Consider the following 142,564-nt stretch of genomic DNA (forward strand, 5'->3'; position numbering starts at 1 on the left):
TCAGACACAGGCTATCCCAACCTTCAAAGAGACATACAGACAACAATCCTATTTCACTCAAGTGTCTTCCTAAATGTTAATATTCCTTTTTTGATCTTTGAATCAAAGCCATAGCAATAGACAAGACTCGTTTGCTGACATCACAAGACCTGAGCCAACATCTCCCCTTCTACCGCTAACAATGCCGGCTGCATTTCACAGCTCGGTTCATGTCCAGATCTCCCTAACCAGTCTTTAAAGTTCGGCCCTGGGCCCGGTCAGTCTGTGAGTTAATTAATTCTTTTCAGAGTAGCAGCCGTGTTAGTCTGTATTCGCAAAAAGAAAAGGAGGACTTGGGGCACCTTAGAGACTAACCAATTTAGTTGAGCATGAGCTTTCGTGAGCTGTAGCTACAGCGAGGGAGTGAGAGAACCTGGATTTGTGCTGGAAATGGCCCACCTTGATTATCATGCACATTTTAAAGAGAGTGGTCACTTTGGATGGGCTATTACCAGCAGGAGAGTGAGTTGGGGGGGGGGGTGGAGGGTGAGAAAACCTGGATTTGTGCTGGAAATGGCCCAACTTGATGATCACTTTAGATAAGCTATTACCAGCAGGAGAGTGAGGTGGGGGGAGGTATTTTTTCATGCTTTGTGTGTATATAAAAAGATCTTCTACACTTTCCACAGTATGCATCCGATGAAGTGAGCTGTAGCTCACGAAAGCCTATGCTCAAATAAATTGGTTAGTCTCTAAAGGTGCCACAAGTACTCCTTTTCTTTTAATTAATTCTTTCTGGCCTTGTCACCGTTCAATGAGATTTTATATTACACTCAGAATGTCACAGTTGCCCCCTAGGTACAATGGGCTCCGTGGTCTGGTTTGTTATTATAGGGTTGCCCCTAGACACAATGGGCTCTGTGCTCTGGTTTGTTATTATAGGGCACTACACTGGCCCAGCTCTGAGCTGCTTCCCCCGTGCTGTGGGCAGTGCCCACGAGGCCCCGGGCATCTCAGTGACCCAGCACATGCCCACGAGGCACTGAGCAAAGGAGCAGTGGCAAGAGAGACCCGTGCGCTTTGGACATTGTCCGCCCTGCAGAGGGCAATGGAACAGGCAGGCCCACACACAGACACACACAGATACACACAGTACATCACACCTGCTTCCTGATCCCCAGTGCCCCCGCTCACCCCTCTCCCCCTAATTCCTCAGCACCCCACGTCACTCCCCACTGAGCATCTGCTCTGCGAGCTGCGCTGATTTGCAGAGCCCAGAGCTGGGCCTGATGCCTCCCGGCTGGGCCTGCTCTCTGAACCCCTTCACTTTGCCACAGACTGTGCACCCGGGACAGGGCACTGCACCGGAGAGGTGGCTGCCAAACTGTGCCCAGGCCTGCGTTAAAGAACCTTTTGAACGCCCTGCTCACCAGCCGGGTGAGGGCCAGCCCATGTCCAAGCTAAGAACGGGCCTGGAACTTGCTCGCCGCTCTCTGTCCCTGCCAGGACTGGAGTTCAAGGCTCCAGGTCCCCTCGGCAATGCAGGATGACACCCCAGGGGCAGGGCATTCTGCACACTTTGCTGTGGCTGCTTCGAGTGAGGCTGGTGTCAAGGTTCTCTCCTCACTCTGAACTCTAGGGTACAGATGTGGGGATCTGCATGAAAACCTCCTAAGCTTACTTTTACCAGCTTAGGTTAAAACTTCCCCAAGGTACAAACTATTTTACCTTTTGCCCTTGGACTTTATTGCTGCCACCACCAAGTGTCTAACAGATACATAACTGGGGAAGAGCCCGCTTGGAAACATCTTTCCCCCCCAAAATCCTCCCCAAACCCTACACCCCCTTTCCTGGGGAAGGCTTGATAACAATCCTCACCAGTTTGCATAGGTGACCACAGTCCCAATTGATCTTAAGAACAATGAAAAAGCAATCGGATTCTTAAAAGAAGAATTTTAATAGAAGAAAAAGTAAAAGAATCACCTCTGTAAAATCAGGATGGTAAATACCTTACAGGATAATGAGATTCAAAACATAGAGAATCCCTCTAGGCAAAACCTTAAGTTACAAAAAGACACAAAGACAGGAATATCCATTCCCTCCAGCACAGCTTATTTTCTCAGCCATTTAAACAAACAGAATCTAACGCGTCTCTAGCTAGATTACTGACTCTATTCTAAGACTCCATTCCTGTTCTGTCCCCGGCAAAAGCATCACACAGACAGACAGAGAGGCTTTGTTTTTCCCTCCCCCCAGCTTTTAAAAGTATCTTGTCTCCTCATTGGTCATTTTAGTCAGGTGTCAGTGAGGTTATCTTAGCTTCTTAACCCTTTACAGGTGAAAGGGTTTTTCCTCTGGCCAGGAGGGATTTTAAAGGTGTTTACCCTTCTCTTTATATTTATGACAGCTGGCATCAGCTCGGGTCCCAGCAGACTAAAAGACATGCACTAGGTCTTAAAACATTGTACCAAATTAGCGTCCTTCTGAAAGCCTGATAGTTTTCCAGGCTGCAAAGCAGAGTCACTCCCAGCGAGAGGAGCTTGGGACCTCCGAACCCCTGACCCCCTGGGACAAAGTGAGAATGTTCTTAATGTTTTCTCTGAAGACTGTGTGGCCTCAGTTTCCCCAATGTGTTACTGAAGTGTTTAGGTGGTGGGACAAGGGTGTGTGATCACTGCGTAGACCCCTAGTGGGAAGGTGTGATGCCAATTGGCTGCCTGGGCACAGACAATGGCTGATACTCTGTGTCCTGTCAACTGATGGCTGAGGCCCATCCTCTGTAGGAGCTAGCCGGAGGTGTTGGAGAACAGAGACCAGGTGACCTGTTTGCCCTGGGAAAGAGACAAAGCCCCGGTGGGGGAGCAGCTGGGCGTGACTGAGGCTGGGCTGGTGGAAACTGGTCAGTCTCCAGGTTTGGGACTCAGGGAGAGAGCCCAGGGCTCTGGTCCCCCAGATGGACTTTGCTGAAGGTTCCTGCTTTCTGTGCTAACGAGCTCTGTTCTACGCTGTGTTCCCGAGCACTAATAAACCTCCTGTGTCCCACGCTGGCTGGGTGTCCCTGCTGGCTACGGAGTGGGGGTGCCTGGCCCCTGTGCGGGCGTGTGAGGCTGCCCCAGGTGTCCCAGCCAGGTGGACTCACTGCGGGGAGCATGGACAGGGGGGCTGAACGCTCCAAGGTCAGACCCAGGAAGGGTTGAAACCGAGGAGGCTCCTTGCCCTGCGGAGAGTGGCCCTGCGGGGAGACACTGCACCAGAGTCCTGCCTGGCTCATTCCCAGCAGGGCCGGAGCCCCGAGCCTGGGACTCCGGGGCAACCCGACCCCACCGCTTCTGCCACAGAACTAAAGGAGAATTGCCATCGCTAGGACACATAGCAGAGCAGTTCCCCTTCTATCCAGCAGTGGGCAGTCTCTGCCGTCACGCTGTTGCTCATGACAGGTTCTAGTCCCCAGTGCAGTAAAAGGAAGAAGTCCGTGTTAGTTCAAGAGCGTGCTCCTTACATTGCTGTGGCATGTTCCGAGCCAAATGACCCCCAAACACCTCACTCACTGATTGCTGCCTCTCTAACCCGCTGGCCTGCAGCCACCTCTGGGGCGGGACGGCGGAGCTGTTAAACCGTGGCCAGCAATGCTATAGACAGCGGAAGACAGGAAGTGGAGAAGAAGCCAGTTGAAACCAGAGGAGCTGGGTTGTTAGTCCAAGAGAGGAATCACTAAATGGGAACCTGGACGGGGCATCAGGGTTCACACCCTGAGCCTTGCCGAAATTGCCAAGGGATCTTTACCTGTGCTCCGGACCTCGTTTTTATCATGGATCGTTTGGAAGGGGGCCTGTCTAGCAGCACTGCGCCCTGCAGCATCACGCCCACTGGGGGCACCAACTCAGCTGGGGGCACCTCTACTGAGCCCCCCAGTTGCTTCCTTCAGGAACCCCCTGGCACCACAATAGGGCACTAGGGTCAGCACTGGGGCAGAGGGGTGACTGCTCCCTTACTGAGCTCTGCACCCCACTCCCTGCTGCACAGCACCCCCTAGTGCCACACTGGGGTATTGGGGTCTGCACTGGGGGAGCGCCCCCTACTGAGCTCTGCACCCCACTCCCTGCTGCACAGCGCCCCCTAGTGCCACACTGGGGTATTGGGGTCTGCACTGGGAGAGCGCCCCCTACTGAGCTCTGCACCCCTCCCTGCTGCACAGCGCCCCCTAGTGCCACACTGGGGTATTGGGGTCTGCACTGGGGGAGCGCCCCCTACTGAGCTCTGCACCCCACTCCCTGCTGCACAGCACCCCCTAGTGCCACACTGGGGTATTGGGGTCTGCACTGGGGGAGCACCCCCTACTGAGCTCTGCACCCCACGCCCTGAAGCACAGCGCCCCCTAGTGCCACCCCGAGGTACTGGCTGTGGGAAGAGTGCAATGGAGCTGCTTGCAGCACGCGGATTTTCCCTCTAGGTCCCCCCAGTGCTGCTCATGAGGTCCGAGTCTGCCCTCGGTGCCGGACGTACCGCACCTGCTGAGGTCCCTGGCTCTGCTCACCCGTCACCCCACTAGCCCCCGTGTCTAGCGAGCACTTACCCAGCGGGAGAGATCCCAGCTCCTTGCGCCCGGGGAGGGTCCCTTCCGCCGCCCGGCTCGCCTGGGGGTGGAGGCCTGGCTTGGGTTGCAAGACAGCCACGCGCTGCACGCCGACGGCCTGGCTACGCGACAACCCTGGGCTGGGACTCGAAGCGGCTCGCCGCCCTGCTGGAGAAGAAGAATAAAGCAGGGGCCTGTTCACTCGGTAAAACTCCACCGGGGACACAGGGGCAGCCAGTTAGTGCCGCTCCCAGCCCCAGGGGGAGACAGGCCAGGTCCGGCCGCAGGGCCCGCCCCCCGCTCAGACCACCCCTGCGCTGGGGGAGCTCCCCCTAGAGGGGAGAGCAGGGGCGGCCGGTCAACGGGGGGATTGCGGTGGACACCGGTCCCTGGGAATTGCCCTGAAAACCTCCGGCTTCTCTCTGGATGGGCAGCCACTGCCAGCTGGAGGGGGAAAGGTTCGTTCAGGCCCTCTGCCTCTGTAACCGAGTGGATCCAATCTGCCAGCCCAGCCCCGTGCGTCGCCCCATCCCCTCTCCGGTCGCTGCCGTCCCGGGAAGTGCAGGGGCTGGGTCTCGGGGTGTCTTTCCCCAGCAGCCAGGTGGTGCTGTGCAAGCTACAGGAGGCCTCCACCCCTGTCCCACTGTCCTGTTTGCAGGCGCTTCTCCCGTCCGCTCGTGGGGCTCACGTATCCCGGGGCAGGCTCTGCCTCTGGGTGAGGGAGTTCGGACCAAATTAATGCTGGGGAAGGGGGAGGGGAGGAATCCATTTCCCCATGATAAAAAAGGAAATCTCGTGGTGTTCTGTTGAATGGCTGTACCATCAAAATGGCAGGGGGATGGGGTGTGAGTGCTGAAATGGGGCCAGGAAACAGCCCTGTGAAGGGCACGGGGGCCTTGCGGTGACCCTCGATATTGCTGGGACTAAGTTATGGCTCGTTCAAAAACGGCCGCCTTTTGATACCTTTCTGAAAAGGAACCCCACCCCACACACCCCTCCGAGGCAATTCCACCTTCAAACCCAGGGTTAAGCGAGTATTAGGGGTGCACAAATAAGAGCTCAAAAACCAGGCTGTGACAAAGTTAAATCAGGGGACCTGACTCCATCGCTTTTAAGCCATGGTCCTGAACTAACCCAGTACGGCTGCTGCCCGAGAGCTCTGGACCGTCGCTCTGGCTGCGGGGTCCCACTGAAATCTGACCCGGCCGTTCCTGTGACTGGATGGTGGGGTGGCTGGGCCACATGGCGCTGTGACCCAGCGCACAGACACTCTGATCTGGTACGGCCCCGCGCAGGGGACTCTGACAAGACCTCGACTCCTGGATCTCCGTCTCATTCACTGTGGGGGCAAGAGCGAGGGGGAGATCCCCTGCTGAGGGAGCCCCGGGTGTAGGGGGACAGACCAGAATTTCCCCCTTCACCCCAAGAAATATCTGAATTGGCACCACTGAGGTTAGGTCATGGGCAACCTTAACTCTTCCCCCTTGCAGGCATCCTTTATGCTATAGCCTGTAGGTACATGATCACATATGATTTCTCAGCTATGACAATGTCAGACATTCATTCACTGCAGCCTTAGGTACCTGGGTAGTGTCTTGCAGGGCTGCATCCTACTCCGTATGACGGAGTGCCCAGGAAAGTCATTTATAGTTAAGTACACTGGTAATGTTCTTATATGACATACAACAGATTACGTGGAACACCACAGACTTGGATGGCAGATGTAGGCCACCCAAGTTAGCCTCCTCATCCGCTGACTCACACCCCAGAAAGGCCGTGCTGTGGGTGGAGAAGAAAATGCACCGTTCTTATCTGCTAGGGAAATGACTGTGCTACATACCTTGGAGCGAAGATAACCCAGCGCAGACCAGGACAATGACTAGTATGATAATGAAACTAGTGCCAGGATAAAAGAATAGAAACCATGTTATGAGATGCTGCATACACTTATCTATGATATTCTATTTTCTTATCTAAGTACCCAAAGGTGATCATGAAATTAAAACCTGCACCACAACAATGCATGTGTGCAAAGGGGGCAGAGTTAAGGTTAAGTGAGCAACCTTAACTTTGGCTTTCCCTACCATTTGCACCATTATCCTTGCAACGGTACTAGTCTTTTAATGCAGTTATGGATGGAATATGCACATGATGCTATATTAATAGACCATTGCATCTCATCCCATCACACAGCGCTATGCAAAGCCAGGGGGCAGCAGCTCCCACACTGATCAATGCCCCTCTGCCATTCTGGTCACTAAGAACCTCTGCTATGTGCTCTAAAAAACCAAGCAGACAATCCAGAAAGCCAAATATTGCCAAACAATCATGAATCTAGGAAAACAGGAGGACAGATTCTTTAGAACAACGCTGCTTGATCACACGGAGAGGTGCTCTAGAAAGACACACAGTCTTATAGACTCATAGATATCAAGGTCAGAAGGGACCATTATGATCATCTATTCTGAGCTCCTGCACAATGCAGGCCACAGAATCTCACCCACCCACTCCTGCAATAAACCTCTCACCTATGTCTGAGCTATTGAAGTCCTCAAATCATGGTTTAAAGACTTCAAGGTGCAGAGAATCCTCCAGCAAGTGTCCCGTGCCCCATGCTACAGAGGAAGGTGAAAACCCCCCAGGGCGTCTTCCAATCTGCCCTGGAGGAAAATTCCTTCCCAACCCCAAATATTGCAGTGGGGGAGGTTTAGGTTGGATATTAGGATAAACTTTTTCACTAGGAGGGTGGTGAAACACTGGAATGCGTTACCTAGAGAGGTGGTGGAATCCCCTTCCTTAGAAGTTTTTAAGGTCAGGCTTGACAAAGCCCTGGCTGGGATGATTTAGTTGGGATTGGTCCTGCTCTGGGCAGGGGGTTGGACTAGATGGCCTCCAGAGGTTCCTTCAAACTCTGTTATTCTATGATTCTGTGGTGATCAGCTGAACCCTGAGCATGTGGGCAAGATTCACCAGCCAGACACCCAGGAAAGAATTCTCTGTAGTAACTCAGATCCCACCCCATCTAACATCCCATCACAGGCCATTGGACCTATTTACCATGAATAGTTAAAGATCAATTAATCAGTCTAGCCAGAGGCTCTCAAAAGACACCCTAGATGGAGAACAACACTAGAGAAATACACTCGGACGGTTAGTCGCTAGAGATGGGGCTGGATGGAGGTGAGGAGTGAGGATGTCCTTTCCATTTTCGTCCAGCACAATGCGAGATCAGGCTATCCTGTAGCATCCTCCAATATCCGTCTCTGACCTTTCTAGAGTGCCCATTGCCATGGTAAGGAGTTACGGCAGGAATACACTATCCCGGAAAGGCAGTGAGAGAGGAAGATGCGCTGAAGGCCTGAGGTGGGCCAGCCATAGGGGCTGAGAAGAGCCAAGCCCCGCAAGGGCTGCCGAGCGAGATCTCGGCGCTGTGCAGGGGGAAGGGGGGAGCTTATGAAATTGGGATCATTTCTAGGGCTAGGCAGGTTTGGCCGTGTGCGGCTCTTGTGGGTCAGTTTCTGCTCTGGGCTCCGATTAGCCTCTAGGCTGGAGATGGGAGTTTGGGGTAAGCAGCTCAAGGGAGCCCTTTGTCCTTAATCCTCCTTCGATCCCCCCCCCCAAGGGGTCAGGGGGCTGAGCCAAGCTCCTCTCATTAAGCTGATTTCACCTTGCTCATCCTGGCTGGGAGGGGGCTGCTCCACCTCGCAGCTCCCCACCACGTGCTGCGTCCCAGCTAGCGCTGAGCCCGATCTTCTCCCTGGGACGGGGCGGGGAAACAGGGGGCACCGGGCCAGCTGCAGGCCTCCCCTGTAACCCAGCCTCAAAGGAGGTCAGCTTTTGCCTGGCCTGGCCTGGCTGGGATCTCCAGGGGTGGGTGCGTGTGCTGCCCCCCAAGCGGAAAGGAGGGTGAAGCTCAGCTCACACCATTTCCCAGGCTGTGCAGTGTAGCCTGCGATCTCCACTGTGGGTCAGGGCGGCCAGGGGATGGGGGAGCATTGCATGAGGGGGACCGGGGTGAGGAAAGCAGCTGCCTCTGGGAGGGCTCGTCACACAAAGCCCCAGGCTCCGCATGGGCCCCCCGGCCTCTCCTAGAGCCATCTTCACCGGTCTCCGTGGGCCGGGACCTGGCTGCCTCAGCCCTTACTGCCCCCAATGACACGAGCACTGCGAGTGACCAGGGCAGAGCCCAGGGTCAATGTGGGGCTGGTAGGGGTGGAGGTTTCTAAGATGCCCAGAGATCTGAACAACCCTCCCAGGTAGCAAGGGTCTCTGGTAGCCCAAGGAGCTCAGGATCTCTCCACGTCCTGTTTGAAGTGTGCTCGGATGGCCCCGTCAGGGGAGCGAGCGTGGTGGTGAAAGGTCGCGCCCCCTCGCACGGCCTGGAAAGAGCACGAGGCTCTAACACGGAGCCGTGTTTCTAGGGGACACCAGGTGGACAGCCAGGCCAGTCTGGTAGTTGCACTACCAGACTCTGACGTGGCCGAGCCACGCGCACGGCCCAGCCCTGCCCCAAACACGGCGGCTGAGTCGTTTCATTGCTCTCTGAGCCCCGCCTGTAATATGGGGCTATTAAGACTCCCTTCCTTGTACCCTTTGGCTGCTTGTGAGTAGAGGGGCAGGGGCCAAGAGTGAGTGGGTGTCCAGTGCTAAGCACAGCGGGGTCCTGAGCTCGGCTGGGTTCTGTAGGTGTGACTGGAATATAATAATATGGGCCTGTCGCGGATCCCACTGCTTTTAAACAGGCCCTTGGAAGAACCCTTCAGTGGGCCTGACCCCCAGCGGGGCCCACGCGTCCGTCAGGGCAGGCCACGCGGCCTCCGAGACACCCGCCCTCCTGTTTCGTGCCGCGAGCTCTGCCCAGCTGAGACAGATGCCTGGTCTGAGACTTGTCCACTCTGCAGGGACCAGGGCACCGCAGCCAGCATGTGCAGGGGCGCCAGGCAGCCGTTCCCAAACAGAGCAGGGTTCATTAGTCGACTGGACACGGCCTTGGGAAGTCTGTAGGTCAGCGCAGAGAGAGGAAGGAGAAGGCAGTCCATGCTGGCCAAGCCCATGCGCCACCCGGCCAAGCGGCCAGGGAATCCATTTCCAGCGCTCTCTCCCTGGCCCGTGTCTCTGTCTGCCAGCCCCAGGTGAGAGCTCCCGAGTCTCCCCAAAGGCTAGGTCTGATCCAATTCCCAGCCGCGTCACCTCCTGGTCCATCGTCCCGCTCCTGCAGACCCAGGCTGAGCTCACACCTTCCGCCTGCTGGAATTTCCCAGCCTTGGGGTTCCTAGTGTCTTTCCAGACTCTCCCTTGATCTGGGTCAGTCTCGGCCAGCCCATTCATCCCACCCAGACAGTCACATGACAGCCCCCCTCACATCTCCCGCTCGGCCCCCAAAGCGGCATTTGAGCCCTTTCCCCGCCCTGGGAAGTGTGGAGCGATCGCTGAGCAAGTAAGTCAGTGCCACCATGGGTCTCCTTCACTGAGATATGGCAGGAAATTCCCACTTTGCCACCGGGACACATGTGGACCTGCTGCGGCAGCACCCAGCAAAGTGATGTCTTTGCACCCGCAAGATCTGGGGGAGGATTTGTCCCTGATAGTCTCTGGCTGGCTGGACCCAACAATTCAGGCAGGATCACTGGCCTCTGGGGGTTTTCTCACAACCCTGCTTCAGGCGAAGGGAAAATTCTCTGGGAAACCCTCCCCACACTAAAATGCAAAACAGGGCTCGTCCGGGATTTGAACCCGGGACCTCTCGCACCCTAAGCGAGAATCATACCCCTAGACCAACGAGCCACCCTATAGCAGTTTTTCCAGCTGTTGCTCAAGATGCCACCTCAGCAAAGCAGCAGCCTGGTGATCGGGTTACACTGACAGGGGCTGGCTGCTGCCTCACCCCGCCTTCCTGGGGAGTCTGCAGAGCAGAAGGGAACTGCCAGCTGTTGCTGCAGCCCTGACAAACAAGCCTTGAGCCTCAGGGCACCCGCTGAGCAAGGATTCTCTACAGCTGGCCATGGAGGCTTCTCATACCCAGCACCCTGCTTCTCACGTCCCTTCCTACCGAGCCTCGGGCACTTGCCTGCCCCCAGCCAGCCTGCACAGCGAAGGATGGCGTATCCCCCCCGTGGGGTGACATGCACACGCCACGCTGTCCCGGGCCTGCAGCAGACCTCTGCGGAGCTCGAAAGCTCGCCTCGCTCACCAATGGAGGTTGGTCCCATAAAAGTCATCACCTCCCCCGCCTTGTCTCTCTAATATCCCGGGACTGACACGGCTACAGCAACGCTGCATACGCCCATTGACCGAGTTCGGATTCTCTCTCTGATCTGTGCAACTAAAGTGTGATGAACGATTGAAACAAACTTACTAAGATAATGTAAATATTCAACTGTACCGAGGCAATGTACAGTCCTGCTCTGGCCCGTTCACCCGGTGGTTGCATGTAGACGTTGAAAAGGGCCAGAGAGAGAGAACGGACCCTGGTGGAGCCCCACAAGCGAGGGGGCTGGGGGGGAGGGGCAGTTTCCCATCACTGCTCCTTGGGGGTGTCCCTCCAGGAAGGACTGAGTCAGCAGTGTGCCCTTGTTGCCAAGAAGGCCAATGGCATTTTGGGATGTATAAGTAGGGGCATAGCGAGCAGATCGAGGGACGTGATCGTTCCCCTCTATTCGACATTGGTGAGGCCTCATCTGGAGGACTGTGTCCAGTTTTGGGCCCCACACTACAAGAAGGATGTGGATAAATTGGAGAGAGTCCAGCGAAGGGCAACAAAAATGATTAGGGGTCTGGAACACATGAGTTATGAGGAGAGGCTGAGGGAGCTGGGATTGTTTAGCTGGGATTGTTTAGCCTGCAGAAGAGAAGAATGAGGGGGATTTGATAGCTGCTTTCAACTACCTGAAAGGGGGTTCCAAAGAGGATGGCTCTAGACTGTTCTCAATGGTAGCAGATGACAGAACGAGGAGTAATGGTCTCAAGTCGCAGTGGGGGAAGGTTTAGGTTGGATATTAGGAAAAACTTTTTCACTAAGAGGGTGGTGAAACACTGGAATGCGTTACCTAGGGAGGTGGTAGAATCTCCTTCCTTAGAGGTTTTTAAGGTCAGGCTTGACAAAGCCCTGGCTGGGATGATTTAACTGGGAATTGGTCCTGCTTTGAGCAGGGGGTTGGACTAGATGACCTCCTGAGGTCCCTTCCAACCCTGATATTCTAGGATTCTATGACTCAAACCGTTTCAGCACCTTCCCATCGACCCTGCCACCTCTCGGGCGAGCCAGCGGAAGCTCCTGGCCCCCAGTGTGGATCGCTGCAGAGAGGCCCAGGGGGCTGAGACAGGATGGCTGCCCCTCTCCCCACTGACCGGAGGAGCTCAGCCATCAGGGCTAGGAAACCAGCTCCAGTTCCGTGTCTGGGCCTGAAGCCAGGTGGTGCCGGGTCCCTCCTGCTGGCTGCAGTTAGAGGAGCCTGGAGCTGGTTTCAGCTCTGAGCTTGCCCAGGAACGGGAGGTCTGACGCCGGGCGAGAGCTGGCCACCTTCTGTCGGAGACCAGCACTTCACACGAGTTAACGCCTCTCTCCCGTCTGGTGAGATACTCTCTCACAGAGCAAAACTCTCAAACATTACCTTACAATACAGGTGTGACAAGTCCCCCGCTGCCCCCCGGATCCATCTAGAACTGGGGTACCATTGAGCCACCCAACCCACCAGCCTGGGCTCCGTCTCACACTGTACTGCTGTGAAAAGCTGCAAAGCCCTCTCCAGCCGGCACTTTCACCAGCATTCACCCAGCTGCAGTTACATGCAGGCTCGTTGACCAGCCCCTGCATGGGAAGGCTACAGTTAAGGCAACTTCCAGATCCCTAGGCACACACCCCTCTAGAGTATAAACCCAGAATTATACCATCTGGAGCTGCACAGGGAACTGTACAGCTTAAGCTCATAAAATTCACCCTCTCCCTCAATGTGGAGAGGACTATGCAACAGCCTTCTGTCCCTGGGTTATGATTCCCACACACTGGTTTAGACAAATGTAAGCGGGAGAATAGTCCCACTCTTGTGGGGAACTTTCCTGGCTTCTGCACTACCTCAGTGAAGTGGGCTAGCGAAAGGATCTGAGTCCTCGCTCCCACTTCCTTTACCCAGTGGCCTCCCTGCCCTTGAGGACTCCCCTTCCACTCTCCTGTCTGGCAGAGTCCTCATAACCCCAACAAGGCTGGGCCCAGGATTCTTGAGGGGCTCGACCCCCAACCCTGCTGTGGTCACCTAGGACAGGGGCTAGGGTGTCCCCACTCCGGGGTACTCTCTCTGCACTGGGCACTTCTCTGACCCACTGACCATTACATACAAGTTAAAGCAAATGCAAGTTAATTAATCAACAATTAATTTTAAAAAGAATAAGGAAAAATGGGAAAGGGTTAAAGGAAACACATCACCCCGCTCTGTGGCAGGGAACATCACAAACAGGGTCTCTGGAACATCAGGGCAGTTCACAGTCTGTTCCTTGTAAGTCCCAGGCCTTCTTCTCCGGCCCTGGCCGTGCTGCAGGGATGCTGCTGGTCGGACACTCGCTGTGGTGGTGGCCACACGCTCTCAGGCTCTAAGTGGTAGGACCCTTCTTCCCAGTGTCACCCCTGCCCTGTCGGGGTTACGATCCAAGCCTGGCCTGCAGAGCCTCTTGGCTGAGGCATGTCCCTGTGCTGGGCCCACTGCCCAGGGTCCCCCTCGCTCTCCCCAGCTGCTCACCGCACCCAGCTCCAGACTGCTCCAGCCCCGGCTGCTCCACTCGGTCTCTGCCGGGCTGCTGCTCTGCCTCCGGCTCCCTGGGCTGCTTCTCTGGCCCCTCCGGCTCTGGTTGCTGCAGCTCTGCTCCCAGGACAGGTCTGCTCTGCAGGCTGCTTCTGTGACTCTGCGCCCAGCACTGACCTGCTTCCTGGGCTGCTTTTCTGGCTGCTCTGGTTGCTGCAGCTCTGCTCCCAGGCCAAGTCTGCTCTCTCTGGGCTGTGCCTCTGGCTTTGGGGCTGCAGCTCTGCTCCCAGGACAGGGTCTGCTCTCTCTGGGCTGCTTTTCTAGTCCCTCTGGATCTGGCCCAGCTCTGCTCCCCAGCTTAGCTTGGGCCCCTGCTTTCTCCTTAGCTCGGCCCCACTCTGTCTGACCCAGGCAAATCCAGCTCACACGGAGGACGGGACCTCCCTGGCCTCCTGACTCCCTGATTAGCCTGCCCACCCTGTCATTCAGGCTGACCTGGAGCATTGGCCTCTCCCCATTGTTCCTGGGGGCTGTCAGTCTCAGGGTCCTGATTCCCCATCGACCCTTCTCCCTTTTTAGTGCTGGGAGCTAGCAACTAAAAACTAAAACCCCCCACTGAATGTTAGTAAGGGGGCAACAGTCCCCTTACACAAAGCAAAACCAAGTTTATTAACTACAAAAGATAGATTTTAAGTGATTATAAGGGATAGCAAACAGATCCAAGTAGATTACCTAGCAAATAAACAAAAAACTCAAACTAAACTTAATATACTAAGTACAGTGGATATGAATTAGCAGATTCACACCCTAAGAGATTATACGAGCAGGCTGCAGATACTTAAGGGGCAAGCTGCACTTGCTTACAGTTTGGAATCCCAGGTCTTTCATTCACAGGCTAGAAATCCCTTTAGCCTAGGTCCAGCACTTCCCCCAGTTCAGTCTTTGTTCCTCAGGTGTTTCCAGGAGTCTTCTTGCATGGGGAGGGAAGAACCCCAGATGATGTCACTCCCTGCCTTATATAGCTTTGGCATATGGTGGGAACCCTTTGTTCCAAAGCTTGGTTCCCAGATCAGTCTGTAGAAAAACAATGACATCCCAAGATGGAGTCCAGCATCATGTGGCCTGGTCACATGTTCCTGTAGAGTCCTAGCCGCCATAACTCACAGGCATCCGTAGCCTTCTCAGGAAGGATCCCCGGATGGGAGATAAGGTTCTCCTAAGGTCTACTGTTTTTTCTTAATGGCCCATTGCCCTGAATAGGCCGTTCCCCATGCACTATCTAGACTGAAAGCATCTTGTCTAGTGGGCGTTCCCCAGGTGTAACTACATTGGAAATGCAGAGACAGAGTCAATATTCATAACTTCAGAGACCAAAATGATACAGGCAGACAAACAGAGAATCATATTCAGCAAATCACCTTTCCAATGACACCTCACATGACTTATTTTGCATGAAATACATCATAACTATGTTATAATCATATCCTAATAATATCACTGTGAAGAATATGGGGTGCGGTGTCACAATGGGCTACAGCTGTTACAGGTGAGATGAAGGCCGGCAGCACCTCACAAGCTTTCAATAAAGTCTGAACACTCCCCACCCCCTGATAATGCTAATACCTGTCTGAACAATACAACATCCAGGGGAGCCAGCCTGGGTCCAACCATGGAGCCGTCAGCGTTCCACTGAGGGATGGGGACCTTGGCATGAGCTGACACCTGGCCAGCCAGCGTCGGGCCCCGCGGAGCAGCTGCGAAGTGGGGTGTTGGTGGAGGCTGGAGGAACAGGGCTGGGATTCAGGGTGCCTTCCCTGGAAAAGGACAGAGCCCTTAGGCAGTCTGTCCCCTTGGGGGGGGAGGGGCAGGAAAGCAGCTGAGGGAGCAGGACCTGGCCCCTTTAATGGCTCTCTGGATCCCCTGCTCTGGCCCTGCTGGCGCTGGTCCTGTGCAGGGCCCCCGGGAGCCGCCCCCCCCACTGGAGCAGCAGGTTTGGGGGTTGAGCCCCCCAGGAATCCTGGGCCCAGCCTTGTTGGGGTTACGAGGACTCTGCCAGACAGGAGAGTGGAAGGGGAGTCCTCAGGGGCAGGGAGGCCACTGGGTAAAGGAAGTGGGAGCGAGGACTCAGATCCTTTCGCTAGCCCACTTCACCGGGGTAGTGCAGAAGCCAGGAAAATTCCCCACAATAACGGGACTATTCCCCCACTTACATAAGGTGCAACTGACCTGGGGCAAGTGACGGAGTAATCCGAATATTGCTGTGCTCTTTGATGTAAGGGACCATCTATCACAAAGAGAAGCTCACTTGGGTGGCCAGGCAGATCGGCGTACCCCCCGGGGACTGTCTGTGACCCCACGTGAGGGAGTTTACACTTGATAATTGGTGAAATCGAAGTATAGAACTCACAACCAAATTGGGGTTTGTGGGCTGGTTCTTAACAGTCTGCGGTGAGGCTGGGACTCGCGCCCGTGAGCCACTATGGGACAGTTTGACAGCCTTAATTATAGACTCCACATATACAGAGAATAATTTGTGCTTTTGGTTTCCAGCACTGCCAGTGTCCCCTTTCACAGCTCGTTGGTCTAGGGATGTGATTCTTGCTTATGGTGCAAGCAGGCTGCATTTGTCTCCCTCCTGACGGGGGTTTTTTCGGGCTGCACAGTTCCATGACTATATTGTAATATCCCCAGCAAGCCAGACTGCCTGAAAGGCTGGCGTCTGCACTTTGCTCTCTCCCCAAAGGCGATGCCCAGTGTATCGCTGTGGTTATGTTACCATCTGGCTCCTTTGAAGCAGCCCCATTTATTCATAGGGTGAAAGCATTACAGAGAAGTCCTGTGGAGACAGACCCTGGAGAGACCTGGCCACTACGCTGGGACTGATGCACCTCTCCGAGCATTCACAACGACTCACACGCCGTTGTCACACCAGTCGGGGGTGTTAGGCACAGGGACCTTCAGTTGGCATGGTTAGAGCATGGCCCAAGTCCATCTGGCCAGCCCAGAGCCCAGCCAAGCTGCGGTGAAAGCCGTGGTCTGGCTCTGTCTCAGTTTGAGCTCCCTGGGCAGGTCCCAGGTGAGAGCCCTGTCTCCCTACAGCAGCTGGCTGTACCCTGCACCTCACCCCTTCCCAGTCCTTTGTGCTTCAGCTGGGGTCTTTGCTCAGCTCCCTGCTGAGGGGCTGGGAAATCCATCTACCTCTAGGGCACTGTCCTGGTGACTGGATTTGCCATTGACTTCTTGGGTCCTCCACTGATATAAGGTCGGCCTCGGCCACACTGGGTAGTCAAGCACAATATAGGGGAAACTGAGGCACATATCAGCTTAATAAAAATATTACAGTAAATTCCCATTTTGTCTCAGAGGCTCACTCCAGACACCTGACCCACTGCCCGAAAACCTCCCATTGCCCCCAGCTGGGACCTGGTTAGTTGTCTAGGGGTCAGCACTGCTGCTGCCCCAGTGATCTTGCCCTGCCCGTGCAGTGAGCACATGGAGACAGATGAGGGAAGGTCACACCTCTTCACACCCAATGCCGCTCCCTTACCGGCTACTGCAAACCAAGGGGAACGTCACAGCCGGGCACAAGCGCCAATATCCCTGAGATCTGGGAATGTTCTGCTCTCGGGGCAGGCTGACCATGAATGGGGCTGCAATCCACTCCTGAGGCACCTGGCTTTCCCTCCCCCAGCTTCAGAATGGGCTCCTGTGCCATACCCAGGGCAGAATCCAGACAACGAGTAGCTGTGTCTCCCCTGCCCTCTAACCTGGGGTGCTCTTTACACCGCTTTGCTGCTGTGGCCTCCAGTCCTGCACTGCTCACGAACAGCCTCCCGCATGCAAGTCACTCCCAGCGACGTCTGTGCGTGATCAGCAGCAGCCACAGCCCGGCTCTTACCAGCCTGGGTTCTCCTGCAGGGTGACCCAACAGTCCCAGTCCTCAGATTTCCCCCAGAAACTGATGTCCTGCATGGCCCAGCCCTCTCCTGGACATCACAAATATATTGTGCCTATTATTACTCTAAGGGAACAATATCCCAGCTTATTATTTTAAGTAGTTATCCAGACAGTTCAACTTAACACACTGGATTAGCTAAAACAACAAATCAAGTGTATTAGCTACAAAGAGCGATTTTCAGTGAGGCCCAGGAAGGAGGCGTAAGAGTCAGACACAAGAAAAATAAAGATAAGACATTTACGGGTGCCCAACCTCACATACTCTATTAGAGTCAAAGCAAAGTTGTCTGGCCAGGTGCCTCCAGCGATCTCCCTGAGCAGCCCCTTGAGGTCAGGACGCCTCCTCCAGAGTCCAACAGCGGCTTCCTTTGTCTTTTCCGGTGCAGAGAATGCGATGGGCAGGGGGACGGAGAGGGGTGTCTGCCCCTCCTTTGTATAGTCCTGTCCCCCCATCTCCAGCTGGGAGCCTAACGACAGGCCGTCTGTGAGGACAGGAACCCTATGCTGTTTCTTTGCTAAGACGTAGCTTTTTGCCCCACCCAAGAACGGGCACTGAGCAGGTAATGGCCCACAGGCCTTGTTTACACCTGGCCGAGGTGTCGGCTTGCCCTGAGGAACTGGTTTGACCACTCCCCAGATGTCTCTGGAAAACCTGCTTTTAGTCCTGATTTCTGCTCGTGTTTACAACGTCACATGTCAGGCTGTGCCGTGCACGGCGCCCGGCTGCTACTGATCAGCAAATGCTGAGTTTTTAAACAGCTCACGAGGCATCCCTCGTGCAAACCAGTGTGCAGGCTGTGAACACGGGGTGTGTTCTGTCACAGCTCCCCCCTCTCAGCATGGCTTATCGCCAACGCAGCAACGTTCCTAGGGGGAGACGCAAGCAATGGGCCCCTTAAGGAGCCAGGGATTGGTTTTGTGGGGGCTCTGGTTTGCTGGAAGTGGCTTGACTCAGGGTCTAGTGGCTACTGTGTCTGAGCCACCCAAGGTGTAAACTGTAAGTGCTGTAAGGTGTGCCGAGGAGCCGGGGGAGATTGCTCTTCAGCTGCTTGAACCTCAGAGGCCACATGGTCTTGTGGTTGCCAGCACTGCCAAGGTCTCCTCTAAGATAACATCTGGCAAACATCTTTCCCCAGCTGGCTTGTTGGTCTAGGGGTATGATTCTCGCTTTGGGTGCGAGAGGTCCCGGGTTCAAATCCCGGACAAGCCCATTTTTAATGGTTGGGGGATCTGCCAGAATCACGAAAGCTCATGCTCAAATAAATTGGTTAGTCTCTAAGGTGCCACAAGTCCTCCTTTTCTTTTTGCGAATACAGACTAACACGGCTGTTACTCTGAAACCCCCAAGAAGAGAAGCTCAGTGAAGAGGAGGAGGAATTTTATTGCCTAAAATCCATGGCTGTGCCCAGCCTGGCTGCCAAGGCCACGTCACAGCTGGATGGGAACGATTAAGGTTCCCCCACCGCAAACTTTTCTGATGCTCAATAGAGCCAGATGTTTTGGGGTCTCCTCCTGCCTGGCCGACCTTAGCGCAAAAGCCAGGGGTGGCCCTTGGAGTCCCTAAGTGCCTCCCCAAAGCTCCCCACCCACGTTGCTCTGACACCCAACATTGCGGGCGGCTGGTTTCCATGGCCGGCTCCGCTACAGTTTCTATTCGGCTGCCAAAGCCGAGCCGATCTCAGGGGTTGGAATGTTTCAGCTGGTGCCAGTTAATACGCAAAGGAGAGGCGACCCTGGGGAAGCTGAGATGTGGCCTTGGAAACCAGGTTTGGGCACTGCTGTGCTATACTAGGGTATCGTAAGGGCCCCGCTGTGCCGGGCAGCCCCATGCCCCGGTCACGTCCCCGCCGCGCCGGGCAGCCCCGGGCCCCAGTCACGTCCCTGCCGCATCGGGCAGCCCCATGCCACGGTCACGTCCCCGCCGCGCCGGGCAGCCCCGGGCCCCGGTCACATCCCCGCTGCGTCGGGCAGCCCCGGGCCCCGGTCACTTCACCGCCACACTGTCCTCCCCCCATGCTCCATTTTGGTGCCATGCTGTGATGTTATTGACATAATCTGTAACTGTAGACCCCTGTTGCAACCACTGTTATATATTTGCAGCAAATATTGTACAGAGGTTGTCGTGTGAGGTGTCTATGGAGAGGTTAGGGCTGGCTGGGTAGGATTATGTTGTCTGTATGGGTCTATCGTTGTTGTGGTTGAAGTGATGAATATTGGCTATGTACTTGTATCTCAATGTGCTTTGATTCTAAGTAGCCTTACATTATGTAAGGCACTGAATTTAGCCGTGAGTAGCCTTAGTAAAGCACTTGGTCAGTTTCTAGAGAAAGAAATTTGCAAATTGAGTGCCCAATCAAGAAACACTTAACTGACAATGGATTTTGGGAGACACCAATCCACATCTGAGCTCTCCTGAAAACGTTCAAACTAACATGTAAGCAGTGGCGTCCGCTGGCAAACTGAGTCATGCAGGGACATGTGACTTGCCCATGTGACTCCAAACTCCATTTTGCTGTAATTTTCCACAGTACGAACAAAGAGGGGATCTTACACCTGGAGGAGACTATAAAAGGCTGATGCCTCATCTCCATCTTGTCTTCAATCCTGCTTCCTGCCTCTGGAGGGACTTTGCTACAAACTGAAGTTTTGAACCAAGGACTGAACGACCCCTCCCAGCTGGGGACGTTCTCCAGAGACTGGATTTGAACCTGCCGTTTATTCCATCACTGCCACAAGCCTGAACCAAGAACTTGGCCATCACTGGATCTCATTGATTCCATCTCACCCATCCTAGCTCTCATCTGTATCTTTTTTCCTTTTATGAATAAACTTTTAGATTTTAGATTCTAAAGGATTGGCAACAGCGGGATTTGTGGGTGAGATCTGACTTGTATATTGACCTGGGTCTGGGGCTTGGTCCTTTGGGATCGGGAGAACCGTTTTCCTTTCACTGGGGTCTTGGTTTTCATAACCAGTCGTCCCCATAATGGGTGGCCCTGGTGGTGATACTGGGGAACTGGAGCGTCTAAGGGAATTGCTTGTGTGACTTGTGGTTAGCTGGTGGGGTGAGACCGACGTCCTCTCTGTTTGGCTGGTTTGGTGCCTTAGAGGTGGAGACCCACCAGTCCGGGGCTGTAACTGCCCTGCTTGAAGCAATTTGTCCTGAATTGTCATTCTCAGAAGTGTCCCACCAGAACCAGCATCGTTATTATACGTGCACAGTGTGGCCAACCCTCCCCCAGCTGTTTGGGCACATGCTGAGCCCGGCAGGATGGGAGAGGAGGGGAAAGACGGCAACAGGAAATGTAGGCTCCAAATCTCTCCTGCCGCGAGACCCCGGCGGAGCCACAGACCCCAAAGGGAAAGGCTGGGAGCCCCCTTTCAAATGGCTTGGGACAGGGTCCGAGGGGGAACGCGCTGGGGTGCACCTGCCGGGACTGCTCCGTCTCCTGGCGGAAAAGAGGGAGGCAGGTGACAGCCGCCCACTGGGGTGCCTCTGGATTCACGGCCCCCACAACCCACCTCCCTGAGGTCCGTCCACCCAGCCCCACTGAACAGAAGCAGGCTGCCAGCCGCCCCCTGCCCTTTCTCCCCCCGGAATCCCCTAGAGTCCACACAATCGGCTCCCGGCTGCGCAGCCAACAAGATTACCCTCTCAGGGGGTTTAGGGGACAGGAGGTAAGGGGCTTAGCGCCCCTAATCCCAAACTTTGTCCATAGGAAGCTCAGGCTTAATGCCTGATCCCCCCATGAGCCCTTAAGTGGCTTGTCCCCTCGGGGATTGTATATTAGAAGGGGGAAGGGAGCCGGGGCAGGCTCCGTGCAGCGCTCCCGGCCAGCAGGATGTCGGGGGAAGAAGACTTTTACCTCTTTGAGAACATCTCCTCGGTGGGGCCCTGGGACGGGCCCCAGTACCACATCGCCCCGCTCTGGGCCTTCTACTTCCAGACGGCCTTCATGGGCTTCGTGTTCTTCGCCGGCGTGCCCCTCAACGCCATCGTCCTCGTGGTCACCATCAAGTACAAGAAGCTGCGCCAGCCACTCAACTACATCCTGGTCAACATCTGTCTGGGGGGTTTCATCTTCTGCACCTTCTCCGTCTTCACGGTCTTCATCGCCAGCTCCCAGGGCTACTTCATCTTCGGGCGGCAAGTCTGCGCCCTGGAGGCCTTCCTCGGCTCGGTCGCAGGTAAGTCAGGGAGAGGGGCCGCGGGCAGGCCCCAGGGGGGTCCCAGTAGCCCTGGGCTGCGGCGTGGGCTCAAAGGGGGGGCACTGGGGGGCACTAGTGAAGCCGGTGGACCTCCAGCTGTTTGCACCAGCTGAGGGTCTGCCTTTACTTTCTAATTGCTTCCCTCCCCGCTGCCGGGGCCTCAAGGAGAGGCCGCTCCGCAGCGGGGGCTGCTCTGGGGACGAGGCAGACGTGAGAGGAGGCAGGAAGCGCTGGGCAGCCCCGGGGCGCAGATCCAAGGCGTTTTAAAAGCCTGACGCGCCCCTTTGCAGGTGCAAAACTTGCGCGGAAAGGCCGGTCGCCCTGACGGCTCGTGCAAATTGGGGGACTGCACACGCACACAGCTGCTCTGGGCTATCGGGCCCTGTGATCACAAGCCTCTGACTGCCAGGAGCTGGGAATAGGCGACAGGGGCTGGATCACTCGAGATTGCCCTGTTCTGTTCGTTCCCTCTGGGGAACCTGGCACTGGCCACTGTCAGCAGAGAGGATGCTGGGCTGGATGGCCCAGTCTGGCCGTGCTTATGGTCCTGTGAGCACAATTAGGCAGCTGGTTTCTTTTAACGATCAGGCCCAAGTAGAACCGAATGGGGGTGGGATGTCCATAGGGGAAATCAAGAGCAACAGGGGGGGACGCTGGCAGGCAGTCAGTGGGGATGGGGCCCCCAGGCTTAAGGTGTTGGGCCAACCTTCTGTGGTTCCCCTGGGATGCCCACATGACCTACCGCTCCGGGTGGAGATGGGAACTGGGACGGGGTGGGAGAAGAGCTGAGGAATCCATCTGGAGAGGAGAGCAGGCACCTCCATATTCCCAGGGAAGCCCCAGGGCAGGCAGGGTCGGGGTGGGGACCCTCTTCAGCCATCCTGTTGCTGTCCTTTACTGCATCTTCTCCGGTCCCCGCAGTGCCAGGCATCAGAGCGGGCGTAAGCTCTGAATGCATGGCAGTGTCATAGTTCCTGAAGGGCCCAACACCCACGAGGGGCGATTTCCTGCTGCCTTCACCGGAGGCTGGACGGAGCCAGTCCAGGGGAGCCCTGTGCAGACAGGCTGCAGCCCTGGGAGAGCTGCTGTGCTAGGCTGCAGAAGAGCAGGTGACCGTGGCAGCCTGGCAGATCCAGTTGCAGGATCGGGGCCAGAGATTTTCACCTTCATTCACAAACTGGCCCCTGGGGTGACCAGGCTGCTGTCACCGCTGGCTTCACTCCAAAGCCAAACCCGAGTCTGGTGGATGTTCCACAATCCAGGGGGACGAGGTGAAGGGGGACGAAATGACTTTCCAGGCAGCTTCTGCTGCGACCCGCCCCTTCCCGTCCCCAGATAAACTCACCCGGCTCCCCAGCCCCGCTGAGATGCGAGGGGAGTTTCCACCAGCTGTTTCCCCGGGTCACTCTGCGTGCAACAAATGCATGCGGAGAACTGGCCGTCCCCCACCCCCCCACCTGTGTCCAGAAGTGTCTGTGGTGGGGAAGCAGGGGTCTGGCTAGTGGGGAAAAGGGAGAAACATGGGGCAGAGGTTCAACAGGCCAGCTCCACGTCAGCTGAGCTCCTCTCAGTATCCTGTCCATGCACCCCAGGACGCCAGCGAGGTGGGTTCGGGGGTCCCTGGCGGTGCATCTGGGCACAGGGAGAGGCTGGAGGCTGCAGGGGGATGCTGGGCTCTGGGATTGTATGGGTTAATCTCCCTGTGCCTTCCCCAGGCCTGGTCACCGGGTGGTCCCTGGCCTTCCTGGCCTTTGAACGCTATATCGTCATCTGCAAGCCCTTCGGGAACTTCCGCTTCAGCTCCAAGCACGCCCTGATGGCGGTGGCGGCCACCTGGGTCATCGGCATCGGTGTCTCCATCCCACCCTACTTCGGGTGGAGCCGGTAGGAGCCGGGCAGGGAGCTGGGGGCAGGGGCATTCGAGAGGGAGGAGGAAGCTCCCCTGACCAGCCGCCCCAGTGTGCCCTGGGCCTGCCTCTTTCCAATCACCTTGCCCAGCCTCGTGGCATTGCCTGGCAAACGCCCCTGCCAAGAGGGAGCAGATGTGGGGGGCCTCCCCAGCCCCATGGCAGAGTGCCTGGCAGGCTGAGCCGTGAGCCAGCTCTGCAGGGAGCTGGTGGTGTGCAAAGCCTCTCGCGCCGAACTGGTTCAGAGGCAGTTTTGCCAAGCGCCGGCTTCGCACCTGGGCTGCCGCCCCGATGGCAGCACAGGGGACTGGGCTATTCGGTCTGATCTCTGGGCTCGAGCTCTGGCTGGGCAGGGCACGCGCCGGTCCTGGGACGTGTTCCCGGCCTGAGAGGTCAGGAGCCGTCAGGCCTCAAAATCTCGTCATTCTGATTCCTCTCTTGCTCGCACATGGATGTAGTAGCCAGGCTTACGATTGGCCTGGGAGCAAGGAACCTTCTCCCCCTTGCCTGTGCAGTCACTGTGCTCCTGGGAGCAGAGGGACTGCTTTCTGCTGGGGAACAAGCTACGCCAAACGGGGCGGGGGGCGGCTGGCCCTGCCCATCCCGCCGGCCCTGGCCAGCGGAGGTGGTGGGCTGTGCCGGCTGCAGAAGGCCGAGCAAGCTCTGGGGAAGTGCCGTGCCCTCTGTCTTGCAGGTTCATCCCCGAAGGCCTGCAGTGCTCGTGCGGCCCAGACTGGTACACGGTGGGGACCAAGTACAGGAGCGAATACTACACCTGGTTCCTCTTCATCTTCTGCTTCGTCGTGCCCTTCTCGCTCATCTGCTTCTCCTACTCCCAGCTGCTGGGCGCCCTGCGAGCCGTAAGTACCCGCTGCAGAGAGACAGGACGGTGAGAGCCAGGTCATGCTGCCGGTTCCCAGGGCACCTGTCCGCTAGCAAGTGTGCGGAGTGTGTGTGAGACGGGAGGGCTGCACGCTGGTGAGTGTGCAGTGTGTGTGTGAGACGGGAGGGCTGCACGCTGGCGAGTGGGCGGTGTGTGTGTGAGACGGGAGGGCTGCACGCTGGCGAGCGTGCGGTGTGTGTGTGAGACGGGAGGGCTGCACGCTGGCGAGCGTGCGGTGTGTGTGTGAGACGGGAGGGCTGCACGCTGGCGAGCGTGCGGTGTGTGTGTGAGACGGGAGGGCTACACGCTGGCGAGCGTGCGGTGTGTGTGTGAGACGGGAGGGATGCACGCTGGCGAGCGTGCGGTGTGTGTGTGAGACGGGAGGGCTGCACGCTGGCGAGTGGGCGGTGTGTGTGTGTGAGACGGGAGGGTTGCACGCTGGTGAGTGGGCGGTGTGTGTGTGAGACGGGAGGGTTGCACGCTGGCGAGCGTGCGGTGTGTGTGTGAGACGGGAGGGTTGCACGCTGGCGAGTGGGCGGTGTGTGTGTGAGACGGGAGGGATGCACGCTGGCGAGTGGGCGGTGTGTGTGTGTGAGACGGGAGGGTTGCACGCTGGCGAGTGGGCGGTGTGTGTGTGTGAGACGGGAGGGTTGCACGCTGGCGAGCGTGCGGTGTGTGTGTGAGACGGGAGGGTTGCACGCTGGCGAGTGGGCGGTGTGTGTGTGAGACGGGAGGGCTGCACGCTGGCGAGCGGGCGGTGTGTGTGTGAGACGGGAGGGATGCACGCTGGCGAGTGGGCGGTGTGTGTGTGAGACGGGAGGGATGCACGCTGGCGAGTGGGTGGTGTGTGTGTGAGATGGGAGGGCTGCACGCTGGCGAGTGGGCGGTGTGTGTGTGAGACGGGAGGGCTGCACGCTGGCGAGTGGGCGGTGTGTGTGTGAGACGGGAGGCTTGCACGCTGGCGAGCGGGCGGTGTGTGTGTGAGACGGGAGGCTTGCACGCTGGCGAGCGTGCGGTGTGTGTGTGAGACGGGAGGGCTGCACGCTGGCGAGCGAGCGGTGTGTGTGTGAGACGGGACGGATGCACGCTGGCGAGTGGTGGTGTGTGTGTGAGACAGGAGGCTTGCATGCTGGCGAGTGTGCAGTATGTGTGTGAGACGGGAGGGTTGCACGCTGGCGAGCGTGCGGTGTGTGTGTGAGACGGGAGGCTTGCACGCTGGCGAGTGTGCAGTATGTGTGTGAGACGGGAGGGTTGCACGCTAGCGAGCGTGCGGTGTGTGTGTGAGACGGGAGGGTTGCACGCTGGCGAGCGTGCGGTGTGTGTGTGAGACGGGAGGGATGCACGCTGGCGAGTGGGCGGTGTGTGTGTGAGACGGGAGGGATGCACGCTGGCGAGTGGGCGGTGTGTGTGTGAGACGGGAGGGATGCACGCTGGCGAGTGGGCGGTGTGTGTGTGAGACGGGAGGCTTGCACGCTGGCGAATGGGCGGTGTGTGTGTGAGACGGGAGGCTTGCACGCTGGCGAGCGTGCGGTGTGTGTGTGAGACGGGAGGGCTGCACGCTGGCGAGCGTGCGGTGTGTGTGTGAGACGGGAGGGTTGCACGCTGGCGAGCGTGCGGTGTGTGTGTGAGACGGGACGGATGCACGCTGGCGAGTGGGCGGTGTGTGTGTGAGACGGGAGGGATGCACGCTGGCGAGCGGGCGGTGTGTGTGTGAGACGGGAGGCTTGCACGCTGGCGAGCGTGCGGTGTGTGTGTGAGACGGGAGGGCTGCACGCTGGCGAGCGTGCGGTGTGTGTGTGAGACGGGAGGGCTGTACGCTGGCGAGTGGGTGGTGTGTGTGTGAGACGGGAGGCTTGCATGCTGGCGAGTGTGCAGTATGTGTGTGAGACGGGAGGGTTGCACGCTGGCGAGCGTGCGGTGTGTGTGTGAGACGGGAGGCTTGCACGCTGGCGAGTGTGCAGTATGTGTGTGAGACGGGAGGGTTGCACGCTGGCGAGCGTGCGGTGTGTGTGTGAGACGGGAGGGTTGCACGCTGGCGAGTGGGCGGTGTGTGTGTGAGACGGGAGGCTTGCACGCTGGCGAGTGGGCGGTGTGTGTGTGAGATGGAAGGGTTGCACGCTGGTGAGTGTGATTGCTTTGCAGCTCTGACAGTCTGAACGGGTGATATTTTGCCTGTAGCTGGTCTCCGATGTTAGAAAATGCCGGTCCGTCTAGTGAGGAGCGTGCCAAAGAGGCGCCCAGACAGACGGACGGACAGGTGTCCTCCACAGAGCCCCCACCACTGGGACAGTTCAGAGTTGCTTTTCTAATACCCATGGCTGCAGGGACTGGTTCGTGGGCTTGGTCTGTAACACACAGTCAGGGCCTGCTGCCCCCACAGGGAGAGCGGCTCATGCCAGTGGCTGCGAGCGCCCTGCTCTCAGACTCGGTCTCAAAGGAGCGTGTGTTTCTGGTAACTAAAGCCCGGGTGGATGGGGCATTGTGACTCCTGGAGGAAGCCCCCGGGGATGATCTTCTCCCTGTTGGAGTCGGAGCTGGGGCCAGGCGAGCAGCGGGGTGGGAAATCAGACCTGCCACGAGGAGACGAGGGACCGTCTGGCCGATCCAACCCTGGCTCAGCAGCCCGGCTCTCCGGAGCTACCCCGGTGGAGGAGGGGGCTAGGAAAGGGGTGCCTGGGAGCCTGCTGCTCATGCCCGGGGGCCCTGGTGGGTTGCCTGCAGGTAGCGGCCCAGCAGCAAGAGTCAGCCACCACCCAGAAGGCGGAGAGGGAGGTGTCCCGCATGGTGGTGGTGATGGTGGGCTCCTTCTGCGTCTGTTGGGTGCCCTACGCGGCCATGGCCATGTATATAGTGAACAACCGCAACCACGGCCTCGACTTGCGCCTCGTCACCGTCCCTGCCTTCTTCTCCAAGAGCTCCTGTGTCTATAACCCCATCATCTACTGCTTCATGAACAAACAGGTGAGCGTTTCCTTCCTTCCGTCCCTGGTGGGCAGCGCGGCTCGGCGTGCGCCACGGACCAGGCCTGCCCCGGCCCACGTCCCGGGGGGTCCCTGAGAGCGGGATCTGGAGCAGCCCAAGTCCCTTCCCAGGTACAGCCAGGATCGGATCTGGAGAAGTGGGGTGGTTGCCCGGAGGGGTGCACGGAGCCTGCCCTGGCGGTCACTGGGTCATGATATTAACCATGGGCCCGACATCAGGCCTGGCTGAGAGCAAGGGCAGGGCAATGGGGCTGTGCTGACGCCAGGTTCTGCTCGGGTCCCTGCTCCGGGTTCCCAGGACATGGCCTGGGGGGCAGAGGGCATGGTCAGCACTGTACCCGGGAGGAGAGCAGAGGGCAGGCAGAGAGTCTGGGCCTAGGAGTCATAGAGTTTAAGGCCAGAAGGGCCCATTAGATTATCAAGTGTGACCGCCTGCCTCGCAAAGGCCATGACCAGCCCCCAGACACCCTACGGGGAGCCCAACGACTTTGTTCCTCGGGGAGCCACAGGCAGAGAACAGGGGAGACCGAGGCCTGGTCTACACGACAAAGTGAGGTCAGCTTAGCCAACTTGCTCAGGGCTGTGAAAAATGCCTCGTCTTGTGGGAGGTAATTAAGCCAATGTCAGCCCTGGTGTAGACAGTGCTAAGCTGCCGGTAGAAATTCCTCCATCAGCCTAGTTGCCACTCGAGCTGATTAGGCGTCAGTTGCCCAGGCGAGGCCAGCCGGAGACCTCGCCCCATGCTGCTGAGGAAGGCGAAACCCCCTCGGTCCCTGCCAATCTGGGGGGAAATTCCTCCCCCACCCCAACTCGGGGGTCAGCTGGAGGCTGAGGATTGGCCAGACCCGCCAGGCGGGCACTGAGAGAGAGGGCTCTCGGCACCACCTCACAGCACGAGCCTAACCTGCCCGGTCTGCTGATGGCAACGCAGATCCCCCCAGGCGTGTGGGCACTTCCTTGTGGCAGCCCGTGAGCCGAGGCCAGAGGGCTAGCAGCAGCCACCTGGCCCGGGTGGGGGGCAGCGCAGCAATGACCCCGGTCCCCCTTTGGGATGCTCCAACCCACAGCCAGAAGCACGTGCTCTGCCAAACGGCGTCTCTGTGCAGGGGGCAGGGGGCGTGCGAAATCCTGCCGCGACCCTTTGTGGAGCAGGTTTGCTGAAAGGGGGGCGGATGTGGTTACGGGGGGCTGGATGGAAGCATCCTGCGGGCAGTTGCCCCCCCGGGGGTGGCCAGCTGGACCACCCCGGCAATCTAACGGTGCAGGGGGGTGGCACTCTCTCCCCGAACAGTTCCGCGCCTGCATCATGGAGACGGTGTGTGGGAAACCCATCACGGACGAGTCCGACGTGTCCAGCTCCGCCCAGAAAACCGAGGTCTCGTCCGTCTCCTCCAGCCAGGTCAGCCCCAGCTGAGGAGGCTGCGGCATCTCCCGGAGCCCTTCCCGGGACACCCACGCCCAGGGGGAGCAAGCACCGGGCTCCAGCACGGGCTCTGAGAGGAAGCCCCGAGGCCCCACAGCCCGGCCCCACGGCTGCGCCTCCGACACACTGCACTGTAAATTTCAATTGCTGAGCTGGCCCGCGCTCACCGACCCCCGATGGGAGGACGGATCGAACCGGCTGGGGACAGCAACCCCACGCTGCCCCTGGGGGGGCCCCCCGTTGACCCTCCCCAGCTGCTGTCCCCCAGGCTGAGTCTGCCCCTGGCACCGGCAGCGTGGGGCAGGCTGAGTGGTGAGAGGGGGGCAGGGCAGCTTTGCCTTCTCCCAGCGTCCCCCCGTCGGGTCTGCTGACCGGCCGTCATCGCTCCTTCGTCCAAGCATGGCCCCGCCGACCCAAAGGAGACCGCCCCAGCTGGGGAACAGCACACAGTGCTTGGGAGGGGGAGGCAGGCAGAGGAAGGGGTAGAGAGGCAGTGTGTGGTCAGTGGTTAGAGTGGGGGTGGGCTGTGCATCAGGACTCCTGGGTTCTATCCCCAGCTCTACAAGGTGAGTGGGGTACACAAGAGGAATGGGGGTCTAGTGGGTTAAAGCAGCGGGGAGCTGGGCATCACACTGCCTGGGTTCTATCCCAGCTCTGGGAGGGGAGTGGGGTCTAGCGGTTAGAGCAGGGGGGCTGGGTGTCAGGTCTCCTGGGTTCTATCCCCGGGGGCTCTGGGAGCGGACTGGGGTGTAGTGGTTTACAGTGGGGTGCGGGATGGTTGGGTGTCAGCTCTCCTGGGTTCTGTCCCTGGCAATGTCCCTGACTCACAGTGTGAAAGTCACTTGCGCTTTCGGTGGCTCAGCTGAGAAATGGCTGATGGCACCGACCCCCCCTCACATTGGTGAGGTCGGCCCGCCTGGCTGTCAGGTGCTTTGAAATCTCTTGCCGAGTGTTGCACCATTGTTGCGGTGAGGGCAGCTAACGGCGCCTTGCAGTCGCAGTTTCCTGCTCCCCTGCGGGAGCCAAGCCCGGGATTCTGGGGACAGGCAGCATCCTCTGGCCAGCACTCTAGGGCCCATTCCTCCACTGCACCACCTTTACCCACTCTCCCCACGGAGATCAGAGCAATGCGGGGCTGGAAGGGACCTCGAGAGGTCACCTAGTCCAGCCCCCTGCGCTGAGGCAGGACTAGGTAATCCTAGATTGTCCCTGACAGGTGTTTGTCCAACCAGTTCTTAAAACCCCCCAGTGATGGGGAATCCACAACCTCCCTTGGGAGCCTGTTCCAGAGCTGAACTACCTAGGGAGGCGGTGGAATCTCCATCCTTAGAGGTGTTTAAGGCCCGGCTTGACAAAGCCCTGGCTGGGATGATTTAGCTGGAGTTGGTCCTGCTTTGAGCAGGGGGTTGGACTAGATGACCTCCTGAGGTCTCTTCCAACCCTAATCTTCTAGGAGTCTATGAACTACCCCAAGAGTAAAGAAGTTTCTCATAATATCTAACCTGGATCTCCCTTGCTGCAGATTAAGCTTCTTATCCTACCACCAATCCACATGGAGAATCATTGATCCCCATCCTCTTTATAACAGCCTCATATCTGAAATCTGTAGCAGGTCCCCCGTCAGCCCTGGGCGATGCTTCCCCTGCCATACGGTCACAGCTCTGCAGAGCCATTCCCCACTGCTCTCCCCAAAACTCAACAGAAAGGGTCTCCAGGAGCAGGGTCCAGGCGCCATATGCCCCCCCGGCCCTGACACTTTGTCAGCATCCTCCTCTTCCAACAGGAAAGGCAGAAGAGAGAGCGAAAGAAGAAGTAGACCCAACCTCTTGTTTTAGCCCAGACAGCCCAGAGGCCAAAAGGGTGGGATTGACATCATCTTCTGCCCCCTCACTTGGGACACCAGCGTGAGCCCCCTGGCTCCCTTTGACTGAGAATTGCCCCCATTTCCTGAGTCACTTTACCCATCACCCCTGAATTTGTCTGGCTCATTCTGGGTGCCAGGGAATTGAGAGGGCCCATTTCTGCCCTGTTGTACCCCCCTGAATTCAGCGGGGCTTGCAGCAGGTTTGGGGGGCTGGGATCTGCCCCTCAGCCAGGGTTAATTAATTTGCATGCTCAGGAGCCAGAAGACAGGAGTGTAGCAAAACAAAACAGCTGACCGGAGGGGTAAGTCCAAACTGCCACCTCCTTGCTGTGACTGGTCCCTTCGCGGTGGTTGTGAGGGTCTGAGCACCCAGGTCTCATGCACCCCAGTGTGCAGGTGGGAACAGCGCCAGAGAGACGCGGCCAAGGTCACCCAGGGCATGTATGGCAGAGTCAGGTCTTGAACTCAGCTCCGGCATCCCAGCGCAATGCCTTAACCACAAGCTCCGCCCCCAACACAAACCGCCTCCCTGGTGGCGTGGGGCGTCAGCAGGCATAAGGGGGTGTCAGGTGCCCAGATACCACAGTGAGGGGCACAGCATGGTACAAGCACAGACCTTCCAGCCGCGCTGAGACTGGGCCCCACGCTGGGTTCGGGGTGGGGTATTTATATACCCTGGTGGGAGGTGGGGAGAGAGGATGGAGGCTACACCTGGGCATGGTCTAGGGTAGGGTGAGAGGGCACAAGCTAGGCTCAGGAGGGAGGGAGCTATCCCTCAGGGGATGGAGACGGTACCTGGTCCCCGCCCAAGGTGATGGGGCTGGCTGGTAGCCCTGGCTCTCCCTCTGTGTCTCTGTTGTACTCCCCAAGGCAGATCTGGGGCAGGCAGGGAGGGGGGTCTTTTCTAAAAGCCCCAGGCCCAAGCCCACCCCCTTCCAGAGGCCCATTGGAGAAGAGCCCTGCCAACCCAGGTCCTGTCTGTTCTCGGTGGCTGTTCAGCACTCCCCGGCACTTCTGGGGAGGTGTGCCCCCTTCTGAGCTTGGCCCGCAGTGCCTCTCCCTACAACCCAGCAGGGCTAGTGTGTGTGGTTTATAAAACACCTGGGGACCCTGGATGATCCAAAGCACTGTGTGCACGGGAAGGAGGCTTCTCGTTTCCCTCCCGCCTTTGGTGGGGTCAACACCAGTAGCTTCCCCACCTGGTCCTCTGCCAGACCCCGCCAAAGCGAGAACCGCTCAGCAGTCCCACTCATTACACAGGGGAATGTCCATTCTCTTGCAATGCAGGGGTCCGGGCTCTGGAATCCAAAGTATCTCCTTCCGCAACCAGCGATTCACCTCAACCCCCGGACGCTGCAGGCTAGGGCAGAGTCCCAGAGCCGTGCTCCCAACATACGTTTGTATTTAAATGTACAGAGCAAGTGCAATACCTGCAAACCCCTGTATCCCCACTTGCCCATTTGCCTTGTATTCATCCTTGTAGCACAGGGTAATACTCTAGGAGTGGTTATGACAATAAAACAATGCGAATGGGCTGAACGCAACACGGTGGTGGTGAGCCGTTTTGTACCCGTCAGCCCGCTAAGGTCGCAGGAGCAGTGAGGGCTCTCCCAGGGCTGCCTGTTCCCGGGGGATGGGACGGTGGCGACTCCCAGACCAGGATTAGCTGGGCATGGCCCCGTTTCCGACGGCTTCATTCCGGGCAGCCTGCTCGCTTGCAGAACCGCACCTGTGCGTACAGTTGAACCCATGAACTTCTCCATTAACGCACAATCAGGTTAAAAAAGGCAAATGACCTTTCCCCAAGAACGCGCACGTGGCTTCAGCCTGACCTAGCATTTGCCCACGGCCAGAGCCAGTGGTCAGTCCCAAACAAAACCCAAGCCTTCGACGGCTTCGGTATTTGCCTTGTGCAATCGCTATTATCAAGGGCACTCACCTCAACCAGGAGGCTGCCTGGCCCTCTTTGCAGCCACATGCTTTGCTTTTCGCTGTGGGTAACAAACCTTCACAGGTTAGCAGAGCCACGGGCAGGGCCTGTTACTTCTTCACCCTTGCTAACATTGCTACAAATCATCCCAACGATGACATTTGGACGACAAGGGTTCCAGGACCAGCCCTAACGCAAGGCTGGGCTGGCTCCCTGTGGAACAGTTACAGACGCTCAACCCCCTAGGGACAAATGCTTCCTTTGCCCCAGAGCTGAGCAGAACTTGAAGCCGAGCCCCACATTTAACGAGACGGGGAGGTGGAATTATAAAACGTCTGCATTTTACCTAGCGTTCTAGCTAGGCACTTATCAGCCCTTCATCACTGTCGTGTCTGACCACCTCACAAGCGCTAATGGAGTTTGTCCTCACCCCCACCCCGACATAGGGAGACATTATCCCCAATTTAAAGGTGGGGAACTGAGGCACAGGCTGGGTGAAGTGGCTTCTCCAAACTCTGGTTTCAGAGTAGCAGCCGTGTTAGTCTGTATTCGCAAAAAGAAAAGGAGGACTTGTGGCACCTTAGAGACTAACCAATTTATTTGAGCATAGGAATTGAACTCAAGCCCAGTGCAGCACCCTGACGACTAGAGCATTCTTCCTAACATCAGGTGGGACAAACGCTACCTTTCAAAAGAGCAGAGAAAGGATATGACAGTGCACAGGGCTGCAGCAAGCTGCGTGAAAGGGCTGCTAACTAGGAGGTGTGCAGACCAACAGGAAAGTGGGATCTGGTCGTTAACAGTGACTGTGGCTTCCAGTTTAATTGACTCACACTTCCTCCATTGGTGGGACGTCAGACCAGTGAGGCCGTCAGATGCCACTTTTCAATGAGTTTGGATCCAGTTAGCGACACGGTTGGGTCTAAATCAAGTTTGGGTTCAAAAACCATGGTCAATACTTGTACCACATCAGCGACGTACCACATCCGCCTTGGTCTTCCCAGAGACGAGACGCCTCTTCTGAGTGTGGGCTGGGCTCCTTAACCTTCCCCATGTAACCAGGCTGACCTGGCCTTCCCGCCATGTTCACCAGGGGCAGGGCATCACAGTGGGCCTGCCCTCTGTGCCCTGCTGAGGCACGCTGGGTGAGCTGCCCCACTTTCCCAGCAGCACCGTAGGTCTGGCTGCACAAACATAGGGGAGGCAAGTTTTCGGTGGTGACATAAAACACACCCTGCCCCCAAGCTGAGTTGGTGTAAATGAGTCGGGTGAGGGCATCTCAAAGAAGTTACATCAAGTCCTCAGCCCGGAGGGATCCTGTGATAAATAAAGGGGGGAGGAGGGTAGCTCCCTTTTATGGACACCCAGCCAGCCAGTAGCTATAACATCCCTCTTAGTAGCTGTTCTCCACTTGCTTTACCTGTAAAGGGTTAAAAAGTCTCACTGCGATGCATAGGTAAAAGGAAGGGAGTGGGCAGCTGGTCAAAAGAGCCAATGGGAAAGCTAGAACTTTTTAAAATTGAGAAAAAACTTCCCTTTTGTTTGTCTGTTGTTTTTCCAGGGAGAGGCAAACAGGGCAGCAGCTATGCTGTAAAAAGCTTAGGGCCAGGTACAAAAACTTATCAAGATCATACCTAGAAACTGCTCATTTGAAACCCCAGATATGTACGTAGACCAGGAATTGTCTAGGAAGACGCGATGAGGTTTATCCCTTTGATTCCTTTATGGCTTGTGGACTCCTCTGTGCTAACCCCAGTGCTTTTGTTGTGCTTGTAACCTTTAAGCGGGACCTCAAGAAAGCTATTCTTGGTGCTTAATCCTTGTAGTTACTCTTTTAAAATCTAGCAATAGCCTGAGTTCCCAGATGTATTTTCTTTCTTTTTTTAATAAAATTTACCTTTTTTAACAACAGGATTGGATCTCTGTGTCTCAAGAAGGTTATGCACGTTTTTTAATTAGCTGGTGGCAACAGCTGATTTGTTTCCCCCTCCCCCCATAGCTCTTCCCCAGAGGGGGGTGAAAGGGCTTGAGGGTACCCCACAGGGAGGAATTCCCACGTGCACCTTCCTGGGTCCTCAAAGGGGTTCTTCACTTGGGTGGTGGCAGCATCTACCCATCCAAGGTCAGAGAGAAGCTGTAACCTTGGGAGTTGAATACATGCCTGGAGTGGCCAGTATTTAATTTTTAAAGTCCTGATTTCCCACTCGAAGTGCCAGAGTGAGGAATCAGCCTTAACAGATCCTATGGAACTGGGACATACAGACCCTTCCCACAGACCCCAGAGAAGTGGAGGAGAGCAGACAATAGAAATCCAGCTGCCCACAGCCTGTGACTGCATTGCTCCAAAGGGGCTGGGCTTATGGGACTTAACACAGAGGGCACGCGAAGAGCAGGACAGATGGGGATGGTGGTGCCCTAAGCAACGTTTGACAGCCCGGGAAGGCTTTAGATTCAGAAAAGGGCAACAGGCACAGGGTAAGGACCAGTGAAACAGGTACATTACACCAAGACACCATATCGAGATAACCTCAAGCATTCATACATAAGAACAGCTATGCTGGGTTAGACCAATGGTCCATCTAGCCCAGTAACCTGTCACCAGTACCACGTGCTTCAGAGGGAATGAACAGAACAGGGCAATTTATCGAATAGTCCATCATCCTGTCATCCACTCCCAACTTCTGGCAGTCAGACGTTTAGGGACACTCAGAGCAGAGGGTTGGGTCCCTGCCCACCCTGGCTAATAGCCATTGATGGACCCATCCTCCAGGAACTTTAGTTCTTTTCTGAACCCTGTATTAGTTTTGGCCTTTACAATATCCCCTTGCAACCGGTTCCAAAGGCTGACTGTGTTGTGGAAAGAAGCGTTTCCTTTTGTTTGTTTTAAACTTGCAGCCTGTTTTAAACTTGCTGCCTGTTAATTTCATTGGTTGAGCCCTGGTGCTTTTGTGATGTGAACAGGTAAACAGCACGTCCTTATTCACTTTCTCCACCCCATGCAGGATTTTACAGACCTCTCTCATATCCCCCCTGTGTTGTCTACTTTCCAAGCTGAACAGTCGGAGTCTTTCAAATCTCCCCTCATGTGGAAGCTGGTCCAGACCCCGAAGCATTTTTGTTGCCGTCTCTGTACCGTTTCCATTTCTAATGTAGCTTTCTGGAGATGGGGCAACCAGAGCTGCAGGCAGTGCTCAAGGTGTGGGCGTGCCATGGGTTTATAGAGAGGCATTATGATATTTTCTAATGATCTGTCCCTTTGCTAATGGGGCCTAACATGCTGTTCGCTGTTTTGACTGCTGCTGCACATTGAGCGGACGTTTTCAGAGAACTCTCCGCAAATTTGCAATTTCTGATTGGACAGTTCAGGAAGTTGTCAGCTGAGGCTAATACTTTGGGGGAAGAAAGGGAAGTCCAGGGGACGCAGGAGGTAACTGAACGCTTTCCCTCTCCTCTTTGGACATGCATTGATGATGGCTCAAGCCCAACATGCAGGCAGCCTTCCTGATGTGAGGGAATTTTGACAAGATTCCTTCCATTCCACTAATAGCAGTAACACGGGGAACCCTACTGTCGTAAGCCTCTGTGCGTAGCGCGTGTGAATGTAATGGTGGGGAACGCCTGACCTGTAGAGCAGTGGGATGCAGTCATCCCTTGTGGAACATGTTGGCTCCCTTTCCCTGCCTCCTGTTAAAGCTGGCCTGAAAAAGGGCTGCAGCAGCATCCATCTGTCAAAGTCACCAGCACTGAACAGTGGCCACAAACTCAGCCAGGTACCAGAGGGTGGAGGCGGAAATGCAGGCATGGTAGGAGATCAGGGCCGGGGAGCAAAAGGGGCTGGGGGAGGCAGTGAAGTGCCAATTCACCCTTCATACTGAAATAGGAGAGATTGGTACCTAACCCAGGAATTGTTTCCATCACCTTGATGAGAAGGCACAAACATTAAAGAGCCTTTGGGTTTCTTTCCCCAGGAGAGGCTGGTGTAGCCCTCCTCGGCATGCTTCGGGATTTTACCTATTTTCCTCCCTCTGGCACATTTTAAAATCCCTGCATCACAGGCACTTCGCAGCCAGGAGGGCACGAAGATCCCTCTGGACCCTCAACCAAAAAGGACGTACAGCAGGGCTTGCTAAAATAGGGTTAGTTGACTAAGTATCAGTTGCAGCCCCAGCTCTCGTGGTACCATGATCCCTCTGGGCTTCCAGCAAGAACGGGAGAGACAAACGCTGCTATTTCCAGCACAAAACACAGGCAGAAAGAACTTTTAACAGGAGTTTCAGGCCTTTACACAGCAGGGGTGGGAGGGGGAGACCTTTTTCCTTTGCAGGTCACCTCAAACAATACAAGGACAGCCAGCAGAGCGGCAAAGGGAAAGTCAGAGGCAGCATAAAAATATATGCAGCAGAAATCTGAAACGTGATGGGGAGTTTCTGAGGTTGAGACACGGGGAGATGACTCCAGCTGGCAGCGAATGCAGTGGAGAAGGTGTTTGCATCAACCGGAGTCATTTGTTGTCGAACAGGCACAAAGGTGGCCAGTGGCAACTGAACACAGAGGGGGAAAAGGCGACAAAGACCCTGGCATAAACTGAAGCCTGTCTATGGAGCAGTTTTTATAGCCAGGTGCCCCCATTTACTAGGGCAAGTGCAGGGTCTGATCAAGGAGCAGAAGGCGGAGCTGGATCCCTGCACAAAAGCGAAGCTAGCGGAAAGGTTTGAGAATGGGAGTGACGTGCCATGGCAGCTACGGACATGCAGCCCTAGCCTTGGAATCCTCTTTCCCAGCACAACGAAACCTCCCTTGCTTCAGATCTCTCATCCCCACCTTGGGTGTGGGCATATTAAGTCCCTAAAGTAGTGTGTGAAATATGGGAATCTATACAGGGGAAATCCTGCAGCCTTTTGCTGCTTAGGCCTGCCAGCTGCATTATTTATAACACATAGGGCAGGAATCAGGTCTTCCTCTTGGTCTAAAGCCCTGAACACACCAGCACCCTCTGCAAACCACATGCAGGAAACCAAGCCACAGCATTGTGCACAGGCTCTGGTCTGGAGACGTGGCGATAGAGAAGGCTGATAGAGATAGCTGCAAGAGCTGGGAAAGGCCATCCAAAGAGAGAATAAAGATCAGAATAGCTAAGGCAGTGATACACACGGATAATGCTGCAGAAGTGGCAATGTGCAGTGTCTAACCCCAGGAGATGGTCACAGATGACCCCACACTTACAGAGATCGGAGCAGAGGGCCTTGCCTACGCTAGGAAATAGCACCAATTGGATCCACTGTGCCATGCTGATCGTGGTTTAGCTGCAAGCACAGACGAGGACATACCACGGTCAGCCCCAGTTCACCTAAAAGCTGCTGTTTCCTAGTGTAGATGAGGCCAAGGAGATGGAGAGGAAACGGAGCTCAACTCCTACCCAGCATCTCCAATCTCATTTAAGTTGTCCAAATGAAAGTATTCTCTGCCCGTACAGGAAGCTACTGGAGACAAAAATAGGCTTATAACTTCAGATGCTGCATCTGTGTCTATACAGCCGCCAGCGGTTCAGCTTTTAAACAGACATCCAGTAACAGATGCCTGTTTTCCAAAGGAAGGTCATCCAGCATAGGTAAATATTAGATTGTATCGACCTAAAACTGCAGTGGTAGTTCCAATCTGAGACATTCCCCCCGCAACGTTAAAAGCAAAGACTATTCCATGCCAGCAGTGGCAGCATCTCAATGCTAGGAGAGCGACCCCTGAACAGCTCGGGGCTCCTGAGAATTGCATCGATGGAAAGTTCTCCGAGTGACTTGTTCACATGGTTGTGTGCTAGAGGCAGTTTTATCTTCACCTAGTATAAAAACCTTCTAACTTGCTGGCTGACAAAGCAATCTACGTCAGTGTACTCTGCTTAACTTTACAGTGTCAACCTGTGGAACTCATTGCCAGGGGATGTTGTGAAGGCCAAAAGTACAACTGGGCTCAAAAAAGAATTAGATAAGTTCATGGAGGATAAAGTCCATCAATGGCTATTAGCCAAGAGGGTCAGAGATGCAACCCCATGCTCTGGATGTCCCTAAACCTCCAACTGCCAGAAGCTGGGAGTGGACGATAGGAGATGGATCACTCGCTAGTTGCCCTGTTCTGTTCATTCCCCCTGAAGCGTCTGGCATTGGTCACTGTCAGAAGACAGGATACTGGGCTAGATACACCATTGGTCTGAGCCAGTATAGCCGTTCTAATTTTCTTAGCCCATTCAGGATGCAAGTCCATAAACTGAGCCAGGGCTCTGCTCCCACAAGGTGCAGTTTTATAGAAGTACTTATTCTCGCTGCAGCATCCCACTTGTACTGTTTCTTAGTGATGACAGACTACAGATTATTCCAATACAACTAACAGATCATTCCTAGTCTCAGTTGCTGAATGGTAACACACCACACATTTGAAGCCACAGTGAATGTAAACAGTTTTATTGAGACAGTTTTACGTCTGACATACATTATAAAAATCTGTTTACACTCTACAAAACAAACCTAGAGGATTAGCATTCATGGGAACAGACACCTTGGGTGTGCAATCTGTTTTTCACCAGCTTTACATTTGCTTCGATACATACAGTAGAAGTGGGAAAACGCTGAGATTAAACTGATGTGCATTGCAGAGCACTGAATATGGCCAAACCTCTCCTGATGCTGAACATATGAAATAGGTTTTACTTTACTGGTGAAAGAATTAGTGTTTATAAAGTGTCTGCACCAGTCATTAGTGCTGACAGCAGCTGTGCAAACTTCTGCCACATAGCTCTGTAAATGCATCTCAATTGTGACTTTGAACAGCACTAGCCCATTTCAAAGTCCTGAGCCTCACACACAAAGACACCCAACTGTGTCAAAACCACATGGAGGTTTTATGATAGGACGAACGGAGGCCAGGAGGAAATGGAATTCATTTTAAATGTGAGACCCAAAAGCAGCTTGGGTCACCAGAAATGTGAGGCTATGGCCTTCCTGTAGTGAGCCCTATCACTGCTGCATTACCTGGCCTTCATCCCCTCCAGATTCCTTTGCTATGTGTAAGTTTTGTTTATTAGAGTAGGATTCTTCCTGGCTTTATCCCAAAACCATAAAGCACATCCAAGGGTCAGAACACCCATACTTCAGGGGTGAACACTAAAGGCACGTATACCATACAAATCTCATATACAATGCTTGATTATGATTTGATCCATTGTCTCAAGTTATATCAAAAGTGTGTTATTTGTAGAAAGTTACATGAAATAATAGTACACATACTTAATGTTTCAAGCCTTTAATCCTTGAAACAAACCAATTTAAAGAAAAAGAGGCCCAAGTTTATTACAGTTAAGGGGCCAGAAGAGGCTGGCGTTAGTGTTTACAGGACTATATAGTGAAGGAAATGACCTATGTTTGCAAACACAGTGATTGCTTTAGACGAATTTCAACACTCCCCCACTAGGCTCCACACATGAGAAGTGCAAGTGACCCACTAAGCTGTGCAAAATGGCACTCCAAGGAAGAGTCACCAGCTAAGGTAGAGAAGTCATCTCTTGGCAATCACTTATCTCTGGCTCTCTAACAGCAGTTCTCCCTGGTTAAAGAAAAAAGCATAAGGAAATACCTCAGGATACAACGAAGTAAGTGGTTTGCCTTCTGAGGTAAGAAAATCCCTGGTAAAATAGGCAGCATATGGTTAAAAATTCACAAGAAGGTAAGAACACTGCTGCAAAGCTTTCTACTAATACTGCTGTTTAACCACTGCACAGGAGCAGAACACACAAAGGTTAATTTCAATCTTCAGAGTTTTTATTCTCTGGTTTCTTGTAGCCTTGTTGTTTCTTAGTTATCCTCTTTTGGCGCATTTCATCTTGAGGTTCCTAAACTGACAACCTAGCCCCAGTTTGTTTTTGTTTTGGCAGGTAAAGGCACTTCAATGATGTATGATTTGCAGAAGTCTAATGGTTTAAATAAAAAGGGAGCCCCTCCCATTTCCATCCCTAACCCCATGGAGCAAGCAGCACTCATCCACTTTGTTCCTTGCCTTAAGGGACCAATTTAGGATCAGCCACTTTTCCTGGTTGATTTCCCAGTATAACATACAGAGGGTCACATCAGGTCAGCCTCTTGCCTCATCTAGTAGGGTCACATGGCTTTGATTAACTATGTACATGGAAGCCATATGGATTCAGAAGAATGTAATGCACAAGTAACTTGCATTTACAGAGACCCTGCGGCAAACACAAAACTCAGGCTGAGGATTTTAGCAGCATCTGCAAGACGGCCCCACCTCCCAAGTATTTCTGGATGGAAAGCTTCAGATCACACTTGCTGTATTAGTTCAAATTCCTGGAGCTCCGAGAACAGCAAAGGCCTCATGAAGGAATGCTCTGGAGAAGAGCAAGCACAGGTTTGTCTTGCTGCCGCCATACACCATGGTGCCTATTTTGAAGGGGTCTGCAAAGCAGGAATGGCCAAAAGGCAGTCTGCAGTCACACAGAATCCCCCAATTCTACAGTGCTGTCCACAGACAGACAGCTCCCAGCATGCAATGTTCTTGACTTCGTGGGACAAGATACAGCATTGCATTTTGGGAGAATGTCTTTTGCACTGAAGATGACTGCAAAGTGCTCAGCTGTAGCACATTGTGTGTTGCCCTTGGGCTCCGAACAAGCTGCCATTGTGGCCCTCAGGCTGAATTTGCATTCCCCAGTCTAAACAAACATCATATAGCTTTGTTGCTTGACCTTATTGTTCTGTGGCTTGTAAAAAATTCTGTAGCTATGTCTATACAACATTAAGGGGGATAGAGGGAGGTGGGGCACTGGGGAAGGAACTATCATTGCTCTGCAGCTAACTTTTCAGGATATGCATTCTTCATTTCACACGGAACCCAAACAAATACAAAAATAAACAGAACTTGTTAGACATAAAACAAAGTGTAAATCTAAAAACCACAAGTGTTATCATTACAGAGTCACTTTTCAGAACACCATGTCCCCATCCCTTTGGGAAAGGGAAAGGGGACAGGACAGGATTTTTCACCTCATAGCCTGAAATAACAGTCTCAGTAGTGAAAACGTTTCTCATGTTAATCCAGAAACTGTAAAAAATAAATTACTTTTAAGAAACAGGTTTCTCTGTACATGTCTTAAAACTCATCGTGTCGTACTAAGGCTTCCCCGAAGTCTGTGGCCTGGCTACCCACGAACAAGTCATACTTGTCAACGATCTCCTCTTTGGTGAGTTTGCCATCCTAAAATTAAAAAGAATATGTTAGTCAAGTTTATTATGGTAGTGGCTAAGGAGCAGCCAAGCATTCAGCTCCCACGGTGCTAGGTGCTGGACAAACACAGCAGAGGAGACTGTCCCCACCCCGGAACAGACCAGACAGACACATGGTTGGCGGAGGGGTGGAATACACAAGCAGAGTGAACAATGTGATGGTGGTAAATGTCATGGCAGTGCCACAGGTTGTGTGTTGTGGGTTTTTTGGGTGGGATTTCCTTATGAGGGGCTCAGCTACATGGGAAGAGAAGGGAATGGAAGGAGGTAAATGGGACTGGTGCTCAGTGAAGCTGGGGTAAGGAGATTTGGGGGGGGGGGAAAGGGGAGAAGAGGGAAGGGCTGGATCAAGCAGCCAATCAGTGCAGGGCAGAGAGAGCCCAGTCACAACTGTAGAGAGCTCTCTGAATGGCTCAAGGGCCCAGCTTTCCTCATCTGCTCCTACTGCTGGCTCCTTTCTCAGCATTCCCCCAAGGTCACATGGTGGGGAGCAGGTACCACCTGGGCCCTAGTTTCCCCAGAGCGCGTGTGCGTGCGCGTCTCCCCTGCACAGTTCTGTGAGCTCAGATTCACGCAGCAGCCATGACAGATTCCCATCCTCTTAGTTATATGGAGACAATTTTAGAGACCATTGCAGGTTTTCACCCAAGGCATTCTGGGGAGGGTGCGGTGAAGAGAAGGGCTCATGCCTTGTTCTCCAATATGGCAGAGATGTGCCTGCCTCCCTAGGCAAGAAAAGGGGAATCTAATCAGATTGCTCAATAAGAGTGTTTGCCAAACTTTTTAAATAGTCGGTGCTAGCTCCAGGAAAAAAGGGTCCTAGAGTTGTTAAGTTTACTGAGGTAAGCTCCAAAATTACTACTGAAAGGGAGAGCATCAGTGGAGCTGCTCACAGTAACTCGGGCTTCTTGACAAAATTACAAAGTGATCCTCAGAGACAATTCTGAAATGGCTTTTGAAGCTTCCATCCTGCACAGGACAAGACACTGAAGGGGACCAAGCTCCTCTCACCTTGTTCTGATCAGACTCGTAGACAAGGTGCCGTGCTTCTGCCTCAGCGTGGTCGTAATCCGAGGGGAGGATCCAATCTTTTGTCTCCTCCTTGTCCATCTTCCCATCTCGATTCTTGTCTCTGAACTCCACAAACTGCTCCCGCTCGGTCTTCACCCACTCTGGCTCATCAGCATCGCCATCATGACTGTACATATCCCCTGAACAAGAACACAAGACAGCTGCTGATGCAAGAACACCCCCTCACCTCTTCGTTCCACTTGGGACTGTGCAAGCAAATCGTAAAGCAAGGTGGTTACATCTAAGTTAAGCAGCAGTCATCCCCATCTTCAATACGGACATGCAGCCAGTGGAAACTGCAGATCCCCGCATGCAGTGCTACAGCCTTCTTAAAGCATTTGCTGCAGGATGCAGCCCTCTATTACATACGACAGTGACCACAGGCCACACCACAGATCTAGGGAGCTGCATATTTTCCACCCATTTTCCCAGTGGCCACCTAGCCCTGGATCTCGTTACTTTAGTGAGATTAGCCCAGACATTTAGGTTTAAAAAGGTTACTTTAAACGTGTTTAGAGAAATGTGCAGAGTCTCTATATTGGCATATATTTTAGAGTCAGAGGCATTTATTACCACACTTATTCAATGCCAAAGCTTTCCATTAAAAAAAATAAGAGCTAAAATGACAGCTGCTCTGTTACTTACTACTGCCAAGAGAAGTGGCTGCACTGTTCTGCAATTGGCAGGCCCCATAATATATCAGAGAGCAGCCTATGGACTTAGAGCAGATGTTCCCCTCTACCTAGGTTCTGTGATCAATCATACTTGCATTTTGTCTAGTTACCCTCAAGCAAATTATACATGTCATTTTGGTTATGCAGTTAACTTGGAATTACATAGTAAGGATTGACATGGGGAAAAAAAATATCAAACTCAGTTTCAAAGTTAGGGAGCAAAGAGGGACCCATTAGAAAAATTCCAGAGAGTAGGCAAGGGAGATTAAAGAGCATGACTGCTTTGGCACAAATACTGGTCACAAGAGGCTACAATGTAATTTCATTTGAGAGTATCTTTTTACAGAGCACTGATGGGAAGCGAACACATTATCAGCAGACTCAAGGACAGCGTGCAAGTTGCTTACCTATGTATTCTTCCAAGTCAATGACGCCATCCCTATTCTTGTCGATATCTTCCATGGTTTCCTATTTAAAAAAAGGACTAGGTTAGCCTCAAAGTTCATGGACAAAGAAAGGACTTTTTATGGCTCTCTACCACCTAGAGGAGAAAACATGAGACAGCAAATTGCCAGCAGTTCAGCTGTCCCTCCCCACACTGCCGTGTGCTGCTCCTGCCCTCTTCCTTGGAGCTGCTCCTGGGAGCCTCCTGCTTGCTGTGCCTGGGGTGGGGGAAAAGAGGGATGCTAATGTCAGGGTGTCCCCCTCCCCCTGTACCTTATCTCCACGGGTAAGGGAGAGGAGAGGAGAGAAGAGGAGAGGAGAGGAGGGAAGAACACCTACAGGAGCTTGCTGGCAGCAGCTGCTGTCTCAACTTACAGATCTACTTAAAAAGGCAATGTACTTAGAGTGGGGTCAGCCGTACTTGAAGGAGCAATGCCCGTCTCTCTCTCTCTCTCTCTCTCTCTCTCTCACACACACAGTGTGTGTGTCTGTCTCTCTCTGCCATGCTGTCTCCCCTCCCTCCATTCGTGCTGCCTGGTAGAGTGAGAGGCTACATTAACAACAATGTGTTAACCCTTGAGGGCTTAGCCTAGTGCTAGTTCATCATTTAGCAGTAAGGCATTCCCTGGGAAATATCTCACACTCTTCCACCCTCTGACTCAACCACCTCAGCCAAGATTCACAATCATCATTACCATGTACAGTATTAAATTGTTTAAAACTTATAGTGTGTGTGTGTCTATACATAGTCTTTTGTTTGTTGAAAAAAAATTCCCTGGAACCTAACACCCCTCCCCCCCCATTTACATTAATTTTTACAGGGAAATTGGATTCGCTTAACATTGTTTCACTTAAAGTAGCATTTTTCAGGAACAGAACTACAACGTTAAGTGAGGAGTTACTGTATATACTTTTTTTTATAGGAGGATTAGCTGATACACCTGTGCTTCAAAAAATAGCAATTGCTAAATGGAAAAATCTCCAAAACAGCCATCAAATGCAGCTGCGTATGGAAGGTCTGCTCTGGTGCACAGCATAAGAGGACAGACTGACAAAGGAGTTTAAATGTGCCCTGGAAGTGGAACATAATTCCACCCCCTTCAGCAACATGTGCTGCATGCTACCACTAACCAAGTGAAGAGGAGCCACTTAGCATGTCAGTGACAAGAAGCATCTTTTCTTCTCTTAGCTCCTGCAAAGCCAATCAGGGCATTCATTAGGTTTGCAATGCTATCCATCACAGAACTGGCTGCTGCCTGAAACTGCCGCTTATGGGGAGGAGGGGTCAGGCAAGATTTTTTTTTTCAACATTTGGAATAGTGTATAAAAACCTCAAAACTTTAGGATAAAAAATGAAACCTTACAAAAAGCTGTGCCCACCAGTAAGTAAACCTTATACACGACTCCCCCTCACCCAACAGGCCAACGACGTACTCCTGTGAGATCACGGGTAACTGGGAGATACCAGACTGTTACTAGCCTGAGATAGCAAGTATAAAAACCTCTTTATTTTACTTCCTCCCTACACCTTAAGGCCCCAGGTCATCTCAACCTGCTTTCTAAATGGCACCCACCTGTACTACTATATCTTTCATGTAGTCATATTCTTCTGGATGCAGAAAGGCAGTAAATTCTTCCTTGGTAGCAATCAAGTCTCCATCCTTGTCAGCCATTTTGAACCTTCGTTCATCCCTCATCATCATCTGTTTGTAGTTGAACCCATCATCAGGGTCTGGGTCATCTGGGCAGAAACAGACAAGTTATACCCATTTTAGACTCCAAAGCTCATCCACAAAACAATTGCACCAGTATCGCATTTCAAATTTTCCTTTTGCTGTCGACTAGGGAAAGTTCACAATGTGTGTCAGGAGAGCCCAAACCTTGCACCTCCAAGGGTTACAGTGAAACTCATTAGGACTCCAGAGACTGCACCTATTTTGCATGAAGCGGAAAAGGTCTCCACTGGTTCTACATTTTAAACAGAGGGGCATCTTGAAGAGACAAGTGTCAACATGAAACGCTCCCAAGCTTATCTCAGCTGAGGACACTTTCATCAAGATAAACATTGTATTCTGACAACTGTAATCTCATTGGGCTATGTCTTCTCTGTGTTAAAGGTAGGAGAGACTGTGGGCTAGAGTTTGGCTACTCTTGGAATAGAATATGTAATGGAATTATGCTCTTCCACAGCGGTGCAACAGGCATTTTCAAAGCAAGAGCAACACTGCTGACTGTCCAAATCTACATACTTATATGTGCCCCAAGAGTATCTGAGGGCCTACTAGGGTGATTAAATTTAATCAGACTTCATATAATTTGTATATGAAATTACTATCCTATTTATGGGGCCCGTGTTTGTCGCAAGGTTTCTTAATTAGCAGCGAATACTTGAGGACAAAGTACATTTAATAACTAAAATAGTAATAACATACAGGTGCCCCTTTGTCAGAGTAATTAATCATATCCTGGGCTAACAAAAGCACAGTTTAGAGTTTATTTAGTCCAGAATGTGGTTACCATCTTGTGAACATGAAACATTAAATTAAATACTGACACTTTAAAATTCTGATTAGGCAAATATTAAACAGTAAAAGGAATTTTGATCTGGTGAATGTATGTTCAGTTGTGACAGTTTGGGGGCTATACTATTATTGTCCATTTATCTACTAAAAGCAAAAACATTATCTCTCTGTGGGTAAGTTAGCACCCAAGCTATACAGTGGTCTGGTTGACACTCCATTTGCTACAACTTCTGCAAATGGCACCGTCAATTCAAGTTATGAGGTCACCAATCTCACGTTCATTTTTACATGGAGCAGAAGTATAAGGAATACATTTCTTTTAAGTGTAACTTAAAAGACAAGGATAACTGCTTCGAGAAACACATATGAAACAACAATGTGAATTAATTAAGGGTAAATTAAAGGAAGCAAATAACTATCTAGCTTGCTCTTTTTTTTTCCTCCCCCCCGCTGTGTCAAATCCAGGTTTTCTCACCTTCCGCCCCCCCCCCCCAACTCACTCTCCTGCTGGTAATAGCCCATCCAAAGTGACCACTCTCCCTACAATGACAGGTTTCAGAGTAACAGCCGTGTTAGTCTGTATTCGCAAAAAGAAAAGGAGGACTTGTGGCACCTTAGAGACTAACCAATTTATTAGAGCATAAGCTTTCGTGAGCTACAGCTCACTTCTTCAGATGATAATCAAGGTGGGTTGTCACTTTGGATGGGCTATTACCAGCAGGAGACTGAGTTTGTGTGTGTGGGGGCAGAGGGTGAGAAAACCTGGATTTGTGCTGGAAATGGCCCAACCTGATGATCACTTTAGATAAGCTATTACCAGCAGGACAGTAGGGTGGGAGGAGGTATTGTTTCATAATCTCTGTGTGTATATAACGTCTGCTGCAGTTTCCACGGTATGCATCCGATGAAGTGAGCTGTAGCCCACGAAAGCTCATGCTCAAATAAATTGGTTAGTCTCTAAAGTGCCACAAGTACTCCTTTTCTTTTTGCGAATACAGACTAACACGGCTGTTACTCTGAACAGTGTATATGGGAAAATTCAGAAAGCTGTCTTTGGGACACAGGCCGCATGTGGCTCTAATCATAGGCTGAACTCCACAGATGGAAGAGAATGCAGATCCAGAGTACTTAAAAATAAATAAATAAATAAAAAAATCACTGTTTATGAGCAACATACCAGCAAGGCCAGGTGCCAGGTTCTGAAGCCTGCATATGAAGTTGGTGCCATTTAGAGCCAATATTAAACATAAGCAAAGAATATAATGGCTTTGTTCTTTAACAAGGACATCAGATCATAATCTAAGCAAATCTTCCACAGAGAGCCTGCTTATTGTATCATTGTGCACAGCCTCGGTGCACAGAAATTCCTTTTGCATTCTGGTGATGTATGCTAAAGCATGGGGTACTCAGAAGCTTACACACACTATTCAAGTGCAGCAGTGAAGTGACTAGCATGGTCTTGGAGCTTACTAACATGCTGTTTCATTTAGATCACAAAAACCTAATTTTAAAAATACTACATATAACAGCCAAAAGAGCCGCAGTGAAAGAGGATGGTGTTTCAGCTCCTACAGCATGAAAGATGTATGTTCTCAATTAGATAAAGGGATCTGTTAGTTTCCTGGCTGGGCGTCAAACGTTTGAGAGGCATTTCCAAATTTGTTCATGCCAGAAAAAGGGAAAACAGCTTTTCACAACAGACATGAAGATCTTTCACCAGATACTATTATGGAAAAGTATTGACCTTTGAACAGAAGTGGGAAGCCAAGCCATTACACATATATGGCTGTCAGGGACAGATCAGCATTGTAGTTATGAAAGGAAGACCGGAGTAGTTTTAATATATTAACTATTTAGTAGATAAATATATCTGTATATATAAATTGTATATAATGAAGTGAGTAAGAGGTGGTGCAAGTGCATTATGAAGATTTTATCAGCATTAACCTGAGGCACTGGTGAGTAATGTGCCCATCCCAAAATCCTGGGAATGAGATCTTTATGGCATACCACCTTCTCATGGGCTCTACATATGCCATATGTGTTACAAATAAAACTTGAGAAATATTTTGAGTATATTACTTTGTTCATTAGGACATTTTAAATATACCCCTGCAGAGACAGGGGTCTGATCCAACTGCATGGGCTTCAGAGAAAGCCATAAAAACCCTCAGGATGACCCAAGATAGTTTTTCTATATACTTAACATTGTCAAATTGTAAAGATCAGATACCTTGGAATATCCCAGGACTAGAAACAAGTGCTGTGGATCCCATCAGAAATCTGGTATTTTCCCTTTCTAGTTCGTGGTATAAGACTTGTTTCTAGTTCTACAGGGTCACAGGATCTTTCTTCTTAACCAGTCATTGGTGCTGGACTGAACATTGCCGGTCTTAGTTTTAACGGGTTACTTAAAAGTGGCGGGGAAAAGCCCCAAACCTCACAGCTGTCTAAAACTGCTCAGCGGAGTGAAGTGATAGAAACAGCCCTGGAGGGACATGGATTAGCCAGAAGAGAGCAGACAACATGCAACATACATTTTGAAAGCATGTAATAAATTTATTATGTGAGTCCAGAAACAGTCACACTGCTCTGCAAAATTTATTCCATCATACCAACTAAAATGATTAGTGGTTTGGAACGGGTCCCATATGAGGAGAGATTGAAGAGGCTAGGACTTTTCAGCTTGGAACAGAGGACACTAAGGGGGGATATGATAGAGGTCTATAAAATCATGAGTGGTGTGGAGAAAATGAATAAGGAAAAGTTATTTACTTTTTCCCATAAGAATTAGGGGCCACCAAATGAAATTAATGGGCAGCAGGTTTAAAACAAATAAAAGGAAGTTCTTCACACAGCACACAGTCAACCCGTGGAACTCCTTGCCTGAGGAGGTTGTGAAGGCTAGGACTATAACAGGGTTTAAAAGAGAACTAGATAAATTCATAGAGGTGAAGTCCATTAATGGCTATTAGTCAGTATGGGTAAAGAATGGTGTCCCTAGCCTCTGTTTGTCGGAGGGTGGAAATGGATGGCAGGAGAGAGATCACTTGATCATTACCTGTTAGGTTCCCTCCCTCTGGGGCACCTGGCATTGGCCACGGTCAGCTGACAGGATACTGGGCTGGATGGACCTTTGGTCTGACCCAATATGGCCATTCTTATGTTCATACTACACCTGTATGCAATCCAGGTTACAAGTCCCTTTGCTAGTCTTTGTTCTCCCACAGCCCTACTCAAAATAGCCCCTCCCTCACCAACTCCCCCCTTCAAAGATCTCCACAGATATTGCCAGTCTTTACTTCTTCGTAAACCAGATCTAGGCCCTATGTCACAGGGCCACCGCTAAAAAAAGGGCAGGCCCCCACTGGAACTGGGGGTGGAGTGGAGAGGAGAAACAGAGCTAAGACATATATTTTATTTTTTTCGTCCTAAGTTTAAGAAAAGACAGTTGAGGTCGTTCTTCAGGAGCTTCAAATTCCAGAAATGTAGCTGTTGTTAAAAGCCAAGTGAACCACAATTTATACAGAGACAACATACAGTACCTTACTACAGCATGGCTGCATTTCCACAGCCACATATATATTTCTGCAGATACTGAAGGCCACCAGTGGATAAATATGGCTAGGGAAAAGCTTTAGAGCTTCAAGTGGGATTTACAAGCAATGGAGAGTTAAACTAAATGCTAAACAAAGGGTCTGCCCAGAAGCCTTGAATAAAACTGTCAATCTGAGCAGTAATCTTGAATTTTAGACTAGATTTTTAAATTAAAATTAATCAATAAAGCAGAGTTACAAAGCTGCATCTTCATACAAACTTTAGCTTTTAAGATTCTTCTGTGTGCTTGCCAATTTCACGGTCCTCTTACTAATATGAAGGAAAAGATTGTTCCCAGTTGAATCTTATACTACTGCAAGAGCTCTCCATGCTCTGTGTTACACAACACTTCTGCTTTATTGATTAGCGACTACTGTGTCTGCAGGTTTGACATCTCGCCCCTTACCCAGGTAAGTGCCATATGTCACGTTTCTGTACTCATCCCAGGAGATTAATCCATCTTGATTCATGTCAAACTCCTGCCACTGGCGTTCGACATTGTCATACACGTACTTCTTCTGGGCCTTCTTAATCCAGGCTTTCAGCTCCCCCTCCGTCACAAACCCATCCTTATCCGTGTCTATTTTATCTACAATCATTCTACAAGACAAAACAGCAAGTTTCAAGGTGCCAGCTCCACAAAGCTTTTACCCCAAGAATAAAGACCTACCTAAGATGTAGCCGTAGGTGGCATTTTTATACTCTTCCCAGGAAATGAGGCCGTCCTCATTGAGGTCGTGCCCCTTCCACTGACGCTCTACATCCTCGTAAATCCAGCGTTTTTGTGCAAATTTAATCCAGTCTCTGAGCTCCTCCACAGTTACAAACCCGTCCTTGTCTTCATCTATTTTACTTACAATCTTTCTGTAGAAAATGCAGAGAAATGCAGGAAAAGTTAAGGGAAATAAGGCTCTTTCTACTCAGAGCAGCGCATTTTAACGGGCAGCACACTGCACCTGTATGCAGGAGTGAACAAGTCAATTCCAAACTGTAACCCAGCAGGCTACCCAAAACTGCCTTCTAGCTGGTGTCATCCTATATGCGTTTGCCAGTCGCACAATTTTAGAAAGTGATTTACAAGACTGATGTAGAGAATACTTGATTCAGAATGGACAGAGCACAGTTCAGCCTCAGTAGGTCACAGGCTACTGGAATAGTGACTTGTTCGTTCCTCTTCATAGCCGTAAGAAAAATACAGCTTCATCATATATTGATGCAAAACACAATGCATCACAGCACGACAGAGAGGATGCCACAGTTATTTTGTGATTCCTTACGACTCTGATACATTCCCTTCTTTCCCACCTCCAACGCCCTGCCTGCTGGGAAGGACAGGCCTCATCAGGCTCCCATTTCCTCAGCACTCCCCTCATTGCCTCCTGTCTGGCAGCTTATGGAATGCTCCTTGAGTCACACTCTATCCACTTTTAGATCATGCAGAGCACAAGGAGCTGTTCCAAACACATCGGTGGAGTACATAAGAACAGCATGTTAGGCCGCATGTGGCTCTAATCATAGGCTGAACTCCAGTTCAGTTGACAACGTGAAGATCACCAGAAAGGCAGTGACTTCAGGGAACAGCCAAAAGCGGTGCTGTAAAAGCTTTGGAGCAAGAACCTTCTCAACTCCGAAGGCTGGGCTCTTTCAACAGCAGACACACACAAACATGCCAGCCACAAGAATCAGGTTTAGTAGTGTGTTATGACTGACCAAGCACAATACCAGATCAGATTCAGAAAGAGTGATGAAAGTGCCTTTCACATGTAAAACAAGGAAAAATGGCATATCAGAGGGAGGGGTGGGTTCAAATACCCATTCTGACATTTTTAAGGAGCAAAATTTTACCCTAGTCCCCACTCTTCCCATTGCCAGCTTTTTCTAGCCAATAACTTTGCAGGACTGTGAAATTAAAATGCAAAGCAATGATGAAACCTAAAGGCTAGAAAAGCAAAACAACCTGAAAAGAGGATCTCTTGCATATTTCTACATTCTGTAACCAGTTTTCCGAGCTAGACATTTCTCTTGCACTAGAAGAGAACCTGTTGATCTTTCCCACTAGAACACTTTCTTCACAAAAGCAATAAAAACAAGCTTGTTTAATTTTACAACTGACACCCCAAGCAAAGCTTGTTACACACGTAGGAAGAACAGCTCACATTCTGGGAAAGCGTTCATTGCCTCAGCAGCACTGGGAGCCAAGCACTTTGGAAGTTATGAAAAATGTTGGTTGGCACAGTGACCACCCAGGTGTGATTTCCAAGGCAGTCTCTTGCTCCTCGAGCTAAGTGTGCCACAGAGTGGACACAGTAATTCCAGGCAGGAGGCAATCATTTCTCGTGTCAAACAAAGGCAACTCCCTATGCCTCCTTCAATAACCTTCTGATCTAGTCTTCCTCATCCTGAAAGAGTATGATTGTGACAAGCACTTGAGGTTGTGGGTGTATATTGTAAAGTTAGGAAAAATCTATCCCCTGGACATGCTACTATATAACTGTCCATTTTTAAAAAAAAACACACCTTCACCTGAAGCCCATGGTATTCGTGTCAGCGACAGAATACTAGACTAAAATGGATCATTGCATGCAGTGTAATTGTAGCTGCGTCGGTCCCAGGAAATTAGAGAGAAGTTGGTCCAATATTACCTCACCCACCTTGTCTCTCTAAATGGACCATTGGCTGATACAATATGACAATGCCTATGTTCCTACCATCAGGATTCCTTTAGGAACTTGGAGGAACTGAGACGGAGAACAAATACAATGAAGGTGATCTAATGTGCAATAACTTCATACTAGGATTTTAAAACAAGGAAACTTACAAAAAGGGTGCTATGTATTAGTTTTTCCAGATGAAAGTGGCACCCGTTTGGAGAACTAAAACAAGTATTTCACGTAGACACACTCAGGTAGTTTATTCTTGAAATTCAGGCTTTTATAAAAAGCAAGTCTTTGCAGAGCCTTGCAGAAAACTTTTTTTTTTTTTTAAGTGCCAATCACTAGATTAATTTGGACTTAAATCTTTCCCACTCAGTCCCTGCAACATGAACATTCCATCTTTGTGCAAAGCATAGGGCATATATCGTCACCTCAGTAATGTCTCCAAAACCAGTTGTCTTGCAATTGTTTTTGTTTGTGTCACTTATAAGCATTTTGGGGCAGGGGCCCTGTCTTGTCTGTTTACAGAGCGCCTTCTTACATTTATGATGCAAGAATCGTACATGAGAATTTAAAAAGCAAAATTGGTCTAATTTAATTGTCAAGCTGAGTGAAAAAACACAGAAAACTAAATTGCAAAAAGCAGTTTATGCTGTAATAATTTTAGTGTTAATACCATAAAGACATTTATTTAAGTTTTATAGTTTTTAAACCTTAAATAAAGCTGAAAAATTGTATATTAGAGCATCTGGCAAGCTAGGAAGGCTGTATGCTGAGGTGTCATAGGTGGGGCACTCACAAAAGCCACTTCAACAGCAGCTTTCAGTATTGGGTAGGCTTATGCTTCAAAGTGTAAAGCCAAATATAAACCAGAGTGGTGACAGGTGCAGCTACGTGACACTTGGACAGAGGGAATGCCCTGTTATGCTGAAGAGCAAACAACTGCTGTGCCCCAGCTCTTACTGTTATCCTTCTCAAGGTCATATCCTGGCATTATCAATGGGAGCCAATTAGAGTGAAAGTAGTAAGACAAAAGTTAATTAAAAAGTATGCTATTTTCACTAGCTTGTGCCAACGGGTGTGGTTTTTGTGCAGCAGTCACCTCCTAGATGGGAATCAATATGGCTAGAGAGCTCCTGCCAGGGGTTTTAGTTTTCCCTTAAGACAGAAGCCAAGCTTTGTTTAAATAATGGCAACTTGCCAGCACCCAGTTACCTTGAACTGTATGGAGTGGAGCAAACAGCAACATGGAGGTGATGTGTCAGGGGCACATAACAAAATTCATTTGGTGAGGATGGGCCAGAGGGGTTCAGAATGTGGAAGAGGGCTCAGGCCTCAGCCATCGCAGGTCCGGGGCTGGGCTGGGGAGAGGCATCTCTCCTCACTGCAGCCTGAGCGCCTGCGCGGCGCTTAATAGGTTGCTGCATGGCTGCGCAACTTAGAGGGAACTTAGCCCAGCATGCAATGTTTTAACTTGATATGAGAGGCAAGACCATATTGCATGTTGACACCTATAAAGAAACAACTCCATATTAAAGATGAGATGTGCTGCAGACAACCTATAACTTTACAAGGCTACATTTGGCTTGCAGGTAGCATTTGAGCTACTACTGACTTTTGAACCCCATTTAAAGTTTTAAATTTAGAACATTTGTACCAAACAGTCATCTGGTATAGAAGAAATATCAATATACTTGAGTTTTAGGATTACATTTCAAAGAATGGGAAAAACTATTTTGCAAAATTCCAGATGAGTAAAAATGTGAGGTAGTTCTTCTCAAATGAAGTAAAAAGCTAGTTAATTTCCTTACCCAAGTCTCTCCTTGCTCTCCTCTGGTGTCAGCTGGTCAAAGGTTTTGGCCTCATCTGCACCAAGGAAAGCATCATGGTCATACTCAAAGTTCTGTGCATCATCATGGACCTTGTCACTGAGCTGCGGGTCATGGTGAACACGGTCCTTCTTGTCCGTGGGTTTGGTGAGGACACAGACCGCACAAAGGGATAGGTACACAAGAAACTGCTGAATAGTCATGATGATTCAAGATGAACCTTTGGGATATTAACAGACAAGCCATTTAGGGGTTTGCTTCTCCCAAGATACTCATTCAGATTCAATTTTCTGTGTTTAATAATGAACGATGGATGAATCCAGACACCCGGAATTTCTGCCCAACTTTTCATTTTGTTCTGCCTTACTCACCCAAGGATTACAAGTAGCCACTGCATTTCTATAGGGCCCCCCTCCGAGGCTATCAACAACACCACGCAGATCGGCCTTCAGCAAGGCTCTTCCAAGACCTTTATTGTCAAGTCCACAACTAGTGTCTTCAGATGATTTAAAAAATACAATTGAATCGGTTTAAAGTTATGGGAGTTTGAAAATTGCATACTGAACATGCACCATTTTTTGCGGTTTCCAGGCAGACACACACGTGTGTTATGCACTAATTAAGTGCATACACCACTAATTAAGTCTGCAGTCTTCAAAACTGGTTTGCTCACATCAATTGTCCGTGCCTTTTAAATTAGAGCCAATTTCTTATAAGCTTGTCTTATTTTGTAGCTCACAATTAGACCTAAACAATTTGAGGCAAATTTGAAGTAAGTTAGGTCAATAATTTTGAAGTTATTAACATTTAAAATTGACAAGTCTTGGTTAACTGTTATCTCCTACAGGATTGTTTTGTTTTGTTTAACTTTTTACACAGTGCCCATCAGCAGGATATACAGGTGTCTTGCAGACATAAGAAATCCCACTGAAGTCAATGGGACTCCATATTAGTGGAGCCCATTTAAGGAACGGGGCCTTAGCCTACCCGATGAACAGACACTATTAAGCCTTTGGCAAATGGTTGCTTTTTAAGTATATGTCTACACAACAAGTGTTACAGTGGCACAACTGCAGCACAGACACTTGCTACAGCAACAGAAGAATTCTTTTCGGTCACTGTAGTAAATCCACCCTTTCCAGAGGCAATAGCTAAGCTGATGAAAGAATTATTCTGTCGACCTCTTGGTACTTACACCAGAGCTTAGGTCGACAGAACAACAACTCTTGTGGTGTGAATTTTTCACATCCCTGAGGAAGGTAGTTTGGTTGTGTCACGGAGTGTGGGGGAGTCCAGGCCCTGCACCCCTCTTCCTGGGATCCACTGAGACTCTCAGCCAGCCAGTAAAACAGAAGGTTTATTGGACAACAGGAACACAGTCCAAAAACAGAGCTTGTGGGTACAACCAGGACCCCTCAATCACGTCCTTCTGGGGGAGCAGGGAGCTTAGACCCCAGCCCTGGGGTTCCCTGTGTTCCTCCACCCAGCCCCAAACTGAAACTAAACTCACCCAGCAGGTTCCCTGCTGCAGCCCCTGTTCACATTCCTGGGCAGAGGTGTCACCTCCCCCTCCCCCTCCTGGCTCAGGTGACAGGTTCTCATGTCTCCCCTCCCCAGGGCACATTCCCAGGTCAACACTCCCCCCTCCCTGCTGAGTCACATCGTCACATCTCTCCCCCCTTTGAGACTGAACTGAGCGGGGTCACGCTGACCAGTGACCTGGGGAAGTTCGGGGCCCCCTCTCCGGGACAGCGCATCCGCTATCAGGTTGGCACTTCCCTTCACGTGGACCACGTCCATGTCGTAATCCTGCAGGAGCAGGCTCCATCTCAGGAGTTTGGCGTTGGCTCCTTTCATCTGGTGCAGCCAGGTCAGGGGAGAGTGGTCGGTGTAGACGGTGAAGTGCCGCCCGAAGAGATAGGGTTCTAGTTTCTTGAGGGCCCACACCATGGCCAGGCACTCCTTCTCGATGGCCGCGTAGTGTTGCTCCCGGGGTAGCAACTTCTTGCTCAGGTACATGATGGGGTGTCTCTCCCCCTTTTCATCCTCCTGCATTAACACCGCCCCCAGTCCCGTGTCTGAGGCGTCGGTGAACACCACAAAGGGCTTGTCAAAGTCTGGGTTTGCCAGAACCGGGCCACTGACCAGAGCCTTCTTCAGCGCCTGGAAAGCCACCTGGCACTGTTCGGTCCAGACCACCTTGTCTGGCTTCCCCTTCTTGCATAGCTCCGTGATGGGGGTGGCGATGGCGCTAAAGTGGGGCACAAATCTTCGGTAGTATCCTGCCATCCCAATAAAGGCTTGGACCTGCTTTTTGGTGTGGGGAGCGGGCCAGTCTCTGATCACCTCCACCTTGGCTGGTTCCGGCTTTAGGCGGCCGCTCCCCACCCGATGGCCCAGGTAAGATACTTCCGCCATCCCCACCTTGCACTTCTCCGCTTTTACAGTCAGCCCAGCCCCCTGGAGTCGGTCCAGCACTTGTCTAACCGGGGACACGTGGTCCTCCCAGGTCTGGCTAAAGACACAGATGTCATCAATATACGCCACGGCAAAACTCTCCATCCCCCTCAGGAGCTGGTCCACCAGGCGCTGGAAGGTGGCCGGTGCTCCCTTGAGGCCGAAAGGCAGGGTCAGGAACTCATAGAGCCCCAGAGGGGTGATAAAGGCCGATTTCAGTTGGGCATCTGCATCCAGCGGCACTTGCCAGTAGCCCTTTGTAAGGTCCATGGTGGTAAGGTACCGAGCTCCTCCCAGCTTGTCTAGGAGCTCGTCCGGCCTGGGCATGGGGTAGGCATCAGATACAGTGATGGCATTGAGCTTCCGATAGTCCACACAGAACCGGACCGACCCGTCCTTTTTGGGGACCAGCACCACCGGCGAGGCCCAAGGGCTGGCAGATGGCTGGATCACCCCCAAAGCCAGCATGTCCCGGACCTCTCTTTCCAGGTCCTGAGCAGTTTTCCCTGTGACTCGGAAGGGGGAGCATCTTATCGGCGGGTGCGACCCTGTCTGCACCCGGTGGACAGTCAGATTAGTGCGTCCAGGCTGGTTGGAAAACAGCTGTCGGTACGGATGCAGCACCTCCCTGACCTCAGCTTGCTGGGCAGGGGTTAGCTGATCCGAGAGGGGAATTGTTTCCAGGGGGAAACCAGCTCTGGTCCCAGGGAATAGATCTACTAAAGGGTCATCTCCCTGCTCTTCCCACTGTCCACACACGGCCAACACCACATTCCCTCTGGCATAATATGGCTTCATCATATTCACATGGTACACCCGGCGGTGGTGCGCCCGGTTTGACAGCTCCACCACATAGTTTACCTCATTGAGCTGCTTGACGACCTTGAAAGGGCCCTCCCAGGCGGCCTGTAGTTTGTTCTTTCTCACTGGGATGAGAACCATTACCTGATCCCCGGTGGCGTAGGCACGGGCCCGTGCCGTGCGGTCATACCAGACCTTCTGCTTCCTCTGGGCTCTGGCCAGATTCTCCCTGGCCAGGCCCATGAGTTCAGCCAGTCTCTCTCGGAAGATCAGGACATACTCCACCACTGTCTCTCCATCGGGAGTGGCCTTCCCCTCCCACTCGTCTCTCATCAGGTCCAGGGGGCCCCTCACCCTCCTGCCATATAACAGTTCGAAAGGCGAAAATCCGGTAGACTCCTGGGGCACCTCCCTGTATGCGAACAGCAGGTGAGGTAAGTACTTGTCCCAATCCTGTGGGTGCTGGTTCATAAAGGTTTTCAGCATCATCTTTAGCGTCCCGTTAAACCTCTCCACCAGCCCATTGGACTGGGGGTGATAAACTGAGGCCCAGTCGTGCCAGACCCCACATTTCTCCCACAAGCACCGGAGCAGGGCCGACATGAAGTTGGAGCCTTGGTCTGTCAAGACTTCCTTGGGGAACCCCACTCGGCTGAAAATGGTCAGGAGCGCATCGGCCACGGTGTCTGCTTCAATGGAAGCTAAGGGCACTGCCTCGGGGTAGCGGGTGGCAAAATCTACCACCACCAGAATGTATTTCTTCCCCGACCGGGTCGTCTTGCTGAGAGGCCCCACGATGTCCATGGCCACCTTCTGGAAAGGCTCCTCTATGATGGGCAAAGGTCTCAAAGCCGCTTTCCCCTTGTCCCGGGCCTTCCCCACCCTCTGACAAGGGTCACAGGATCGGCAATACTGCCGGACCGTGGTAAAGACCCCGGGCCAGTAAAAGTTCTGTAGCAACCTCTGCCGGGTGCGCCGGATTCCCTGGTGCCCTGCGAGGGGGATGTCATGGGCCAGGTACAGGAGCCTGCGGCGATCCTTCTGGGGGACCACCAGCTGCCTCCTGATCCCACAGGACTCTACTTCCCTTGTGGGAGCCCATTCTCGGTACAGGAACCCCTTCTCCCACAGGAACCTCTCCTGGCAGCCTCTCCTCATGGTCCGTACCACACTGAGGTCGGCCAGGTCCCTGAGCTTCCGCAAGGAGGGATCTTTCCTCAACTCGGCCTGGAACTCAGCGGCTGGGGAAGGGATGGGGCCCGGTTCCCTCTCGCTGGCCAGGTCCGAGGCCTCCGCCTCTCTGAGCCGTGCCCCTCGGCCCTCCCTCCCCACCAGGGTAGGGTCCTGCGCCTCCGGTGTGATACCCTCCCCGAAGTCAGGGCGCAGTGCCCCTCGCCGGCTCTGGCTACGCGTCACAACCAGGGCGGCCTGGGGCTTGCTTGGCCAGTCCTCTAGGTCTCCCCCCATCAAAACTTCAGTGGGCAAATGGTGGTGTACCCCCACATCCTTGGGGCCCTCCTTGGCCCCCCATTTCAGGTGTACCCTTGCCACGGGCACCTTAAATGGGGTCCCGCCCACCCCTGTCAGGGTCAGATAGGTGTTGGGCACCACCCAATCTGGGGCCACCACCTCGGGCCGGGCCAGCGTCACCTCCGCGCCCGTATCCCAGTATCCATTGACCTTCCTCCCATCCACCTCCAGGGGAACAAGGCACTCTCTCCGGAGGGACAGCCCCGCGCCCACCCTGTAAACTGAGCACCCTGAGTCCAGAGCCTCCAGCCCTCTGGTGGAGCTGGCCTGGGGTACTCTTCCCTCCGGGGCAGGTGGTAAACTGGTAGGCCCCCTTTCCTGGGTCGTCTGCCCCTCGTCCAGCTGGGTCCCTACCCAGTTAACCCTGGGTAGGTTGGGTCTGCTCAGTTTGTCCCTGAGCCCGGGGCACTGGGACCGTACGTGGCCTCTCTGGCCACAGTGATAGCAGCTCAGGTCACGTTGGTCCCCTCGAGCGGGTCGGAGGGGCCCGACGCCAGGCGTTCCCCGTGGGAGGGGGTTCTCCCTATTTCCCTGCTGGGAGGCCCCCTGGTGACTCTCTCTCTGCATCGGGGGGGGCCTGTTCTTTTGGGACTCCTCCCGGCTACCCCCTGACCGACTGTTCACAAACTCGTCGGCCAGCTGCCCTGCGTGCTGGGGGTTCTCGAGCTTTTTGTCCACCAGCCACAGCCTCAGGTCGGACGGGCACTGTTCATACAGTTGCTCCAGTACGATTAGGTCCAGCAGGTCCTCTTTAGCTCGGGCCCCAGCTGTCCACTTGCGGGCATATCCCTGCATCCGGTTGGCCAGTTGTAGGTAGGTGACCTCAGGCGTTTTACGCTGACTCCGGAACCTTCTCCGGTACATCTCGGGGGTCAGCCCAAACTCACGGAGCAGGGCCTGTTTGAACAGTTCATAGTCCCCTGCCTCCGCCCCTGTCATTCGGCTGTACACCTCCACGGCTTTGGGGTCCAGTAAGGGGGTGAGGAACTGGAGCCTGTCTGCAGGGTCAACCCTGTGCAGCTCACAGGCATTCTCAAAGGCCGTCAGGAAGCTATCTATGTCCTCCCCCTCCTTCCGCTGGGCCAGGAAGCACTTATCAAAGTTCCTTGCAGTCTTGGGTCCCCCCGCACTCACCGCAGCCGGGGCCCCACTGCTCCTCAGCCTGGCCAGCTCCAGTTCATGCTGTCTTTGTTTCTCCTTCTCCTGACGCTCATGTTGACGTTGTTTCTCCTTCTCCTCCTGCTCATGTTGACGTTGTTTTTCATGATCCTCCAGCTCCCTCATTTTCATCTCCCTCTCCCATTCCAGCCGCCTCCGCTCCAGGGATGGGGAGCTCCGCTGGGAGGATCCCCTGCTGGGTGCCGGGGTCAGGGTGCCCTCGGTATTTGCCGGGCTTCCCCTAACCCCTCCCCCGGACATAGGTAGGAAGGGTCTCGGGATGTCCTCAGCAGCAGTCTGACCCCTCCCAGCCCGGTCAGGCCCCAGGGCCCACGCTGCGTCTGCCGGGCGGCTTCCCTCAGGGACAGGGATCGGGTCATCCAAGCGATCCCTCTCCTCCAGCTGGGCAATCAGCTGTTCCTTGGTGGACCTCCCGATGCGCAGCCCCCTCTGCCTGCACAGCTCCACCAGGTCGCTCTTCAGGCGTTTAGCGTACATCTCCCTGCTGGCCCCTCGCAGGCCGGGCAGCTTCCCACGGTTTCCAGGAAAAGCCCCTCGTGTGCCAGTCCTTCTCGAGGTCACCACCTCTTTGCCAGGGTCGAGCTGCAGATTCCTCCGCCCCTGGGACCGCTCGCTGCAATCCCCCGGGGGACCCTGTTACTGCAAAAGTCTTTCTCTCTGGTCACACATTCCCAGGGGTTAACCGCCCCCCGAAACCGTCTCTCTCTGAATCTTCAGCACGCCTGGTCCCCGTCAATTCCCCTTCGTTTTACTGCTCCCCAGTCACTTACTGCAGGAAGCGCCGTTCACGGGGTGCAGTAGATCCCACCGCTGCCACCAGTTGTCACGGAGTGTGGGGGAGTCCAGGCCCTGCACCCCTCTTCCTGGGATCCACTGAGACTCTCAGCCAGCCAGTAAAACAGAAGGTTTATTGGACAACAGGAACACAGTCCAAAAACAGAGCTTGTGGGTACAACCAGGACCCCTCAATCACGTCCTTCTGGGGGAGCAGGGAGCTTAGACCCCAGCCCTGGGGTTCCCTGTGTTCCTCCACCCAGCCCCAAACTGAAACTAAACTCACCCAGCAGGTTCCCTGCTGCAGCCCCTGTTCACATTCCTGGGCAGAGGTGTCACCTCCCCCTCCCCCTCCTGGCTCAGGTGACAGGTTCTCAGGTCTCCCATCCCCAGGGCACATTCCCAGGTCAACACTCCCCCCTCCCTGCTCAGTCACATCGTCACAGGTTGATCTAAGTTTTAGGTGTTGATGAGCCATAAGTCTACAAATGCATAGTGCGCTAATAACAGAGAGGCAACAGCTGGCCTTTGTCAACTGGGTCCTGTCGGTCATAGAACTAGGATATTCTCCCCATCATTTTTCCCCCTCAATAAATCTTGTGCGACCAGCAGCAAAAATCTACATTACTACGTTAAAGTTGCAGCATTAAGGACTAAACCAAAAAACAATCACGTTATTCTTATCCTATGATTCACCATATTTAATGTCTTTTAAAAAGATGCTCTGTTTCTTTCAAATATGAGGAATTATATTAGTATCACCTCTATTGGAGGTGCAGCAATATTGACTGAAAATAAACAAAACCCCAAAGATGTGCAGCCCTCCAAACAAACACTTGGTTTGCCACTGTCAAACTCATTCAGTGCAGAGGGCTGAATTTCACTTTAAAACATTTTCTGTGGTTTTGGGAAAATTAAGACTATATACTCTTCTTGATCTACAACAGAATTCCTACGGATGTCAATGTACAGTCTGCACAAAGATTAATGGCAGAATGTAGTCTTAATACAGAAAATGTTTTTGTTTTTGTTCAGTAACTTCTTGTATTCAGCATCACTCAACGGGAAAACTCTCATTTTTAGGAGCATTGTTCCCCAACCCCAACCTCCTTTCTTTACTTCTCTCCCACTTCCTGGGTCTTTATATCGCTTCTCCTTTCTTCCTTCTGCATTTCCTTCACTGAAGTAACTCCCAAATCCACCCACCATGGGTTTCACTCCTACTCTTTCCCCATGCCATCTGCAATGATCAGAAATGAATTAGTTAATGACGACATTTAAAATTGTATCATTAAGCTTTAGAGTTAACACTCCAGTTAGATTAATAGGGACAGGAAAGCACACCTCAGCACAATTGTTTCAGGCTGTCTGCAGACTCAGGAAGACAACGTGGCTATTCACAAAGTATACTTGGCAACCATGAGACCGAGAAACTGTTTTTCAAACAACATTCTGCAGAATCTAAGATTTTAACATTCCATGTAAGCCGCATCCTGCCCACACAGCCTTATGGTTTGACACCATTGACCTAGATCAGGGGTCTCAAACATGCGGCCCGCGGGGTTATCTCCTGAGGCCCACCAGCTCCTCGCGACCCCCACAGCGTTTACCTAGAGCAGCTCTGGCCCGGCGCACACCGGGGACAGGGCAGGCTCCCTGCCTGCCTGCCCTGCCCCTGCGCGGCTCCGGGAAGTGGCTGGGACCTCGGGGAGGGGGACACACAGGGGTCTCGTCTGTGTGTTGCCCTGGTCGCTCCTCTAGATACCCCCCCCAAAACTCCCATTCCCAGCCAATGGGAACTTTGGGGGAGGTACCTGGAGGAGCGGCCAAGGCAACACACAGACCCCTGTGCCCCCCTCCAGGTCCCGGCCGCTTCCCGGAGCAGCGCAGAGGCAGGGCAGGCAGGCAGCCTGCCCTGCTCCCCGAACCCCTCCTGCAGCTGAACCCCCTGCCCTGAGCCCCCTGCCACACCCCTCCTGCACCCGACCTCCTGCCCTAAGCTCCCTGCCGCACCCCCTGCCGCACCCCACCCCCCTTCCCTGAGCTCCCTGCCACACCCCACACCCCTCCTGCACCCCAACCCCCTGCCCTGAGCTGCCTGCCATACACTGCACCCCGATCCCCTGCCCTGAGCCCCCAGCCACACCCCTCCTGCGCCCCCTGGGGGCAGGGAGGGGGCAGAGTTGGGGTGGGGATTTCAGGGAAGGGGTTGGAATGGGGGCAGGAAAGGAGTGGGAAGAGGCGGGGCCTCACGGAAGGGGTGGAGTGGGGGCGGGGCCGGGAAAGCGGTGGGGGGTGGGGTGGTCAGTGGTGCGGCCCTCAGGCCAATGTACTAGTCTTCATGTGGCCCTCGTGATCATTTGAGTTTGAGACCCCTGACCTAGATGCTACTTTATTGCCTCCAAATTAAACATAGGTACTATCTCCAAAAGTTGAACGTTGCAGCCAAATTAGAAATGATACATTGCAGAGAGATACTACAACGATGCACAGCCTGGATTAAAAGACAATGAATGCAAATACACACTGAAGACTAATGTTTAACTTGGAACAGTTCAAATATTCTGGTTTGATTTATTAGATTCATGCAGTAAGAAGATTCAATTAGGGCAATCATAGCCCTAATTGTCCTTAGCCCAACACATCCAATACAAATAGGTAACAGAAACTGTAGACTATTTATTCTGAATCCTGATCAGTTAGTTCAGTAGTCTTCAAACCCTAGAATCAGATTACAAATGCACATCTCTTCCCCTGGCCCCAAATTTTTTTTTAGGAGACAGGTATTACATAAAAGTGGACTCATGAAGGGCAAACTATTCTAGTCTCCAAAGGTAAGCAAGTGTCTCTCCCATCTCTCACACAAATATTTCCTTTGATTATCTGATTTAATTAGCCATATCTTGAAGTTAGAAGTATGAGTGGGTAACATACCTATACCCAATATCTAAATCATAGGCACTCACATTCACCCACTATGGTATAAGTGGAGATGTTTACATAAAAAGAGTAAAGTCCTGCAAGAAGTAGCTTTATAAAACTAAGTTCTATTTCACAGAAATAGGAGTCATGAAAAAAGCCTCCCACATTAGTTTAAACTACTTCAAGAGGTTAAAAAGCCAACAACAAAAAGGAAAGTTTGCCATCCTTTAAGCAAGTGAAACAAGTAGGAAAAGTTAAATAAATACTTGAACAGTTACTTGAGTCTTCTTGTAAATCACAGTATTTCTGTTGTTTAAGTGGCGCATAACCACATTACAAATATTAGTTTAAGATGATGTAAATAGCACAGTAACGAATAATACCCAATGGATTTGTGCAGTCTGTTTGCCACATGAATCACTGTGAAGCTGTTAGGATGAGATTCAATGCCACATTCAACACAGATGTAGGTTTCCCAGGCAGTGGAAGAGATTAAAGATTATTATGACTGAAGAAATAATCAGATGAAGATAATCCTGCTATGTAACTAATATTCACACCAAGAAATATGAAGTTAAAACAGATGGAACAAGCAACCCTGACAAAGAGCTCCACCATTCATATTACGCAAGAACTCTGTATTTGGAGTTGCCAATCTCAAAGCAGATCACATTATAACTTGTGATATTGAAGCTAGACATACCGTGGTTATAAATTACAAAGCCTTTATATCAATCATGGTATGTCTTCATGTTCTGGTTCTTATCTATGAGAAGATTTAGAAGAATCAGCAGGTTCTCAGAGTACCAGAATAAAATAAAGGTAGAGAGAGACTTCAAAGATTTGTACTGTTTTGCTTAGAGAGATGTATAAGAAAGAATATTACAGAGGACATATGGCATATTGCATGGTAAAGAGAAGGCAAAAGAGGAGCCCATATTTAATTACTCATAATACAAAAACAAGGACATTACATGAATCAAAATGCTGCAAATAACTAATCATGCCCCCACATACACACACAATTCATAATTCATCTATGACTTCATTATCACAAGGTATCATTGAGCATGGGGATTTAGGAAAGTTTAAAAGAGTATTAGACATTTGTGGATAATACGACCATCTACAGTTATGTTACCAGAATGGACTGATTTAAATCAAAGTGATTTGAGTCACTGATTTTAATCATGATTTAAATCAGCAAGCAGAAAACCTTGATTTAAATCATCAGTTTTAATCGTTCATTTATACTTTATTTTCTTAAGGAAAGTTTGATTTTTACTGGTTAGTAACCATTAAAATATGTTGATCTGCAATTAAATATAGATTTTATGCTAAATTTGGTGCTTCTTTTTGCTAACCAGAAGGATACACAGTAGCTATACATTTGTTTAAGCAATTATATAGCTTAATTTACATTCAGATTCTTAATTTTTACATTTATTATGCTAGAAAATGGGGAATGATGTACAGTGGACTCGCATCTTACATGGGGGTTAGGTTCTAAAGTCAGTGCATAAGGCTAAAATCGCGTATAGTCAAAATTACCCTTGCAAATCCCTTAAATCGCCCATAAAGTACAGTAAACTGTACATGGTTTTCAAGTTGATTGCGTAGGCTCATCTGCTGCTGGCTGTTCTTCCTTGAAAAACATGGTGATCGGCAACTGTCGCTGTTGTCTCTTGAGCTGCTCAAACATTTCTTGGTGTGGTCTCAAATCTTCCGTAATACTATGTGTGATTTTGAGGCTTCGTTCCATAGAGGGATCGTATTCAGAAATTAAATCATTCAAGTGTTTCGCTACTTGGAATACTTCAGCAAATTGGGCTTGTCCTTCTGATTTCAAAGTGTAAGTGCGGTTGGGCATTTTTTTCCAGAAGCGCCCAGTCTCGTCAGCATTAAAAACTTGTTCTGGAAGATAGCTCTTTTCTTCTATGATTTTCTTTAATTGTTCGGGGTAGGCTTTTGCTGCCTCTTCATTGACAGAGGCAGCTTCACCAGTAGACTGCACGTTTTTGAGGCTAAAGCGGTTCCTAAAACTGTTAAGCCAACCTTGGCTGGCTTTGAATTCTCTCTCATCAGAAGGCTGTTCCTCTTCAGCGGGAGGTTTGAACAGCGTGTAGAGGCTAAGAGCCTTTTCTCGCAACGTGTTGCCATCGATAGGCACACGTTTACAGTTCACGTCTTCCAGCCATAAGTTTAATGCCATTTCAGTCTTCACTAAAGTCTTATCATGCACCTGGCTCATCACCTTAACAGTTATTGGAGCACTTAATGCCACGGCTTGACGAATTTCTCTCTCTCTCGAATCTTGATGACATGGATGCTAGATTCGTTGTGGCCATATTTATGCGCCAGATTGGAGACCGACATACTGTCTCTCAATAAGTCCAGCACAGCCAGTTTTTCCTCCAGCACTGGAACAGATCACTGTTTCTTTGGTTGAGCACCAGACGAAGTAGTTGGCTTGCATTTAGGGGCCATGTTGTATGAAAAATACGTACAGTATCTTTAAACACTAGAATCACACTCAGTGCGGCAAGATGCTCACACGATGAGAGGCATGCGGGAACTGAGACAGACTGAGGGAATAGCAAATTTACGTCTCCCATCTCACGCTCACTCCAGGGCATACGCTCATCAAGTGGAATGGTGGGTGGAATCGCCCGCACTATTTACAGGTATCTTGTTATTTTTCTTTATTTTTGCCGAGCGCGTATAGTTGAATTCGCATAAGTTAAATGTGCATATGATGTGACTCACCTGTATTTCTTATTTATAAATTTATATACTTGTGATTTGTGTCAAGCTCAGCATTTTTTAAAATTTAAGTACCTTAAATGTGCTGGATACATTCAAAAAGAATAATCAAAAATAATTTTAAATGCAAAACAACTGATTTATGAAACAAATACATATTATTTATAGGTAGTGAATTGAACTAATGGTTTCTGGTCACCATGTCCTTCACAATTTCAGAACTAGTAGATCTCATCCTATCACACCTAGTTTTTTTTCCACAGATTGGAAGAAGAAAACAAGCTTTCCTGCTTTTTCAACTCTCAATTGGTTTCTTAACTTTGAAGGAACTACTAGTAATTGAACTGAACTAGCTGAATAAACTGAAATGAAGTAAATATTCTCTCTGTACCTGTAGAAGAAGCTACTGCTAGCAGAAGCTGGTTTAGCACTTCAGCAAATTCTGGTTCCAGGTGCTCAGCCAGTGATTTCCATCAGTTCAGTGGTCTGACTTTCATTAAAAATTGGTGATAAACATGTACTGTTTAATACTATTTTTTGTGTATTAAAATAATTTAAATTAAATATGGTAAGTTTAAGCCTTAATATAGGCTGTCAATTGCAAATAGGTTTGTTTTTAAAAAATAAACCTGTATTTAGTTTAAATTTTACAAAAATGCAATTTAAATAGAAAATAGGATTTTTTTAAACAAATCGTCTATTTTTATCAACCCTGTATGCTACACAGCAAAAGGGTTGGGTTTTTGCTTAATGAATGTAAACCCTTATGCTTAGGGCATTAAATCAAACACTAAATGAACAAGGTTAAGAAAGGTTTCAGAGGAACAGCCGTGTTAGTCTGTATTCGCAAAAAGAAAAGGAGTACTTGTGGCACCTTAGAGACTAACCAATTTATTTGAGCATGAGCTTTCGTGAGCTACAGCTCACTTCATCAGATGTTTACCGTGGAAACTGCAGCAGACTTTATATACACACAGAAATCATGCTTTTATGAGTAGGTTATTCCATAACTATTCATTGTAGGGTTTCTTATACTTTCTGCTGAAGCATCTGGCTGTTGCCAGAGCCAAGTTACAGGATTTGATGGACCACCGGTTGAATCCCATCTAGCAAATCTTGTGTTTCCTATAAATGCCTTAAACCAAGCCTGCCCAACAGAACAAGGAGCAGACAGAGAAAGAATGTAAGATTTAGAAAGGCAACCAACCTACTTTCTGATCAAATTTAACTGCACTTCATATGTCTGTATGGAAAACAAATGCATAAAAGCATTTCCTCCCTCCTGGCTATATAATCAAGACGATCAAACATGGAAATTATAAGTGGGTAGGCAGGTGGCCAGTCAGTGATTTATCTTTTGTTCACCGATTGTTTAAAAAAAAACAAACAAAAAAAAAACTTAAGTACTGTCACCCTGAATGCTGGAACATTTGGAAGGAGGGAGGGGAACATGATCTGGAAACCCCCAAGAATGTCAGGAGTTCTCAGCTGCCTTCTGCAACAGAAACATGTATCACCATAAAACTAGGATTCCTCAGCTCCATAAAGCATTCAGGCAGTCTGCCATCTTAACTGTGCATGAACATATCTACTCTGAAGAGAGAGAACACCCAGCAAACCTGATTTGCCACAGAGACTCCCATGCAACTGTTCTATTTGATTTAATTTAATTTTGTTCATTATTTCAAGTTTTGATATTCTAATCAAGGAACATAACTGTACTACTTTAAACAAAAAGTTCTGCCTCTAAAGATCTCAAAATGCTTTACAGACACTAATTCAGGTCTCACAACACTGCTCCAGCCATAGACATTATGGTTATGAAAATTATTAGTACTTATATACTGCTTTACATTTTCAAAACTCTTACAAACACAAGAAATGTGATAGCAGATGCTTCAGGGAAAAATTTAAATATTCTATAATGAAATTGAAAATGTCCAGAACCACCACCTGGTAAAGGAAATTTTTTGCCAACCTCAGGAAGTTAGCAGTTGGCTTAATTCCTGAAGCATAAGGGTTTATATCTTTTATTAATATTAATTATAATATCCATAATTTTATTAAAGTTTCTAATCCTACTAAGCTGTTGACCTCAGTATCTTGTTGTTCAGTTCATTCCATCACATTAAAAAGATTTAAATGTGTTGCTTTTTGTTTGCTGTATGTCCCTGTGTTCTTGTATTATGAGAAAGATTAAGCAGGAACAGGCAAATGACTTTCTCTATGCTATGTCATTTTTATATTTCTCTATTTTGTGCCAAGATTTTTTCTACTTTTTAAATTAAACTGTCCTAACCTTTTTAATTGTTCCTCATGTACAACTCTTTCCATGCATCTAGTCAATTTTATAGACCTTCTCTGAACCCTACAAGCTGGGATGACCAGAATTTAACACAGTATTCAGGTGGAGAGTAAACATCATATTAAGGAGTACTTGTGGCACCTTAGAGACTAACAAATTTAGTTGAGCATAAGCTTTCGTGAGCTACAGCTCACTTCATCGGTGAATGCATCCGACGAAGTGAGCTGTAGCTCACGAAAGCTTATGCTCAACTAAATTTGTTAGTCTCTAAGGTGCCACAAGTACTCCTCTTCTTTTTGCGAATACAGACTAACACGGCTGCTACTCTATAATCCCATCATATTAAGGTGTCTCCATATTACAATTATGGTTTGAAACCAGTTTGTAATGCTTTCATATAACCCTGTTACAATGACAGAGACAGAATTGTGTCCACTGAAGTTTTTCTGCCTTAGAGATGCCTGAATCATCTATGAACCCACTCGTCAGATGCGGCCTACCCTATACTAATCAACATTTTCTGGGAAAACTCAGAGCACTCTAATGACATGCACACAGAACATTTCAAGTAGATAATACTTCCAGCTCTGTGTGTTAGCACATACCAGAGTGTAAAGGGAAACCTGCAAAACCAAACACTTTTAAGGGGGTCCTATCCACACCAGAAAAAAGAAGAAGAAAAAAACAGGTGTGCAAGACTGGTTACAGGAAGACAACCATGTGTCAGACTAGTCTTCTGGTAGGGATGATGCTGTTAGATGCCACAATTGCAGAGTTTCATGCATGCTGTATGTAGACACAAACGACACTCTGAAGCAGTTTGTTGGTTCTAACCTGTAAAGTTGTAGCATGGTCAGGACCGTAATCATTTCAGGGTGGATAAAAATAACTGATTTAAAAAAAAATTAGGATTTTTCCTCAAAAAGCATTTTATGAAAAAAAATCCGATTTAAATAAAAAAAATCTATCTAAAGATAGTTTTAATTAAGATACATTATAGCTCAAAGATATCTCAACATGGAATAGGGATTATAAATTCTAGTTCTATAGTATGAGACAATATATTCATGTCATGTTTAAGAAAAGTTTTGTAAATGAGTTCCAATAGTTCATGGATTAGGGACCCAATCTTATGGGGTTCCACAGGCTTCTGTATAGATTATTTAGGTTAATCTTTCTATCTACCCAGTGCTCAGTCTAGAAGATACCATCAGAGATGCTGAGTTTTGCAGTTCTCAAACTGTGGATTTGTGTCTCCAGAAGTAACATGCTTGTTAACAGCAAAAATGTTTTAAAATAAATAATATATAGAGGTGAGAAATAACAGACCTCAACTATATTGTACCTCTGCAAATTTGTGTACACAGAGTCCATCCCTTACCTCTCTCTAAAAGTGCAAAGTTTCAAAAGGTTCAATGAATAGAAGATTGTTGGGAGCCAAATAGATCTGGACAAGGGGAAGAAGTCTGGAGATAAATGTGAGAAGCGAGGGACATATGCTTGTTTTGTTTAAAATATTATATGTTTGTTGTTGAAGAAAAAATTCAAGAATACTTCACATTGTTGTTTTAGTTAAAAAAAATATTTAAATGTCTGTCTGGTGATGTTCTCCTCCTAATACAGCCTGGCAAGAAAATCCTCCAAATATTAATGATTAACCTGTTGAATTGAAGATAGTGCACCTCCCAATGGCTTCATGAATATCTGCTTCAATTACCTTTGGTAAATGAAATAACCAATCATTCATTTTCTGATATAGCTGTAAAACTAAATCTGAAAGGTTTTCCAAATAAATCACTGTTTAAAAATGTATAGTGTGTCCCTTCTAAAAATGAAACCTACATCTATTTCTGAGTTGTGAAGAATATGTATTAAGGTTATAACAACCAACAAGAATGCACTTTTATGTAGAAAACCATGATTAAATCATGATTTATATCAATTTGATTTAAATAAAATCCACCCTGAATCATTTTAATCATTTCCACCCTATCCAAACATTAGACTCCTCTGACACAATCTCATACCCACTATCAGAGATTTTGTTCCAATGCAAACAAGAGAAAAATCTTTAGCTAAAGTTATTATTAAAGAGAATGTTTTCCGCAAGTCAACAGTTCTGTCTACAGAATATGACAAAACTTTTGCAACATCTAAAGACCCTCTAAATTATGTTACAATCAATAGGAAAAGCAAGCCATCATTCACCTCACTGATGTAAGTTTTTTCCACTAAGTCACAATAAGCAAGCCATGAACTAACAATAATCAACACTAGCCCACTCTCTGTTAAGCTACCTGCATAAATGGGTACTGGGGTTCATCGTGGGTACTAGGAAGTGGTAATTAATGGCTTGAAGTTGAGAGACCTCTACTTGCAACAATAGGAGCTCATAGCAATCTTAACTTGTTTAAGATCTGAATGCTGATCTTCATGTTATTCCTTTCTTGCAAATAAGTATCTGCAGCAAGAGGTCACTCACAACAGTGCAACACCTGAATGGCTCTTTAGCACCTAGCACAAGGGAGTCCTGGTCTATGACTAGAACTCCGAGGTGCTACAATAATACATTAAAAAAAAATCTCTTCCAGCACACAGAAAAAACATGGACAACACAGCTCAACAAATCTTGAAATTATGCTCAAGTTTGTCTTTTAATAATATTAACATGGATTCCATGAACCAGCCCGTGGCCTAAAGATATGTCTTGTCACACAAACACCAGATCTTCACTCATGATCCTGGTTGAAAATCAGGAGGTGCAGTACATACTCACCTGGTGGCGGAGAGAGGGAATAGTTGACATTGCTCACACAACCGCTCTAGTCAAATACAAAGAAATATTTACTGGCTTTGAAGTTTTTCCATTTCAAAATCTGGTGGTTACAGCAAAGGTCACTGCTGCATAGGGTGGACAAGGGGAAAAGAATGCAGCAACCCTCAGCACGAGGCATGGAGAAATAGCTGTAGTATCCAACTGCACTGTTTTCATAGAGATGACTATTTTAGATTGTTTCACATACCCCCATGTAGCTAATATGTCAATTCACATATCCTCTGGGACAAAGTATAATGGAAATGCAAAATTACTTATTTCAGGGCATTTATACAGGTCTTTTATCATCTGGGTATCTAAACTCTACTTAGTTTTATTATCCATCAATATGAGTAATGGTGAGAAACAGTACAGCAATTTACCGTGGGTGAATAAAAAATTCATTCACCCGCACAGCTGACATTTCAACAACTTGAAACCTTATTTGGCTCTTCTGTTAACATTCAGTGAACAAGACAACAGACATGCTGTTTTTTATTAAATAAAAAATTCAATTTTGAAGTGGCGCATCTCCTCTCAATTTCTCAAAGGGTGATGCAATAAATCAGCACAAATGACCATCCAGTGAGCCACATGCCATTCCAGATACACGTACAGGGTCACATCCTAGGTCTAAAGAGCTTTTTTAAGTAGTGACAGACTTCAGGCCCTTATAAGTCATACAAGCAGCCACAGGTAAGCTCCTTGTGGGCAGGGCTAGTCTTGAGGCTGGCCCTAAATCTCTGACGGTCCGAAGCTGGGCCTGGACAACAGGGGATGATCACTCAATAATTGCCCTGTTCGGTTCACTCTCTCTGAAGCACCTGGCACCATCTGTTGGAAGACAGGATACTGGACTAGCTAGACCGCCGATCTGTCCCACTATGGTATGGCCGCTCTTGTAGTCTCCATGCGGCGCTCAGTGCCGAACACACGAATGAGGCTTTGTCAATAAGGAAGGCTCTTGGTGAGTTAAGTCTCACGCTTTCAGGGCCCTTAAAGTCCCCTCCCCCCAACTGTGGCCTCTGGAGCAGCTACACAAACACCAGGGTTGGTTCTGCAGCCACCAGCCGCTGCACCCCGCGTCCCTTCCCTGGCCTGCCCCACTGACCCTGCCCCCAAGCCAGGCTGGGGCGCTTGCACGAGGGCGGGCGCGCGCCACGCCCTCGGGCGCTGCACGAGCGCCCCCCCCCGCCGCGTCGAGGAGGGGGGGCGCCGCGGGCGGGCTTGGGGCGACCCACCCCAGTCCCAGGCGGGGGCGAGGAACAAAGGCGCACCCCCCCCGCACACACACACACACTCACACACACACTTCCAGCCGCAGAACGTCACGGCCAAGCCGCCGCTCCCCGCGTGAGCCCCGGGCCAGAGCGCGCCCCCAGGCGGGCCCCAGGCTCCCCTCCCCCGCGGGGGCGCCGCCCGGCCCTGAGCACCGGGCCCCCAGGCCGGGGAGGGCCCGCAGCGCGCGGGGGCCCGGCCCAGGGCTGTCACCTCCCTTCCCGGGTGACAGGCCCCAGCGCCAGCGGGTGGCGGAGGCCGACACCCCCGGTTACCTTCTTCCCGCCAGGAGACCCTCCGGCTTCGCTCTCCCTCAGCTCGCCACCCGCCGCGCGGACCGGAAACCGCGGCGCCCGCCCCGCCCTCGGCGCCCGCCCGGCCACCCAATCAGGAATCGCCCCCGCCTCCCTCGCCGCCACGCGCGGGGCTCGGATTGGGCGCCCCGTCGGCTTTCCTCCCGCCGCGCGGCGGCGCCGGAGGGCTGCGGCGACTCGGCCTGGATTGGCTGGAAAGCGCCACGTCCTCAGGCGCGCGCCGGCTCGCGGGTCCGCCCACTTCGGGGCTTCCCTCGTCCCTCCGCCCGCGCGCCGGCGTCCGGGGGGTGGGTAGGTGGGTGCGTGCGGTCTCTTCTCTGCGCAAGCGTCGACGCTGAAGCTGAGGCTTGGGATTGCCACGAGCGCAGAGGAATGAGGGGGGCGCGAGGGCAGGGAGTGACCGTTAGAAAGGGCGGGAAAAGAAGGCTATGGCCGTTGGCGGAGGGGGAGGGGCGATCCCGGCACTGGGAGGCGAGGCAGCCCTGGGCTCTCACGACCTTTTCCATGGGGTTGGCGGGCTACTCCCGTCACGGGTCCTGCCTGGTCTTGTGAAGGAGAGCTTCGGAGTGGAGGCGGAGTAGCAGCCGGGTTAGGCTGTATCCGCAGGAAGACCGAGGCGTCCTTGTGGCACCTCAGAGGCTGACACATTTATCTGAACATAAGCTTCCCTCAGCTACAGCTCACTTCTTGGGACGCATGCAGTGGAAAATACGGGGGGGGGGGGGGGTTATATACACAGAGAACATGAAACAATGGGCATTACCAGACAGACTGTCACGAGCGTGATCAGGACCGGTGAGCTATTACCAGCAGGAGAGCGTTGTTCTAAGTCAGCCATAAAAATGTTGGCATACTGTGGGGCCATGCGGGTTCCCATGGCAGTGCCGCTGATCTGAAGGTATACATTGTCCCCAAGTGTGGAATAGTTATGGCTGAGGACAAAGTCACAAAGGTCAGCCATCAGGTTTGCCGTGACATTATCGGGGATAGTGTTCCTGACGGCTGGTAGTCCATCTTTGTGGGGAATGTTGGTGTAGGGGGCTTCTGCATCCATAGTGGCCGGGAGGGTGTTTTCAGGAAGATCACTGATGGATTGTATTTCAGAGTAACAGCCGTGTTAGTCTGTATTCGCAAAAAGAAAAGGAGGACTTGTGGCACCTTAGAGACGAACCAATTTATTTGAGCATGAGCTTTCGTGAGCTACAGCTCACTTCTTCAGATGCATGCCGTGGAAACTGCAGCAGACTTTATTTATACACAGAGAATATGAAACAATACCTCCTCCCACCCCACTGTCCTGCTGGTAATAGCTTATCTAAAGTGATCATCAGGTGGGCCATTTCCAGCACAAATCCAGGTTTTATGGATTGTAGTTTCCTCAGGAAGTCAGTGGTGCCTCGAAGGTAGCTGGGAGTGCTGGTAGCGTAGGGCCTGAGGAGGGAGTCTACATAGCCAGACAATCTTGCTATCAGGGTGCCAATGCCTGAGATGATGGGGTGTCCAGGATTTCCACATTTATGGATCTTGGGTAGCAGATACAATAGCCCTAATCGGGGTTCCAGGGGTGTGTCTGTGTGGATTTGTTCTTGTGCTTTTTCAGGGAGGTTCTTGAGCACATGGTGTAGTTTCTTTTGGTAACCCTCAGTGGAATCAGAGGGTAATGGCTTGTAGAAAGTGGTGTAGGAGAGCTGCCTAGTAGCTGCCACCCAAGAAAAACACTAACCCAGGAACCTATCCTTGCAACAAAGCCCGCTGCCAACTGGGTCCACATATCTATTCAGGGGACACCATCATAGGGCCTAATCACATCAGCCACACTATCAGAGGCTCATTCACCTGCACATCTACCAATGTGATATATGCCATCATGTGCCAGCAATTCCCCTCTGCCACGTACATTGGTCAAACCGGACAGTCTCTACGTAAAAGAATAAATAGACACAAATCAAACGTCAAGAATTATAACATTAAAAAAAACCAAAAAAAAAGGAGTACTTGTGGCACCTTAGAGACTAACCAATTTATTTGAGCATAAGCTTTTGTGAGCTACAGCTCACTTCATCGGATGCATACCGTGGAAAATACAGAAGATGTTTGTTTTTATACACAGGGTTTAACAAGAACATCTGAGGAAAGGGGGGGAGGGGGGCTAGGAAAACAAGGGGAAATAGGTTACCTTGCATAATGACTTAGCCACTCCCAGTCTCTATTCAAGCCTAAGTTAATTGTATCCAATTTGCAAATGAATTCCAATTCAGCTCTCTCACTTTACATAAGCTATTCTATTATCAACAGGAGAGTGGGTTTGTTTGGGGGGGGTGGGGGGGGTAAGAAAATCTGGATTTCTGCTGGAAATGGCCCACCTTGATTATCATACACATTGTAAGGAGAGTGATCACTTTACATAAGCTATTACCAGCAGGAGAATGGTGTGGGGGGAGAGAAAACCTTTTGTAGTGATAAACACCCATTTTTTCATGATTTGTGTGTATAAAAACAAACATCTTCTGTATTTTCCACAGTATGCATCCGATGAAGTGAGCTGTAGCTCACGAAAGCTTATGCTCAAATAAATTGGTTAGTCTCTAAAGTGCCACAAGTACTCCTTTTCTTAGGAGTGGAGTTGGAGGAAATGCATACACCAGTGGTGCCTCCCATTTTATGAGGAGAGCTTCACCTTGGGAGTGGTGCCCCAGTGCTGCTCTGGGGCAATATTATGGGCACTTGGCATCCTGAGCTGTTGCAAATAGATCTATGGTGGGGAACCCCCATAGTTTGAATATGGATTTGAGAATTCCAGGATCCATCTCCCACTTGTGTGTTTGTGAGAAATCCCTGCTTAGTGGAGCCACTGTTGTATTCTGACATCCCGGCAGCTAGGATGCTGAGAGCTCTGTGTTGCTGGTGATGCACTTATGATCGCACTCCCCCTTGACGGTTTATATAAAACATGTGTGCTATATTGTCCGCAAGGATCTTGATAGGTTTCAGAGTAACAGCCGTGTTAGTCTGTATTCGCAAAAAGAAAAGGAGGACTTGTGGCACCTTAGAGACTAACCAATTTATTAGAGCATAAGCTTTCGTGAGCTACAGCTCACTTCCTCAGATGCATATCGTGGAAACTGCAGCAGGCTTTATATATACACAGAGAATATGAAACAATACCTATTCCCACCCCACTGTCCTGCTGGTAATAGCTTATCTAAAGTGATTTCCAGCACAAATCCAGGTTTTCTCACCCTCCACCCCCCCACGCAAATTCACTCTCCTGCTGGTGATAGCCCATCCAAAGTGACAACTCTTTACACAATGTGCATGACAATCAAGCTGGGCTATTTCCTGCATAAATCCAGGTTCTCACATCCCCCCCACCCCCATACACACACAAACTCACTCTCCTGCTGGTAATAGCTCATCCAAACTGACCACTCTTCAAGTTAAAATCCAAGTTAAACCAGAACATCTGGGGGGGGGGGGGGGGTCTTGATGGCATTGTTCTTGATTAAAGGGAGAAAGTGCTCGCATACATTTCAGACTGCCCTTAGCTCCAATAAGTTTATGTGCAGGTTGGACTCTGCTGGGGATCAGTGGCCTTGGATCATATTGTTGCGTAGATGTTCCCCCCCCTCCACCTATTAGGGAAGCATTTGTTGTGGTGGCAGTTCTTTGTTGGAAAGGGACTCCTGAGCAGATGTTCTTTGGTTGTGTCCACCATGTTAGCGAGTCTTTTACACCTGTGTGGCATTGAGGAGTGTCTGTTGAGAGAGTGACTGTGCGGTATATACACTGTTCGAAGCCAGGCCTGCAAGCATCTCCTGTGGAGTCAGGCATGTTTTACAACAAACGTTGTTGATGTATGCCCCAAGAGTTGTAAGCATGTTCTGGCGGATGTTTGGGGGCTGTCCATCACCTTTGAAATTAGGTTGACTAGAGTGAGAAAGTGTTGTTGAAGTAATATGGATGCTGTTGCTGTGAGACAATTGAGGTAGGCTCCTATGAATTCCAGCTTTTGGACAGGAGCTAGTGTGGACTTTTGTACATTTATTGGCAACCCTAGATCCGTGAACAGGGTTATTGTGTTCTGCATGAAGTTTATTGCTTCTTGCAGTCATCTAAGTATGGAAATATCACTCCTCCTTATCTGCAGAGGTGAGCTGCAATGACAGCAAGATCTTTGGAAAAACCCTTGCAGTAGTGGAAAGGCCAAAGGGTAGTACTCTGTATTGGAAATGCTCTTTCCCTAGGGTGAATCTCAGGACTCTTCTGTGTGATGGGTGGATGGTGATATGAAAATAAGTGTCCTGAAAGTTGAGGGCTGAGAGCCAATCTCCTTTCTCTAATGCCAAAATCATTGTGGTTAGTTACCATTTTGAAATGTTGTGTTTTTACAAATTTGTTGAGTTTTCCTAAATCCAGGATGGGTCTCCACCTGCCAGTCTTTTTCTTAGTTAGAAAGTAATGTGAATAAAAACCTCTCCCCCAGTGTTGTAATGGTACGGGTTCCATGGCACCTAATTGTACGAGGTGATTTATTTCCTCTTTTAACAGATGCTCATGAGAGGGGTCCCTGAAGAGGGACGGGGAAGGGTGGGTGGGATAGAAATAAAGGGGATGGAGTAGCCCTTCTGGATAATCTCTGAACTCATTTGTCTGTCTTGATGGTGTTCCAGACTGAGTAGCATCGTGACAGATGGTCTCCAAATGGGTAGACTGTTTCTGGTTCTGGAGTCAGAGTTTGCAGGTTTCGTTGCCTTACACCACACCTGCAAAATGATTGTTTAGAGGTGGATTGTTGAGATGTTGAAGGCTGATCATGGGTCTGCTGTCTGTTCTGTTTTTGTTTATGCTGTTGGTCATATTGTCTTTATGCCATACTCTCAGCCACAGACCCAGAATCTCTGATTGGAAAACCTGTTCTGTTTCTTTTTGTTTGCAGATATGTAAATGCTAAGGGTTTTTAAGATTGCCCAGGAGTCTTTTAGGGGTGTCATGAAACATTGGTTTCTGCCCCTCGAAGGGTAACTCCTCGACTGTTGCCTGGACCTCCTTTGGAAATTCAGAGAGGTGGAGCCACGATGCACCGCACATGACCACGGATGTCGTGATGGATCATGCTGCTGTGTCTGCAGAGTCAAGGGAGGCCTGGAGGGCCATCCTGGCACTGAGAGACCCTTCAGAAATGTTTGTCTTGTACTGTTTTTTTGTCATCTGGTACATTTTCAATAAAAGTTGACATTTTGACATACATTGTATGTATATTTGACCAGCAGGGCAGCATATTTGGCTACGTGAAACTTCAATGTAGCTGAGGAATAAGCTTTCTGCCCAGAATGGTCTAGTCTTTTCCAGTTCTTATTATATTGGGTCTTTGATGGATTGGACCCCCCTTTTTGGGGGTCACCAAATGTGCTGGGGTCCCAGTGAGCCTGCCTGTCTCACCAGCCTGGGTTTCCCTCACTCTGAGCTGCTGTGACCAGCTCTCAAGCCCCTTTCCAGCACACACACAGGTAGGGACCCAGCTATTGAATCACACAGAGCCTGCAATCAGCTCTCTGTGGGAGGACTCAGCTAAGGGATTGCCCAGCACTCACATGCTCACCTCCTTTGTGGTGTAAACCCAAAATAATATTGTCTTGCACTGTATAGTGAGATCTGCACAGCGCAAGCTCATAAAAATCACCCATCCCTCAATGTGGAGGGAGTTATGCACAGCTTTTTGTGCCCCCTACCCCTAGTAATGAGTTGCACAAACTCTGTTTTGGTATAAGCTTATTTCTTGTTTATTAACTACAAAAGATAAATTTTAAGTGACAATAAGGGACAGCAACCAGAACAAAGCAGATTACCTTAGTAAATACACAAAAACCGCAAACTGAGCTTAACACATTAGATGGGTAGGATATAAATTAGCAAATTTTCACTCTGAGTGATAAACAGTCTGGCAGATTCTTAAGGCTCAAGTTGCCTTAGCTTTCCTAGGTTTTCATACACAGGCTAAAGATCCTTCTAGCCTGGGACCACCACTTCCCCTTCCCACAGTCCAGTCTTTGTTTCTCAGGTGTTTCCAGGTGTGTTGTTGTAGGGAGAGTGCGGTCCCCCATAATCTCATTTTCCCCCCACTTGCTGGAAAGCTCTTTTGCTGTGACTGGGGTCAAACAGTTCCCACTGTGTAGTGCTATCTCTGAGAGGTTTCTATTGTACACAGTTCCCAGAGTAATCCTTATGCTTGTGTGCATTTCCTCAATAAGCCATTAACGTTGTTTGGCCTTTTTACGGTCGTACCTGAAAGGCTGCTTGTGGGTGTTTTCAACCTTAGGACATGTTTCGGCAACACATACATAGCCAAACTTCATAACTTCACATAGGACGATAGACAGTAATATTTCATTGGACTATATGGGGTAGCAGATCAAGACTTTTAGATTGACATCTCACAAGGCATACTTTGTATAAGACATATCTTAATGACATGACAGTGGTGAATATTGGGATGTCAGGGTGTCACAGGGGCGTTCAGGACTAGTGGTGTTTCTCCCTTTGATTGACTGTGTCTACCACTAAGGAGTTTGGTGGGGATGTCTGAATAAAAATATTTTTTGTCACACCTCTTACACAAGGGTGGTGCAGTAGCTGGAGTCTGCCAGATGATTTTTGCAGGCTCCATAATCGCATCATTTATCAGCAGGACTATCTTTGCTGATGGGGATGCCTGGAGTATGTCCATGAACTAATGTTGGAATTCTGGTAGCTGTGCCACAGAAATGTCTAGGGACTCAGCAGCCCTTCTGAAGAGGTCCTGAAAGGATTTGAAATCATCCCCATAATAGGGGGCGGTGGCATTATGGTTTCATCTGGGGATGAAGATGAGATGTGAGTAGGCGGCGAAGTGTCATGCTTGGCTGCATCCTCAGGTTCCTCAGTGTCTTCCTCTTGTGTTTCTGAGGGTGCTGGGACAGTTGGTTAAGGGGACTGAGCTGTTCTGAACCTATACAGGCTAGGGGGCCTATGGTTTTGGGCCTTGTACATTGCCCATGGATCCCAGCATGACCAGTTAGGTGGGAATGGTGGAGGGGGGGGGCAGTGCCCATACCATCCTATTATATCCTCAGGTGGTGGGTGCTGAGATGGTCCTGGCTTGGGTGGGGAGTGGTGAGGAGTGTACATTGCTGCATCATCCTCTCTCATCACTGGAGAGAGAGTAGGGGCTGATCCGCAGGGAGTAGGTCAGCTGGCTTGTTAACGATCTGGATGTGGTGCCCTCTGGGCCAAGTAGAGGAGATTCTGGTGTTGAAGCCACCTTCATGCCTCATAAATTGCTATGGTACCATAAGGCTTGGTGCCAGAGATGGCATGGTGGATGGCCCGGGAGCATGAGTTAAACTTCCAGTGCCGAGCATTTATGGCTGTGTGGCACAAGTACAGCAGGTGGCGCCATTGTACCACTTGGTGCCGAGATCTTTGGCTCTGTGGGTGCTGAGTTGGCAGTTTTCACTTTAGTGTGTGAACTGCCATTACAGCTTGCCTGCTTCAGCTGTAATGCTTCAGGGTCTTCAGCTTGTCGGGAGCCCTCGGTGCCGGACGTTCCCGATGCCTCATGGTCTGGTGCTCTTGGTGCCGGGGCAGATTTTTCAGTAGGAGATTGCTTTCTTTTGGATGACTCCTGGTGCGGGGATGTCTGCAACCACTTTTTTGTAGCCTTGGAACAGGCTCCTTGGCGGCTGTTGTTGGAGCAAAGTCCCTGTCAGAGGCTGCAGCTGGCAACCGTTGGCCGGGGGTGACCTGGACTTGGGGTCGGAGGCTGGCCTCAGGGATTTCTCCATTCTAAAAATCATAGAATATCAGGGTTGGAAGGGACCTCAGGAGGTCATCTAGTCCAACCCCCTGCTCAAAGCAGGGCCAACCCCCAAATAAATCATCCCAGCCAGGGCTTTGTCAAGCCTGACCTTAAAAACCTCTAAGGAAGGAGATTCTACCACCTCCCTAGGTAACGCATTCCAGTGTTTCACCACCCTCCTAGTGAAAAATATTTTCCTAACAGCCAACCTAAACCTCCCCCACTGCAACTTGAGACCATTACTCCTTGTCCTGTCCTCTTCTACCACTGAGAATAGTCTAGAACCATCCTCTTTGGAACCACCTCTCAGGTAGTTGAAAGCAGCTATCAAATCCCCCCTCATTCTTCTCTTCTGCAGACTAAACAATCCCAGTTCCCTCAGCCTCTCCCCATAAGTCATGTGTTCCAGACCCCTAATCATTTTTGTTGCCCTTCGCTGGACTCTCTCCAATTTATCCACATCCTTCTTGTCGTACGGGGCCCAAAACTGGACACAGTCCTCCAGATGAGGCCTCACCAATGTCGAATAGAGGGGAACAATCACGTCCCTCGATCTGCTGGCTATGCCCCTACTTATACATCCCAAAATGCCATTGGCCATCTTGGCAACAAGGGCACACTGTTGACTCATATCCAGCTTCTCGTCCACTGTCACCCCTAGGTCCTTTTCTGCAGGACTGCTGCCTCGCCATTCGGTCCCTAGTCTGTAGCGGTGCATTGGGTTCTTCCGTCCTAAGTGCAGGACCCTGCACTTATCCTTGTTGAACCTCATCAGATTTCTTTTGGCCCAATCCTCCAATTTGTCTACGTCCCTCTGTATCCTATCCCTGCCCTCCAGCGTATCTACCACTCCTCCTAGTTTAGTATCATCTGCAAATTTGCTGAGTGCAATCCACACCATCCTCCAGATCATTTATGAAGATATTGAACAAAACCGTCCCCAGGACCGACCCTTGGGGCACTCCACTTGACACCGGCTGCCAACTAGACATGGAGCCATTGATCACTACCCGTTGAGCCCAACAATCTAGCCAACTTTCTACCCACCTTATAGTGCATTCATCCAGCCCATACTTCTTTAACTTGCTGACAAGAATACTGTGGGAGACTGTGTCAAAAGCTTTGCTAAAGTCAAGAAACAATACATCCACTGCTTCAGGATTGATTCCTTGAGGACCTGCTCCATGATTTTTCCGGGGACTGAGGTGAGGCTGACTGGCCTGTAGTTCCCAGGATCCTCCTCCTTCCCTTTTTAAAAGATTGGCACTACATTAGCCTTTTTCCAGTCATCCGGGACTTCCCCCGTTCACCACGAGTTTTCAAAGATAATGGCCAATGGCTCTGCAATCACAGCCGCCAATTCCTTTAGCACTCTCGGATGCAACGCGTCTGGCCCCATGGACTTGTGCACATCCAGCTTTTCTAAATAGTCCTTAACCACCTCTTTCTCCACAGAGGGCTGGCCACCTATTCCCCATGCTGTGATGCCCAGCACAGCAGTCTGGGAGTGGACCTTGTTCATGAAGACAGAGGCAAAAAAAGCCTTGAGTACATTAGCTTTTTCCACATCCTCTGTCACTAGGTTGCCTCCCTCATTCAGTAAGAGGCTCACACTTTCCTTGGCTTTCTTCTTGTTGCCAACATACCTGAAGAAACCCTTCTTGTTACTCTTAACATCTCTTGCTAGCTGCAGCTCCAGGTGTGATTTGGCCTTCCTGATTTCATTCCTACATGCCCGAGCAATATTTTTATACTCTTCCCTGGTCATTTGTCCAATCTTCGACTTCTTGTAAGCTGCTTTTTTATGTTTAAGATCCGCAAGGCTTAACAGTGAAATCCAAGCTGGTCGCCTGCCATATTTACTATTCTTTCGACACATCGGGATGGTTTGTCCCTGTAACCTCAATAGGGATTCCTTGAAATACAGCCAGCTCTCCTGGACTCCTTTCCCCTTCATGTTAGTCCCCCAGGGGATCCTACCCATCAGTTCCCTGAGGGAGTCGAAGTCAGCTTTCCTGAAGACCAGGGTCCATATTCTGCTGCTTACCTTTCTTCCCTGTGTCAGGATCCTGAACTCAACCAACTCATGGTCACTGCCTCCCAGATTCCCATCCACTTTTGCTTCCCCCACTAATTCTTCCCGGTTTGTGAGCAGCAGGTCAAGAAAAGCTCCCCCCCAGTTGGCTCCTCTAGCACTTGCACCAGGAAATTGTCCCCTACATTTTCCAAAAACTTTCTGGATTGTCTGTGCACCGCTGTAGTGCTCTCCCAGCCGATATCAGGAAGATTAAAGTCGCCCATGAGAACCAGGGCATGTGATCTAGTAGCTTCTGCGAGTTGCTGGAAGAAAGCCTCATCCACCTCATCCCCCTGGTCCGGTGGTCTATAGCAGACTCCCACCACTACATCACTCTTGTTGCTCACACTTCTAAACTTAATCCAGAGACGCTCAGGTTTTTCTGCAGTTTCATACCGGAGCTCTGAGCAGTCATACTGCTCCCTTACATACAGTGCTACTCCCCCACCTTTTCTGCCCTGCCTGTCCTTCCTGAACAGTTTATAACCATCCATGATAGTACTCCAGTCATGTGAGTTATCCCACCAAGTCTGTTATTCCAATCACGTCATAATTCCTTGACATCACTAGGACCTCCAGTTCTCCCTGCTTGTTTCCAAGGCTTTGTGCATTTGTATACACGCATTTGAGATAACCTGCTGATCGCCCCTCATTCTCAGTATGAGGTAGGAGCCCTCCCCTCACAGACATTCCTGCCTGTGCTTCCTCCCAGTATCCCGCTTTCCCACGTACCTCAGGGCTTTGGTCTCCTTCCCCCGGTGAACCTAGTTTAAAGCCCTCCTCACTAGGTTAGCCAGCCTGCTTGCGAAGATGCTCTTCCCTCTCTTCGTTAGGTGGAGCCCGTCTCTGCCCAGCACTCCTCCTTCATGGAACACCATCCCATGGTCAAAGAATCCAAAGCCTTCTCTCCGACACCACCTGCGTAGCCATTCGTTGACTTCCACGATTTGGTCTCTACCCAGGCCTTTTCCTTCCACGGGGAGGATGGACGAGAACACCACTTGCGCCTCAAACTCCTTTATCCTTCTTCCTAGGGCCACGTAGTCTGCAGTGATCCGCTCAAGGTCATCATTGGTGCCACGTGGAGAAGCAGGAAGGGGTAGCGATCCAAGGGCTTGATGAGTCTCGGCAGTCTCTGTCACATCGCGAATCTTAGCCCCTGGCAAGCAGCAGACTTCTCTGTTTTCCCGGTCAGGGCAGCAGATAGATGACTCAGTCCCCCTGAGGAGAGAGTCCCCGACCACCACCACCCACCTCCTTCTCGTGGGAGTGGTGGTCATGGAACCCCCAACCTCAGGACAGCGCATCTCATGCCTTCCAACCAGCGGAGTCTCCTTCTGCTTTCTCCCCCCAGATGTATCATCTGGTCCACTCTCCATAACGGTACCCATAGAGAGAACATGAAAACTGTTACTTACCTGTGTCTGCGTTGCTGGTACCCGAACATTCCCCCTTCTTCTGGGGGTCACATGTTGCCAAGCTTCTTCGCTGGCCTCTTGGCTCCGCTGTGCAACCTGCTCTAAATCTTTAGAGCTTTGTGCCCGTAGAAGCATATCCTGACTTTTATCCAGAAAATCCTCAGATTCTCGTATGCAACACAGGGTCAATATCTGTTGCTCCAGACCTTCAATCTTCTCTTCCAATATGGACACTAGCTTGCACTTTGTACAGACAAAGTCACTTCTGTCCTGTGGAAGAAAGATAAACATGGCACATCCAGTGCAGGTCACAATAGCTGAACCCCCCCGCCCCTTCCATATCACCTTTCTACTCTGAGCTTCCTCAGAGAAGTTGGCAAGATGTAAGCCTCACTGGGCTCACTCCAGGCAAACTCCCAGGCAAATTCCTGCTGTGTGCTGCTCAGCTGGTTCACCGCTGCTCATGAGGAGCTTCAGTTGGAGATCCCTGACTTTTCTTGTCCTGGCTGTTAGCTTTCTGCAGCGTGGGCACTTTTAAGTAATGTGCATCTCGTCGAGGCAGCGGACACACTGAGCGTGGCCGTCAGAGATCGGTATGGAGAGTCTGCAGGTCAGGCAGTGTTTAAAACCAGGTGAGCCTGGCATGCCTGACAGAGTTGGTCCCTTAGAGAAAAACGTTAAGGCTAAGGCTGTACACCTGTCAGAGAGGTGGGGGAGGGGGGTGAAGGATTTTTAATGAAATTAAAGAAATTAGGGTAGGGCAAGTGGATAGGGAAGCTAACTACAACTAAGCTAACATTACCGCTATGAATTATCCACTATAATTTTTTTCTGAAGTAAAAGAGGGTGCTGCTGATTGCTCTGTCTCAAGCCAAAGGTGGTAGAGCAGGAACTGCGCGGGGACAGTTGGCTATGCACTGCTATGTAACCACTTGGGAGTGGCGCGAGACGGCTACTGTGTGTGCGCGGCCCAACCGGGCACTACTACCACAAATCTCCAATTGCAAGTGCAGGGTCTCAAGACACCTAAAGTGGAGCACCTACAGGGACACTCCTTGAAGGACACGTGGATACAGACAGATGGTGGAGTATAAGGAAATCATAGAAGATTGGGGTTGGAAGAGACCTCAGGAGGTCTAGTCCAACCCCCTGCTCAAAGCAGGACCAACCCAACTAATCACCCCAGCCAGGGCTTGGTCAAGCCGGGCCTTAAAAAGCCACTAAGAATGGAGATTACACCATCTCCCTAGGTAACCCATTCCAGTGCTTCACCACCCTCCTAGTGCAACGATGCTGCCTCTGGTGGGACACAACTGAGAGCATCAATTCAGGACAAATTGCTTAGAGCAGGGCAGTCACAGCCCCAGGCTGGTGGTTCTCCACCTCTAAGGCACACCAAACCAGCCAAACAAAGAGGACTTTGATCTCACCCCACTGGTTAACCATAAATCATACAAGCAATTCCCTTAGACACTCCAGTTTCCCAGTATCACCACCACTCGTTATGGGGGTGAATGGTTATGAAAACCAATGCCACAGTAAAAGAAAAAATGTTCTCACGATCTCAAAGGACAAAGCCCCAGACCCAGGTCAATATACAAGTCAGATCTTAAGCCACAAATCACACTGTTGCCAATCCTTTAGAATCTAAAATCTAAAGGTTTATTTATAAAAAGAAATATGGAGGAGAGTTAGAATTGGTTAAATGGAATCAATTACATACAGTAATAGCAAAATTCTTGGTTCAGGCTTGTAGCAATGGTGGAATAAACTGCAGGTTCAAATCAAGCCTCGGAGTACATCCACAGCTGGGATAGGTCATTCAGTCCTTTGTTCAGAGCTTCAGTTTGTAGCAAAGTTTCTCCAGAAGGAAGAAGCAGGATTGAAGACAAAATGGAGATGCTGCTGCTGCCTTTTATAGTCCTTTTGCCATGTGGCTTTTGCTTTCTTTGTTCCAACCACAAGCCACGCAGCACATGGCATGGAAAAACCTTAGAGTTCCATCCATAGGCATGTCTCTGCATGCCTGGCTGAGTCACAAGGTGTATCTGCCTTCTCTCAATGGGTCAATTGTATAGCTGATGGTCCTTCATGGGCCATCAAGCCAGCGCGGACGCCACATTGTCTGGAGTGTCACCCAGAAGCTTAGCACAAGTTTGAAATAGACAGTATAGAGATGCTTATAACTTTAAATACAAAAATGATACATGCAAGCAGATAGCATAATCATAACCAGCAAATCATAACCTTGTCATAGACGTCTTACTTAACCTCTTTGTAGAAGATTGGGTGCCGCTATATGACCTTAGTTGCAACAATGATCTATACGGTCAGTTTATGTCAATAACGTCACACCTAGTGAAATAGTTTTTCCTAATATCCAACCTAGTTTTCCCCCACTACAACTTGAGACCATTGCTCCTTGTTCTGTCATCTGCCACCACTGAGAAGAGCTAAGCTCCATCCTCTTTGGAACCCCCCTTCAGGTAGTTGAAGGCTGCTATCAAAACTCCCCTCACGCTTCTCTTCTGCGGACTTAAGTCATGTGCCCCAGCTCCCTAGACATTTTCATGGACTCTCTCCAATTTGTCCACATCTTTTCTGAAGTGGGGGCCCCAAACTGGATGCAGTAGTCCAGATGTGCCCTCACCAGTGCCGAATACAGGGGAATAATTCCTTCCCTTGATCTGCTGGCAATGCTCCTACTAATGCAGCCCAATATACCGCTAGCCTTCTTGGCAACAAAGGCACACTGTTGACTCATATCCAGCTTCTTGTCCACTGTAATCCCCAGGTCCTTCTCTACCGAACTGCCACTTAGTCATTCGGTTCCCAGCCTGTAGCAGTGCGTGGGATTCTTCTGTCCCAAGTGCAGGACTTTGCACTTGTCCTTGTTCAACCTCATCAGATTTCTTTTGGCCCAATTCAACAATTTGTTCAGGTCACTCTGGACCCTCTCCCTACCCTTATGATCTTAAACATAAAAAAGAAGCTTACAAGAAGTGGAAGGTTGGACATATGACCAGGGAAGAGTATAAAAATATTGCTCGGGCATGTAGGAATGTTATCAGGAGGGCCAAATCGCACCTGGAGCTGCAGCTAGCCAGAGATGTCAAGAGTAACAAGAAGGGTTTCTTCAGGTATGTTGGCAACAAGAAGAAAGCCAAGGAATGTGTGGGCCCCTTACTGAATGAGGGAGGCAACCTAGTGACAGAGGATGTGGAAAAAGCTAAAGTACTCAATGCTTTTTTTGCCTCTGTTTTCACTAACAAGGTCAGCTCCCAGACTGCTGCGCTGGGCATCACAAAATGCGGAAGAGATGGCCAGCCCTCTGTGGAGATAGAGGTGGTTAGGGACTATTTAGAAAAGCTGGACGTGCACAAGTCCATGGGGCCGGACGAGTTGCATCCGAGAGTGCTGAAGGAATTGGCGGCTGTGATTGCAGAGCCACTGGCCATTATCTTTGAAAACTCGTGGCGAACCGGGGAAGTCCCGGATGACTGGAAAAAGGCTAATGTAGAGCCCATCTTTAAAAAAGGGAAGGAAGAAAGATCCTGGGAACTACAGGCCAGTCAGCCTCACCTCAGTCCCTGGAAAAATCATGGAGCAGGTCCTCAAAGAATCAATCCTGAAGCACTTGCATGAGAGGAAAGTGATCAGGAACAGCCAGCATGGATTCACCAAGGGAAGGTCATGCCTGACTAATCTAATCGCCTTTTATGATGAGATTACTGGTTCTGTGGATGAAGGGAAAGCAGTGGATGTATTGTTTCTTGACTTTAGCAAAGCTTTTGACACGGTCTCCCATAGTATTCTTGTCAGCAAGTTAAGGAAGTATGGGCTGGATGATTGCACTATAAGGTGGGTAGAAAGCTGGCTAAATTGTCGGGCTCAACGGGTAGTGATCAATGGCTCCATGTCTAGTTGGCAGCCAGTATCAAGTGGAGTGCCCCAAGGGTCGGTCCTGGGGCCGGTTTTATTCAATATCTTCATAAATGATCTGGAGGATGGTGTGGATTGCACACTCAGCAAATTTGCGGATGATACTAAACTGGGAGGAGTGGTAGATACGCTGGAGGGGAGGGATAGGATACAGAAGGACCTAGACCAATTGGAAGATTGGGCCAAAAGGAATCTGATGAGGTTCAATAAGGATAAGTGCAGGGTCCTGCACTTAGGACGGAAGAACCCAATGCACAGCTACAGACTAGGGACCGAATGGCTAGGCAGCAGTTCTGCGGAAAAGGACGTAGGGGTGACAGTGGACGAGAAGCTGGATATGAGTCAGCAGTGTGCCCTTGTTGCCAAGAAGGCCAATGGCATTTTGGGATGTATAAGTAGGGGCATAGCCAGCAGATCGAGGGACGTGATTGTTCCCCTCTATTCGACATTGGTGAGGCCTCATCTGGAGTACTGTGTCCAGTTTTGGGCCCCACACTTCAAGAAGGATGTGGATAAATTGGAGAGAGTCCAGCGAAGGGCAACAAAAATGATTAGGGGACTGGAACACATGAGTTATGAGGAGAGGCTGAGGGAGCTGGGATTGTTTAGCCTGCAGAAGAGAAGAATGAGGGGGGATTTGATAGCTGCTTTCAACTACCTGAAAGGGGGTTCCAAAGAGGATGGCTCTAGACTGTTCTCAATGGTAGCAGATGACAGAACGAGGAGTAATGGTCTCAAGTTGCAGTGGGGGAGGTTTAGATTGGATATTAGGAAAAACTTTTTCACTAAGAGGGTGGTGAAACACTGGAATGCGTTACCTAGGGAGGTGGTAGAATCTCCTTCCTTAGAGGTTTTTAAGGTCAGGCTTGACAAAGCCCTGGCTGGGATGATTTAACTGGGAATTGGTCCTGCTTTGAGCAGGGGGTTGGACTAGATGACCTTCTGGGGTCCCTTCCAACCCTGATATTCTATGGTTCTATGATTCTACCCTCCAGTGTATCTACCTCTCCCCACATCTTAGTATCATCTGCGAACTTGATGAGGGTGCAATCTAACCCATCATCCAGATCATTAATGAAAATATTGAACAAAATCGGCCCCAGGACTGACCCTTGGGGCACTCTGCTTGATACCGGCTGCCAACTAGACATTGAGTCATTGATCACTACCTGTTGTGCCCAATGATCTAGCCAGCTCTCTATTCACCTTATAGTCCAGTCATCCAGCCCATACTTCTTTAACTTGCTGGAAAAAATACTGTGGGAGACTGTCCCAAAAGCTTTGCTAAAGTCAAGGTATATCGCGTCCACTGCTTTCCCCATATCCACAGAGCCAGTTATCTCATCATAGAAGGCAATCAGGTTGGTCAGACATGACTTGCCCTTGGGTGAATCCATGTTGACAGTTCCTGATCACCTTCCTCTCCTCCAAGTGCTTCAAAATGGATTGCTTGAGGACCTGCTCCACGATTTTTCCAGGGACTGAGGTGAGGCTGACTGGTCTGTAGTTCCCCAGATTCTCTTTCCCTTTTTTGAATATGGGCACTATATTAGCCTTTTTCCAATCGTCTGGGACCTCCCCTGATCGCCATGAGTTTTCAAAGATAATGGCCAATGGCTCTGTAATCACATCAGCCAATTCTCTCAGCACCCTCGGATGTATTGCATCTGACCGCATGGATTTGTGCATGTCCAGGCTTTTCTAAATAGTCCCTAACCTGTTTTTTCACCCCTGAGGCATGCTTACCTCCTTCCCATGCTGTGCTGCCTGGTGCAGCAGCCTGGGAGCTGACCTTGTCTGTGAAGACTGAGGCAAAAAAACAAAACAGCATTGAGTACTTCAGCTTTTTCCACATTATCTGTCACTAGGTTGCCTCCCCCATTCAGTAGGGGTCCCACACTTTCCCTGACCTTCTTTTTGTTGCTAACATACCTGTAGAAACCCTTCTTGTTACCCTTCACATCCCTTGCTAGCTGCAACTCCAGTTGTGTTTTGGCCTTCCTAATTACACCCCTGCATGCTCGAGCAATATTTTTATACTCTTCCCTAGTCATATGTCCAAGTTTCCACTTCTTGTAAGCTTCATATTTGTGTTTAAGCTCAAAGATTTCTCTGGTTTCAGAGTAACAGCCGTGTTAGTCTGTATTCGCAAAAAGAAAAGGAGTACTTGTGGCACCTTAGAGACTAACCAATTTATTTGAGCCTGAGCTGTAGCTCACGAAAGCTCACTTCATCGGATGCATACTGTGGAAAGTGTAGAAGATCTTTTTATATACACACAAAGCATGGAAGAGGTAGTATTTTTTCATGCTTTGTGTATATATAAAAAGATCTTCTACACTTTTCACAGTATGCATCCGATGAAGTGAGCTGTAGCTCACGAAAGCTTATGCTCAAATAAATTGAGTAGTCTCTAAGGTGCCACAAGTACTCCTTTTCTTTTTTTTAAGATTTCTCTGTTAAGCCAAGCTGGTCGCCTGCCATACTTGCTATTCTTTCTGCACATTGGGATGGTTTGTTCCTGTGCCCTCCATAAGGCTTCTTTAAAATACAGCCAGCTCTCCTGGACTCCTTTCCCCCCCTCATTTTAGCCTCCCAGGGAATTCTGCCCATCAGTTCCCTGAGGGAGTCAAAGTCTGCTTTTCTGAAGTCCTGGGTCCATATTCTGCTGCTCTTTCTTCCTTTTGTCAGGATCCTGAACTAGACCATCTCATGGTCACTGCTGCCCAGGTTGCCATCCACTTCTACTTACCCTACCAATTCTTCCCTGTTTTGAGCAGCAGGTCAAGAGGAGCAAGGCCCCTAGTTGGTTCCTAACTTTCTGGATTGTCTGTGCACTGCTGTATTGTTCCCCAACAGATGTCAGGGTGATTGAAGTCTCCCATGAGAACCAGGGCCTGTGACCTGGAAAGTTCTGTTAGTTGTCCGAAGAAACCCTTGTCTACCTCATCCTCCTGGTCTGGGGGTCTATAGCAGATGCCCACCATGACATCACCCCATCGCTCTCACGTCTAAACTTAACCCAAAGACCCTCAACAGGCTTTTCTCCAGTTTCACACTGGAGCTCTGAGCAATCATACTGCTCTCTTACATACAGTGCAACTCCACCTTTTCTCCCCTGCCTGTCCTTCCTGAACAGTTTATACTCCTCCATGACAGTGCTCCAGTTATGTGAGTTATCCCACCAAGTCTCTTATTCCAATCACATCATTGTTCCTTGACTGTGCCAGGACTTCCAGTTCTTGTTTCCCAGACTTCTTGCATTCGTGTACAGGCACTTAAGATAATTAGCCAATTGCCCTACTTTCTCAGTAGGGATCAGGAGGCCTCCCCTGTTGCACCCTCCTCCTTGTGTTTCCTCCCAGTACCCCACTTACCTCAGGGCTTCGGTCTCCATCCCCTGGCGAACCTAGTTTAAAGCCCTCCTCACTAGTTAGCAAGCCTGCCTGCGAAGATGCTCTTCCCTCTTTGTTAGGTGGATCCCATCTCTTCCTAGCAATCCTTCTTCCTGGAAGAAAATCCCATGGTCGAAGAATCCAAAGCCCTCTCTCCGACACCACCTGCATAACCACACATTTACCTCCACAATTCAATGGTCCCTACCTGGGCCTTTTCCTTCAACAGGGAGGATGGACGAGAACACCACTTGCGCCTCAAACGCCTTTATCCATCTTCCCAGAGCCACATACTCTGCAGTGACCCACTCAAGGTCATTCTTGGCAGTGTCATTGGTGCCCACATCCCCAGTAAAATAATAAGACCATATTTGTCAGCATGATAAAGTCATGATCTCTCCACACCAGCAGCCTAACCGTTGTCAAGATTTTTGTAAGTGTCACAGAAAAGGTGAGTTGAGGAGGGCTCTGAAGGTGGATAATAAGGTGGCTTTGCAGATGTTTAGGGCGAGCCCTCCCAAGCGTGTGGGGCAGCATGGGAGAAAAAATGAAGGGATTTGTTTGAAAATGTAACAAGTGGCCAATGGAGGCTGGTTATGTGGGCCGACTGGAGGTGAGCATGAACAGTGCCTGAGCAGATAGGTAGGTGGGGCTTGATTGTGAAGAGCCTTTAAAGTGAGTACAAGCAGCTTATGTTTGATGCAGTGGAGAAGAGAGAGCCTGCGATGGGTTCAGTCACAGAGACCCCCTTGAGACTGTCACCTGGTGTGCTGAGACTACCTCTGTGCTCGTTTTCTCTGCCAGTTTGGGCCTCCAGAACCCTGCCTTCTTGAGCCAGACACACAAGCCTGCTGCAACACAGACCCAGGGTCTGCAGTTTTGGGGGTGTGGTTCAGACTTAACTGAAAACAGCTTAGTAAGTGCTCCTGTCTCCAGCACTGAGACACCCAGCTCCCAATGGCATCCAAACCCCAAAGAAATCCGTTTTTCTCTGTATAAAAGCTTATACAGGTTAAACTCAAACTGTCCGCCCTGTATAACACTGATAGAGAGAGATGCACAGCTGTTTGCTCCCCCAGGTATTAATCACTTACTCTAGGTTAATAAATAAACAAAAGTGATTTTATTAAGAATAAAAGTAGGATTTAAGTGGTTCCAAGTAATAACAGACAGAAGAAAGTCAGTCACCAAGTAAAGCAAAAACATGCAAGTCCAAGCCTAATATGTTAAGAAACTGAATACAGGTAAATCTCACCCTCAGAGATGTTCCAATAAGCTTCTTTCAGAGTAGACACCTTCTTAGTCTGGGCCCAATCCTTTTCCCTGCTACAGTTCTTGTTAGTTCCAGCTCAGGTGGTAACAAAGGGGATTTATCATGACTGCAGCCACCTTTGTTTTGTTCCACCCCTTTTATAGCTTTGGCACAAGGCAGGAACCCTTTGTCTCTCTCTGGGTTCCCACCCTTCCTTCTAAATGGAAAAGCACCAGGTTAAAGATGGATTCCAGTTCAGGTGACATGATCACATGTCCTGTGAGACTTCATTACCCACTCGCTGTCACACTATACAGGAAGTCTTACAAGTAAACAGAGCCATTTACAACCAACTGTCCTGGTTAATGGGAGCCATCAAGATTCCAAACCACCACTAATGGCCCACTTAATTAATTGCATAATTACAGTAGGACCTCAGAGTTACATTTCATATTCCTAGTTTCAGATACAAGAATGATACATTTATACGAATAGGAGGACCGCACTCAGTAGATTATAAGCTTTTTAATGCTACCTTAAAAGAGACCTTTTGCATAAAGCATATTCCAGTTACATTATAAACATATTTTATAAAAATATGGAATGCAACATTACAGCGCCATTGGAGGGATTCAAAGGAGGGATTCAAGCAACAGGCTAGGAAAATGATCTATGCAGCAGCATTTTGAATGGATCTAAGCTGGTAAGATTGCATCTGTCAAGGCCGGAGAGAAGGATGTTATGTCAAAACATCTTCAGGTTACATCAAAACACTATCATGCACATCACTGTTGTCATTTTACATGAAAATGCTATCACATTGTGTCAAAAGGACAGCACACAACAACATTGTATTAGATACAATGATATCACATTGCATCGGATGTGTGACCCTAAGAGCTACTCAAAACCCCCTGGCAGAGGACCCACTATATTGTGGCACTTATCAGGCCTAACACACACACTCACTACCACCCAGTACACTTGTCAAGGTTCCTTCCCCACTCTGAACTCTAGGGTACAGATGTGGGGACCTGCATGAAAGACCCCCTAAGCTTATTCTTACCAGCTTAGGTTAAAAACTTCCCTAAGGTACAAACTTTGCCTTGTCCTTGAACCCTATGCTGCCAGCACCAAGTGTGTTAAACAAAAAACAGGGAAAGAGCCCACTTGGAGACATCTTCCCCCAAAATTTCCCCCCCTCCCCAAGCCCTACATCCCCTTTCCTGGGGAAGGCTTGATAAAAATCCTCACCAATTGGTACAGGTGAACACAGACCCAAACTCTTGGATCTTAAGAAACAATGAAAAATCAATCAGGTTCTTAAAAGAAGAATTTTAATTAAAGAAAAGGTAAAAGAATCACCTCTGTAAAATCAGGATGGAAAATACCTTACAGGGTAATCAGATTCAAAATATAGAGAATCCCTCTAGGCAAAACCTTAAGTTACAAAAAGACACAAAAACGGGAATATCCATTCCCTCCAACACAACTTATTTTACCAGTCATTAAACAAAAGAAAATCCAACGCATGTTCTAGCTCGATTACTGACTAACTTAACAGGAGTTGGAAGCTTGCATTTCTGATCTGTTCCCGGCAAAAGCATCACACAGACAGACAGACCCCTTTGTTCCCCCCCACTCCAGATTTGAAAGTATCTCGTCCCCTCATTGGTCATTTTGGGTCAGGTGCCAGCAAGGTTACCTTAGCTTCTTAACCCTTTACAGGTGAAATAGTTTTGCCTCTGGCCAGGAGGGATTTTATAGAACTGTATACAGAAAGGTGGTTACCCTTCCCTTTATTTTTATGACAACACTGCAGTCAGCATATGTGTTCAGAAGGTATCTTGTAAGGGATCATATGTAAACTGGTGAAACACAGGTCAAGAATATTGCTGTGGGATGTATATACAGGATATGGATAAAGAATTATACGTGTGTGCTGGAAATATGTTCTTAACATGTGTTTGGGAGGTAGTGCATAAAGCATGTCTGCCCTAGACAAAGGAGAGTGGATTCCCCTGCCTGACTGGTTTGCCTACAGGCAAAGAACAATGACATACATTAACATATAAGGTAAACAAAGCAATGAAGCTAACAAGCGGTGGAGGAAAGAGTTTAGCAAGCACATCTGGGGGACAGAGCCTGCACTCCAGGAAGCCTTCCTTGCTCTTAAGGCAAAGACAATGGACTCTGCAAAATATAAGGTGAGCAAAAAGACATTCTAGTTATCCATCCCTTAGGGAACAGCACCCTCTGAGCCTGTGAAAAGTGGAACCTCCTATCTGAATGGCTGGTGTTGCTGGTAGCTTGATGGAAGTGAGAAACCTGCACAGGGAAAGATTGTAACTCGCTAGAATTATATTTTAGGCACTAGAAAGCATGTTTTGGTTTGTTTCATATGTAACCATACCATCTTTTCTCTTGCTTAGCCTTTTATTTTATTTAAAATGAATTTTGTAATGTGGTGTTACACCACCGTGGGTTTGGCTCTGGTGGCTACAGTTTCAAGCTTAACAGAGTTAGAGTCTTTGGGAACACAAACACCAAGGGTAGTGACCACACAGACATTCACAAGTACAAGGTCCAGACTGTTTTACAAGTTTTATTAAAGATACAATTAAAGTTATGATTACCCAAGTGTAGTGAAGCAAAGACTCACCAGCATGGCACCTCCTGCTGGTCATCTTGGGAATTAGCTCTTCAGCCTCAGAGCACCTTCTGCTGGCCAGTGTCTCACCTACCTCAGGCCCCCGTATCCCTCCCAGACCCCAGTGCCCTTTACCTTGGGGTGCTGCCCCAGCAGTGCCACACCACGCTCTGGGTCTCCCCTCCCAGGGGAACCCCCAACCCCCTCACCCACCTTGCCTCAGTGGCTACTGCCAGTTCTCATCTAGCCCCCGTTCACTGGGACAAACGGCAGTCTGTCATGGCCACTCATCATTGGCAAGGAGGTTGGACCAGCTGCCTTTGCCTATCTCTGGGCTGCACCTCCCAGTACCTGCATAGGCCTTAACCAGGCTGGAGCTCCCCAGCTCCTCTGGCCTTTCCCCAGCCCTGCTCCACTCCAGGGTCAGGAGCTAGAGAGAGACTGACCTAGCTCCTTCCTGAGTCCTTATAACAGGGCTAGGTGTGGCCTGATTGGGGTGTGGCCCCAGCTGTGGCTGCTTCCCTAATCAGCCTGGCCTTTTCTCTCCGGAGCGAAGTAACTGCCCCGGGTGACGAAGTGGGACTGTTCTTGACGTTTCCTCTGAATACTGTAGGGGTACCTCAGTTTCCCCTAGGCATTTCTTAAGTTTAGGTGGTGGGATAAGGCAGGGGATGTAATTGTTGCAGACTACAGGGCCAGTGTACATAAATGGCCGACACTCTGTCTCCTGGCAACTGATGGCCTGGCCCTTCCCCCCTGCAAGGTGAGAGCTGAAGGGTTGGAAAACAAAGGAATCAGGTGACCTCCTGGCCCGGGAAAGGGACAAAGCCCAGAGGAGGAGGGGCTGGAGGGGGAGTCAGTTGGGGGCTGGCTGGGGGCGAGGAGTGAAGTGCAGATGGGGTTGTCTGGCTCACTACCCCCCAAAATGGACCCAGTTGAGGGGTTGTGTTCTCTGCACCTACAAGCTCTGTGTTAGACCATGTTCCTGTCATCTAATAAACCTCTGTTTTACTGGCTGGCTGAGAGTCCCGTCTGACTGCGGAGTTGGGGGGCAGGACCCTCTGGCTTCCCCAGGACCCTGCCTGGGCAGACTCGCTGGGGGAAGCGCATGGAGGGCAGAGGAGGCTGAATCCTCCGAGGTCAGATCCAGGAAGGTGGAAGCCGGGTGAGCTTTTTGCCCTGCAGACAGGCTGCTCACAGAGAGGAGGCTCCCCCAGAGTCCTGCCTGGCTTTGTAGGGAGCAGTTCCAGAGCATCGCCCGGGGATGCCGGGACACCCCACTACATCAAGCATACAGAAATTCTATACAGACCTATGCACAAGTTACTAAAAGGGCTTCTAAATTTAACCAGCCAAGAGTGGCGCCTTAGGCGCTGACTCCATGGGTGCTCCCCCCACCCCCCACCAGGCTTCCCGCGAATCAGCTGTTCGCGCGAGAAGCTGGGGCAGGCTGAGATGCAGGCTGCGGCTTCCCGCTCAGGCCCAGGGAGGCGGAGGTGAGCTCGGGTGGAGGGGGGGGGGTGCGAGGAGGGCCGCCCATGCCGCAGCAGGTAACCGGGGTGGGGAGGGCGCAGGGGAACTGCTCCCTGCCACAGCTCACCCTTAGCCACCCTCAGCCTGAGCGGGAAGCCGCCGTCTGCTTCTCAGCCCTCCCCGGCTTCCCGCCGAACAGCTGATTCGCGGGAAGCCGGGGGAGGGGGTGGAGAAGCAGAGCGGGGCGGTGCGTTCAGAGGAGGAGGAGGAGTGGCAGCTCCCCGCCCCGCGCCCGGCCCCAGCTCACCTCCCCTTCTCCTCCTCCCCTGAACGCACCGCCCTGCTCTGCTTCTCCGTCCTCTCCCCCGGCTTCTGCAGACTCAAGTGGAGAACCAGTGTTGCTGGCCTAGGCGTTAATACACTGCTGCAGGGCAGAAGTGAGGGTGGCGTGGTCTGGTGTTGCCACCCTTCCTTCTGCCCTGCTGCTGGCGGGGCGCTGCCTTCAGAGCCGGGCGCTTGGCCAACAGACTCTGCTCTCCGGCCGCCCAGCGCTGAAGGCAGCATAGAAGTAAAGGTGGCAATACCGCAACCCCCCTAAAATAACCTTGATGGCCAATAACCTTGATGGCCAATAACAGAACACCACTGGTCATCACATACAGCCCCCAGCTAAAACTGCTCTAGCATATTATCAAGGATCTACAACCCATCCTGAAGGATGGTCTCTCACTCTCACAGACCTTGGGAGACAGGCCAGTCCTCGCTTACAGACAGCCCCACAACCTGAAGCAAATACTCACCAGCAACCACACACCACACCACAGAAATACTAACCCAGAAACCAATCCCTGTAGCAAACCTCATTGCCTACTCTGTCCCCATATCTACTCTAGCGACACCATCAGAGGACCCAACCACATCAGCCACACCACCAGAGACTCATTCATCTGCATGTCTACTAATGTGATCTATGCCATCATGAGCCAGCAATGCCCCTCTGCCATGTACATTGGCCAAACCGGACAGTCCCTATGTAAAAGAATAAATGGACACAAATCGGACATCAGGAATGGTAACATACAAAAACCAGCAGGACAGCACTTCAGTCTTCATGGACATTCTGTAAGAGATTTAAAAGTAGCTATACTTGAACAAAAAAACTTCAGAAACAGACTTAAAAGAGAAACAGCAGAACTAAAATTCATTTGCAAATTTAACACCATTAGTTTGGGCCTGAATAGGGACTGGGACTGGCTGGCACATTACAGAAGCGCTTTGCCTCTCCTAGAATTGACACCTCCTCATCTATTATTGGGAGTGGACTACATCCACCCTGATCGAATTGGCCCTGTCAACACTGGTTCTCCACTTGTGAGGTAACTCCCTCCTTTTCATGTGTCATTTCATGGCCTGGGAACTACAGGCTAGTCAGCCTCACCTCAGTCCCTGGAAAAATCATGGAGCAGGTCCTCAAGGAATCAATTCTGAAGCACTTAGAGGAGAGGAAAGTGATCAGGAACAGTCAGCATGGATTCACCAAGGGTAAGTCATGCCTGACTAATCTAATTGCCTTCTATGATGAGATAACTGGCTCTGTGCATAAGGGGAAAGCAGTGGACGCGATATACCTTGACTTTAGCAAAGCTTTTGGGACAGTCTCCCACAGTATTCTTGCCAGCAAGTTAAAGAAGTATGGGCCGGATGACTGGACTATAAGGTGGATAGAAAGTTGGCTAGATTGTTGGGCACAACGGGTAGTGATCAATGGCTCCATGTCTAGTTGGCAGCCGGTATCAAATGGAGTGCCCCAAGGGTCGCTCCTCGGGCCGGTTTTGTTCAATATCTTCATAAATGATCTGGAGGATGGTGTGGATTGCACCCTCAGCAAGTTTGCAGATGACACTAAACTGGGAGGAGTGGTAGATACGCTGGAGGGTAGGGATAGGATACAGAGGGACCTAGACAAATTAGAGGATTGGGCCAAAAGAAATCTGATGAGATTCAACAAGGACAAGTGCAGAGTCCTGCACTTAGGATGGAAGAATCCCATGCACCGCTGCAGACAAGGGACCGAATGGCTCGGCAGCAGTTCTGCAGAAAAGGACCTAGGGGTTACAGTGGATGAGAAGCTGGATATGAGTCAACAGTGTGTCCTTGTTGCCAAGAAGGCCAATGGCATTTTGGGCTGTATAAGTAGGGGCATTGCCAGCAGATCGAGGGACGTGATCGTTCCCCTCTATTCGACATTGATAAGGCCTCATCTGAAGTACTGTGTCCAGTTCTGGGCCCCACACTGCAAGGATGTGGAAGAATTGGAAAGAGTCCAGCAAAGGGCAACAAAAATGATTAGGGGACTGGAACACATGACTTATGAGGACAGGCCGAGGGAACTGGGATTGTTTAGTCTGTGGAAGAGAAGAATGAGGGGGGATTTGATAGCTGCTTTCAACTACCTGAAAGGGGGTTCCGAAGAGGATGGATCTAGACTGTTCTCAGTGGTAGCAGATGACAGAATGAGGAGTAATGGTCTCAAGTTGCAGTGGGGGAGGTTTAGGTTGGATATTAGGAAAATTTTTTTTACTGGGAGTGTGGTGAAACACTGGAATGCGTTACCTAGGGAGGTGGTGGAATCTCCTTCCTTAGAGGTTTTTAAGGTCAGGCTTGACAAAGCCCTGGCTGGGATGATTTAGTTGGGGATTGGTCCTGCTTTGAGCAGGGGGTTGGACTCGATGACCTCCTGAGGTCCCTTCCAACCCTGATATTCTATGATTCTATGATTATATAATGCCTGCATCTATAATTTTCACTCCATGCATCTGAAGAAGTGGTTTTTTACCCATGAAAGCTTATGCCCAAATAAATCTGTTAGTCTTTAAGGTGCTACGGGACTCCTTGTTGTTTATGTGGATACATACTAACACGGCTACCCCTCTGATACTATTTAAAGAAGTGTTGTTTACTACTTCTCATAACACAAGAATTAGGGGGTCACCAAATGAAATTAATAGGCAGCAGTTTTAAAACAAATGAAAGGACGTATTTCTTCATACAACGCACAGTCAATCTGTGGAACTCCTTGCCAGAGGATGTTGTGAAGGCCAAGACTATAACAGTGTTCAAAAAAGAACAAGATAAATTCATAGAGGCTAGGTCGATCAATGGCTATTAGCCAGGATGGGCAGGGATGGTGTCCCTAGCCTCTGTTGGCAAGAAGCTGGGAATGAATGACAGGGAATGGATCACTTGCTGATTCTCTGTTCTGTTCATTCCCTCTGGGGCACCTGGCACTGGCCACTGTCGGAAGACAGGATACTGGGCTAGATGGACCCTTGGTCTGACCCAGTAGGGCCATTCTTATGGTCTTATGTTATGTTCCCATTGAATTAAATGGTAAAATTTCTTTTGACTTCCATGAGTGAAGGTTCCAACCCCAAGTTTGTTAACTGTGTTTTAAAACACAGTTTGAGTTTCATTTATTGCAGACTTTGCTGGTAAAGTAAATTAAAACAAAGTAAATTCTCTTCTTCCTGAGTCGTCTGACAGGCAGGATGCATTTTTCTTAGGGCGTGTCCATATGAACAGTTAGTGCACTGCAAGATGGGGTGTAAATCAACCTTGCACTAACCTATCACATCCTAACCATCTGTGTAGACCCTGCTCTACTCGGCAGCTTTTGCCGACAAAACAGTGGAGGTGCACACACTACAAAGCTACTTTGGCTGGCAAAACTCTGCTGTTTTGCCGACAAAATAGAACCACCTTGCCAAGAGGCATAGAGCTTTCTGCGGCAAAGTTCAAACGTCAAAGCATCAGTGTAGATGCTGCCGTTCATTATATCACCAGAACTGGCCTCCCCCAGTATCCCACAATGCCTGCCACGACTGCTTTGCTCACTGGTTTGAACTGAGCTGCCCTGCAGGCATGTGCCCCTCTTCTTTCAAAGCTCCAGGAGGTTCTGACAGCTGATCATGCCGCTCCACTTCATCAGCAAAGAGCAAATCATTAATGTGGAATCCTCCTGCTCTCCCCCGCACTATGAACACAGCAGCTGAAAATGGGCTCTTCAGTCTAGCAGACAAAGGTCTAACAAGGTCCAATGGCTGGAAGCTGAAGCTGGACAAATTCCGATTAGAAATAAGGCACCAATTTTTACCAGGAAGGGTAAATGACTACCAGAACAACTTGCCAAGGGCCATGATGGATTCTTAATCACTGGAACTTTTTAAATCAAGGTTGTATGTTTTTCTAAAAGATCTGCTCTATTTCAAACAGGAATTAATTCAGGGAAGTCCTATGGCCTGTGTTATATAGGAGGTCAAACTAGATAATCACTGTGGTTCTTTCTGGACTTATCTATGAAACTATGAATATCCCTGCTAAAAACTTACTTCTTCCACAAGGTCTGGAATTGGGGAAAATGGAAAATATTAGATGATGGAGTGGGGCACAAAAATAGCCAAGAGGAATTCCAAACTCCTGATCTCCTGGAGCATTTTGACTTTTTATATCTGATTTATTATTAACTCTTATGATTATTTGTATTACAGTCAGAGCCAGGGGCCACATCTAAGATTAGGTCCCCGTTGTGCTAGACACGGCAAAAACGCATAGTCCCTGCCATGAAAACCATCTAAATAATCAAGACAGGCAAAGGAAATATTATGATTACTTTTTCATTTTACAGGTTTCAGAGGAGCAGCCGTGTGAGTCTGTATTCGCAAAAAGAAGAGGAGGACTTGTGGCACCTTAGAGACTAACCAATTTAGTTGAGCACAATATTTTATTTGAGCTCAAATAAATTTGTTAGTCTCTAAGGTGCCACAAGTCCTCCTCTTCTTTTTTCATTTTAAACTCTCTGGGACAGGGACTTTCTCAATGCTTGCGCATTGTCCAGTGCCAATCACATGGTGCTTGACAAATAATAAATAAAATTAAAATAATACATTTTTGCATACATCGTACCAATGGGTACACATAGGCTTCTGGTGAACCTCATCGATGTGCCTGTATTTCTGTTGCCTTTCTTTATGCCAGAGTTAAATAGGAAATTTAAATAGGAAATGGTTGATTTTTCCAGTACTCAGGCTGATCGGGTGCTTTTTGGGAAGATTCTGAGTGAGAGTATTTGAGATGGGAAGTTGAATTATGTATCAACTAATCCTCAATTTGACCTCAATTGCACTAGAAAAAAAAATCTCAGTTGACCAAACCTGGTTTTAAAACATACATAAGTTTTGTCTTCAAATATGGCATGACATTTTGCTTGGAATAAAATAACGTTAGTACACGTTGTTGTCAGATGCCACCGGTGTGGTGCTCTGCTCTAATTGATGAAGATAACGGTCGGCTGTGTGCGTGTGTTCCCTCTGTGTGCTGCCCCGGCTCCGCAGATCACTGGGACAGGAGACCCCGAGAGAACCCCCAGTGACCACAGACTCTGATAAGGTTCGAAGGCACCTGGCCAGGTTTATTGTCAAACGAAGCACAGGAACAGTTCCCCACAGACAGGGCCGGTGCAAGGATGTTTCGCGCCCTAGGTGAAATTTCCACCGTGCGCCGACCCCCACCCCAGCCCACTCCGCCAGCTCCCAGCCGTGTTGCTCCGCTTCCCACCACCACCGCTGGTCAGTTCGGGGGCAGGCCTGACCTCTTCATCCAAGCCCCCTCCCCCAAGCGACAGTGCTGGGAGCTGGGGGAGTGGAGCGGCCTGGGGCCGGGTCGTTCTGCTTCTCGCTGCCACCAGTGAATGCGGGGGCTGGTAGATCCGACCCCTGCTGCCAGCGCCAGGCCCCCCGCTAATCCCCCACACTGCTCTGGGCCTCCCTGCCCTGCTGCTGCACCCCACAGCTCCTGCCCCTGCAGCCCTTGAGCACAGCCTCCCCCCAGAGGGGCTGGCCCCCCAGCAGAGCAGCTGCTCCCCCCACAGGGAGGGTGCAAGTACTTGGGCTGTGTAGAGCACCACCATAGATAGGGACGGCCCTGCCTGTGCAAATCCATTTAGAGCCAAAGAGGTTACAAACATGTCCTTGAAGTCAGAATCTGAAGACAATGGGAGTTGCACAGGTGTAACTGAGGAAGCAATATATCCAGCAGAACCTCTGGCACTAGTGACCACTTGTGAGATGGGAGGAACCCAGCTTGACAGTCAGAGACCAGTGTGAGTCTGAGGGGCTAATAGAGAAAACAGGCCATATTTTTAAAGATATTTAGGTGCCTAGTGGGATTTTCAAAAGTATGTAAGTGCCAAAAACCCATGACTAAATACTGCAGGTGCCTAAATTCACTCGGCACCTGTCATGGAATGCTAAACTGTATTATATTATCAAACCATTAGGTGGCATACTGTGTAAAATACCCTACTTAAGCTAACCTCAGCCATACCTGACAGAGTGTTAAAGGATCTTACACTGAACACGTCTGGAGTGTACAAGCAAAGCTCCATAGCCAGTCCACTTCTGGTACAGAGGGACATGACATGGTGTCAGGAGTAAACTAACAGAAAGAAAACACCAGCAAAGGCTGCAGACAGAAGGAACAGCACCAAACGTTGCAGGATCTCATCCACATGCCATTCTTCAATGCCCCAGAGAACTTCAGCTTTGACAAACCTTCACAATGAAAAGACCGGAAGCAGGATTTTGCAAGATTTTGCATTGCTACCAAACTGTATAAAGAAACTGGAGATATCCAGGTATTAACTTTAATTTATACGATGGGTAAGCAAGCATAGCGTAACTTTAAATCCTTTGGCTTTACTGAAGACAGTCATAAAGATGACTATGAAAGGGTTCCAGCTAAGTTTGATGCATTCTTTATACCTCAGAGAAATATGGTGTATGAAAGAGCATGTTTTCATCAGAGAATTCAAGGACCAGGGGAAAATGTTGAATGTTTTCTAAGAGTTCTGTATATATTGGCTGAAAAGTGTGATTTTTATGGGAGCGCAAATAATGAAAATATCAGAGACAGGCTGGTTATTGGGTTAACAGATAATAACTTTTCACAAAAAGAACAGGAGTACTTGTGGCACCTTAGAGACTAACAAATTTATTTGAGCATAAGCTTTCGTGAGCTACAGCTCACTTCATCGGATGCATCAGCTCACTTCATCGGATGCATCCAATGAAGTGAGCTGTAGCTCATGAAAGCTTATGCTCAAATAAATTTGTTAGTCTCTAAGGTGCCACAAGTACTCCTTTTCTTTTTGCGAATACAGACTAACACGGCTGAAACTTTTCACAGCAGCTACAAATGAAGAGAGCTTAACCCTTGTCACAGCTATACAGAGAGCAAAACAGTCAGAATTAGCCAAACAGAACAAAAGGCAGGAGCAATTTGAAAAACCTGAAGCTAACTTAGAAGCTATAAACAGACACTTGAGTGTTAAAAGTATGATCATAAAACCCGGGAGGCAAGGAGAGAGAATGCCCAGGCTAAGAGGGACGAATTCCAGTCTACATGCACAAGGTGTGGAAAAGGTCCTATTCCAAGAGATGATGCATGTCCAGCCAGAGGCACATGGTGTAATAATTGAATGAAATATGGACATTTTGCAGCTGTTTGCTGCACCAAAGCAGTGAGACAATTGACTCATATTACAGACAACCCAGAGCCATTGTTTCTGGGATCTATCAGGTGTGATGATATAGAGCCTGCCTAGAGAGTGAAACTGAATATTCCTGGCAATGTTGTTGTAACCATGACTGTCCCAGGGTATTAGAGAGACAAGGTGGGTGAGGTAATAGCTTTTATTGGACCAACTTACGTTGGTGAGAGAGACAAGCTTTCAAGCTACACAGAGCTCTTCTTCAGGTCTGGGAAATGTACTCAGAGTGTCACAGCTAAGTACAAAGTGGAACAGCTTGTTCCTTTAGTTGTGACACTCTGAGTACATTTCCCAGATGTGAAGAAGAGCTCTGTGTAAGCTCGAAAACTTGTCTCTCTCACTGACAGAAGTTGGTCCAATCAAAGACATTACCTCACCCACCTTGTCTCTTGAATATTCCTGGCAAGACTATTTACTTTAAAATAGACTCTGGAGCTGACCTCACAATCATCTCAGACGGGACTTACTATCACTTTCAACCTCTCCCTGAGCTGAAGTCACCTGACACAGCTCTGACTAACCCTGGAAGTATTCTGAACTGCCTGAGCCAGTTCACCAGGGAAACAAGTTACAAAGACAAAAGCTATGCATTCAGAGGACATGTGGTCAAAGGATCAGAGACCAACAACCTCCTCAGCCGTCGTGTGGCAGCCATGATCAGACTAATGAGAAAGGTGGAAGAACTTGATGGAGGATTTGATGATATTGGACTTTGGAAGGGAGATCCAGTACAAATCAACTTAAGAGACCAGGCTGAACCATACAGTGTGCAAAACCCCCAACTGGCGGTGAAAAGAGACCTTGGAAGAAACTAGCTGCAGATTTATCTGAATTCAGGGGACATTATTACCTGGAAACAGATCTTAAGATGTTTAAAGAAAACTTAGTTTGACAGCAGTCTGTCTGGCAAGAAATCACTTATCAATAGTTGTGGCTGTGAAATCCCTCACTTCTTTATTGTTTTGTCTTTATGGTCCCCACTTCTCTGTTGTTTATCTGTATGGTCTCGGTCTGGTTCTTTGATTGTTTCTGTCAGTTGCATAACTAATTTTGTTGGGTGTAAATCAACTATGGTGGTGGTGACTGATTGGTTAAGGCAGGGGTCGGCAACCTATGGCACACGTGCCGAAGATGGCACCCGAGCCGATTTTTAATGGCACGCTGCTGCCTGCTGGGTCCTAGCCACTGGCCCCACTCAGCCTGCTGCCGAACCCAGGCCGGGATCCCATTAGGCAGCAGAGTGCCATTAAAAATCCTGCCCGCCCTGGCCCGCTCTTCTCCGCCCCACCCCCACCCCGCGGGGGCAGAGTGAAGAAGCTGGGTCCTGCCGGCTGCTGCTGCAGGGCAGGCAAGGTCCCTGCTCCCCCGCCTCTTCCCCCAGTGTGCTGGGGCCCTGCCCCTCCTCCTCTCCCTCCTTGCCGCCCATCAGCTGATGGCCCTTGTGAGGGAGGGGAAGAAGCGGAGCCGCAGCACGCTCGCTGCCCCGGGGAGGAGGCGGAGAAGAGGTGGGGATGGGGCCTTGGGGAAGGGAGGGTGGAATCAGGGCTTATCTCCTCCAGCCCCCTGCCGTAAGCCGCTCAGGGCAAGGGGCTGGGAGCACCCCCATGACCCCAGCCCACACCCCCAGCCCTCTGCCCTGACCCCTACACCTCCCCCCCACACCCCAGCCCCCTATCCTGACCCCTGCACCCCCCACACTCCCAGCCCTCTGCCCTGACCCCTGCACCCCCCCACACCCCAGACCTCTGCCCTGACCCCCGCACCCCCCACGACTCCAGCCCTGACTGCAGCACCCCCCCACATACCCAGGCCCCCCACGACCCCAGCCCTTACTGCAGCACCCCCCACATACCCAGCCCCCCACACTCCATGCCCTGACTCCTGCACCCTTCTCACACACACCCAGCCCCCTGCTCTGACCCCTGAACCCCCCACACATTCCCAGCCTCTGCCCTGACCCCTGCACCCCCCACATTCCCGCCCCCACCCTGAGCACCAAACGGGAGGTCCTGTACCCCTCGTGCCAAATGGGAGCTGCCCAGGTAAGCACTCCACACCCAAACCTCCTGCCCCAACCCTGAGCCTGCCCCCCCTTTCTAGCTCCTGGCCAGACCCTGCACCCCAACACCCAGCTTGTTCCTTCACCCCCTGCCCTGTGCTCAGTGCACCCCCAACCTCAGCTCAGTGCAGAGAGAGAGGGCCGGGATCCCAGACCAGCAGCGGGCTGAGCGGGGCTGACAGCCAGGACCCTAGCTGGCAGGAGCCGGTGGACGGAACCCCAGACCGGCAGTGGGCTGAGTGGCAGCAGGCTGAGCCGCTCAGCCCACTGCCGGTCCAGGGTCCCAGCCACCAGCCCCGCTCAGCCCGCTGCCGGTCCGGGGTCCCGGCCGCCGGCCCCGCTCAGCCCGCTGCCGGTCCGGGGTCCCGGCCGCCGGCCCCGCTCAGCCCGCTGCCGGTCCGGGGTCCCGGCCGCCGGCCCCGCTCAGCCCGCTGCCGGTCCGGGGTCCCGGCCGCCGGCCCCGCTCAGCCTGCTGCCGGTCCGGGGTCCCGGCCGCCGGCCCCGCTCAGCCCGCAGCCGGTCCGGGGTCCCGGCCGCCGGCCCCGCTCAGCCCGCTGCCGGTCCGGGGTCCCGGCCGCCGGCCCCGCTCAGCCCGCAGCCGGTCCGGGGTCCCGGCCGCCGGCCCCGCTCAGCCCGCTGCCGGTCCGGGGTCCCGGCCGCCGGCCCCGCTCAGCCCGCTGCTGGTCCGGGGTCCCGGCCGCCGGCCCCGCTCAGCCCGCTGCCGGTCCGGGGTCCTGGCCGCCGGCCCCGCTCAGCCTGCTGCTGGTCTGGGGTTCTGGCTGCCAGCGCCTCGCCAGCCGGGGTCCTGGCCGCAGGCCCCGCTCAGCCTGTTGCCGGCCTAGGTGATCGGAACCCCAGACTGGGAATGGGCTGAGCGGGCCAGCGGCATAAGATCAGCATTTTAATTTAATTTTAAATAAAGCTTCTTAAACATTTTGAAAACCTTGTTTACTTTACATACGACAATAGTTTTGTTATATAATATACAGACTTATAGCGAGAGACCTTCTAAAAACGGTAAAATGTATTCCTGGCACGCAAAACCTTCAATTAGAGCAAATCAATGAAGACTCGGCTCACCGCTTCTGAAAGGTTGCCGACCCCTGGGTTAAGGGATTGTTTTACAATACAGTAGGATTGGTTAGAGAATTGTTGAGTAATATTTTAGTAAAATGATTGGTTAATATACAGCTAAGCAGGACTCCAGATTCACTATATAAACTGGGGTCCAAAAGGAAGTTCTTTGGCACCAACTCCAGGACACAGCTCCAAGATCAGAGCTGCCAGGCCTCAGCACCCTGCCAATCACACCGTGCAGAAACTGGAGTCCTCAGATGACCTGATCCTGACTGGCCACCAAGAAAAGTTCATCGGCCTTATTGGGAGTGGTGAGTGTTGTGTGCTTCGTGTGTGCATTCTGATGTGGTGACTGTTAATAAACAGAGGTTAAGGATATTCCTGTGTAAGGCTCTTTCACGGGTAAAAGACCCTGTAAACCCGCAAAAGAGTACACCCTGAGCCCTATGAACTGGGAAAGGGTGGGGTGCTTAAATTTACAGGGTTATGCCTTGAGCCCATGGGAGGGTAAAGGTGGGTTCCCTAGAGTGTGCAGGGGCGACTGGTTTGTATAATTGTTGGTGGTGCCCAGAATGGGTCCAAGTCCTGTGCAGGTCCCTCTCTTCCCCTCCCCCCCCCGCACCACCGGCCTAAGGCTCTGGGAGGGAGTTTGGGTTCGGGGTCTGGGCTGGAGCAGGGGGTTGGAGTGCGGGGAGGGGCAGGGGGGACTCTGGGAAGGCATTTAGGTGTGGGGTGTGGGCTCTGGGCTGGGGCAGGGGGTTGGGGTGCAGTTGGTGGTGTGGGGGCCAGGCTCTGGGAGGGAGTTTGGGTGCAGGGTCTGGGCTGGGGCAGGGGTGCAATAGAGGGTGTGGGGGGCAGGCTCTGGGAGGGAGTTTGGGTGTGGGGTCTGGGCTGGGGCAGGGGTGCAATAGGGGGTGTGGGGGGAAGGCTCTGGGAGGGAGTTTGGGTGTGGGGTCTGGGCAGGGGGTTGGGGTGTGGGATGGGGTGCAGGGGGCAGGCTCTGGGAGGGAGTTTGGGTGTGGGGTCTGGGCTGGGGCAGGGTGTTGGGGTGTGGGAGAGAGTGAGGGGTGCTGCACTTACCTCGGGCGGTTCCCAAAAGTGACCAGCACCCCCCTCTGGCAGCAGCTCCTAGGCGGGGGCCCGGAGGGGTCATAGAATCATAGAATCATAGAATATCAGGGTTGGAAGGGACCCCAGAAGGTCATCTAGTCCAACCCCCTGCTCAAAGCAGGACCAATTCCCAGTTAAATCATCCCAGCCAGGGCTTTGTCAAGCCTGACCTTAAAAACCTCTAAGGAAGGAGATTCTACCACCTCCCTAGGTAACGCATTCCAGTGTTTCACCACCCTCTTAGTGAAAAAGTTTTTCCTAATATCCAATCTAAACCTCCCCCACTGCAACTTGAGACCATTACTCCTCGTTCTGTCATCTGCTACCATTGAGAACAGTCTAGAGCCATCCTCTTTGGAACCCCCTTTCAGGTAGTTGAAAGCAGCTATCAAATCCCCCCTCATTCTTCTCTTCTGCAGGCTAAACAATCCCAGCTCCCTCAGCCTCTCCTCATAAGTCATGTGTTCCAGACCCCTAATCATTTTTGTTGCCCTTCGCTGGACTCTCTCCAATTTATCCACATCCTTCTTGTAGTGTGGGGCCCAAAACTGGACACAGTACTCCAGATGAGGCCTCACCAATGTCGAATAGAGGGGAACGATCACGTCCCTCGATCTGCTCGCTATGCCCCTACTTATACATCCCAAAATGCCATTGGCCTTCTTGGCAACAAGGGCACACTGCTGACTCATATCCAGCTTCTCGTCCACTGTCACCCCTAGGTCCTTTTCCGCAGAACTGCTGCCTAGCCATTCGGTCCCTAGTCTGTAGCTGTGCATTGGGTTCTTCCGTCCTAAGTGCAGGACCCTGCACTTATCCTTATTGAACCTCATCAGATTTCTTTTGGCCCAATCCTCCAATTTGTCTAGGTCCTTCTGTATCCTATCCCTCCCCTCCAGCGTATCTACCACTCCTCCCAGTTTAGTATCAAACTCCAGTTTAGTATCAAAGGGTCTCCACGTGCCGCTGCCCGCAGGCCCCACCCCCACAGCTCCCATTGCTGCAGTTGGCAGAGTTGGCACTCGGGGTGGGGGCAGTGTGTGGAGACTCACCCACACACATGCAGAGACGTGCTGGCCGCTTCTGGAAGCGGAGCAGGCAGGCAGGAAGCTGCCTTAGCCCTGTTGTGCTGCTCGTGGTGGCAGTGGGGGCCCCGGGCCCTTTTAAATTGCCCGGGGGTGGCAGGTGGGGCTGGGGAAGAGACCTGGCCCCGAACTTTGGTGGAGCCAGGCCCCTGTGCTCTCATATTGGTGGAGCACGGGCACCACGGGCCCATAGAACTCGTGGCCCCTGAGCGTGTGTGTAACAGAGAATTTTGTGCGGGTAACACTGATGGGAAGACAAACCAGAACGACTGTTCCAGTAAGATCCTATCTCCAGCCACGCAGAGAGCAGCCAAAGTGGATAAAAGGGTTTCTGAACACTTTAACAACAGACATCACGCCGAGAACTGCTGGGTCTCAAACCCGGTGACCGGGTTTGTGCCAAACTGGATGGAGAAGAGGGAGGGACAACTGCAGCTGTCGAGAAATACAAAGAATTCAGGGCCCAGATCATGTGACTGAGACTGCCAGTGAAGAGTGAAATAGAAACTGTCGACATCTGCAGTTTGTTATGCAGAAAGAAGAATCAACAGGTCAAATGCTACAGACTGTAGGTGCAGAACGAGATGACGAAGATTCAAGGATTCCAAACCGTCATTGCAACTAGCAGACGGCCAGAGGCCCAAGTTGTTACGCATTCAGGTCGTGAAATTCGAAAACCAGCACGATTCAGAGACACTTGACAGCCTGAGCCGACCTGAACTTGAAAGAGAGCGCGACAGTGTAAATACTGTATGTGGTAGGAATGCAGAACTGACAAGGAATGCAGATGTAATCGGAGGCTAAACTGTGTTATACTCTTCCACTCCAAGGTGGTGCTCGGTGCTAACCTCAGCTAGGCCCCAGGGTACAGTCAAGCACCTGACGATGAACGCCGCTGGAGCGTACAAGCAGCGGGTGAGAGCTGGATTCGGGTCAAAGAGGAAAGGCCCGCTTGCTGAAAGGCAGGAATCTGCTTTCTGTAGCAGGAATGTTACATGGAGAAGCATAAGTCACTTAGGAGGGTCTGGAGACTTGGGCTGAAGTCGACTGGATTTATCACAAATATTCCCAAGCCAGGAATGCAGCTGGGGCAGCCATCACAGCATCCTCTGGCTTCCCACTAGTGCTGGCCCACAGTGCATCTCATGGAAGCTTCTTTGACTGACGCGGCGCTTCCTCTCCTACAGCAGAGGTCGCTGTGTCCCACTAGCCACGTTGGTGCGACCTGTCAGTAGGACAGGGATGCTGAGATAAGAGAGGTTTCAGAGTAGCAGCCGTGTTAGTCTGTGTCCGCAAAAAGAAAAGGAGGACTTGTGGCACCTTAGAGACTAACCCATTTATTTGAGCCTGAGCTTTCGTGAGCATCCGATGAAGTGAGCTGTAGCTCACGAAAGCTCAGGCTCAAATAAATGGGTTAGTCTCTAAGGTGCCACAAGTCCTCCTTTTCTTTTTGAGATAAGAGAGTGGATTGGATTTGAGAAATCACTGCTGATGGCTTTCAGAGGGAACCCCAAACCAGAGCTGTGACTGCTCAAGGCCCTGAGAGATCCCCCGGCAGTTTTCATCAGAGTGGAGGGGTTAGCCGTGTTGTTTCCTCCCCTTCCCCATCAGAAAGCCCTGCTCCAGGAATTGCAGGCTACCTCCAAAAGTCTCAGTTGGATACAGGGTTCCTATTCACAGCCTGCTTTAAACTGTTGCTGTGCAATGTTAAACAGCTTCCACGTTCCACCCCAGAAGTGACTGCATTGCATCAGTTGGTGAAGTGATCCCTCTGGCCAAACAATCAGTGTGTGAGTTCAGTGGTCCCGCTGTGTTTCAAGATCTGCTTTATTCTGCATTGGGCTCCAACAGGCAGCCTCTGGTGCATGACAACAAGCGTTTCCCAGCACCCTGCCCAGACTCTCTGCTTGGGAAGCTCAGCCCTTAAAGGCATGACCCCCTCCCCTGCATCCAAACACCACAGAGCAATTTGCAAATATTTTGTTAATACAAATTGCAAGTTTGCTTTGGGACTATTCGTCGTGCCACACAGAGATGCACTTTAATACTACAACATTTAGGCACTTGAGCAAAACCAAAGGTATTTGTTATTCACAAGTGTTCAGAACACCACAGGGTTTGTTCATGAAACCTGCAAGTTTCACAGGTTTTAGCTTGAATGATTAGTCATCTGGAAACTCGTACTGGAAAGTTTTTTTTGTCTCCCATTATCTGCTGGTTTTCATTCGTTAGTCTCATGTTTAAAATGTTGCAGACATCTGTTCAGGGAGCACTAGCCACACCATGTGATTTAGGTGACCAGTCACAGACCACAAAGAGCGAACAGTGGCCACTACCTGCTGGCAAACAAGCCATCGCTTGCCATTTGTGTGCATAAGCTCAGTGTATGACTAACTAATGTGTGCACAGAAGTCGGTATTGGGTCATGAACAATTTGTGAACAGAAAGGGCCAAATGCATCAGAGCATATTTCCAGCAAATAATGTGTCCCGCTCACCTTGTCCGTCTGGTTTATACAGATCTTTGGTGGGACTCTGCGGGGAGACAGGTTATAATAGATGCCTGGCCTGATGCTGGGGGGATGAGCAGGGATGCGGGCAGGGAAATGACCAGCACTGCTTTAGATCAACGAAGAACCTCCACCTGCTAAATCAGGGCAGGATGTTGCCTTTCCCTCAACGAGTTCAGCAGAACAGAAGCCAGGAGTGTGCAGGAAACCCCCCTGAATTGAGACTCGTGGGTGGGGGGTGGCTTGCTTTTTACACTGGGGCAGGCTGCAGCATGGACTCTGGAATCGAGTACATCTGGTTAACCGGAGAGTAAACTCATGCCGGCCATGGAAACATGCAATGCAGCAGGAGGCAGCTGAGGGTGTTACTGCCCTGGGGCAGGGGGATGGCTTTTAATTCTTCTTCTTCTTTTCTTCCAGGAAGTCCAGGCTCCTGCGGGCGACAATCCATGTAGGTACCCAGCCACCTTTGCACAGTGTTTGCTTTGCAGAGCGAACCCGTCTGACCCGAAATTGGAGCGTGAATGGACAAACAGGTGCCTGGAGTAGAGCTGGGAACATGAGGAGCCAGCCCAGCCCACTGACCGGCCAAGTCCTTGATGCTGACTCTGACTAATGACACTCGACTGTCTGGTGTGCAATGCCAAGACCGATGGTTTAGAGGAGGCAGCTCTGGAGGGTCACTTCACATGGGGTATTGCTATGTGAACCCAAAGGGAACGGCAGGTAAGAGGGAGGGTTTGGGTGGCTCTGGGGCTGGGGAGATGCCCTGAGAGAGATCCTATTCCCTTGCTGCGCTGTCCTCCGGAGAGCTGCGCAAGGAGCTGTATCGGCCCAGGGGCTGTCCACCAGCCGACTGTGTTCTCAGGGCGCAGGGCACACACTGTGCTAGCTGACAGACACTGGAGGGATCACAGCTAAGGGGCAATGGCAAGGCAAAGACACCGGAGCCGTGGTTTCTGGGGTTAATGGGATCTGGTTTACACGGGATCGAGGCCCTGATCTGCCTTCTCTCTCTCTTTCAGTTCTTTGCTGTCAGTGGTGGGATGCTGATCAGCCAGGCCGGGTGGAGAGCTGCAGCTGGACTGTAATCGGGGGCCAAGGCTGGGGGCAGGGCTGGAGCAGAGCTGGGGGTAGAGGGGGCTGGGTGGTGCTCCCCGTCACCCCCATGGGGGCTGGCCTAGGGCCTGCTGCAGCCCCAAGCCTGGTCTCTGGTCAGACGAATCCTGTCTCTGGGTGTTGGACACATTGGTCTCCTGGACTCTGGGCTCAAGCCTTCGCCAAGTGAGGGAGGAGTTATTGTTCTTGTGAGGTTCTGGGTGAGCCAACTGGCAGGTCCCCACCCCCGACTGCATGGCCTTTTCCCCTGTGAGTGCGTGGTTTGAGCCCAGAACCACAAAGATACTTTGGTGTCTTCACCCTGGCCATAGGCGCCTAAGGCCCAGTTTTGGCTTCGTGAAACTCCCACCGAACCCAGTGTCTCCGGACTCACTGGGTACCTAGTTTTCAGGGGGAAAGGGCCCCTCAGTTCACACCTCGGCTCCGGACTGATGGATAAACTGGGGGAAGATGGACATTCGGCCGCCTACGTCGCAGGCGGGACCTGGTCTGTAGCAGCGCTCGGAGGCCTCCCGCAGATCAGAGCCCATTCAGAATCCAGCTGCTGGAGGAGGCCATGGTCCCACCGCCAACCCCCTTGTATCTTCTAGCTCAGTGGTTAGCGTGCTCTGGCTCTCCACTGTGGTTAAATCATGATTAGAGCAGGGGGATGGGCCCTGGGTCTCCCACCTCCCAGGTAGATCCCCCAACCAGACGACTCGAATCACTCCCAGTCTCTCTCTGGCCCAATGACTGCTCCACTGAGGGGGAGGGTGGGGCTAGCCTGAAATCAACCAGACGAGGGGGGCTCCTGCTAGGGTTTGGAGCTCTGACCAGTCGGGGGTTTTGCAAACCATATTTGCATTCACTGGGCTTTGTGCTTTGTCATTTGAATCCCAGCCCCCCTGGTCTATCACGTATAAAACACGCTTTCTAGCTACGTGAGGTGCCTGTGCTTTGTGTTAGGGACAGAACAGTGGATAGTTATTCCCACCCCTGCTTTCTTTCCAGCCGTGAGTTTGAAACGCGCAGCCTGGATCTGAAACCGGGCTAAGTGAGATCACCAACCCTCGCGCTAGAGGAGTCCACTGCCTCAGTCTTTTATTTCTCTGGGGTCACTGCAGTGCAGCTGAGGTCCTTCCTTAATACCAGGCAGCTTTGAATTGCAGCGCGAGGGGGCCGCTCTCAGCCCTGGGTTTAAGATGGAGACTCGAGAGCGGATTGCTGGGACCCGCAGGGCCGCCAGGGGAACTTTCTGTAATATTGTTGGCAGTGACTCTGGGCTGGGGAGAGCTACTCCATGGGTGCAGAACTCTTAAAAAGCTGCTCCTGGGGCAGAGACACCAGGTGCATGTGTTGTTAGGATATAGATATTCAGGCCTGTCTGCAAAGGCCTAGACTCTAAGAATTCAGGTGTATTCTTATCACTTGGCTAGTTCTAGAGGTATAAAACAGAGAATCAAAATCACTGTCTGCTGGTGTAAGGGCCTTCTCTCACTGTCACAGTCTGAGGCCCTGTGCTTAGGCTAAGGCCTTTGGCTAAGCAGCAGAGGCAGCCATAAGCTGGGAAGTGACCGGTCACATTCTTACAGTTAAAATTGGTTAGTTAAATTTCAGTAAAATGACAGGTTAAGGTTTAGCTAAGCAGAACTCAAGTTTTACTATATAGTCTGCAGTCAATCAGGAAGTAAGGGTGAGCATGGGAATAGGCAATGGGGGGTGAGGAATTGGAATCATGTTTTGCTAAGGGGGGGGATGGGAACAGGGACACAGGCGTAAGGCTCTGTGGTCTCAGAGCTGGGAAGGGGGACACCGAGGAAGGAAACTGGAATCATGCTGGCTGGAAGTTCACCCCAATAAACATTGAATTGTTTGCACCTTTGGACTTCGGGTATTGTTGCTCTCTGTTCATGCGAGAAGGACCAGGGAAGTAAGCGGGTGAAAAAATAAGCCCCCTAACATGTGTCACGTAAGGTAACTGTCTGGGTGGGATGAATGGCTGCAATTCACCCATTTCAACTGAGAGTCCGGAAAGACAATGGGAACCCCAGGACTGAACAAGTAACACCTAACGAGGGGAAAGTCCGACAGGCAGAAGGTGTGAACCCAGCCTGGGTCTGCAGGACAATGGACCGAGAGGTGACTGGAGGCTGGGATAAAAGCTGGCCCTTGGAGACACCAGCTCATGTGGGACTGGGAGACAGACAAGGACAGGGACAGAGTGAGGAAACCAAGATGTTTTCTTCAGGAACATGGCTGAAGGGATCCCTGCCTTGGCCAGTTTGGACAACGTCTTAACCTTTGGTTCTCTGTGCTGACCTAAGGACTTCCCAGGGCTATGTTGCAGTTGACTAATAAACCCTACTTTATTTGGAAAGGGCTGCCTGGTGTCACTGCAAATACTTGCAGAGGTGCACTGGCCCCTGGAGAGCGGACAAGTCTCACAGCACAGGCTGGAGCCCAGGGGCTCAGCCTTGGGGCTGCTCAGGCCGGGTGGCCTCCCCTTAAGAAAGAGTGGGAGCCCTGGGGTGTCTGTCACAGTGAAGCAGTTCCTCCAAGGGGCTGTTTTAAAGCCAGGGCGTAACATCCTGTGGGGCCATGACACCCGTGCTCTCATTCAGCACTTCATGAGGTAAGATTCAAGTATCGAGTTCACCTGGCAGTTCTTGTCATGGGGGTTTTTGTGGGCTCCCGTGCTCGTTCTGCGGTTCCCGTCTCGCTGGTTTTCCATGCAATTTGCCTTTCTCCCGGGCAGGACAGGTGTGGAGTCTTCCTTTAGCTCCCCTTCTCCTCAGGATGCTGCCATCTTGAATTGCCTGACCCCAGCTGAGAGAGACACATGGCAGAGGTGAGGTTCAAGACTGCAGGGCACCTCCCTTCTAGCTAGTCCCAGGGAGTAACGCAGCTGCCTTAGCAACTCAGCCCCTGCGCAGCCCCCGCTCTCCGCAGGAGTCGCTACAGAGCTGTGGCTCTCAACCTATTTACCACAGTGGGCCGCATCCAATACTACCGCTACGGCCCTGCGGAGGCCACATGGGCTGCAGCGCTCTGCTGATTGGGCCACAAGTGGCCCGCGGGCCGCAGGTGGAGAATGCCAGAGAAGACGGTGATTGCGGAAGTTTGATGCTGACTGAATCCCTTTGCATCTTGGAGTACGTTAGTCGTGGCTCTTCCGGGCTCCAGCTCAGTCAGGGGTTGGGTAAGGGCGTGTAGCTGTCCGGGTGGTTATATTTTCCCATAAGCTTTTTTAGGGTCAAGGAGCCATTTGCAGGGCTATAACACAACCTCTGGTAGTGCAGTTCCTAGCTGGTGGAAAGAGAATGAGGAAACCAGCTCTCCTGCCATTTCACCCCCACAAATAGCTCCCTACAAGTAAAAAGAAAAGAATATCCTGGAATTTGTGCGTTCCCCCCACAGGGTATCAGCATTGCTGCACAATCCAAAGCGACAGCCCCCGGGATGGACATCTACCCCTACAACAGATACAGGAGTTGTGACAAAGTGGGAACTTTCTTAACGTTTTGCATGAATATGGTGTGTGCCTCAGTTTCCCCCATATGGTGCACAAGTATCTAGGTGGGGGGGGCAAAGCTGTGTGATCTTGCAGAGGCCCTAGCGGGCAGCTGTGAGTGCCATATAGCTACTGGTGCACAGACAGTGGCCAGCGCTCTGTCCTGCAACTGATTGCTCGGCCCATCCTCTGCAGGAGCCAGCCGGAGGTGTTTGAGAACAGAGAGAGAGAGAGAGAGAGGTGGAGCCCAGGTGACCTGTTTGCCTGGGAAAGAGACGAAGGAAGGAGGAGGGGCAATGGGGCACGACTGAAGGTGGGCTGCTGCAAGCTGGTCAGGCTCTGGGTTGGGACTCAGTGGGAGAGCCCAGGGCTCTCGCCGCCCCCAGGATGGACTTTGCTGCAGGTTCCTGTTTCTGTGCAAACAAAACTCTGTTCTACGCTATGTTCCAACTGATTAATAAACCCTCCTGTGTCACACGCTGGCTGAGCCACCTCCGACTGTGGAGCTGGGGTACATGGGGGCATGAGGCTGCCCCAGGTGTCCCAGCCAGGTGGACTCACTGTGAGGAGCATGGACAGGGGGCTGAACGCTCCGAGATCAGACCCGGGAGGCGCTGTAGCTAAGAGGGCTTGCCCTGGTGAGAGCGCACCCTGAGGGGTGTCACACTGGCCCAGGGTCCTGTGGGACCTCTCAGAGAGTGGTGCCAGAGTCCCAAGCCAGGGCACCCATGACAGGAGCAATGAATGCGTTAGTTAGCACCCCACAGCTCGCTACAGAAACTACAAGGCGGCTCACTGGCCGCAGAGGGCTGGGAAAGGGCTGACAGCTCCTCTCCTCAGAGCTACGCTCTCCCACTCCTGCAAACAGAGCAAGGAAGTAACAGAGCTTCAACCAGGAGCAGGAGGCTATCCCTGCTTCCAGCCAGCGTCTCTGGCCAGCAAGCCATCCCTGGTTCACCACCGGCAAGAGCAGGTCTGACGAGATTTAGTGGCTCCCTGAATAAGCCCGACTCCTACAGCTTGACTCCGACTGTCAGGGGATGCCATGCAGGAGACAATCCAGTCTCAACAGTGGTATCAATGTCACTTCCCAGTGAAAGGCAGAGACTTCACAGCAGGGAGAGGAGGAATAAAAGCTTGTTCGAGACACAGTGTCCAGGTTGTGGAGTTTTTATTTTACAGGGAGGTCGTACTGGGCACTAGCAAGTTATAGACAGGCTCGGCTGTGCTTCGCGTCCAGTGCCTTAGACAGAACCATCCAGCTACACTTTTGTTTTTCCTGTTTGGGTGGTCACCTGCCCTGGTCTCCACATGGCTCTGACAGAGCAATCTGAGGACGGGTTTCGACCCTCCCCTAGGAGGCCAATTCCAGAGCAGCCATTACTGCCCACCTCACTCTGCCATCTGGGTCCCTGTGCCACTGTCAATCCACAGAGCTTCCCATGCTTCAGGATTTTGAATGGGTGATTACAAACCCCTTTGGGAGGGGTTAGAGCAGCGGTCCCCAGAGTGCAAGCACAGTTCTTTGCCTAATGTAGTCAGTACATGGTCATCCTCAGCTTGACTACACCCAGTGCAGACTGCATGGCCTGCTCCAGGTCCAACATGCAATGATGGTCTTGCTTGGCTGAAGATGAAGCACTGAGTGCTCAGACAGGGAGTGTCTGGAGGCCACATCCATATTGTCATGATGAAGAGGGCTGCGTTCTGCTCCACTCTGCTGCGTGTTAGCTCAGCCTGCTGGCAAGCTGCCAGCGGGACAGTGCACCTGGAAAGATGTCCAGGGGCATCCAGAGTGAAACTTGTCTCACTGCCTGTCAAAGTGATTTTGGTCTCCTGCCTAAACCTTCTGAGCTAATGGTGTCTTTGACTGTATGTTGACTTCTACTAATCTGAAGGCTTGAAGCACCACAGCCAGCTGCAAACAAATGCCTTTCAGGATGTCGATAAGAGGATAAGTCAGGTTCCGGACGCTGCAAAGGACATTCAATAGGAATAGCAGCAGGGGCTGCAGGAGGCTGTTAAACACGCCAACCAAGAAGGGCTTAAGAACGTGATCTCCTACAGTTGTCAGCAGGCCCACCACCAAGACCTGGAGGGAGAAGATGGATTTTGGTTAGTTGTTTACAGAGTTATTTATATAGCTGAATATATTCACTAACCAGCAGTATGTACTGTATCCAGCCAGGTGTAATGGAACTGCTGAGTTTATGAATAATTCGTGCAGGACAGTCCACTAGCAAGGACCCTGTGAACAGACCAACCATTGAGGTTGATGGTATCCAGATACAAGCTCAGGCTGGAGGGAAGTTCTCCATGCTGAGAAGGGGGAAAGCAGACAGAAGAGGCCAAGAGATTGAGGGTAGAAGGAACAGTTGAGAAATCTCCATTTGTCTCCACCACAGAAAACGATAGCCTCTGTGTAGTACAGAAAAATCCAAAGTCACAGCAAAGGTGAAACTTCCCCAGGTATTACAGAGCATTGGTAACTGCTCTAGGGGTTAAGATGAAAACTAGCTTCCCATTACAAGCCTGGTTTTCAACCCCTTAATCCAAAGGAGCAAATCCTTTTGAAACTCTATATGACACATCTCATCCCAGGGTAGAATCTGACTGAAGTACTGGAAGGGAATCGGGAGTTTTATTCTTAGGGCTGTAAACATTTTTCCATCATTGACTGTGACAAATTTCCATCCCTTTTCCTAAGCTAGCTTTGGCTCATTCGTCTCCCAAACAGCTGGGCCTCCAACCTCCAGAGCCACTTTGCTGCCTGAGCAGAGGCACGTTTCGGTGTTTGGGGAAGTGACGGATTTATAGCAGGGTTTTGTTTGAGAATTTCTTAATGTTTGTGTTTTGAATGTGAGATTCTTCATAATCTGCATTTCTCTGTCTAGACAACATGGGGGATCAAGATACTAGTCTTCCTTTAACTCCTTTTCTGGAAAGCAGGGAGAGCTTCCAAGCATGGCATGTTTGCTTGTCTTAGACTGGACAGTTCTTTTATGAATCAATTTCTTTGGTTCCCAAAACCAATCATGCAGGTAAAATTAGCCAAATGTTGGAAGTCCCTGAGCCCTCCAATTCCTAGAACACACCCTTCTCTCAAAGGGAAGAGGAGTTCCAGACGCGCCTCAGACTTTGAGAACGTTCCTGAGGCTATGCAGCAAAGGCCACTGGCCTCAAAAGCCACAGACTCCTCAGGGGTTATCCTCTTTTCTATATAGGAAAGTAAGTTGTGTTCCCTGAAGGCCAACATATCTCTGGACCCCATTTACCCCGCCCCCTGCGCTGGGAGTTGTTGATTTCACTATTTAGGCTAGGGCTTAGGTTACAAAGGAACCAGCACTTATAGAAGGAGAAAGTGGGATACATACACCCCGCATAGAAGACCTACTGCAAGAGGGTCAGCTCAAGGAAAACCTCTCCCCAGCCACGATGCTTCACTCACACAGAATCCACCCTCTCCTGCATACCCAAACATCACAGAAAAGCATGTTTTGGTTAGAGTTTGGCAAGTACTTAAAAGAAGCCATGTTGATAAAGCAGAGTCAGGACTTTCATTTTTGAGTTTTCCATTTCTCCTCTTCATCCACCCACAAACCTAAAGCCACCCCCTGTAGCATCAACTCCTAGGAAAGTTCTAGGGAACATCCTGTTTCCTTCAGAGGACTGAAGTTGTGCCCACCTCTACCAATACAGTCCCACATTATGTCTGGGCAGACTATGGTTTTAAATTGAATTGGGATAGGCCAAAGGCATGTGACCAAAAAAGGATGAGGTCATGAGAAAGAAGAGCTAGTATATTAAACTTACAGTGACCATTGGAAATACCAGTGTTCTCTTATTTAAGGTTTGGGCTAAAGTAATAGACATAAACCACAGTTGATTGGGTACCAGGTGCAGTAAATAATTGGATATAAAAGAAAATCTTTCATCTGGCCTTAGGTAAGAGCTGATACTTGGCAATGACATCACTTGTTTGTTAAAGTGTACTGAAAAGTAAACTCTTAAAGGGTTCATTGCAAATACCTGCCTGACCATGCTGGAGCTGACCTATACGGGTCTACGCACCCCATTTGTGAGTATCTTGCTCAAATGTTTGTAAATGTTTTGTTACTGTTTGGATGTAGTAAATTACTTAATTAGTTAGGCATGTTCAGAGCAATTTCGGCCTCTAGTTTAACAAAGGAAAGTAAGGTTAAATCAGTGTCATGGTCGTACCCTGCAACAGTGAGGATGATGGAACCCCACCATCACAATCTGATCCACCTAGGGTGCTGCCAGAGGTGCCTTTCAAGGAGCAGGGAGGCCAGTGGAGCTCTGGGAAGGGCCCTGCTCACCTGGAACACTGATTTGCCGAGAAAGCGGACCAGCTCAATAAGGAAAACAAGGACCACGTTCATCAAGATCCTCAGCAGGCCAAAGAATTCCCTCAGGTTTTGCTGAATCACCTTCTCAGAGCTGCCAAATGGAGAGGAAATACAGGTTCTCACGCTGGCAGGAAAGACCAGGCTCTTTGGGAATGAATCATGCTAGCTCTGCCCTGGGTGTTACATCAACACAGAACTACTGTAAGAGTAAAATGACCCCCGAGCCCCACCTACCCACACTAGGGGCCAACGTTTTCAAACGTAGGTGTTGAGCTCCATATTCAGGCACTTAAATAAGTGGCCTCATTTTCAATGCTGAGCACTCATCACCCAATGAGCCTTGTGAGTACTTGGCCCCTCTGTCGTCAGGCTGCTTATTTAGGTGTCTAACTTTAGGTATCCAAGAGTCAAAGCTGTGGTCAGGAGCTTGAAGAACCCCTTCCCCCATCCCCATCCTGCATTTGATTAAGCTGCCCAAGGGCCCAAAGCAAGTCAATGGCAGAAGCTGGAAGAGAACACGGAGTCCTGATTCCCAGTCCCCTCCTCTAGCCACACTCCCCTTCACATACACAAAACCTGTCTCAGCCTCCGACCTTTCAGCTAAAAGCAGCTAGATTATTTTAGTCTTTCAATATTACTCTTTATTAGCTGGCTGGACAGGTTGTTCACAAGCAATGCAAAAAGTTCTTCCCCCTGGGCTGAGCACAATTCGTCCACAGCACAGTGCCCTGCTCATCCAAGAAGGGAGAAGTCAGCTCTCAGATCTAAATAAGTCTCTCACATGGCAATCTGGAGTACTACCGACAGGCACCATCAGAGAGGATGAACGATTCCATAGCTTATAGGGAAAATCCAAGTCTTAACTAGCCCTTACCATTGAAAACTGCTCATCTATGAAAAAGAACGTTATCTTGCAACAGCTCATAGATAGCCTTCATGTATTACTGCAATGGTATAAGAGATCGTTATTTGTGGTGGTGGTAAAAATCTCTCCGCTGCATTGTGCAATACTTTCACCAGCCTACCTTCTTCAAACATTCTGTTCAATAATTGTCCTGTGACAGTAACGGCCAGAGCAGGATGCCTGACTCTGCCATTCAGCAATTTGACTGAGAAAGAGATGCATCCTCGCTGGCTCAAAATGATTCGTTCCTTTACATCAGGAACAATAGGAGGCTCTGGAGGCTGGCCAGCTCAGGGTAATGGGTTATGAAGACTTCCATCTCCTGGTAACTAGCGAACCAGTGACCCAGAGTTGCTACCATCTGCTGGGAGCTCAGTGGCCCGCCAATGTGATACAGCGGTCTAAGTTGGAGTCCCCATTACAAAAGACACCCAGAAAATGCACTGGCCTCATGTTAGGTTGCCTCAGAGAGAAGCTGGTTACAGATGTGCTGTATAGGGCTAGATATCATTAGGGTTATTGCACCCAGAATCCTAGCGGTGATCTTTCTCAGAATCATAGAAATGTCAGGCTGGAAGGGACCTTGAGAAGTCATCAAGTCCAGCCCCCACCCGCCCTGTGGCAGGACCAAGTACACCTAGATCTTCCCCAACAGGTGTTTGTCCAACCTGTTCTTAAAAGCCTCCAATGACAGGGATTCCACAAATGCCCTAGGAACCCTATTCCAGAGCTTAACTGCCCTTAGAGTTAGAAAGATATCCTAATATCGAACCTAAATCTCCTTTGTTGCAGATTAAGGCCAGTACTGCTTGTTCTGCCAATAGGGGACTTGGAGAACAACTGATCAGATCCTGCCTCAGCCGTCTTGTCTCAAGACTAACCATGCCCAGTTTTTGAACCTTTCCTCACAAGTCAGGTTTTCTAAACCTTTGATCATTTTTGTTGCTCTCCTCTGAACTCTCTCCAACTTGTCCACGTCCTTCCTAAAGGGCGGCACCCAGACCTGGGACACAGAACTCCAGCTGAGGCCCCGCCGAGCAGGACAATGACTTCCCGTCTCTTACATACATTTCCCTACCTTTCCAGGGCAGAGTTGAGGTCAGCGAGAAGGGGCTGGGGAAGAAGACACCCTTGCACTGCTACTGCCTTCACTGTACCAAAGAAGTGCAATTTTCAGGGCCACTAGTCAACGGTCCATTCATTTTAGAAGGGAAAATAAATAAATAATTCGAGACAGCTGCAGGCGGGGACTTCCCACAGGACAGCGAGTGCTGGTTACCTTTCTGCCAGCTTCATCATGTAGGCTCTCTCATGATCTTTCTTCGGCTGGTAATAATGTCTGTTTCCATAGTCAAAGCAGTACATGCAACTGGAAGAGCCAAAAGCGACACAGTTGTTGGGGACCCTGGGGCATGGCCACTCGGTAACTCGAGGGGATGGAAGACCACGAGTGTCGATGAAGCCCCCTCGCACGAGGCCCAGGTGTCCTTGGCCCCCCCTCCTGCCAGGAGGCACTCGCAGCAGCTCTGCGTACTAAGCCCAAGTGTCCTTGCCCCCCCCCGCCTGGAGGCACTCGCAGCAGTTATGCTGAGAATCTGCAACAATATGCTGCAGAATCAGGCTGCCTGAAACTAAGCAAGGCCAAACAGGGCAGATATGGACGAACAATGCTGAATAAAGCAGCTTTATGTATAGTTTAACAAATGATACAGAGAACCAGGGAACTAGCTGGGAACTGGATTGGCTGGCTATATGGATACTTGGGGCAGCTTGCTATTGGATAAGTATGCTGGGAAAAAGGATGTATAAAAGCCTGTGTAACTTCCTGCTCTGTTTCAGAGTAACAGCCGTGTTAGTCTGTATTCGCAAAAAGAAAAGGAGGACTTGTGGCACCTTAGAGACTAACCAATTTATTTGAGCTCACGAAAGCTCATGCTCAAATAAATTGGTTAGTCTCTAAGGTGCCACAAGTCCTCCTTTTCTTCCTGCTCTGTGTACAGGATTTGAGATTCAAATCTCCCTGTACCTATTTGAAGCTTCAAATAAACTTTTCTGCGTCTCCACCCCCTTGTGATTATTGGGTGTAGCACACCGGGTAACGAACCACTCAAGCTGTTGTTCAGCCTCTCGGCACTGGGTGCCGGCAACACAGTGAACACCCACAGTGTGCAACTGTCTACCTTTCACACTGTGAAAGCTGTCAGAACGGGCATCCCAGACGCTCCAGAGCCACCATTATCAACAAACAACGTTGCACACTAACTCTGGATGGACTGGAGGGTGGGGGGGAGGGGAAGGGAGGAAGCTATATGCGGCAGGCACCACAAAGATGTCCACAGACCATGCTATTAATGGAGGGGAGTGCGCCCTCTAATGGCACAACAGAGAAGTGCTCTAGCAAGGCTCTGTGCACAGAATTTTTTGTCCAAAAGGTTTTTCTCAAGAGTTTTAACAAACATCTACTTAAATGGTGATTATCTGAAAAGTGGGGTGGGGGTGGGAATTCCACGGTACGGTCCCTCAGTGACTCAACAAATGTATTCAGTTTGCCAGTAAAGATGTTTCCCGCCCCCGCATCCTCCCCGCAACTACCAGTTCTGCAAAGTTCCTTGATAATAGAGAGTCAAGCTGGGCTCTTTCCATCCCATGGGCCCCCCACTAACAGTTCTACAGGCTGAGTTATGTTCTCACTGACATCTGTGCCACTCCATTAGCTGCTTGCACAGGTGTAACTGGAGCTTAGCAAACCATTCTGTTGCTGACACCTGAGAAGGAAAAGACTCCAGCTTGCTCTTCCCTAGCATGTTGGTGCTGCAGATCTAGTAAAAATAAAAAGCACCACAAGAATGTGCAAACAGAACTCTGAATATACAAAAGGAGCAGCCCTGTTGGGTAATATGTTACCACTTTTACAATTGCTTTTCAGAGGACGACACTTTTAATCACCTTTGTCTGCACTGGTGAATGTATAGTTTGGCAATACTGGCCTTAATTAAAAAATACAAACTGAAGAAATGATTGCCAATTGGATGAGACCTGGAAGGCCCTGGAGGTCAAAGCTTTGGCCACCCCTTTTTCAGGCTGCTGTGGTCACCTCTCTGGGGTGGATCATGGTAGCTGTTTAACAGAACACAGCAAGTGTTTAGAGCAGGAAATGGAAAAAAAAAAAAACTTTCCAGTTGAAAATGCCGGTGAAGTTTGAGGGCTGGTCTACACACAGAGTTACGTCAGCTTAACCACATTGCTCAGGGCTGTGAAAAACATCATGTCCCCTGCTATGCAATTAAGCCGACCTATGCCCTCCTGTAGACACTGCTAGGTTAGCAGAAGAATTCTTCCACTGACATAGCTACTGCCTCTCGGAGAGGTTGATCTACTACAGGCACGGAACAACCCCTCCAGGTGCTGCAGGGAGTGTAGTAAATGCCTATGCTACAGAGCTGCCGCAGTACCACTGTTGCGTTTCTAGTGTAGACGTACTCTTAGGTAGGAAAAATACGATAACCCATATTGGGGTTTGGCTGGAACACCAGGATTAATACCGCTGTTACTGCAAGAAGTGCTCTACAGCTTTAGAAACCAGAGGCGACAGGAACAGCCTGGGAATCTGTCTGTGTGCACTTATGGATTCCAGTTAGATTTTACATTTACACCCCTATGGGGGTTGTTCGCAGCATTGTACCTCTTGTGTTAAAAGAAGGGGGACTGGGCCTCTGCCCTGAATGGGACAAATTCACAGACCATCAGTTGGTTAATAACCTTGCCCTAGCAGGGCAATGGAGGCTCCTTGGAAGGGCTATTGACTTTCTAATGACTTATCAGATCCATCCCCTCTGAAACAAAGGGGTGTATGGAGGTGAACCTACCACAGCTGGGGTCCAAGGTCTCACACTGGGGCTCATGACCAAACCCCCTCTTATAAGCCAGAGTGCTTCAGTGAGCGCTTGAGCAGAGAGAGCCCAGAAGCAGAAGACTAGGCAGCAGGAGAGGGGGTGCAGAAGAATCTGGGGTTCCCTGGAAGACACTGACTAAAACCCAAAGGACTCTCTGGAAGGGTGAGGAAACTGAGGCAGGTCCTAGCATACAGGTGTTTGTTGTTTCTTATAGATCTATGTATCTCTTGTGCTCTCTCTAATAAAATGAAAGTGTGTGTATTTAGTAACACCTTGGCAGAGGCTGCATGTTACTTGCTTAGGGTACGCCTACACTAAAAAATTAAGTTGACATAAGTTCGGTCGGCCTCCAGCTACCGCAGTAATTAAATCAGCGCACACTGCATTCCTTCTGTTGGTGGTCTGCGTCCTCACCAGGATCGCTTGCACCAACTTACGTGGCACATCGTGGGGCACTGACAGGCAGCGTAAGCAACGCAATGTCGACATGCACACGGCATCGAGCTAACTACATTGACTTAAGTGCTACGTCTCTCGCGGAGGTGGAGTTATTAGGTCGGTCTAGTGGGCAACTTACTTCAGCGTGAGCAATGTTACAGTGTAGACGCTTACAGAGTTCAGTTGATGTAAGCTGCTTTACATCAACTGAACTCTGTATTGTAGACCAAGCCTCAGACTGTCACTTAGTCCCTCAAAGGGGAAACCACAAACCAGAGGGTCCAAAGCTTTTGTGAAACTCTGGGAGCAAGTAGCTGCTACTGAGGAGTTTGGGGAGAGCAGTGGTAGTTTCAGGGCCCAGGGGTCCCCACTGCCAAAAGGGGTGTCAGACATGGGGGCTGCACCTGTACTGCCTGACTAGAGGTTCAAAGCCAGAGAGACAGTACCTAAACTTCATCCAGCCCTTGCAAGCCAAAAGCCTGTGGGACCCAAGGTTTGGGTGCAGTACAGCAGCCTGCTGAGTGTCCAGGAATGGGAGCTCATCTAGGGGTGTAACACCACATATGCTCAGGACAGAAGTTATGCATCATCTGAAAGATGGTGCCTCCAGCAACACTGCGCTCCTCTCTCCCTGAGAGGGAATGGGGCTTGGTTCACTACCCACTCTGACTCAATGACCCAGTCTACCTTAATTAGTTTGGGGGAATATAAGAAAATCGCATACCAAGGGATGTTGCTGCAGTCACCAAATTCATCCCAGCCTAGAACTCCCTACTAGATGCCCAACTCCCAGTATTTAGGGATCAAAAACGCCCTGAGAAGAGGGGAATGGGAGAGCGAGTCCACAGGAAAGGGAAACAACAGGTTAGAGAGGCCTTTTCCAGGAGCAAGAAGGGAATCAAGCATTTCACTTACTGGTCATCTTTATAACTAACATCTGTTACAGTCCCCACTTTAACTCCTTCCTCCATGGGACAATCAAGCTTTCTATACAGTGGCTCCGTAGTGAACCCATAGTTAATCCAACCAAGCTGTCAAAGAGAAGATACAAAAGTATACATAAAACATATTAAACTATTTTACTCTATCCAAAACTCAAGGACTGTTTCTAACACAATTTCTGGAAGAGAAATGTTCTTTGCATTCCTGCGCTTTTGGATGGCTTTTTTTTTCTGATAAGCTCATTAGTTTGTTCTTGTTGAATAACACACTCATGCTGTATATGGTTCTTTGTAGAATTAGAAAAAATAGACCTGAAGTCTCCCCTATAAAGGGCAGTGTAGATGCAAGGGCATGACTTCAGGAGATGGGGGGGAGAAAGAATAAAATCCTCCCCAGTAACTATCATTCTGGGGAAGCAACTCCTCCTTGAATGTACTGATGGTAAATGACCACGGGAATAAACTACCAAGGGAAATGGTGGATTCTCCATCACTTGATGTCTTCACACCAAGACCGGATGCCTTTGTGGAAGATGAGCTTTAGCCATACAAGTCACTGGGCTCAATACAAGGGAAACTGGGGGAAACTGACCAGGAAGTCAGAGTAGATGACCAGACGGTCATCTTCTGGCCTTAAACTCAAAAGGGAATTGGCCACTCTTGGCAACATCAGAAGCTCTCCTTGTTCAGGGGTCTATTATTACCACTCCTAACGACGAATACCATGCTTTATGTCCAGTATCAGTCATTCATTCAGTTCTTGACCTGCTCTGCTGTGACGGTCAATGATGGGGGTTTACATGGGGGCACCCACCTGTCCACTACGAACAGGACTGAGATCCACTAGCTCACTTCAGACCCAAGTGACAGCCGTGACGATAGCAACTTCCAAGCTGGGTTGGCTGGGAACCAGTCACAACAAGCGAAAGGCTTTGTACCCCAGTCCTCTACAGTGAAGGGTTGTAAAAACCAACCCTCAGCAGCAACATCACCACATGCCTCAAGGAAGTGCTGGTACTTCACAACCTCTAACTCTGTCAGAGAAAAGACACGACGAAGTGGGGGGATAGGATAGAGGTCTGTCAGATCACAAATGGGGTGGAGAAAGTGAACCAGGAAGTGTTATTTACCCCTTCACATAACACATGAACCAGGGGGTCACCCAATGAAAGTAAGAGGCAGCAGGTTTAAAACAAATCTAAGGAGGTATTTCTTCACACAACACAGAGTCAAACTATGGAACTCATTGCCAGGGGATGTTGTGAAGGGCAGAAATATAATTGGGTTCAAAAAGAATTAGGTAAGTTCCTGGAGAATAGGTCGAATAGCTATTAGCCACGATGGTCAGGGATGCAACCCTATGCTCTGGGAGCCCCTAAACCTCTGACCACCAGATGCTAGGACTGGATTGGATAAATGCCCTGTTCTGTTCATTCCCTCTGAAGCATCTGGCCACGGCCACTGTCAGAAGACAAGTTACAGGGTTCGATGGACCATTGGTATGACCCAGTATGGCCATTCTTATGTCATTTAGGAACTGAGGCCCTATATAGGATGGCATGGTGCCATCTTCACCTTTAGCAAAAGAAGGTCCAGCTCTGGCTTCATACAGTTAGTTGTACCCTCTCACACCAGGAGAGAATGTGGTCCCCAAGTGAGAGTGAAAGAAAAAATGAGCGTGCATCAATGCTAGAGTTTACTGTCCATGAATAGGCCTGGGTAATGTACCTACCTATTGTAGGGTTAGCCATTGTGCCCATCACTATAGCAACCAAGCACTGAACAGCTCTCCCGGGGATGACTTGTATACAGATGAGATCCACACCAGGATTGAGGTGCATTGGCAGAGCTGTGCTGGGACAGCTGGCACAACACAGCACCTGCTCACCATGCCAGCCTAAGCCACTTAGTTCCTCATTTCCAAAAGCCCAGCTTTCTTCTGCTCTGTTCTCTTTTAAACCAGCTGACCAAAATGCTGGATGGACTTTATAATAAAGACAGGCCCAAGTATCAAAGCTCCCTTGAAGCATGTGCATGCGCATTAGAGGTCGGGGTGGGGCACAGAAGTTGGGGTCCAATGTATTGCTTCATCTCTGGTTTGCAAGGGACTTGGTAAAGTACAAACACAGCCAAGTTATGATTTGGCTCTGCAGAACGGCATGGAGGCCTGAATATGGGGCCCACAGACTGCATTGGGGCAGAACTCTGAATATGCTCAGGCGTACCTTTTGGGAGTAGAGGGCAAAAACCCTTCAACATAGATCAGTCACTGCTCTTGCAGCTCTCTGATCACCATCACAGGTTGGCCAGGACCTCTAGGCAGAGTCGTCTCAGCTGAGAGAGTGCCATAGAGACACAAAGTATTGGAGTTTTCAGAAGTCAAGTGACTTGGAGAGAACTGTGCTGTTATCCTGAGATACACCCAGCTTTTGGATAAAAGGAGTTTTTAGGCACAGCAGAGAACCAGACAGGGTTTCCAGTCCAACCTCAGACACAAGTAGAAGGTAATCTAGTGGTTAAACCTCTTCCTAAGGAGAATTTTATGAACTAAGCAGACATTTCCGGAAGACAGAGCTCTTCAAAATCCCCTTCAGAAATGAAAGCCAAACCTCTAATCTCCATTCTGTTAGCACAACAGAGGTCCTGGATTGAGAGGAACATCCCAGTTTGGGCTGATCAAGTGCTGAAAGAGTCTGCAGAACAAATGACACAAGGATGAGCAGCCCCCCTCTAGAGGCTCCCACATTTCTTTTTACAGGGAGGCACTTTCATATCAGGGTTAGAGCTGAGCCCGAGTGGGGACAGGACAATTCGAGGGCTGGTTGAAGGCATCCAAGGATAGTCACACTCGGAAAAGTATCTTCGATTGAAAGCTCTTGGCACAGCATCTGCCTGACCCTGATCTGAGCTTTTGGGCATTACCGTAAAACAGATAATAAATATGAAAACTATGAAATAATAATCAGCACTTCACTCTTCACTATCACCTGGAAAAAATGCCGGACTGAGAGAGATTTGAAGAGCTCCATCAATTTACCTTATCCAAAACCAAGATCAAGAAGAAGATGGATCCCAGCCCACCTCCTAGCTGCTTGCTCAGTTACCAGTGGGGATGCAAAGAGCAGAAGATTTTCAGTGTTTAGGTAGGTGTTTGCAGCACTAGCTATTGGGGAGAAAATAAAAAATCATCTATTGACTTGTAAACTAAGCACTCTGGCTCCTCAATCACAGCCTGAGGCTGCCACTGCTCTCACCTCTCCAGATCCTTCTGCAGCTGGGGTCTCTCCTGCTGACGTTTACTGTCATGGCCACTTTTGGCATCATGTGCCAATTTGATCACAGCTGAGTTTACACCAAACACACTCTGCTTTCTATTACGCTTGTCACTCCAGCAGCCAACCGCTTCCATTACAGGGATTGAAAAACAAGAGCAGAACAGGTGTAGCTGATCAAAGGCTAAGTAGAAAAGAAGAGGTTCCTCGAGAATGCCCCCGGACAGCTTGCAGAGGCCATGAAGTAGCTGCACAGGATGTGGAGTTGAGAGTCTCCAGTGGCTTTGTGGATGAGTTATGTGTTCGCCAACTGGGCTACAACGCCGCTTGAAGCCTCAGAGATGTTTAGCTGCTGTAACAGGAGACCAGAGACCCGTGTGAGAACCACTGAGCTCTACACAACACAGCTCTGCAGTCTAGTTGGCTCCGCAGATCCGGGCCCCACAGAGGGATACTGATATATTTTAAGGTACCATTTCAGAATCAATTACTCTAGCACAGGCCAAGTCTATAAATCGCTACAGTTAACTTGTGCACTACATTATGGATGCATGTGTGTTGCTAGGCAGTCCTGGCCAGAGTCTGACAGTAAGATGGCTGCAAACGCTGCATGCTGTAGTGGCTAGGCACAGTGCGGCACATGGAGGTCGCTTCCGACACATATATATCGAAATAGGACTCTCACAGTCCTATGCTGTACTGAATTGGGAACTGCCAGATGAAGCTACAGAAGGCTTTGGGCAGCCTCCACGCAAGTGGGTACAGATGATCCGTTACCTCTTTCAGTTCCTCTTCACGCTCCACTACAGAGCCCTCAGCCCACTTCCTTCCTGCTCCTCCCAGTGGAGGGGGAGAGTTCCTCTTCTCAAGCCCAAAGTTGTTCTTGTTCCCTCTGCCATCTGGGAAGCAGGGTAGCTGGGTCTGGTTTGGAGAGGATTCTAGACAAATATCCCAAGAAAGGAAACAAAGAGGAGCGTTAGAGTCAGATATGGCCACCAATGAAGTCTGGGCTCGAGGGGGGTGGGGCTTGCAGGTTTCTTTGTTTTTTTCCTCTCTTTCTTTGGAAAAAGAAATGCAAACAAGTCAGTAGCTCCCCCACAAGCAACAGCTGGCTGAGTCAGGAATCAGATTTCACAGCAGCTGGGAGCTTAGCCAGCCTCCCATTCCACCAGCACCATGATGATCACCACACATTTCCTTTAGCATCACCACAGTCTATCAGATTAACATAGACTGCCTGAAACCACATCCCAACTGGCTGGTTGCATCATGCTGAAGTCACACTGCCCACCTGCTGCATACATCTCACGATGTCGCTAGCTAAATCATGCACCTCCAGCAACGCAGGCCTCCCTCACCAGAGACAAAGCAGCTCTCCCTTAGCTTGTGATAGCAGGTTTCTTCCTACCCCTGCCCCTTTGCTTTTCCTGCCTTTTTCCAGGCTGCATCTTGCACGTGAACTCCCCACCCCAGTACCCAAAGCAATATCAAACTATTCACTCACATCCCTCCTTAGCACTCATTTCTTCTAACAAGACTCACTTTGTGTAGTGTTCCTTGCCAGAGAGAAGAGGCAGAACCAGGCTGCGATCAATACAAAGGGGACTCTTCACTGAGGCAGCAGGACACAGACAGTCCCTGTGGTTTTCCCTGACTCTATAGCTTCCAGACTGACTGACAGACACAATTTGTGCTACCAAGTGTCACTTCTCATCTCCTGAAATCCTGGCCTGGACCATGCAGTCATGGAAAGACCTGCTGACTATGCTAGTGGTATCAAAAAATCCTCCAGTTGCCTAAAGCCTCTCACAGCTGACTTGTTTGGTCTGCAAGCAGCTTGGGACAGAGAACACATCTTCCTGCATGGAGCATGCTGCAGGCACTTAATACATCTTTGGAGCATGTCACTGTGTCTTCCAACTCAGAGCAACAACATACCCTTTGCATTTAGGTACTGCCTCCAATGTGCTAGGCACGGTCCAAACACACAATCCCTGCCCTGAAGAACCTATGATCTAATAATATTTGGCACTTATAAAGCTGGGCCAGTATCATCACCCCATTTCACAGATCGGGCAAACGAGGCAGAGAGGTGAAGTGACCTGCCCTAGCTCTCACAGGGAGTTGGCAGCTGAGTCATGAATAGAACCAAGGAGTCCTGGCTGCCAGCCCCACTCATATACAAATTACAAACAGATACAGTCAGCAGCAACATACAGCCTTCTCCTGCTCAGTGACCGTGCCTGGCCTGGGCCAAGTTACCTTCAGTTTGTGTGCTCTTGGTAAGGGGCTGCATCCGCCTCGGACTTTTGATCTCAGACCGAGCCTCTGAGTTGTCACACTCCTCTCTTTTTTCAGCTGGTGCTACGGCCAGCTTAGCCAATGGTGGTGGATCTCCTGTTGGAAAGTAAACAGTACAGGCTCTCTTTTTGTGAAAGAGGCAATGAAGAGGCATTCAGGGCACAGACAGAAGACTGAATGGATAAGAAAGGAGACAGTGGACAGAGTTTAGTACAAGCTCTACCAAGGATCATCTAGTCCACCCCCTACCAAGCCAGGACACACTCCCCAGATAGGGGATGGTATCACACTCTAAACCAATCATCTTTTACTGTTAGGTGGTTACCTACTAGTCAGACAATATTAGACTGCAGCTGTTCACTCCTCACTCTAGTGCCAGGTACCACCGTAAGCCATTCTTCTCCCTCTCTAGAAGTCATTCAACTTTCAGATACTTTTAGAAGTGTGTTTCCCTTGGGCATTGCCTGGGCTAGTTGGACATGTCTAGTTCTCACAGCTCTTCCTCACATATCAAACCCTCCAGCCTCGTCATCAATTTCTCTGTACTCTGAGTTGCCTCTAACTGATCTTTGCATCTCTCTGGGACTGAAGTGATGCTCAGGGGGGCGGAGACAGGACAGCTGTACCTTTCTCCAGTGCGTTCTGGCAAAGGGCATTGACAACATTCATGAATTAAGCCACCCACCTTCCACCTCTTCTGTGCCAATTCATTCATTGATGCATCTCCCTTTCCACTCATCTCAGCCAGAAAAAGTCCCCTGCTCACATACATAGCATGACCTGGTTCTCTATTTCAAATTTGGCTTCTGCTCTCTGATGCAATTGGATGGTAGCCATGCACAAGGCCTGAGAAAGGGTCAGCACACAGTCATTTGGAAACTAAGAAGTAGCTAGGATACCAAGTGGCTAGTTCACTGTAGCTGCCATTCTGCCCCAATCTCAACTTCTATACGATTTTTACACTCAGGCAGGGTGGTCACTGCTAGCTTGTCTCTGTCCATGGAAAATTCCTGAGTCCACTGGATTTTCAGACAAAGCGGAAGCGCTCTTTCCCTCCACGGCTTTGTTTATACCTTACAAATGCTGGGTACATTTCAGAGCAGGATAGCCTCTTGTGGAACAACATGCTTACTCCGCTCTAAATGCGCTCCTCTTGCTCCAGCCTGGTTTCCAATGACAGAAATGGAGCAACTGGAGTTTAGAGGTTTGGTTAATCTCTAATGTTAATATATTTCTGCAACAGGATCCAGCTAACTGAGAGATCCTGTAGAGCAGTGGTTCCCAAACTGGGGTTCGTGAAATGTTACAGGGAGTTCTCAGGAAAAATTTCCCTAATGGCGGACAGAGCTCTCCCTAGGGACCTTGGGCAGCACGGGGCCAGCAGCCCAGAGCCTTTGGACTTCCAAGAGCTAAGCAGTTCAAAGCAACCATATCTATCACACTGAGGAGATTTAAACTTCAAGACTCCTTATAAGAAATGGAAAGGGAGGGGGATGTTTTTTGCTGTTTTTAAAATTAAATAGGCAACTAGTATTGTTTTTAAAATTATTATGAAGAACAAGTTTAAGCTTTGCTGTAACGTGTGTTGTTTGCCTGGACTGCTCAAGACCTGAATGCTTGTGTAGGAGGAACTCTTTGAGTTGGCTTCTTAAATACCTTCCTGCTGTTTCACATCTGATACTCCTTGGTGAAACATAGGAGCCTTGTCTTATAACAGGCTTATTCAAAGTGATACAAGCTATGAAAGTGGGATCTTGGAAGAGTGTTGCCGTTTTCATAATGTAATAAAAATACTGTAATAATAAATAGTGTGTAATAAGCATGTCATAAAAACAAATTTTATGTTTCCAAGATCACTGCTTTTATAATTTATACTCAGATAAAGGAGAAAATCCCTGGAAATATTCATTTTTAGGAGGGGGTTCACAAGACTTGACATTTTAGTGAAAGGGGTTCACAGGTTGTTAAAATTTGGGAACCACACAGAGAAAAGCAGAGCTGGAATATTTTTTAGGCAGAATAAAGTATGCAAAGCACGGTTCTGGTTCTTGTAGAAGGACTTCAGGCAGAATCATTCCTTCGATTGTGAGGGGCCTGGGTCGGTATCTATGTTTTTGTCTTGTTTTCTTGATGTTTTTATTTACCTTGAGCATGTTCTGTTGAGCTGGACTCATAAACAAAGGCTCTCTGATTTTTCACGGAATGTTGATGAGATTTAGCATCTTTGGGGTCTTGATCTAAGAGAAATTAAGGAAAACAGGTACAAGAAGTAAACTGTCTACTGAGCCAAGCCACAGCCACTCACATGCCCCAGAGATGGCCACAGTAAAGAGTCCTGAATGGAACAGGATCACTTTTTTCCAAATCAAGAAGTTATTCCAGTCCTGGGTTCCCCACGCACACAGCAATTCTGACGTCCCTCAGTCCTGGCCCACAGCCCTTCTGGTCTTCTACGCTTGCATCCCCACACTGCTCTACCAATGCATCCCTCTACTCCTGAGCTAGAACATCCTCTACTGCTGAGAATCTGCTCAGACCAAGCAAACCCGCCACTCAGGTTGAACTGTGCTAATCTTGTGGCAGTTTGGGAAGGTAGAATATGCACAAGGCTGAGAAGAGCACAGCCATATAACAGTACATTGAAGGTAGTAGAGGGTTATATTTGTGTCTGATGCAGAAGTCATCTGTAAGTGCCAGTTACTCAGATGTGCTCTGTGCCAGCCCATCGGATTGGTGGGAAGCTGGTAAAATTCACTGATATACGATTTGTATATTTTTAAAGAAATCAGCTTCATAAAAAGATGAGATCCTTTAACAAAGGCTTTGAGCAGTGGGGCTGGGGTAAGGGGTAAGGAGAGAGTGGAGCTGCAGCAAGCTCAGCTCTCCAGGCCAGGGTTGACAGGACTACCATACTTGGCTCTGCTGCACCCTCTGTGGGCAAGCAAGGTGCAGGACTGATGGCCTCACAGGTATGTCTACACTGGAGCTGCAGGTGTAACTTCTAATTCTGGCAGACAGACCCGAGCCAGCCGCGATGGACTAGCATGCAACAAATGGAAGTACTGCTGCAGCAATGTGGAAGGCTAGCAGCCTGAATACATACACAGGGCTTGAGACAGGAGTGTGCTCCAGCTCCAGAGTAGATTAAGAGCCCCATCCAGTTCTTCAGCTTCCCCTGTCAGGAAGATGCTGGACTGGAAGACAACTCCAAGTGACTACAGAACATGAGATCTGTTCTCCAGGCCAGTCAGAATACAACCCAATAATGACAAACCTGCCTTCACATCTATCAGATAAAGTAATCTGTTACAGTTTCAAACAGGACCTGAAAGGCACCCTACAACCTCATCTTCAGGAGAGTTCTGGGGACATCACCTATCGAAATTCCCTTAAAGTCCTCAAACGGAGGTTTCTTCTGATCCACTCTCCTGCTTGCCACCTTTTTCCTTAGTGCCTGAAGATGGCTCTCCCCCTCAGCAGAGGCTCTGGACACTTGCGAGTGGGTGAAAGCAATATTCATCCATGAACTGTAGAGATTAAAGGTCTAATTAGGAAAATAAAGGGCTACATACATAGAATCATAGAATATCAGGGTTGGAAGGGACCTCAGGAGGTCATCTAGTCCAACCCCCTGCTCAAAGCAGCACCAATCCCCAAATAAATTATCCCAGCCAGGGCTTTGTCAAGCCTGACCTTAAAAACTTCAAAGGAAGGAGATTCCACCACCTCCCTAGGTAATGCATTCCAGTGTTTTAACACCCTCCTAGTGAAAAAGTTTTTCCTAATATCCAACCGAAACCTCCCCCACAGCAACTTGAGACCATTACTCCTCTTTCTGTCATCTGCTACCACTGAGGGTATGTCTACACTATGAAATTAGGTCGAATTTATAGAAGTCGGTTTTTTAGAAATCGGTTTTATATATTCGAGTGTGTGTGTCCCCACAGAAAATGCTCTAAGTGCATTAAGTGCATTAACTCGGCGGAGCGCTTCCACAGTACCGAGGCAAGCGTCGACTTCCAGAGCGTTGCACTGTGGGTAGCTATCCCACAGTTCCCGCAGTCTCCGCTGCCCATTGGAATTCTGGGTTGAGATCCCAATGCCTGATGGGGCTAAAACATTGTCGCGGGTGGTTCTGGGTACATATCTTCAGGCCCCCGTTCCCTCCCTCCCCCTGTGAAAGCAAGGGCAGACAATCATTTTGCGCCTTTTTTCCTGAGTTACCTGTGCAGACGCCATACCACAGCAAGCATGGAGCCCGCTCAGGTAACCGTCACCCTATGTCTCCTGGGTGCTGGCAGACGCGGTACAGCATTGCTACACAGTAGCAGCAACCCCTTGCCTTGTGGCAGCAGACGGTACAGTACGACTGGTAGCTGTCATCGTCATGTCTGAGGTGCTCCTGGTCGTCTCTGTGAGGTCGATCAGGAGCGCCTGGGCAGACATGGGCGCAGGGACTAAATTTGGAGTGACTTGAGCAGGTCATTCTCTTTAGTCCTGCAGTCAGTCCTATTGAACCGTCTTATGGTGAGCGGGCAGGCGATACGGACTGCTAGCAGTCGTACTGTACCATCTTCTGCCGAGCAGCCATGAGATGTGGATGGCATGCAGTCCTTCTGCACCGTCTGCTGCCAGCCAAAGATGTAAAAGATAGATGGAGTGGGTCAGAACAAGAAATAGACCAGATTTGTTTTGTACTCATTTGCCTCCTCCCCTGTCTAGATCACACTGCAGTCACTCACAGAGAAGGTGCAGCGAGGTAAATCTAGCCATGTATCAATCAGAGGCCAGGCTAACCTCCTTGTTCCAATAACAACGATAACTTAGGTGCACCATTTCTTATTGGAACCCTCCGTGCAGTCCTGCCTGAAATACTCCTTGATGTACAGGCACCCCCTTTGTTGATTTTAGCTCCCTGAAGCCAACTCTGTAAGCCGTGTCGTCAGTCGCCCCTCCCTCCGTCAGAGCAATGGCAGACAATCGTTCCGCGCCTTTTTTCTGTGCGGACGCCATACCAAGGCAAGCATGGAGGCCGCTCAGCTCACTTTGGCAATTAGGAGCACATTAACCACCACACGCATTATCCAGCAGTATATGCAGCACCAGAACATGGCAACGCGATACCGGGCGAGGAGGCGACATCAGCGCGGTCCCGTGAGTGATCAGGACATGGACACAGATTTCTCCGAAAGCATGGGCCCTGACAATGCATGCATCATGGTGCTAATGGGGCAGGTTCATGCTGTGGAACGCCGATTCTGGGCTCGGGAAACAAGCACAGACTGGTGGGACCGCATAGTGTTGCAGGTCTGGGACGATTCCCAGTGGCTGCGAAACTTTCGCATGCGTAGGGGCACTTTCATGGAACTTTGTGACTTGCTTTCCCCTGCCCTGAAGCGCATGAATACCAAGATGAGAGCAGCCCTCACAGTTGAGAAGCGAGTGGCGATAGCCCTGTGGAAGCTTGCAACGCCAGACAGCTACCGGTCAGTTGGGAATCAATTTGGAGTGGGCAACTCTACTGTGGGGGCTGCTGTGATGCAAGTAGCTCACGCAATCAAAGATCTGCTGATATCAAGGGTAGTGACCCTGGGAAATGTGCAGGTCATAGTGGATGGCTTTGCTGCAATGGGATTCCCTAACTGTGGTGGGGCTATAGACGGAACCCATATCCCTATCTTGGCACCGGAGCACCAAGCCGCCGAGTACATAAACCGCAAGGGGTACTTTTCGATAGTGCTGCAAGCTCTGGTGGATCACAAGGGACGTTTCACCAACATCAACGTGGGATGGCCGGGAAAGGTGCATGATGCTCGCATCTTCAGGAACTCTGGTCTGTTTCAAAAGCTGCAGGAAGGGACTTTATTCCCAGACCAGAAAATAACTGTTGGGGATGTTGAAATGCCTATATGTATCCTTGGGGACCCAGCCTACCCCTTAATGCTATGGCTCATGAAGCCGTACACAGGCAGCCTGGACAGTGGTCAGGAGCTGTTCAACTACAGGCTGAGCAAGTGCAGAATGGTGGTAGAATGTGCATTTGGACATTTAAAGGCGCGCTGGCGCAGTTTACTGACTCGCTTAGACCTCAGCGAAACCAATATTCCCACTGTTATTACTGCTTGCTGTGTGCTCCACAATATCTGTGAGAGTAAGGGGGAGACGTTTATGGCGGAGTGGGAGGTTGAGGCAAATCGCCTAGCTGCTGGTTACGCGCAGCCAGACACCAGGGCGGTTAGAAGAGCACAGGAGGGCGCGGTACGCATCAGAGAAGCTTTGAAAACCAGTTTCATGACTGGCCAGGCTACGGTGTGAAAGTTCTGTTTGTTTCTCCTTGATGAAACCCCCTGCCCCTTGGTTCACTCTACTTCCCTGTAAGCTAACCACCCTCCCCTCCTCCCTTTAATCATTGCTTGCAGAGGCAATAAAGTCATTGCTGCTTCACAGTCATGCATTCGTTATTCATTCATCACACAAATAGGGAGATGACTACCAAGGTATCCCAGGAGGGGTGGTGGAGGAGGGAAGGAAAATGCCACACAGCACTTTAAGCACAGCACTTTAAAAGTTTACAACTTTAAAATTTATTGAATGACAGCCTTCTTTTTTTTGGGCAATCCTCTGTGGTGGAGTGGCTGGTTGGCCGGAGGCCCCCCCACCGCGTTCTTGGGCGTCTGGGTGTGGAGGCTATGGAACTTGGGGAGGAGGGCGGTTGGTTACAGAGGGGCAGCAGTGGCAGTCTGTGCTCCAGGTGCCTTTGCTGCAGCTCAACCATACACTGGAGCATACTGGTTTGGTCCTGCAGCAGCCTCAGCATTGAATCCTGCCTCCTCTCATCACGCTGCCGCCACATTTGAGCTTCAGCCCTGTCTTCAGCCCGCCACTTACTCTCTTCAGCCTGCCACTTACTCTCTTCAGCCCTCCACCTCTCCTCCCGGTCATTTTGTGCTTTCCTGCACTCTGACATTATTTGCCTCCACGCATTCGTCTGTGCTCTGTCAGTGTGGGAGGACAGCATGAGCTCGGAGAACATTTCATCGCGAGTGCGTTTTTTTTTCTTTCTAAGCTTCACTAGCCTCTGGGAAGGAGAAGATCCTGTGATCATTGAAACACATGCAGCTGGTGGAGAAAAAAAAAGGGACAGCGGTATTTAAAAAGACACATTTTATAAAACAGTCGCTACACTCTTTCAGGGTAAACCTTGCTGTTAACATTACATACATAGCACATGTGCTTTCGTTACAAGGTCGCATTTTGCCTCCTCCCACCGCGTGACTACCCCCTCAACCTTCCCCCCTCCCTATGGCTAACAGCGGGGAACATTTCTGTTTAGCCACAGGCAAACAGCCCAGCAGGAATGGGCTCCTCTGAGTGTCCCCTGAAGAAAAGCACTCTATTTCAACCAGGTGACCATGAATTATATCTCACTCTCCTGAGGATAACACAGAGAGATAAAGAACGGATTTTGGTTGAATGCCAGCAAACATACACTGCAATGCTTTGTTCTACAGTGATTCCCGAGTACGTGTTACTGGCCTGGAGTGGTAAAGTGTCCTACCATGAAGGACGAAATAAGGCTGCCCTCCCCAGAAACCTTTTGCAAAGGCTTTAGGACTACATCTAGGAGAACTGCAAATGCCAGGGCAAAGTAATCCTTTCACATGCTTGCTTTTAAACCATGTATAGCATTTTAAAAGGTACACTCACCAGAGGTCCCTTCTCCGCCTGCTGGGTCCAGGAGGCAGCCTTGGGTGGGTTCGGGGGGTACTGGCTCCAAGTCTAGGGTGAGAAACAGTTCCTGGCTGTCGGGAAAACCGGTTTCTCCGCTTGCTTGCTGTGAGCTATCTACAACCTCCTCCTCCTCATCATCTTCTTCGTCCCCAAAACCTACTTCCGTATTGCCTCCATCTCCATTGAAGGAGTCAAACAACACGGCTGGGGTAGTGGTGGCTGAACCCCCTAAAATGGCATGCAGCTCATCATAGAAGCGGCATGTTTGGGGCTCTGACCCAGAGCGGCTGTTCGCCTCTCTGGTTTTCTGGTAGGCTTGCCTCAGCTCCTTCAGTTTCACGCGGCACTGCTTCGGGTCCCTGTTATGGCCTCTGTCCTTCATGCCCTGGGAGATTTTCACAAAGGTTTTGGCATTTCGAAAACTGGAACGGAGTTCTGATAGCACGGATTCCTCTCCCCATACAGTGATCAGATCCCGTACCTCCCGTTCGGTCCATGCTGGAGCTCTTTTGCGATTCTGGGACTCCATCATGGTCACCTGTGCTGATGAGCTCTGCATGGTCACCTGCAGCTTGCCACGCTGGCCAAACAGGAAATGAGATTCAAAAGTTCGCGGTTCTTTTCCTGTCTACCTGGCCAGTGCATCTGAGTTGAGAGTGCTGTCCAGAGCGGTCAGAATGGAGCACTCTGGGATAGCTCCCGGAGGCCAATACCATCGAATTGTGTCCACAGTACCCCAAATTCGAGCCGGCAACGTCGATTTAAGCGCTAATCCACTTGTCAGGGGTGGAGTAAGGAAATCGATTTTAGGAGCCCTTTAAGTCGAAATAAAGGGCTTCATTGTGTGGACGGGTGCAGGTTTAAATTGATTTAACGCTGCTAAATTCGACCTAAAGTCCTAGTGTAGACCAGGGCTGAGAACAGTCTAGATCTATCCTCTTTGGAACCCCCTTTCAGGTAGTTGAAAGCA

At 50.2% G+C, this 142,564-nt stretch overlaps 2 protein-coding genes, 1 long non-coding RNA gene and 2 other non-coding genes across 6 annotated transcripts; 3 read left to right on the forward strand and 2 right to left on the reverse strand.

Annotated features, from left to right (window-relative positions):
* Nucleotides 1-10,264: 10,264 nt before the first annotated feature.
* TRNAP-AGG (transfer RNA proline (anticodon AGG)) lies at nt 10,265-10,336 on the reverse strand. Its single transcript has one exon. It is a non-coding gene; the product is annotated as a tRNA-Pro (tRNA).
* An 8,043-nt stretch (nt 10,337-18,379) lies between these two features.
* On the forward strand, nt 18,380-18,451 carry TRNAP-UGG (transfer RNA proline (anticodon UGG)). The gene has a single exon. It is a non-coding gene; the product is annotated as a tRNA-Pro (tRNA).
* A 2,632-nt stretch (nt 18,452-21,083) lies between these two features.
* Nucleotides 21,084-28,635, forward strand: OPN1SW (opsin 1, short wave sensitive). The gene is made up of 5 exons (XM_073328962.1): nt 21,084-21,429; nt 23,166-23,334; nt 24,052-24,217; nt 26,962-27,201; nt 28,513-28,635. Exons 1-5 carry the CDS (start codon nt 21,084-21,086, stop codon nt 28,633-28,635), a joined length of 1,044 nt encoding a protein of 347 aa, XP_073185063.1.
* A 10,239-nt stretch (nt 28,636-38,874) lies between these two features.
* On the reverse strand, nt 38,875-73,712 carry CALU (calumenin). 2 transcript variants are annotated; one of them, XM_073328964.1, is made up of 7 exons: nt 73,610-73,712; nt 54,493-54,730; nt 50,434-50,627; nt 45,483-45,649; nt 43,872-43,932; nt 42,731-42,930; nt 38,875-41,690 (listed from the first exon to the last, which is right to left on the reverse strand). In XM_073328964.1, the coding sequence occupies exons 2-7, from the start codon at nt 54,711-54,713 to the stop codon at nt 41,586-41,588; spliced, it is 948 nt and encodes a 315-aa protein (XP_073185065.1). In that variant the 5' UTR covers nt 54,714-54,730; nt 73,610-73,712; the 3' UTR covers nt 38,875-41,585. The 2 variants fall into 2 exon arrangements, with proteins under 2 accessions (XP_073185065.1, XP_073185064.1); XM_073328963.1 differs by lacking the exon at nt 50,434-50,627 and adding an exon at nt 50,698-50,891.
* Nucleotides 73,713-108,548: 34,836 nt separating this feature from the next.
* LOC140907046 (uncharacterized) lies at nt 108,549-116,588 on the forward strand. Its single transcript, XR_012157343.1, has 3 exons — nt 108,549-108,742; nt 113,556-113,861; nt 114,161-116,588. It is a non-coding gene; the product is annotated as an uncharacterized lncRNA (long non-coding RNA).
* Nucleotides 116,589-142,564: the final 25,976 nt, after the last annotated feature.

The sequence above is a fragment of the Lepidochelys kempii genome, chromosome 1, assembly GCF_965140265.1.
Source record: "Lepidochelys kempii isolate rLepKem1 chromosome 1, rLepKem1.hap2, whole genome shotgun sequence".
NCBI classification, from domain to species: domain Eukaryota; kingdom Metazoa; phylum Chordata; order Testudines; family Cheloniidae; genus Lepidochelys; species Lepidochelys kempii.

Bases quoted from the DNA above. Each gene is read 5' to 3' on its own strand.
- OPN1SW (XM_073328962.1), top strand. From the start codon at position 21,084: ATGTCGGGGGAAGAAGACTTTTACCTCTTTGAGAACATCTCCTCGGTG. The intron at 23,335-24,051 runs GTAGGAGCCGGG...TCTGTCTTGCAG, and splicing joins CCCTACTTCGGGTGGAGCCG to GTTCATCCCCGAAGGCCTGC. The intron at 27,202-28,512 runs GTGAGCGTTTCC...CTCCCCGAACAG, and splicing joins ACTGCTTCATGAACAAACAG to TTCCGCGCCTGCATCATGGA.
- CALU (XM_073328964.1), bottom strand. From the start codon at position 54,713: ATGACTATTCAGCAGTTTCTTGTGTACCTATCCCTTTGTGCGGTCTGT. The intron at 43,933-45,482 runs GTGGGTGCCATT...TTTTTTAAATAG, and splicing joins TGAAAGATATAGTAGTACAG to GAAACCATGGAAGATATCGA. The intron at 41,691-42,730 runs GTGAGAGGAGCT...TTTTAATTTTAG, and splicing joins ACGAGTCTGATCAGAACAAG to GATGGCAAACTCACCAAAGA.